The sequence below is a fragment of the Puccinia triticina genome, chromosome 2A (genome assembly GCF_026914185.1).
Source record: "Puccinia triticina chromosome 2A, complete sequence".
Taxonomy (NCBI): domain Eukaryota; kingdom Fungi; phylum Basidiomycota; class Pucciniomycetes; order Pucciniales; family Pucciniaceae; genus Puccinia; species Puccinia triticina.
This window is the reverse complement of record NC_070559.1, coordinates 5,493,557-5,636,411: the sequence shown is the minus strand read 5'-3', so window position 1 is coordinate 5,636,411 and position 142,855 is coordinate 5,493,557. Positions and strand designations below refer to the sequence as shown.

The 142,855-nt window shown below is 46.7% G+C and overlaps 10 protein-coding genes across 10 annotated transcripts; 4 read left to right on the top strand and 6 right to left on the bottom strand.

Moving 5' to 3' along the window:
- Nucleotides 1-34,814: 34,814 nt before the first annotated feature.
- On the bottom strand, nucleotides 34,815-35,232 carry PtA15_2A619 (uncharacterized protein; the record flags this gene model as incomplete). Its single annotated transcript, XM_053166657.1, has 2 exons — nucleotides 34,815-34,913; nucleotides 34,999-35,232. 2 exons carry the CDS (start codon nucleotides 35,230-35,232, stop codon nucleotides 34,815-34,817), a joined length of 333 nt encoding a protein of 110 aa, XP_053017857.1.
- A 14,873-nt stretch (nucleotides 35,233-50,105) lies between these two features.
- On the bottom strand, nucleotides 50,106-52,587 carry PtA15_2A618 (uncharacterized protein; the record flags this gene model as incomplete). Its single annotated transcript, XM_053166656.1, has 10 exons — nucleotides 50,106-50,233; nucleotides 50,311-50,481; nucleotides 50,556-50,673; nucleotides 50,747-50,883; nucleotides 51,064-51,409; nucleotides 51,488-51,820; nucleotides 51,878-52,016; nucleotides 52,097-52,173; nucleotides 52,258-52,503; nucleotides 52,585-52,587. The coding sequence occupies 10 exons, from the start codon at nucleotides 52,585-52,587 to the stop codon at nucleotides 50,106-50,108; spliced, it is 1,698 nt and encodes a 565-aa protein (XP_053017856.1).
- A 671-nt stretch (nucleotides 52,588-53,258) lies between these two features.
- PtA15_2A617 (uncharacterized protein) lies at nucleotides 53,259-54,637 on the top strand (the record flags this gene model as incomplete). Its single annotated transcript, XM_053166655.1, has 2 exons — nucleotides 53,259-53,649; nucleotides 53,772-54,637. The coding sequence occupies 2 exons, from the start codon at nucleotides 53,259-53,261 to the stop codon at nucleotides 54,635-54,637; spliced, it is 1,257 nt and encodes a 418-aa protein (XP_053017855.1).
- A 1,983-nt stretch (nucleotides 54,638-56,620) lies between these two features.
- On the bottom strand, nucleotides 56,621-60,305 carry PtA15_2A616 (uncharacterized protein; the record flags this gene model as incomplete). Its single annotated transcript, XM_053166654.1, has 5 exons — nucleotides 56,621-58,692; nucleotides 58,764-59,703; nucleotides 59,778-59,892; nucleotides 60,008-60,219; nucleotides 60,291-60,305. The coding sequence occupies 5 exons, from the start codon at nucleotides 60,303-60,305 to the stop codon at nucleotides 56,621-56,623; spliced, it is 3,354 nt and encodes a 1,117-aa protein (XP_053017854.1).
- A 12,999-nt stretch (nucleotides 60,306-73,304) lies between these two features.
- On the bottom strand, nucleotides 73,305-74,012 carry PtA15_2A615 (uncharacterized protein; the record flags this gene model as incomplete). The annotated part of the gene is made up of 3 exons (XM_053166653.1): nucleotides 73,305-73,537; nucleotides 73,616-73,888; nucleotides 74,000-74,012. 3 exons carry the CDS (start codon nucleotides 74,010-74,012, stop codon nucleotides 73,305-73,307), a joined length of 519 nt encoding a protein of 172 aa, XP_053017853.1.
- Nucleotides 74,013-77,617: 3,605 nt separating this feature from the next.
- PtA15_2A614 (uncharacterized protein) lies at nucleotides 77,618-79,445 on the top strand (the record flags this gene model as incomplete). Its single annotated transcript, XM_053166652.1, has 3 exons — nucleotides 77,618-78,589; nucleotides 78,663-78,839; nucleotides 78,936-79,445. The coding sequence occupies 3 exons, from the start codon at nucleotides 77,618-77,620 to the stop codon at nucleotides 79,443-79,445; spliced, it is 1,659 nt and encodes a 552-aa protein (XP_053017852.1).
- A 4,309-nt stretch (nucleotides 79,446-83,754) lies between these two features.
- Nucleotides 83,755-86,854, bottom strand: PtA15_2A613 (uncharacterized protein; the record flags this gene model as incomplete). The annotated part of the gene is made up of 3 exons (XM_053166651.1): nucleotides 83,755-85,078; nucleotides 85,223-86,410; nucleotides 86,502-86,854. The coding sequence occupies 3 exons, from the start codon at nucleotides 86,852-86,854 to the stop codon at nucleotides 83,755-83,757; spliced, it is 2,865 nt and encodes a 954-aa protein (XP_053017851.1).
- A 20,762-nt stretch (nucleotides 86,855-107,616) lies between these two features.
- Nucleotides 107,617-110,764, top strand: PtA15_2A612 (uncharacterized protein; the record flags this gene model as incomplete). The annotated part of the gene is made up of 2 exons (XM_053166650.1): nucleotides 107,617-108,047; nucleotides 108,130-110,764. 2 exons carry the CDS (start codon nucleotides 107,617-107,619, stop codon nucleotides 110,762-110,764), a joined length of 3,066 nt encoding a protein of 1,021 aa, XP_053017850.1.
- A 7,618-nt stretch (nucleotides 110,765-118,382) lies between these two features.
- On the bottom strand, nucleotides 118,383-118,694 carry PtA15_2A611 (uncharacterized protein; the record flags this gene model as incomplete). The annotated part of the gene is made up of 1 exon (XM_053166649.1): nucleotides 118,383-118,694. One exon carries the CDS (start codon nucleotides 118,692-118,694, stop codon nucleotides 118,383-118,385), a length of 312 nt encoding a protein of 103 aa, XP_053017849.1.
- Nucleotides 118,695-126,554: 7,860 nt separating this feature from the next.
- On the top strand, nucleotides 126,555-128,646 carry PtA15_2A610 (uncharacterized protein; the record flags this gene model as incomplete). Its single annotated transcript, XM_053166648.1, has 3 exons — nucleotides 126,555-126,837; nucleotides 126,919-128,295; nucleotides 128,456-128,646. 3 exons carry the CDS (start codon nucleotides 126,555-126,557, stop codon nucleotides 128,644-128,646), a joined length of 1,851 nt encoding a protein of 616 aa, XP_053017848.1.
- Between the last annotated feature and the right edge of the window lie 14,209 nt (nucleotides 128,647-142,855).

Sequence of the window (142,855 nt, the reverse complement as noted above, 5' to 3'; positions counted from 1 at the left end):
TCGGATGCCTTGGCCCAATGACTCTCAGTACGCGCCCGCTGATTGGAGGCGCTGTCGGGAAATGATTCTGTTCTTGCTGTTGATGGTTGGAGACAGGATCATCAGGTCTCTCTTCCTCCTCTTGCTCGTTGTTACCAAGTCGCGGCCCTGGAGCTGAATCACCAAGTATGCGCTGTATGTCATCCACTTCCACCTGAATCTCGTCCTCATCCCTTCTCGCAAACTCCAGTTCTTCTTCTTCAGTGAAGGGAAGCGGCTCGTCATCCGTGAAGGCCGGTAGCTTATTGATGCCGTACACGTTGAGACTACGGTGCTGAGCAGGGCATGCCGGAAATGTGGTCTCATCAAAATGCACATGCTTCGAAGTTACAATGACTTTGTCCTGCGGTCGATATATCCTGTACAACAAGAAATCATTATTGTACCCAAGCAGAACACCATCCCACGCAATGGGACCAAACTTTGTACCTCAATTCTGTTTTGGTTTCACTATCCAGGCGTGGCATCCGAAGGGCCGAAAGAAGCGCATATTTGGTTTGATCCAAAACATAGTTTCCATTGGAGAAGCATGACTTCTTGCCAGAGACGGCAAGCAGTTGGTTGTGGTCGTAGCGGCTTTCACCGCTTCTCCCCACCACTCGGGCGCCATATTCGCCTGCATCATCAACGTCCTGGTCATCTCACACTACCAAGATGGATGAATTTGTGATGTTGTATATTGATCAATATAGCGTATATTGATCAATTTATATTGATCAATTTTTTTTTTTATTATTCCTCTTGATACCTTTGTCTGTTTTCCATGTCTCCTTGATACTATTCTATAATCTCTCTCCTTCTGCCTGTGTTAGCTTCAAGCCACAGGAAATTTTTTTTTCTTTTGCCTGATAACATTCATAAATTTCTACATACACCACTCAATTCTTCCTGAAAAAAAGACATTGCAAGTTTTACAATTAATCCAGGGTAGCTGAGGGGTCTCAATTTTTTTTTCTTTTTTTTTTTACTTCAACAATTGATTTTATCAGAAGTCTCCAAATCGACTTTTTTTCAAAAGAGGAAAAACATTGACCCCTGACCTCTCTCATGATACCATCCTGCACACATTTTTAATTTGGTTGGTTGAACTTGCTCAAGATATTGCATATCATACTTGAAGTGCTACATGCATAGAAGCCCTTTTTGAAATTAGTTTACCATGGTTTAGCATATTTTTGTCAGGTTCTTTTTTTTATCTACTTTTGTTATCAACCACAGATTAATGAGGAATATTTCCACATAAAATTTCATCAGACAATTTTTCTGCATATAAAACCCAGAAATATTTTAAAATATAATTTATTTGGGGTCGCATCCATTATGCAGCAGCAACAATGTGATCAGTTGCCAAATATCACTAATTTGGTGTTTCTGCCACTGTATCTCAGCGCAGCATGGGAGTTCTTCCATGATATTGTAATAAAATGATCACATGCCCCTGAAGATTCATTGTGTACCTTGAATGACCACAATACCCCCAAATGTAGCAGCCACACTGTGATCAGTTGCAAAATATCACTAATTTGGTAGTTTCTTGGTGTTTCTGCCACTATATCTCATCACAGCATGGGAGTTCTTCCATGATATTGGTACCAAAATGATCACATTCCCTCAAACATTCATTGAGTACCTTGTGTGACCACAAAACCCCCGAATGTAGCAGCCACAATGTGATCAGTTGCCAAATATCACTAATTTGGTGTTTCTGCCACTATATCTCAGCGCAGCATGGGAGTTCTTCCATGATATTGGTAACAAAATGATCGCATGCCCCAGAAGATTCATTGTGTACCTAGAATGACCACAAAGCCCCCATATGTAGCAGCCACAAGGTGATCAGTTGCCAAATATCACTAATTTGGTAGTTCTTTGGTGTTTCTGCCACTATATCTCAGCACAGCATGGGAGTTCTTCCATGATATTGGTACCGAAATGATCACATGTTCCTGAAGATTCATTTTGTACCTAGAATGACCACAAAACCCCCATATGTAGCAGCCACAAGGTGATCAGTTGCCAAATATCACTAATTTGGTAGTTTCTTGGTGTTTCCGCCACTATATCTCAGCACAGCGTGGGAGTTCTTCCATGAGATTGGTACAAAAATGATCACATGCCCTCAAACATTCATTGAGTATCTTGGATGACCACAAAACCCCCAAATGTAGCAGCTACAATGTGATCAGTCGCCAAATATAACTAATTTGGTAGTTTGTTGGTGTTTCCGCCACTATATCTCAGCGCAGCGTGGGAGTTCTTCCATGATATTGGTACCAAAATGATCACATGCCCTCAAACATTAATTGAGTACCTTGGATGACCACAAAACCCCCAAATGTATCAGCCACAATGTGATCAGTTGACGAGTATCACTAATTTGGTAGTTTCTTGATGTTTCTGCCACTATATCTCAGCACAGCGTGGGAGTTCTTCCATGATATTTGTACCAAAATGATCACATGCACTCATGCATTCATTGGGCAACTTGGATGACCACAAAACCCCCAAATTTAGCAGCCACAATGTGATCAGTTGCCAAATATCACTAATTTGGTAGTTTCTTGGTGTTTCTGCCACTATATCTCAGCGCAGCATGGGAGTTCTTCCATGATATTGGTACCAAAATGATTAATCACCCCTGAAGATTCATTGTGTACCTTGGATGACCACAAAACCCCAGATGTAGCAGCCACAATGTGATCAGTTGCCAAATATCACTAATTTGGTAGTTTCTTGGTTTTTCTGCCACTATATCTCAGCCCAGCGTGGGATTTCTTCCACGATATTGGTACCAAAATGATCAAATGCCCTCAAATATTCATTGTGTACCATGAATGACCACAAAACCCCCAAATGTAGCAGCTATGATGTGATCAGTTGCCAAATATAACTAATTTGGTAGTTTGTTGGTGTCCGCCACTTTGTCTCAGCGCAGCGTGGGAGTTCTTCCATGATATTGGTTTCAAAATGATCACATGCCCTCAAAAATTAATTGAGTACCTTGGATGACCACAAAACCCCCAAATGTAGCAGCCACAATGTGATCAGTTGCCAAATATCACTAATTTGGTAGTTTCTTGGTGTTTCTGCCACTATATCTCAGGCCAGCATGGGAGTTCTTCCATGATATTGGTACCAAAATGATCAAATTCCCCTGAAGATTCATTGTGTACCTTGAATGACCACAATACCCCCAAATGTAGCAGCCACACTGTGATCGGTTGCCAAATTAGTGATATTTGGCAACCATTCACATTGTAGCTGCTACATTTGGGGGTTTTGTGGTCATTCAAGGTACACAATTCATCTTTTTCATTTTGGTACCAATGTAATTGAAGATTTCCCACACTGCGCTGAGATATAGTGGCAGAAACACCAAGAAACTACCAAATTGGTGATATTTGGCAACTGATCACATTGTGGCTGCTACATATGGGGGTTTTGTGGTCGTTCCAGGTACTAAATGAATCTTTGAGGGAATTTGATCATTTTGATACCAATATTATGGAAGAAATCACACGCTGCGCTGAGATATAGTGTCAGAAACACCAGAAACTACCAAATTAGTGATATTTTGCAACTGATCACATCCTAGCTGCTACATTTGGGGGTATTGTGGTCATTCAAGGTACGCAATTAATCTTCAGGGGAATTTGATCATTTTGGGACCAATATCATGGAAGAACTCCCACGCTGTGCTGAGATATAGTGGCAGAAACACCAAGAAACTACCAAATTAGTGATATTTGGCAACTGATCACATTGTGGCTGCTACATTTGGGGGTTTTGTGTTCATTCAAGGTACACAATGAATCTTCAGGGGCATGTGATCATTTTGGTATCAATATCATGGAAGAACTCCCACGCTGCGCTGAGATATAGTGGCAGAAACACCAAGAAACTACCAAATTAGTGATATTTGGTAACTGATCACATTGTGGCTGCTACATTTGGGGGTTTTGTGGTCATCAAAGATACTCAATGAATGTTTGAGGGCATGTGATTATTTTGGTACCAATATCATGGAAGAAATCCCAGGCTACTTTGAGATATAGTGGCAGAAACACCAAGAAACTACCAAATTAGTGATATTTGGCAACCGATCAGGTCGTAGGGCTACATTAGGGAGTTTCATGGTAATTTAAGGTACACAATGAATCCTTGGGGACTATTGATCATTTTGAAACCAATATCATGGAAGAACTCCCAGGTTGTGTTGAGATATAGTGGCAGAAACACCAAGAACCTACCAAATTAGTGAGATTTGGCAACTGATGAGATTGTAGCTGCCACATTTGGGGGTTTTGTGGTCATTTAAGGTACACAATGGATCCTTGGGGGCTACTGAACATTTTGATACCAATATCATGGAAGAACCCCCAGGCTGTGTTGAGATATAGTGGCAGAAACACCAAGAAACTACCAAATTAGTGGTATTTGGCAACTGATCAGGTCGTAGGGGCTACATTAGGGAGTTTCGTGGTCATTTAAGGTACACAATGAATTCTTGGGGACTATTGATCATTTTGAAACCAATATCATGGAAGAACTCCTGGGCTGTGTTGAGATATAGTGGCAGAAACACCAAGAAACTACCAAATTAGTGATATTTGCCACTGATCAGATTGTAGCAGCTACATTTGGGGATTTTGTGGTCATTCAAGGTACACAATGAATCTATGGGGGCTTTTAAAAATGTTGGTACCAATTTCATGGAAAAATTCCCAGGCTGTGTTGAGATATAGTTGCAGAAATACCAAGAAACTAACAAAGTAGTGAGATTTGGCAACTGATCAGATTGCAGCTGCTGCATAATAGATGTGACCCCAAAAACATTATTTCTGGGTTTTATATTCAGAAAAATTTTCCAACAAAATTTTATGTGGAAATATTCCTCATTAATCTGTGGTTGATAACAAAAGTAGATAAAAAAAAGAACCTGACAAAAATATGCTAAACCATGGTAAACTAATTTCAAAAAGGCCTCCTGTGCATGTAGCACTTCAAGTATGATATGCAATATCTTGAGCAAGTTCAACCAACCAAATTAAAAATGTGTGCAGGATGGTATCATGAGAGAGGTCAGGGGTCAATGTTTTTCCTTTTTTGAAAAAAAAGTCAATTTGCAGACTTCTGATAACAGATCAATTGTTGCAGTAAAAAAAAAAGAAAAAAAAATTGAGACCCCTCAGCCACCCTGGATTAATCCTAAAACTTGCAATGTCTTTTTTAGAAATTTATGAATGTTATCAGGCAAAAAAAAAGATTCCTGTGGCTTGAAGCTAACACAAGGGGAAGGAGAGAGATTTTAGGATGGTAGTAAGGAGACATAGAAAACAGAGAAAGGTATCAAGAAGAATAATAAAAAAAATTGATCAATATAAATTGATCAATATACGCTATATTGATCAATATACGACATTGCAAATTCATCCATCTTGGTAGTGTCAATGATTGTCCTATTCGCACGCTCCGCAAAACCATTGTGCTGCGGCGTGTACGGCGGGGACACGTTATGCTGGATGCCGGCTTCCTTCAAGAGTTCACTGAGACATTTGTTGACAAACTCCCCGCCTCCATCGGAGACCAGCTTCTTGATTTCGTGACCCGACTGCTTTTTGAAAAACGTTTTGAATTCCATGATCGCTGAAGTCGCGTCGTTTTGCCCCTTCAGAATTTCAGCATGAATATAGGCGGAGTGCTGATCAACCAGAGTCAGGAAGTACTTCGCCCCACCGTTTGTAGCTGGTGTGATTGGGCCCACAAGATCAGCATGCACGACTTCCAGAGGCGCTGTTGCTTCTTTGAAGTGACTGGTGAATGGCAGGCGCGTGATCTTGCCTTTCATACAAGCCTCGCAAGCCTTATTCGGGGTGTCATCCATGGGTTTATCAAGCATAGTCTGAATTCTCTTTTTGCTTGCATGACCCAGTCTTCTATGCCACAAGTCAAAGTCACTGACACTTGGAACTGAAGCGGCTTCGGTTAGGTTTGCCGTGGGTTGGTCTTGGAGATTGCGCAGTCCGACTAGCTCGAAGATATTATTTTCGGTGCTGATGCTAAGAGCGCTTAGATTGTCAATTTCTACCTCAAAGCCGCAGGGAGCCGGAGTGATGACAGCCGAGTTCTCCATGAGCTGGCCAAATGAGATTAAACTTTGAGTGAGGTTCGGAACATATTATAATGCATCTTTCAAGATCACTGTTCCCCCATTGGAAAATCGCAAAGTGGCGTTCCCTTTTGCCACCGCAAAAAGCTCCTGTTGATCCCATTTGTTTCCTGTGGCTATACTGATACAGACAGGTGAGGTAGTGTCAAACATTTCGAGGCTGTTGAGCATGTTAAGTTTTGCACAACTAAGGGTGTTTCATTTCTAGTAAGTTATTGGTCTATCCAACAATCTTGGAGACAGAGAAATGAAAGTGGAAAACAATGTGTACCTAAGAGCAGATCCGCTCGGTACTGAGAGATAGGAGATAGAAGAGTAAGAAGAAATCTTCTTGTGCCGCTATGCAGCTAAGTGAAACCACGGATTCCGTAGGCTGACAAGATTTGATGCTGCATCAGCTATTGCGCTCCTTGAGTCGCACTGAGGAAAGAAGAAGTTCTTCTTACTTTGGCTCGAGGGTCTTGTAAATCAAGAGTCGCCTATACGAGCTGATAAAGAGGAACCGCAGTTGTCTGTTGCAGTGCGCATGGACAACTGTCAGGCTAGAGTCATTGTTGACTGGAGCACAGCAGCAATGGACTCACCTCCGTGATTGGGACTGGAGATCCTATTGCTGAGGCTTGAACCTGTTCGGTCTGATCTGGTGTCGGGTATCGATGTGCTGCACAAGCATAGAAAGGCTCTAGTTAGCTCCATCAATCCTAGCTGAGGCTATCCCGACAGACGCACTTACCTAGTAGGTTGTTTGTCTTGTTTGGGTCGCTTGGGCGCTTTGTTGGCTGCTGACGTGGCTAAAGGTTTGGGAGCGGATGAATTAGCTTTAGCCTGCTTCATCCGCCTGAGGGCGGCATGCATATTGCATGCGCCTGAAGGTTGCGCGGGCTCACCTTGGTCCCCAGTAGGGTTAGGTCTATTAGCCTTGCGCTTCCTCTGATTCGGGGATGTACCCGAATCCTGAAATCCCGCCATGCTTCGAGCTGGTAGGCTGGAAGCAGACTGAGATAAGGATTTGATGCCGATGAGCTCCAGCGCTCTGCGAATGATGACGCGACCGACGGGCTTAGTGAGAAAATCAGCCGCATTGGCTTCTGACCGGATGTAGCCGAGTTTTATGAGCTTTTGGACCACGAGTTCCCGAACAAAGTGCAGGCGGATTGACATATGCTTGGTCCTGAAACTATTCTGTGAAGTCTTGCTGTTCGCCAGATCAATCGCCCCTTTGTTGTCCACTAGGACCTGAATTTGCTGTTCTTCTGGTCTGATCTTCACTTCGGAGATTAGGTTGGATAACCAGGCAAGCTCCCGACCTAGGTCCGAGAGCGCCTTGTACTCGGCCTCCGTCGTTGACAAGGAGACAGTAGCTTGCTTGGAAGATTTCCACGCCAGCAAGTGAGTACCGGACATTATCGCAAAGCCAGTGGACGAACGGCGAGTGTCGGGACAGTTCCCCCAGTCCGCGTCAACGTAAGCCTTCAGTGCATTATCCTTGTTTTTAACGTAGGTTAGTCCTAAGTTGCGGGTGCCGGAGAGATACCGGTATACCTGAACTGCTGCATGATAGTGTAGCATGCCCGGCGATTCTAGATACTGCGATAGCGAGCTCACCGCATAGGCGATGTCGGGGCGAGTCAGAACGCTTAGGTAGTTAAGCGAACCTATGAGCGCTCTGTAATTGACACCGGTCTTGCGAAACTCAGTTATTTCTTGCTGTGTTGCTTTCCGGAGATACGCCTTTGGATTGAGAGGACAGCTGGCCGGATGAAGCTTTTCGAAGCCAAATTTTTCCAGCTTGCAATTGATGAACTGTGATTGGTTTATTTGAACGCCGTCAGCCGAGCGCTTGATGTTCATGCCGAGCAAAAATTCCGCCTCCCCCATATATTTGATCTTGAATTCGGACTCCATCTCGGCCTTGAATTTCAAAGGGTTCTTGCTGACAAAGACAAGATCATCTACATGTGCAAATACATACGTATCTTCTCGACCAGGCACACCCCGTCGATAGAAGACACAGGGATCCGCTACTGAAATTGTGAATCCGATTTTCTTCAGATAGGTCGACAGTCGGTTGTACCAGACTAGAGGCGCTTGTCGAAGGCCGTAAATTGCTTTCTTCAGCTCCAGAACGGTATTTGGCGGAAATTCAAGCCCGGGTGGCGGTAGAAGGGTAACTTTTTCCTTGAGGGGACACGTGAGAAAAGCGCTGCGGACATCCAGTTGATGTATCGCAAGGTCGTTGTCCACTGCGAATGAGATGAAAAGGCGCAGCGCGCATGGTCGACCGGTTGGGGCAAATCTTGATTCAAAGTTCACACCGTGGGTCTGTCAAAAACCCTGCGCACAGATGCGCGCTTTGAACTTGGTAACCTGGTTGTCAGGGCCGAGCTTCTTCCAAAATGCCCATGTGGCAGGTATGGGAGTATCAGCGGGTTCTCGAGCTCGTTGCAGCCAGACATCGTGCTGGATCATGTTGGCGGCTTCCTTCAACTCCGCCTCCTTCCAGCTCAGCGATTCAGCTGAGCGCATGGCTTGCTTGTGGTTGACCGGATCGGTCGAAGCGGTGGTGTGGTACATTTGCCAACGACTGTAGTTCCGAATATTAGCCGGATCAATGTCACTGATAATCTGAGTCGGGTGTCTTGGGCCAATGACCTTGATAATTCTGGGTTGTCTCGGCTCTAGAGAGGTTCCTTTTTGACGAGGGCTTGCTCTTTCCTCATCGTCAGTGAGTTTGTCCCGATCTTCCAGACGAGGTCCTGGGGGGGTGACGCCAAGAATTTGATTGATCTCATCTTCCTCGTCGCGCTCGTCATCTTCGGCTCTTTGCCGATCAGCCAGGTCCTGCTCCTCTGCGAAGGGCATCGGCTCGGAGGAGGTAAAAGACGGTAGCTTGTTGAGATCGTAGACATTGAGACTTTTGCGCAGAGCCGCACATTGCGGAAAAGTAGTTTCATCAAAGTGAACTTGCTTTGACGTCACAATTGTTCTGTCATCCGGTCGGTATATCCGATAAGAAGAAAAATCATTGTCATAGCCTAGCATGACACCGTCCCACGCGATAGGGCCAAACTTCTGACCTCTGTTCTGTTTGGGCTTGACGATCCAGGCCCGACAACCAAACGGCCTGAAAAACTTGAGATTCGGCTTCATTTGAAACATGAGTTCAATAGGCGAAGCTCGGCTCTTTGACAACAACGGTAGACTGTTGGTTGTTGCTGTAGCCGCCTTCACCGCCTCGCCCCACCATTCAGGGGCCATATTGGCCTGCATCATCTGGGTCCTTGTCATCTCTATGACTGTCCGATTAGCCCTTTCGGCGAATCCATTGTGTTGAGGTGTGTAGGGCGGCGACACGTGGTGTTGAATACCGGCTTCCTTCAGTATTTCGCTAAGATTCTTGCTTATGAACTCACCCCCGCCGTCCGTTATCAAGCGCTTGATCGACTTGCCAGTTTGATTTTCGAAGAATGTCTTGAATTCCAATATGGCTGCCGACGCGCCGCTCTTCTCCTTCAAGATCTCCGTATGAATGTAGCCGTAGTATTGGTCGACAATAGTTAGGAAGTAGCGAGCCCCATTGTTGGTTGCAGGGGAGATTGGGCCAACCAAGTCCGCATGGACAGTGTCCAGAGGCACGGGAGCTGGCTTGAAGTGACTATTAAAGGGCAACCGAGTGATCTTCCCTTTCATACATGCATTGCATGCCTTGGTCTCTTCTGTAGGTAGGGCCTTGCCGAGCATCGTTTCAATGTGCTTTCTGCTTGCGTGGCCCATGCGCCGGTGCCAGAGTTCGAAGTCGCTAAGCGTAGGGGCTGCTTTGGCTTCAGTAAGATTCGCCGTTGGTTGCTCTTGCAAATCACGGAGACCAACGATCTCAAAGATGTAGTTCGATGTATCAATCGCAAGAGAGCTTAGGTTGTCGATCTTCACTTCGAAGCCCGTTGGCGACGGCGTAATCGCGGCTTGATTCTCCATCAGCTGAGCAAAGGAAATGAGACTGCGTGTCAAGTTCGGAACGTATAAGGCGTCCTTCAACACTATGGATGCTCCATTTGAAAAGCGTAAGGTTGCGTTGCCTTTTGCTACGGCGAATAGCTCTTTTTGATCCCATTTATTGCCCGTGGGAATACTAACTCGAACTGGAGTTGACGTGTCGAAAAGCTCAAAGGAGTTGAGCATATTATTAGCATATCTATAGTATTAGCATCCATATAGCTATAGTCTCACATTGTAGTCCGCAGCATTGTCCTGAAACCTAGATTGTATTTACTTAAACTAGTTTCTTTCCACATAACTGTTTCCTCATTCATCTATTGTTTCAAGAACCGTTCGCCCTGCTCACTCAAGACTGCAACCTCTTAGGTCCGTTTCCTAGTTTCATTTCATTGTCACCTTATTCACTCCTTTCTCATACTTGTTCCTGTTAGGTTTGTCTTGTTGCTCCTGTCGCCGCCGCTGTCCGCTGTCCGCTTGCTTGCTCACAAGCTCCTCAAACTCCAAAGGTTAGTATAGAGAAATCCATTCATCTATTGTTTCAAGAACCGTTCGCCCTGCTCACTCAAGACTGCAACCTCTTAGGTTTGTCTTGTTGCTCCTGTCGCCGCCGCTGTCCGCTGTCCGCTTGCTTGCTCACGAGCTCCTCAAACTCCAAAGGTTTGTCTTGTTGCTCCTGTCGCCGCCGCTGTCCGCTGTCCGCTTGCTTGCTCACGAGCTCCTCAAACTCCAAAGACTTTTCGTCCATTAGGTTATGAGCCCAGTTGGCCGCTAAGCCTCTGGAAATTTTTAACACTCAGCAAGCGCTAAAAAGAATATCGTCATCATGTCCGACTCCACCTCTGCTCGACTTCCAGTTCTCAAACACGACAACTACAAACGTTGGAAGTCGCAGATTGAAGCGTACTGCATGGAAGTTAACCTCGACGATTATCTCGCGAGAGATAAGGCCGCGACAGCAACAACTCCGGAGCTGAAAGATCTCTGGACTGACAAGAAGAAAAGGACTGCTGGTATCCTTTGCAGATACCTTAGCGAGGATGTCGAATGCAAATTGGTCACCAACGACAACAAGAACGAGCCACATAAGCTTTGGTCCGATCTTCAAAACCACTTCGAATCCAACTCCTCCCAAAATCAAGCCAAAACTTACCAAAAGTTTCTCAAGATCGGATTCAAATCCACCTTATCCGACTTCCTCACTCAAGTCGACAGCGGCATTGCATCCTTGCGAGCAGTTGGCATCAAGATAGCTGTACCCAAAGAGGGCGAACCTGATATCAGTGAGAATCTTCTCTCTGAGCAAATTGTCAGCTTTCTCCCGCCTTGATTCGATGTCACCAAGGACATCTTGTTCGAAAAAAGACCGTTAACCATTTGAAAAGTCAAAGATCAACTCGAATCGAAGAGTCACGACCACGAAGTTGAAATCAAAACCGAGTCAGCTCATAAAGCAAACGCCATCTCCAACAACGCGTACTGTGAAGACGGTAAACACAATCCCAAAACCAGACACTCCAAGAACAAGTGTTATCAACTTCATCCAGAACTAGCACCCGAAGACTGGAAGCAAAAACAGAAGCGCAAGGCTAACATTGCGAACACGGATCAAGATGAAGACTCCAAGAGCGTCGACAGCCGCCATGGAGTCTATCTAGCAATCGGCAAAGCCTTCTTGGCATCCCAAGAAGATCGAAACTACATCCTCCTGGACAGTGGCTGCTCCGATCACATGTTTCCCGAACGATCGCACTTCGCTGATTACACTAGCATGAAATCTTCGGTCGAAATCGCTGATGGTCAAACTGTTCCAATCATTGGATCAGGCTTTATTCAACTTAAGAATCATCAAGGCCAAATTCACAGTATCAAAGCCCTTCACATACCCAAGCTATCTCATCCCCTGGTCAGCTTCGGTCGTTTATTCCTCAAGAACTGCGACTTTGTTCGCAAAGGTCCGGAGGAGTTCTCAGTCATTGACGTCTCAAAGAACGCTCGACTGTTCAACGGTGTTGTACAAGGCAAACTTTTCTCCATTAAAGCCGAAATTGTGGTGCCGAACGGTCAGTCATCTCTAGTCTCATGCATGAAGACGACGCAAATTGATCCAATCTTAATCCACAGGCGCGCAGGTCATCCAAGCTCAGAAGCACTCGTAAAGATGTTCAATGTTGATTTTTCAAATCTATCATGTGAATCTTGTCGTCTTTCCAAATCTCAATGTCTTCCATTTACTAGTACACTTCCTCAGCCTAAAAGCGTCCTTGAATTTGTATATATGGATCTAAGCGGTAAAATCACACCTCAATCCAGCGGAGGGGGACTCTATTACTTCAAAATAACAGATGCTTTTTCGTCTTACAAACATGTCTACATTCTCTCTGCAAAATCACAAGCGTTTGAGAAATTCAAGATCTACTGCAACGAAGTCCAAAACTTTCATCGCCATACCATCAAAAACGTAGTAACTGATGGAGGAGGAGAGTTCTGTCATGAGTTTGAAGCATTCTATCAGTCGACTGGTATCATGCACCACATCACCGCTCCATACACTCCCCAACAGAACTCAATCGCGGAGCGCGGAAACCGCACAACAAGTGAGAAGGCTCGGGCACTCCTCAAACAAGCATCACTGCCCAATTATCTATGGGGGGAAGCGGTCATGACAGCTGTGATGTACGAGAACATTACTCCGATGAAGCGTCTCAAATGGATCACCCCACATGAGCTTTGGTTTGGAGTTAAGTTCAACACATCAAGGTTAAGGATCTTCGGTTGCCAAGCATACGTCAACATTCCCAAGGAAAGACGCTCAGGCAAATTCGGGGACACGGCGAAAAAGGGAATTCTTGTAGGCTACCGGCAGGGTATTCATAACTGGAGAATACTTTTTCCGGGGAATTGGGTTGAGTACAGTCATGATGTTGTCTTCAACGAGACTATATTTCCAGGAATCTCCCCCATATCCTCTACCAATAGCCTTCACGATTCATCATTTGATGAAGAAGAAGAAACTCTGGCATCTTCTTCGCTTCCACCCATCCAAAATCCATCGGTATCAATTCACTCGCCGAGGGTGTCAGTTCCAGCAGACAAAGGCGACCCTATCACTGATCTCTCACTGAACCACAACTCGAATGTTGGAGCAGATGAGGTTCCCGACTCGGTTTTGCCAGGGGAATCCTCTCATGTCGGCGGCCCCGGCGATACCTCTTCTCCCACCCAGCATACACCCAGTGTAGTCTCCTCTAACGCAAATCCTCAACCTTCTAAACCGGGATTCACATACGTCCCAGCAAATCAACCTCCGTCTAAGGAGATAATAGGCGATGTGGATTCCTCCAACATCCTCACATCCAAGCGCCGTGCTCATTTGGTCAAATCCCACTTCACAGCTCAGCCCATCTATGAAACATTATTCGCCATGGCAACGGCTGTCTCCCAAGATCCCAAAATCCCCTCCACATACCGCGAATCAATGCTCTCGCCGGAAGCGGAGGACTGGAAGGCAGCTACTCAGGTTGAGCTGCAAGCGATGGAACGCCTTGAAGTTTGGGAAGTCGTTCCCACCCCTGCCAACGTCAATCTCCTGGGTACCATTTGGATCTTTCGCAAGAAACACGACGCCAACGGCAGATTTGTCAAGTTCAAAGCTCGCCTCTGCGCTCAAGGCAGCGCTCAACAGGAAGGTAGGGACGTCAACGAAACGTACGCCACCACCGGTCGTCCTTCAGTTCTTCGCGCATTGCTATCTTTTGGCGACAATGCCAAGATGGATATCCACCAGATGGACGTTTGTAATGCCTTTCTCAATGGCACCCTAGATAAGGAAATCTATCTTCAATGCCCGGCCGGTTTATCCATTCCTCCCGGACACTGTCTAAAACTCAAGAAATCTATCTACGGCTTAAAACAGGCTCCTAGGGTTTAGTACAAGTCTCTATTGGCATTCTTTGAGTCTATCAATTTCTCTCCCTCGCCCGCTGATGCGTGCCTATTCGTGTCCAACGTTCCTGGTTGGACATGCTTGGTTCATGTGTATTATGATGACATGGCCATCATAAGTCACGACGTCGAACGATTCAAGAAACTCGTCAATTCTCGGTTTCTCATGGACGACTTGGGCCCTGCAAGTTCTCTTCTTGGCATGAAGATCGCTCGCTTCCTGGATCACATCACTCTCTCTCAAGAACGTCACACGGAAGCTTTGCTTCAAGAGCACGGTCTCAATGTCGCCCGCACGGTTGCAACTCCCATGGTTCCTAACACCCGCCTTGTCCCCGCCAATTACCAAGAGCGTCAGCAATTTCTCGCTCTCGGCGTTAACTACAGGCGTGCGGTTGGTTCCCTGAATTATCTCTCAGTATCGACTCGTCCAGACATCGCATTCACGGTTTCTCAACTTTCTCAACATCTCAAAAATCCAGGCATGAATCATTGGAGAGCCTTGATTCATCTTCTTTGTTACCTATGTGGCACCAAGAACTTTGGTATCAAAATTGGCGGAGGCGATGGCATCTTCCGCGTCTATACTGACGCCGATTGGGCAAACTGCCCGTCCAGTCGCCGATCGTACTGCGGCTACCTCGTCACCTGCGGCGACGCAATCATATCGTGGAAATCAAAGAAGCAGTCATTGGTAGCCACTTCCACCACCGAGGCCGAGTACCGAGGCCTTTACGATGGTACTCAAGAAGCTGTCTGGTTGGAATCCTTGATGCAATCAATTGAAGGCAAGTCAATTTATCCGATTCAAATCAAAACCGACAATCAAGCCGCTCTGGCCCTCAGCAAAAATCCAATCGCAAACTCTCGACTCAAACACATTGACGTGAAATATCACTTCACCCGTGACGCTGTTGAAAAGAAATGGGTTACAATTTCCTACATCTCGACCACCAACATGCCCGCAGATGGTCTCACCAAATCGCTTGCAAAACCAAAACACATCTCCTTCATCAACCACCTCAAGATGAAGAGCATCGACAAGTGAAGCTAGTCAACGACGGGGGGTATTAGCATATCTATAGTATTAGCATCCATATAGCTATAGTCTCACATTGTAGTCCGCAGCATTGTCCTGAAACCTAGATTGTATTTACTTAAACTAGTTTCTTTCCACATAACTGTTTCCTCATTCATCTATTGTTTCAAGAACCGTTCGCCCTGCTCACTCAAGACTGCAACCTCTTAGGTCCGTTTCCTAGTTTCATTTCATTGTCACCTTATTCACTCCTTTCTCATACTTGTTCCTGTTAGGTTTGTCTTGTTGCTCCTGTCGCCGCCGCTGTCCGCTGTCCGCTTGCTTGCTCACGAGCTCCTCAAACTCCAAAGGTTAGTATAGAGAAATCCATTCATCTATTGTTTCAAGAACCGTTCGCCCTGCTCACTCAAGACTGCAACCTCTTAGGTTTGTCTTGTTGCTCCTGTCGCCGCCGCTGTCCGCTGTCCGCTTGCTTGCTCACGAGCTCCTCAAACTCCAAAGGTTTGTCTTGTTGCTCCTGTCGCCGCCGCTGTCCGCTGTCCGCTTGCTTGCTCACGAGCTCCTCAAACTCCAAAGACTTTTCGTCCATTACATATGATGACTTGCTCCCGAGTCTAGAACCATGCGTAAGCGCTCGGTAGCGCCCTCTACTCCGGTGAGATATCCAAATGCAGGGCAGACAATATTGGCAGAGGAGCTTGGCTCTGCTGCAGCGGTCGTGACAAGGCCGGTCGGTGGATTTTGGCGTGACTTCTTGTACAGGCCTGGATGTAGAGTCCAGCATTCTTCCTCAGGGTAACCCGACAGTGGATTGTGCTTGTGATCACGGCAAGCATTTGGATTAGGTCGACGTTTCCTTGGGTTATTGCCTCTGTTTGCAAATTGCGACGCTTGAGTGGCTAAGGCGGTGGATTCACTCCCAAAGGTTCTTTGGCCTTGATCCATAGTAGCAGTAACAGCGTCCTGGTGGGCGATATCTCTCAGCTTGGCAATGATATGTTTTGGATTTGCTAAGAGATTGGCGTTACTGATGAGCGTCTCCATTAAGGAAGGCCGTTTCCTCGAGATCCGAGCAATTATCGTGCAGCTGAGGATAGTAGCGGGAACATCTAGACCCATAGCCGCGAATTCCGCAAGCATAGCTTCAAGTCGCGTGATATATCGGTTGATGTCGTTATCATGTTGAATATCCTCCCACTTTCGCCAGGCGTGATAAATGGCCAGTACCGATGATGAGGCATACTCGCTCTTGAGCTCTTTCCAGATAGCAAAGGCATCGTGAATGTTTGCATTGGTGATGATGTGATTGTAGATATCATCAGCTACATGGCCGCTCAGAATTGCTGCGGCTCGAACGTATTCTTGCTTCTGATCCGGAGTTGCGTTCGCGGGTAAGGTCTGCTCAATGCACTTCATCAGGCTCTTCACGGCTAAGTAGGTCTTGACCTTCCGCTGCCAAATTGGAAAATTGTCACCATCAAAGACGGGGCATTTGAACAAGTCTCGTTCCTCGTTGGTGGTATTGGCGGTAGCAGAGGAGGTAGCCGTGGAAGCCGAAGCCGCAGGGGTTTGTCGAGTGCCAGCCATCGCGGTCTGCTCTTAGTTGTGGTTGAGATCGTTGGTAGTAGCGATCGAGACTGTAAATCTGTTAAGTTTTGCACAACTAAGAGTGTTTCATTTCTAGTAAGTTATTGGTCTATCCAACAATCTTGGAGACAGAGAAATGAAAGTGGAAAACAATGTGTACCTAAGAGCAGATCCGCTTGGTACTGAGAGATAGAAGAGTAAGAAGAAATCTTCTTGTGCCGCTATGCAGCTAAGTGAAACCACGGATTCCGTAGGCTGACAAGATTTGATGCTGCATCAGCTATTGCGCTCCTTGAGTCGCACTGAGGAAAGAAGAAGTTCTTCTTACTTTGGCTTGAGGGTCTTGTAAATCAAGAGTCGCCTATACAAGCTGATAAAGAAGAACCGCAGTTGTCTGTCGCAGTGCGCATGGACAACTGTCAGGCTAGAGTCATTGTTGACTGGAGCACAGCAGCGATGGACTCACCTCCGTGATTGGGACTGGAGATCCTATTGCTGAGGCTTGAACCTGTTCGGTCTGATCTGGTGTCGGGTATCAATGTGCTGCACGAGCATAGAAAGGCTCTAGTTAGCTCCATCGATCCTAGCTGAGGCTATCCCGACAGACGCACTTACCTAGTAGGTTGTTTGTCTTGTTTGGGTCGCTTGGGCGCTTCGTCGGCTGCTGACATGGCTAAAGGTTTGGGAGTGGATGAATTAGCTTTAGCCTGCTTCATCCGCCTGAGGGCGGCATGCATATTGCATGCGCCTGAAGGTTGCGCGGGCTCACCTTGGTCCCCAGTAGGGTTAGGTCTATTAGCCTTGCGCTTCCTCTGATTCGGGGATGTACCCGAATCCTGACAGAGCATGTGATGGCTCGCACCCAAGTCCAGCACCATCTTCAAGTTGTTGCCTTCACCAGTTGGGCCGGTGAGATAACCAAATGTGGGACAAGCGATGTTGACCAAGGGTTCAGAGTCTTTCTGAACAGTAGTCATTAATCCAGTTGGCGGTGCCGATTGCTTGGACTTCTTGAATTTACTGGGATGCAGGGTCCAGCATTCTTCCGCAGGATGACCGGAGAGAGGATTGTGCTTTCCTTCACGACAGGGATGTGGATTCACCCAACAACGCTTCTTCTGATTGTTTCCGTTATTGAATGCAGTAGCTTGTGTCGCCAGAGCAGTTGATGTTTCCTCAGCGATAGCTGAATCGCGCTGCATAGTTGCTTCGAAGGCGTCATGGTGTGCGATATCCCGGAGTTTGGCGATGATCAGTCTGGGTTGTGAGAGTTGGTCGGCGTTGCTAATCAGAGTCTGCATAAGGGATGGCCGCTTTCTTGAGATCCGGGCAATGATTGTGCAGCTAAGAATCGTAGCTGGTATGTCTAACCCCATTGCCGCAAACTCAGCAAGGGTCTCTTCGAGCTTGGTGACGTAGGAGTTGATATCTTCCTTGTACTAAATATCTTCCCATTTTCGCCAGACGTGATAAATGGCGAGTACGGATGATGAGGCGTATTCGCCTTTGAGCTCTTTCCAGATCGCGAAAGCGTCGTTCTCGTTGTCGTCAGTGATCACGTGGTTGTAGATGTGATCTTCAATATGTTGGCCCAAGATTTCTGCGGCTCAAACATATTGCAGCTTGACTTCTTCTGAGGCGTTGGGAGGCAGTGTTTGCTCTATGCACTTCGTGAGACTTTTTACCGCTAAATAGGTCTTCACCTTGCGTTGCCAGATAGGAAAGTTCTTCCCAGTGAAATTCGGACATTTGAAGGTGTCTCTATCGTCGCTGGCTGAAGTAGAAGCTGGCGCAGGAGCTGCCAGAGCGGGATTGCTGCGAGAACCGGCCATTTTGGATCCACTCTTAGTGTTGCGAAAAATATGGAGGTCGATTGGTTCGGCTTCCAAGACTGTAAATCTGTGAGATTTAACAAGACTAAGAGTTTATATTTCTTGTGTAAGTGCGCAATCTATCCTAACAAGCTAGGAGATATAAGAGTGAGAAATGAAACAAGCTTGTACCTAAGAGTGGATACAAGGCCGACTCTTCAGAAAAAGATAGATTGAGAAACTCTGCTATGCAGACTATGACACAAGATCGTGCTACAGGAACGTGAGTTCTGTTAAGATCAATTAGACTCAGTTTGACTTGGGTTTATTGGGCAAGGAGTTCCTTACTTAGACTCGAAGGAGCTTGATCCTCAAGGACTCCAAATACGAGCTGCTAAGGAACCGGAGCAGCTGTTGTCTAACAGAGATGTGACAGACAGTCAGCTTCCGATCCTTGCTGTATTATTGGGCTTCTGCAACAATCGACTTACCTCCTATGGAGGGGTCCGATATGCGATTGTTGAGGCTAGAACCATTTAGGTCTGATTCGGCGTCGGGTGCGGGCTTACTGCAGTTTTGTACATCGAGTACGCATCAGCTTCCGCACTTCCTAGCTTATGAAGAATCCTATACGAGCGTGACTTACCTGCTTGAGGGTCCGCTTCGCTTAGGTCGCTTGGGCTCTTCGTCTGGGTTTGACGTGGCTAAAGGAGAGGAACAGAGTTTGCGCTTTTAGCTTCAAACTGCTGTCTTGGAGCCTCATGCATATGCATGGGCCTATTGAATACGCGGACTCACCTCTGCCCCTCGCGGGGTTAGGGCTTTGGTCCTTGCGCTTCCGGTGCGCTTGCGCAACACCCGAGTCTTGACAAAACTTCCAAGAAATTTGCTTGTGTGTGGATTTTTGGTGTCAAACTGTAGTGAGGGGGAAACCCTTAATCTTGATTTTTATGATTGGCTGTCTTTAATAAACTTGGATGTCATGTGACAGAGTCAGGGGAATTAGTCTATTATAATACAAACTAGAGGCCAAGGCGGCTCCGCCGCTGCAGGGATTTTAACACTAAGACCAAGCTATTCTTTTGGAGGAAAATTTGAGTTGGGGGACAGACAAAGGTGATAGGAAGGGCAATGTGTGGTTAATTTTAAGCAAGTGTTGATGATGAATGCATTTTTGTCATTGATATATGGCAAGGGACATAAGGTCATAATGTAAACTCTTTTGACACCCAATCAGTTTTTGGTGGACTTGATTGGTTGGTAGCAGGATTTCATGTACAGTGGGTCATCTAATGTTTTTGGCACTGCATTTTTCATTGCAGAAGCTCAGGCAACAGACCTGAATTCATGGATTTAGCTACAGGGGTGGAAAGTAAGTTCCCAAGAATGATTATGACAGAAAAAAAAATGAAAGTGAAAAATATGAAAAGTGTGAAAATTTTCCAATGTTGTGCAAATTTCTCAGAATCTTTATTATTTCTCAAACTAAGGAGAGAAAATTACAGAGAACAGTATTGCATGTGACAGGAATGATAAAAAATGAAAAAACTGAGACCATTTTTAATGATTTTTTGGGTGAATGAGGTATCCACCCATTCAAAATAGAAGTTGGCACCTGCAGGCCAAATCAACACCAATTTGACCATATTTATTTGATCCAACAAAAATAATTGAAAATGGTCTCAGTTTTTTCATTTTTTATCATTCCTGTCACATGCAATACTGTACTCTATAATTTTCTCTCCTTGGTTTGAGCAATAATAAAGACTCTGAGAAATTTGCACAAAATTGGAAAATTTGCACACTTTTCATATTTTTCATTTTCATTTTTATTCTGTCATAATCATTCTTGGGAACTTTTTACACCCCTGCAGCCAATCCCATGACTTTGGGTCTGTTGCCTGAGCTTCTGCAATAAAAAATGCAGTGCCAAAAACATTAGATGACCCACTGTACATCTAAACTTGCATATATTGCTAAAAAGATTGGACCTAATTATTCTCACTGTGACCAGTCCAACATAGACTTGTGATTGGTAAAAAATAAACTATGTGTTATGGATTTGATCTGATAAAATTTGATTTAGATAGCAAGCAGATAAACCTTTAAGAAATTATTTGGTGGCTCAGTTTGACTTGCCCTTTGGTGTGAGAAGGGGAAAAGTATATATGAAATCAACAAATAACCTTTGCATTTGATTCAATTTTCTATGCAGCAAAGTATATTATGCTTTTTAAGAGTGTGCAAAGTTGATGTGTGGATGTTTTCCATAGGGAAATCATCAGTCAAATGGAATTTTTGTTGAGATTTTACCCCAGAGATAAAAATTTCCCAATTTTTATGTTATTGGTAAATGCCAAAGCTTCAGAATAAGTGCTTTAGCATGTATTCACACTGCAAAATTTGACCCAATAACAAATTGATCAAACTTGATGAATTCTTTGTAAAAAATTTCACCCATTAATGTCTTGTTGGGTCCTGCTTCTGCAAACCCAGCACTCAGCCCCAGGATCTCTTGCTTTTGTCCAGGACACCAGCCTCTAGAATTGAAGCCAGACTTCAAATCTCACAAGAACTCACCAAATTTGAACAAAACACTTTAGACATAAAAAAGGTAATATTCCATGGTATCAACAAAGGACAAAACGAGAAATACACAGCCTTTGTCTATCTCAACATTTTCATGTACTGCATGTTAGAAAAATTTGACTCCAGCAGGTCTACAATCATAAGATTATCACCATGTTTGTCCCACTTTCAGTGGGTCCTCCAACTTTTCATAGTAGCAGGGTTAATGATAAGAAAACATGCTACTTAAGCAATAAAATTCTCTTTTAAGCTTCCTTTCTAGTCTTATGTTGGTGCTATTCAGACTGAGAAGGCACACCACAGCTTACAGCTGGTGAGATGTGATGGGGAAAAAAACATTGGTTCAAAGACGCAGTCACCTTGGTTGCTGTCATCATCACAGTTGCTTTTTAACTTCAATAGCTTTTGTGCTTTGTTGGACCAACAGGAGCAGCACTTGAGTTATCATTTTGCAACTCGGATGGCTCTTGCTTGGCTTGAGGGGTGTTGGGAGGCAGAAGGTGAGCGGATGGGGATGAAGGAGTAGGTTGAGAGCAGTGGGGTCGATGTGCGGCCATTGTCTGGTGGGGATGGCGATGGCGGCGAAGCTTGGGCAGGACGAGCAGGCGAAGGTGGGGGAGACGCGTACGAGGTTGGCGGCCCGGGCGGCGATGGTGCAGATGCGGCTCAGGGCGAGCTGAGTGGCGGCGGCGAGCCAGGGCAGGGGAGCATATGCGGCTGCAGGGAGGCGCCTCGAGGACCAGGATGATGTCGATGGTCAGCGCAGGCGTGTAGGCGCTCAGAGAGCCGACCAGCTCGTGCGTCGACACTGGCGCCGGCTGGGGACATTGCTGCGCCGCCAAAGATACTATTGCCAGCGAATGGATCAGCAGGACCTCCGGCAGCGAGGACAGTATCTTGTCCAGCGAGTGCGCCGGATCCAGCGAGGGTCCCTGGATACAAGGACATTGATTGCTAATGATGACCCTGTCAGGATTCGGGTACATCCCCGAATCAGAGGAAGCGCAAGGCTGCTAAACCTAACCCAACTGGGGACCAAGGTGAGCCGGCGCGACCTTCAGGCGCATGCAATATGCATGCTGCCCTCAGGTGGATGGAATGTGCTAAAGCTAATTCCTCCGCTCCAAACCTTCTAGCCACGTCAGCAATCGACGAAGCGCCCAAGCGACCCAAACAGGACAAACCACCTTCAAGGTAAGTGCGTCCGTTGGGATAGCCTCAGCTAGGATCGGAGGAGCTGACTAGAGCATATTTATGATCTAACAGCGCACTCGGATCCGACGCCCAAGACCAAACCGGTCCAAGCCTCAGCGATAGAATCTCTCACTCCAGTAACGGAGGTAAGTTCATCGCTGCAGTGCTCCAGTCATAAAATGACCTTAGACTGACGGTTGCTCTTACGCACTGTGATAGACAACCGCGGTCCCAAATCTCTCCTAGCTCGCATTGGTGATTCTTGAGTTACAAGACACTCAAGCTAAAGTAAGAAGAACCTTTCTTATCAAACGCGTCCATAGGAGCGTGAACACTGACGAGATAAATCTTGTCAGCCCTCAGAACTCAAAGGTTCCTTCAGCTGCACCGCAGCTCTATAGATCAATCTATCTTACTCATAATCAGTACCAAGCGGATCTGCTCCTAGTTGTGTGAAACCTAACAGATTTACAGTCTCGATTGCTGGAACCAACGATCTCAACCGCAACTAGGAGCAGACTGCGATGGCAGGCACTCGACAAAATCCAGCCGCTTCGGCCTCCACTGCTTCCACCTCTGTCTCAGCCAACACCACGACCGAGGAACGAGACTTGTTCAAATGCCCGGTCTTTGATGGTGACAACTTCCCCATATGGCAGAGGAAAGTTAAGACCTACCTAGCAGTGAAGAGCCTCATGAAGTGTATTGAGCAGCCACTACCTGCGAACGCAACCCAGGATCAAAAGCAAGAATACGTTCGAGCAGCCGCAATTCTGAGCGGTCATGTCGCCGATGATATCTATAATCACGTTATCACTGATGCAAACATCCACAACGCTTTTTCTATCTGGAAAGAGCTCAAGAACAAATATGCCTCCTCATCTGTCCTCGCCATCTATCACGCCTGGCGCAAATGGGAGGACATTCAATACGACAACGATATCAATCAATACATTACTCGTCTTGAAGCTATGCTTGCGGAATTCGCAGCCATGGGTCTTGATGTCCCTTCAACTATACTCAGCTGCACGATAATTGCTCAAATCTCACAAAAAAGGCCGTCGCTGATGGAGACTCTCATAAGCAACGCCGACCTCCTGGCGAATCCAAAGCATATCATCACCAAACTGAGGGACATTGCCCACCACAACGGTGTCACCGCCACTATGGATCAAGACCAGAATGCCCTTGGGAGTCAATCTACTGCCTTAGCCACTCAAGCCTCGCAATTCGCGAATCGAGGCAATAATCCAAGGAAACGTCGTCCTAATCCAAATGCCTGCCAAGACCACAAGCACAATCCTTTGTCTGGACATCCGGAGGAAGAGTGCTGGACTTTGCACCCTGGTCTGTACAAGAAGTCGCGACAAAATCCTCCGACCGGACTAGTGACAACGGCGGCGGCAGAGTCAAGCTCCTCCGCAAACATTGTTTGTCCTGCTTTTGGGTACCTTACTGGATTAGAAGGCGATAGTGAGCGCCTACGCATGGTCTTGGACTCCAGAGCTAGCCACCACATGCTCAACTCCTTTGATCTCTTTGATTATAGATTTATCACAACTAAGAGTTTATCATTTCTTATGAGTAAAAAGGTCTATCCAACAATCTTGGAGACAGAAGAAAAGAAATGAAAACAAAGTGTACCTAAGAGCAGATCCGCTCGGTACTGTTGAGTGTAGAGAAGAAAGAAGTCTTGAAGGCCGCGATGCAGCTGAGGAAATCCACAAGTTCTGTGGACTGACAAGACTGTAGGCTGCATCAGCTAATGCGCTCCTTGAGACGCACAAAGAATAAAGACTTCTTTCTTACACTGGCTCGAGGGTCTTGTGTATCAAGAGTCTCCAATGCGAGCTGATAGAGAAGAACCGCAGTTGTCTGTCGCGATGCGTAATGACAACTGTCAGTCTGGGGCCATTACTGGCTAAGGCACAGCAGCGATGGACTCACCTCCTTGGTTGGGACTAGAGATCCTATCGCTGAGGCTTGGACCTGATCGGTCTGGTCGGGCGTCGGATAACGATGTGCTGTGGAGACATATAGGAACTCCAATCAGCTTCATCTATCCTCGCTATGGCTATCCCAACAGACTCACTTACCTTGAAGGTGGTTTGTCTTGTTTGGGTCGCTTGGGCGCTTTGTTGGTTGCTGACGTGGCTGAAGGTTTGGGAGCGGAGGAATTAGCTTTAGCAAATTCCAACCGCCTGAGGGCAGCATGCATATTGCATGCGCCTGGAGGTAGCGCTGGCTCACCTTGATCCCTTGTAGGGTTAGGTTTCGAAGCCTTGCGCTTCCTCTGATTCGGGGTCAAACCCGAATCCTGACATCCCGCCATGCTTCGAGCCGGTAGGCTGGAAGCAGATTGAATTGAGTTTTTGATGCCGATAATTTCCAGTGCTCGACGGATGATGACACGTCCAACCGGCTTAGTGAGGAAGTCGGCCGCATTGGCTTTGGAGCGAATATAATTCAGCTGAATGAGTTTGCGGACCACGAGTTCTCGAACAAAGTGCAAGCGAATTGACATGTGCTTGGTTCTGAAACTGTTTTGCGAAGTTTCGCTTTTGGCTAAGTCAATCGCGCCCTTGTTGTCTACCAGAACTTGGATGTTTTGCGCTTCAGGACGGATTTTCACTTCGGAGATTAGATTCGATAGCCATGCAAGTTCTTGGCCTAGGTCGGAAAGCGCCTTGTACTCGGCCTCCGTCGTCGACAAGGAAACAGTCGCCTGCTTGGATGACTTCCACGCAAGCAGATGAGTACCCGACATGATGGCGAACCCGGTGGAGGAGCGGCGTGTGTCGGGGCAATTCCCCCAGTCCGCGTCGACGTAAGCCTTCAGAGAGTTTTCCGAGTTTTTGGTGTAAGTGAGCCCTAGATCTCTAGTGCCGGAAAGGTACCGATACACCTGAACAGCCGCTTGGTAGTGCAGCATTCCCGGCGACTCGAGGTACTGGGAGAGTGAACTGACCGCATAAGCTATATTGGGACGAGTTAAAACACTCAAATAGTTGAGCGACCCTATGAGCGCACGATAGTTAACGCCTGTCTTGCGGAAGTCCGCAATTTCTTGCTGTGTAGCTTTCCTGAGATACACCTTTGGATTGAGAGGACAGGTTGCCGGATGAAGCTTGTCGAAACCGAATTCTTCAAGTTTGCGAACGATGAATTGAGACTGATTAATTTGAATAGAGCCTGCTTCGCGCTTGATATTCATACCGAGGAGGAATTCCGCCTCCCCCATGTATTTTATTTTAAATTCAGCTTCCATTTCGTCTTTGAATTTCAATGGTTTCTTGCTGACAAACACCAGATCGTCGACATGTGCAAAGACGTATGTGTCCTCCCGACCTGGTACACTGCGCCGGTAGAAGACACAGGGATCGGCTAAGGAGATTGAGAAGCCGATCTTCTTTAGATAGGCGGAGAGACGGTTGTACCAGACTAAGGGAGCCTGCCGAAGACCGTAGATTGCTTTCTTCAACTCGAGAACCGTGTTTGGCGGAAAGTCAAGACCGGGTGGTGGCAAGAGAGTCACCTTATCCTCAAGTGGACAGGTTAAGAAAGCGCTTCGGACATCGAGTTGATGGATAGCCAGGTCGTTGTCCACCGCAAATGAAATAAATAGACGAAGCGCGCACGGGCGACCAGTCGGAGCAAATCGAGATTCAAAGTTAACTCCGTGAGTTTGCCGAAAACCTTGAGCACAGATGCGTGCTTTGAACTCGGTGACTTGATTGTCAGGTCCCAGCTTCTTCCGAAACGCCCAAGTTGCAGGGATAGGCGCATCGGTAGGTTCTCTCAATCGTTGGAGCCAAACTTCATGCTGAATCATGTTGGCGGCCTCTTTCAATTCAGCTTCCTTCCACTGCATGGATTCGACAGATTGCATGGCCTGCTTGTGGTTGGCCGGATCCGTGTTAACAGTCGTGTGATACTGCTGCCTGCGGCTGTAGTTGCGGATATTGGCCGGGTCGATTTCACTGGTAACCTGTGTGGGATGTCGTGGACCAATGATCCTGATGATCCTGGGTGCACGAGCTGGTTCCGGAGGTAAGTCTTCTTGCGGCGAACGTTCTGGCTCTCCGTCTTCTTCAGACTCGTCCTGATCTTCTATTCGAGGGCCTGGGACTATCCCCGCGAGTATGCGCTCGATGTCGTCCTGCTCCTCACGCTCCTCATTTTCGGCTTGTTGCTGCGCGGCTATTTCTTCTTCTTCTGAGAATGGCAGCGGCTCAGACTCTGTGAATGAGGGTAATTTGTTGACCCCATAGACACCGAGGCTCTTGTTCATCGCCGGACACTGAGGGAAAGTCGACTCATCAAAGTGAACGTGCTTGGAAGTAACAATGGATCTGTCTTCGGGTCGATAGATCCTATAGGAGGAGAAATCGTTGTCGTAGCCCAACATCACTCCGTCCCACGCAATTGATCCAAACTTCTGGCCTCTGTTCTGCTTGGGCTTGACGATCCACGCACCACAGCCAAAGGGCCTGAAGAACTTGAGATTGGGTTTCATTTGAAACATGAGCTCGATGGGTGAGGCTCGGCTTTTCGCTAAGGAGGGTAGACTGTTGGTCGTCGCCGTTGCAGCCTTCACCGCCTCCCCCCACCATTCCGGGGCCATGTTGGCCTGCATCATCTGCGTTCGAGTCATCTCTATGACTGTGCGGTTGGCCCGTTCGGCGAAGCCGTTGTGCTGAGGAGTGTAGGGTGGTGACACGTGGTGCTGTATGCCGGCATCCTTCAGAATTTCACTGAGATTCTTGCTCACAAATTCGCCCCCACCATTGGTTATCAGCCTCTTGACTGACTTGCCGGTTTGATTTTCGAAGAACTTCTTGTATTCGAGGATTGCCGACATTGCACCGCTCTTCTCTTTCAGGATTTCAGTGTGGATGTAACCTGAGTACTGATCTACGATGGTTAAGAAATAACGGGCTCCGCTGTTTGTTGCCGGGGTGATTGGCCCAACCAAGTCCGCGTGTACTGTGTCCAAAGGCGCAGTCGCGGCCTTGAAGTGACTACTGAAGGGTAAGCGAGTAATTTTTCCTTTCATACAGGCATCACAAGCTTTTGATGCCTCTGGAGTTAGCGGCTTGTCGAGCATTGTCTTGATGCGCTTTTTGCTAGCATGACCCATGCGGCGGTGCCAGAGATCAAATTCGGACATCTTGTCTGCTGGTGCCGCTTCCGTGAGATTGGCCGTTGGCTGATCTTGCAGTTTCCGCAAGCCCACAATTTCGAATATGAAATTTGACGTGTCGACAGTGAAAGCGCTGAGTTCATCTCTTTTGACGTCAAAACCACTGGGCGATGGCAGGATGGTTGCTTGGTTTTCCATCAACTGCGCGAAGGAGATGAGACCCCTAGTCAAGTTCGGGACGTAAAGGGCATCCTTCAATAAGATAGTCGCTCCATTCGAAAATCGCAACGTAGCATTCCCTTTTGCGACGGCGAAAAGCTCCTTCTTATCCCATTTATTGCCTGTGGCAATGCTCATTCGCACCGGAGTAGAGGTGTCGAATAGATCGAAGGAGTTTAGCATATGGTGACTCGCGCCTGATTCAAGGACCATGCGCAAGCCTTCATCGTCACCGTCGACACCGGTTAGATATCCAAAGGCTGGACGAACGATGTTAGCGGAGGAGCTTCCTTCGGTAGGCGCAGTGGTAACAAGACCGGTAGGAGGGTTTTGACGCGCTTTCTTGTACAAGCCAGGGTGCAACGTCCAACACTCTTCCTCTGGGTGACCGGACAAAGGGTTATGCTTGTGATCTCGACAAGCATTTGGATTTGGGCGGCGCTTCTTGGGGTTGTTCCCTCTATTCGCAAAGTGTGAGGCTTGCGTAGCAAGTGCAGTTGATGATCCGCCAAAGCTTCCCTCTCCACGATCCATGGTGGCCGTAACCGCATCGTGGTGTGCGATATCGCGCAGTTTCGCTATGATATGCTTCGGATTTGCCAGAAGCTCAGCATTACTGATTAGAGTTTCCATCAGGGACGGTCTTTTCCTTGAAATCTGAGCGATAATGGTGCAGCTGAGGATTGTAGAAGGAACGTCGAGACCCATTGCGGCGAATTCGGCTAGCATGGCTTCAAGTTGAGTTATGTAGCGATTGATGTCGTTGTCATACTGTATGTCTTCCCACTTGCGCCAGGCATGATAGATGGCGAGGACTGATGACGACGCATACTCGTTCTTGAGCTCTTTCCAGATCGCAAAGGCGTCGTATATGTTCGAGTCATTGATGATGTGATTATAAATATCATCAGCGACGTGACCGCTAAGTATGGCGGCGGCTCGAACATATTCTTGCTTCTGTTCTTGCGTAGCGTTGTTGGGTAAGGGCGTTTCGATACATTTCACCAGACTCTTCACTGCTAGGTAAGTTTTAACCTTTCTTTGCCAGATGGGAAAGTTGTCTCTGTCGAAGATGGGGCATTTGAAGAGATCGCGCTCATCGCTTGAGGAGGTAGCAGTAGCAGCGGTAGAAGCGGATGTTGACGCAGCTGGGTTTTGTCGAGTGCCTGCCATAGCGGTCTGCTCTTAGTTGCGGTAGAGATCGTTGGTTCCAGCGATCGAGACTGTAAATCTTATAGATTTATCACAACTAAGAGTTTATCATTTCTTATGAGTAAAAAGGTCTATCCAACAATCTTGGAGACAGAAGAAAAGAAATGAAAACAAAGTGTACCTAAGAGCAGATCCGCTCGGTACTGTTGAGTGTAGAGAAGAAAGAAGTCTTGAAGGCCGCGATGCAGCTGAGGAAATCCACAAGTTCTGTGGACTGACAAGACTGTAGGCTGCATCAGCTAATGCGCTCCTTGAGACGCACAAAGAATAAAGACTTCTTTCTTACACTGGCTCGAGGGTCTTGTGTATCAAGAGTCTCCAATGCGAGCTGATAGAGAAGAACCGCAGTTGTCTGTCGCGATGCGTAATGACAACTGTCAGTCTGGGGCCATTACTGGCTAAGGCACAGCAGCGATGGACTCACCTCCTTGGTTGGGACTAGAGATCCTATCGCTGAGGCTTGGACCTGATCGGTCTGGTCGGGCGTCGGATAACGATGTGCTGTGGAGACATATAGGAACTCCAATCAGCTTCATCTATCCTCGCTATGGCTATCCCAACAGACTCACTTACCTTGAAGGTGGTTTGTCTTGTTTGGGTCGCTTGGGCGCTTCGTCGGTTGCTGACGTGGCTGAAGGTTTGGGAGCGGAGGAATTAGCTTTAGCAAATTCCAACCGCCTGAGGGCAGCATGCATATTGCATGCGCCTGGAGGTAGCGCTGGCTCACCTTGATCCCTTGTAGGGTTAGGTTTCGAAGCCTTGCGCTTCCTCTGATTCGGGGTCAAACCCGAATCCTGACATTTAACACGTCATCCCCGGTCCAAATCAGCATTGCGACGGGCAATAAATGGGACCAGAAGGAGCTTTTCGCGGTGGCCAAGGGTAATGCCACTCTCCGGTTTTCAAATGGAGCAACCATTGTATTGAAGGACGCCTTATATGTGCCGAACTTGACGCAAAGCCTCATCTCCTTTGCCCAACTGATGGAGAATCAAGCCGTAATTATGCCATCACCAACGGGTTTTGAAGTAAAGATCGATGATCTCAGCTCACTCGCGATTGACACCTCAAACTTCATATTCGAGATCTTCGGCCTTCGAGACCTACAAGAGCAGCCAATTGCGAATCTCACTGAAGTCAAGTCCGCTCCTGTGGCAAGTGATTTCGAACTTTGGCATCGGCGCATGGGCCACGCAAGTAGGAAGCGCATCAAAACAATGCTCGGGAAAGCCTTGCCTGCACAAGAGACAAAGGCTTGTGAAGCTTGTATGAAAGGGAAGATCTCCCGGTTACCCTTTAACAGTCACTTCAAGCCAGCCCCCGCACCCTTGGACACTGTCCATGCGGACCTGGTGGGCCCGATCGCGCCAGCTACCAACAGCGGAGCTTGTTATTTTCTGACCATGGTTGATCAATACTCCGGTTACATTCACACGGAAATTCTGAAGGAGAAGAGCGGCGCAATGGCGGCTATACTAGAATTCAAGAAGTTCTTTGAACACCAAACTGGCAAGTCGATCAAACGGTTGATAACGGACGGTGGGGGCGAGTTTGTCAGCAAAAATCTCAGCGAGATCCTGAAGGAGGCCGGCATCCAACACCATGTATCGCCGCCCTACACACCCCAGCACAACGGCTTCACCAAAAGAGCCAACCGCACCGTGATCGAAATGACGCGAACGCAAATGATGCAGGCTAATATGGCCCCTGAATGGTGGGGTGAGGCAGTGAAGGCGGCTACTGCAACTACCAACAGCCTACCCTCGCTGTCCAAGAGTCGAGCTTCACCCATCGAGCTCATGTTTCAAATGAAACCGAACCTTGAATTTTTCAGGCCGTTTGGTTGCCGAGCTTGGATCGTCAAGCCCAAGCAGAATTGGGGTCAGAAGTTTGGACCCATAGCGTGGGATGGCGTCATGTTAGGTTATGACAATGACTTCTCTTCCTACCGGATATACCGACCCGAAGACAGAACTATTGTCACATCAAAGCACGTTCACTTCGATGAAACGACATTTCGGCAATGTGCGGCTCTGCACAAAAGCCACAACGTCTACGGTATTGACAAACTTCCATCTTTTTCCTCTTCCGAGCCGATGCCCTTCTCAGAGGAGCAGGACTTTGTGGACCAGCAAATGGCTGAAGATGAAGAGCGCGAAGAAGAAAACAAAATCAATCAGATCTTAGGCGAAATCGCCCCAGGACCCCGTCTTGAAGATCAGGATGAACTTAGTGATGATGACGAAACGGCAATCCCTTGTCAGGATGGTCCTTCTCTGGAGCCGCGTCAACCTCGAATTGTCAAGGTCATCGGTCCAAGGCACCCCACTCAGATCACTAGTGACATCGACCCAGCCAACATCCGTAATTACAGTCGACGACAAATGTTCCATACCACTGTCGCAACTGACCCGGCAAATCACAAGCAAGCAATGCGCTCGGATGAATCGCTGAGATGGAAGGAGGCCGAGTTGAAGGAAGCCGCTAACATGATTCAACATGATGTCTGGCTGCAGCGAGCCCGAGAACCCGCCAATACACCCATTCCAGCCACATGGGCATTTCGGAAAAAGCTTGGCCCGGATAATCAGATTACGGAGTTCAAAGCGCGCATCTGTGCGCAGGGCTTTCGCCAGACCCATGGCGTGAACTTCGAATCTAGATTTGCACCAACCGGTCGTCCCTGTGCGCTTCGTCTCTTCATCTCCTTTGCGGTAGACAAAGACCTTGCCATACATCAACTCAATGTTTGGAGCGCATTCCTCACGTGTCCTCTCGAGGACAAGGTTACTCTATTACCTCCTCCTGGGCTCGATTTTCCGCCGAACACAGTCCTGGAACTGAAGAAGGCAACATATGGTCTTCGACAGGCGCCCCTAGTTTGGTACAATCGCCTGTCGACCTACCTGAAGTCAATTGGCTTTACAATCTCAGTTGCTGACCCTTGTGTCTTTTATCGGCGCGGAGTTCCTGGTCGTGAAGATACATATGTCTTTGCGCATTTTGATGACTTGGTCTTTGTTAGCAAGGATCCTCTGAAGTTTAAGAACAAGATGGAGGCAGAATTAAAAATAAAGTATATGGGTGAAGCCAAATTCTTACTCGGCATGAACATCAAGCGATCTGCCGGAGCCATTCAAATCAATCAATTGCAATTCATCGACCGCAAGCTGGAAGAATTTGGTTTTGACAAACTCCATCCAGCCACCTGTCCGCTCAATCCAAAGGAGTATCTCAGGAAAGCGACCCAGCAAGAAATAGCTGATTTCCGCAAGACTGGTATCAACTATCATGCGCTCATCGGCTCCCTCAACTACCTAAGTGTTTTAACGCGCCCAGACATTGCCTATGCCGTGAGCTCATTGTCACAGTACCTGGAATCGCCGGGTATGCTGCACTATCACGCTGCAGTTCAGGTCTATTGATATCTGTCCGGCACTCGCAGCTTAGGTCTCACTTACGTCAAGAATCAGAACAATGCTCTGAAGGCCTACGTTGACGCAGACTGGGGGAATTTCCCCAACACTTGCCGCTCTTCCACCGGATTTGCAATTATGTCGGGTACGCACCTGCTGGCCTGGAAATTGTCCAAGCAGGCAACTGTTTCCTTGTCAACAACAGAGGCCGAGTACAAGGCACTCTCCGATCTTGGCCGGGAACTTGCCTGGCTATCAAATCTAATCTCTGAAGTCAAAATCCGCCCCAAAGTGCAGCAAATTCAGGTCCTAGTGGATAACAAAGGAGCGATTGACTTGGCAAAAAGCGAAACCTCACAGAATAGTTTCAGAACCAAGCATATGTCGATTTGCCTACACTTTGTGCGAGAACTCGTGATTCGAAAGCTCATTCAACTCAATTACATTCGGTCCGAAGCCAACGCGGCTGACTTTCTCACCAAACCAGTTGGCCGAGTCATCATCCGCAGAGCGCTGGAACTCATTGGCATCAAATCCTGTTTGCAATCTGCTTCCAGCCTACCGGCTCGAAGCATGGTGGGATGTCAGGATTCGGGTACATCCCCAAATCAGAGGAAGCGCAAGGCTGCTAAACCTAACCCAACTGGGGACCAAGGTGAGCCGGCGCGACCTTCAGGCGCATGCAATATGCATGCTGCCCTCAGGTGGATGGAATGTGCTAAAGCTAATTCCTCCGCTCCAAACCTTCTAGCCACGTCAGCAATCGACAAAGCGCCCAAGCGACCCAAACAGGACAAACCACCTTCAAGGTAAGTGCGTCCATTAGGATAGCCTCAGCTAGGATCGGAGGAGCTGACTAGAGCATATTTATGATCTAACAGCGCACTCGGATCCGATGCCCAAGACCAAACCGGTCCAAGCCTCAGCGATAGAATCTCTCACTCCAGTAACGGAGGTAAGTTCATCGCTGCAGTGCTCCAGTCATAAAATGACCTTAGACTGACGGTTGCTCTTACGCACTGTGATAGACAACCGCGGTCCCAAATCTCTCCTAGCTCGCATCGGTGATTCTTGAGTTACAAGACACTCAAGCTAAAGTAAGAAGAACCTTTCTTATCAAACGCGTCCATAGGAGCGTGAACACTGACGAGATAAATCTTGTCAGCCCTCAGAACTCAAAGGTTCCTTCAGCTGCACCGCAGCTCTATAGACCAATCTATCTTACTCATACTCAGTACTGAACGGATCTGCTCCTAGGTACTACTTTGTTTCCCATTTCTCTCTCAGTCTCCAAGAATGTTGGATAGACCTATTTAGCTCATATGAAATGATGAAATCCTAGTTGTGTGAAACCTAACAGACCCTGTTGTTTTGTGGTTCGCCGGTAGGCTGTCGAGAGCATGTACTGACTCAGAGGCAGCTGTTTTGGGTGAAGTGATTTTTTGTTTAGCTTGCACCTCTTGCAGCGGTGGGCAGATACGTTCTCCAAATGGATAACTCTGCCGGTAACGTAACCTTTACAGTTACGTTATCTGCTAGTTACAGATATCCAATTTGGAGTTACGATATCTCCTGCAGAAAATGGCCTCCAATCTATCTAGTTAAGTTCCCTGGTTATTTTGAACAAAACCAGTTACGTTACATTTTTTCCCAGATTTGGGTAACTTTGGTGTAACTTTCTGGTAAAGGCCCTGATTTGTGGTTGTTTTTATCAATATAAGCGAGATGTTTGCTCAAGTTGACACTAAACAACCACATAAACTCAGTATGCTGCCAGGAAGCCACATCAAAAGCTGTTCAGAGTGAGGGTTGAACCCACAACTTCAAATGTCACTAACCTGAGAGAGGCAAGCCTTAACCAATAAGCTAAAGACATGATACCAACTTGCTCTTTTTTTCTCTTTACAAAAAGCTCTATATCAAAAAAGTTACGTTACCAAAAACATAAAAAATCAGGTTGAAAAAAAAGTTACTTTACTATACTTTACTGCAAGAATTTTGTACGTTACCAAAATGGCCAATTTGGATAACTAAAAAGATGTTACGTTATCCAATTTCACTGCTGTAACGTAAAGTAACGTATCTGCCCACCGCTGCCTCTCGATGAGCATGAGGGGGAGTACCTTAGATATCTCACAATTTGTAGCCGGGGCAATGTCAGACTTGGCAAGGAGGGCTCTGATGTTCGGATAGTGCTTCAAGACTTCCAGAAGATGTAGGGGTCCATCCAATTGCACAACCGGCACCAATAAGGCATCCAAGAGTGTCACACCCGGTTGGAACTTTGGCATAGCTGAAACGTATTGCTTCGTTCTTAACCATAAGGATTTAACATTTGTTTCTGGATCTGATAAACCAAGCGATCAAAACACCCATCGCGTCAGACTCCAATCTTCTCTCTGGTCTGGAAAGCTTTCCGATATAAGAGGCCCGACCTAATTTGACATTCAACTTGTTCTCAGGCGGCAATGCGATCCGGTAGATTCAAGAGAAACAACGTGTGATGAAGATTAAATTCCAACAGCAAAGCTTTGAGAGGATCATCACGCAACGGAACCTTGAAAACAGGTAAACAGAGTGTTGAATGTCTTTTGGAAGCTTTCAAGTGAGATCAACGAAAAAAAAGCCATGAAGGAACTTACGATAAGGTCCAAGTCCTGCATAACTAATGAGTGGGTCAAATAGATTTCGTTAGGAGACGTGTAAATCACCGGCTTGGTTGACATGGTATGGCCCAGATATTCATCAACTGCGAAATGGATCTCCGCGTCCTCGACATCAACCACTACATAATAACGACCCAGCAAGTGGTTGTATGCTAAAGCAACTGGACGCAAGGGATCGTCGCTGCGAGCGGTCGGAGGTAGTTTTGCCATGGCTGCTTGCAGGGATAGCGCGGGCAAAGAGGGGGTGTGGGCCAGGGTGAGGCAACTGTAGTGACATGGGAAACAGATATTTGACAGATTTGAGTAAGGTGGGACTGCCGGGTGTTGAGAGGTGAAGACAAAGCAAAGGGGAGGGGCCTAGGGCTGTTCTTACCTGATGTTGAGGCCGATGGGCAGAGGACAAAATGTGTTGAAGATGATAACGAGGCAAAGGGCTAGCTGGGTTGTGATGTCTTTGCAACTATCGCGACTGATGAAAAAAAAGTTTGGGTCAGGGCGCAATAGGGTGCAATTCAGGGGAATATGTAGGAAGACAAGGCAAGGGGGAAGGGTCCAAATATGGCCGAGTTTGATCTGGATAGGTTGCGTGCAAGACCATTGTAGTTGACAGCAAGGCTTGGGTGGGGGTGTTTGCAACATGTCTGACAAGAGTTGGGTGGCAACCCGGCGTCTATTTAAGAGGGGAGGGGGAGGTGTGTTTCTCCCCAGGGGATCCGGTTTTTTCCTAGCCCCTCCCTGGAGCTGCCTTAATCAATTGATTAGGCCCTCCTTGAAATCCAATTTGACCGGCCCACTTTTGCTTGTTACTGCAGCACAAGCTGGAGGGTCAATCCGAGGTGCCCCCCGGGGTATTTGGGGATTATTTTCAACGTGTAATATGTCTTTTGCTAATGAACATAGTCAAAACCCATGATCTTGCCTTCCATGATTCTGTGGATTTAATAAACTTGGATAAATTGCCCACAGCTAAGCCCTGTTCACGGCTACACCTCAGGATACTCCCATAGGGAGAAAAGGACTTAGTGGTTGCGCCCACTGAAGTCCCCTCTATAAATAGAGGCCTATTTGGCCCTCAGGAAAAGATCCCCCAGACCATTCACCGCCCATAAACCGTAAGTTTGCCGTGAATATTCTCCTCTGCTACTACTGTAGCCCCTTTTCCCTTTAGACCATCCCCAGCACGCAAACTCCACTGGATTAAACCTTTTAAATATCAAAAATCCATTATTAGCATATTTAAAACTTTATCCTTATAAGTAGTTGCCATAAGACCTCCGCCTCTGTCAAGCAGCCAATCAGTTTAAGCGCTTACCACCCACTTTTTACGCCAAATTTATTCCCTGTAATTAATAATTACATATTATTAATTACATAATAGGGGGGTTCACAATAGGATAAAAATAAAACTTTAGAGCCTATATTAAACCCTTTATGAACGACTTTTTAATTAAAAATGAAGAAGTTTCTCTGATTGTCAAGGGACACTCAATCCTGTACATCTTGCCAATTGTTTAAAAAGTTGTTGATAAAGGCCTTAAAATTGGCTCTAAAGTTTTATTTTTATCCTATTGTGAACCCCCCTAATAAATCCTCCTCTTTTAAAGAGTGTTTAAAACCGTTGTAGTGGCCATATTTACCACGTAAAAAGTTTAGGAATTTACATTACTAGTGTTTACATCAGCACATTTATAGTGCTAGGGCCCAAAACCCTTATTTTTGACGGTTTTTTTGCCCTAAGCTTCATAAACAGAGCTGTCATTTTTGACCAACCTTTTTTTGCCTGTTGCTCTGGCACAGGCTGGAGGGTCAATCTGAGGTGCCCTCTGGGGTGTTTGGGGATTAATTTCAACTTTTATGGGATTTTTGCTAATGAACACAGGCAAAAACTTTGATCTTTCCTTCCGTGTTTCTGTGATTTTAATAAACTTGGATCAATGCCAAAGCTGGGAAAAATGGTGTAACCTGCAATTTTCCTCCCTGCAATACAATATGTAAAAAGTACCTGAACCAGATTTCCCTACCATTTTTACAACGCTGAAACGCTGCGCTGCGCTACAAAAAAGCGGTCTTTTAGCGCGGAGCCGCTGCGCGGTCAGCCAAAAAGTGGTAGTGCAGCGCCAGTCCCGCTGCGCTACCGCTGCAAATAGCAGGGCCCCGCTTTTTCCCTGACCCAAAAAGTGATCGCGCAGCGGGCGGGGCCGCTCCTTTCAGCACGGCGCAGCGGCCACCCAGCGGAGGAGCAATACGCGGCCAGCTCAAAAAGCGGCAGCGCAGCAATGGTTCCGCTGCGCTACCGCTGAAAGTAGCGGGTCCCCGCTTCTTGCCAGACCCAAAAAGTGGTAGCGCAGCAGGCGGGGCCGCTACTTTCAGCGCAGCGCAGCGGCCACCAAAGCCGCTGCGCTTCACGCTGTGCTGCGCTTTTTGAAGCGCAGCGCTTTCACCCTTGATTTTTACCAAGGAATGAAGTTTGAACCATTTAATAATGGTAAATTTTGAAGTTCCATCAGCCATTCATCTGGTACCATGCAATTGCACCTGGCATACTTCACAAAAAAACTTGAATAGGGCCTTAGTGTCAGCTGTTGCTCTCACATAGAGAGCTAGCTGGACAAAACATATAGTAATAAGTTATATTACTATAGACTTAGTACAAAGAATAAAACAAGAGAAAGGGGAATATAAAGATATGCTTTGATTAATTTTGAGTATGATGAGTTTTACTAGTCTATGATAGACTGATTAAGCTGGACTAGCCTAGCCTCGCCGGATAGAGAAGCTATTGGAGGTATATTCTCAAATATTTATGAGAGTTAATTGTTTTTCTTCCGGCTAAAGAGCGCGGTTGGGTTATTACCAATAAACCCAGTAGTAATAATAAATATTTATATTTCAAGATATTGATGATTTATAGATGTGGATAAGAAAGGGTAGGGGAGAAGTTTGAAATTGGGGAAGCAATGAGAATAATGACTTCCGGATAGTCAAGATGATTGACTTACAAGGAATACCCTCGGCGCTATCTCTAACAAGCACGGTTTAAGTTACGAGTCAAGATCTGTAAGATCAATTGAAAGATAACGGTTCAGTTACTATATTCTTCCAAGAGGAAGATACTATATTCAATGCGGATACTAGTTAGAATGGTCTAACAGTAGATTAATTATGTATTCTTATCATAGAAAGAAGTCTAAGTAGTATTCTTACCGAATTTGGATATCTATTGCGAGGATGGAATAATAATTCTGATCTGTTTTTCTCTAAGGAGCGGAGACAAGAATCGCTCCTCTGTCTAGTTGAGGGAGTCTCTCAATGTTCTCTCATTGCTGAACTCGGTGATGCGTTCATCATCTTACAGTATTGGATATTTTCAGGGGTCAGCCTAAATGCACCCCAAAAATTTACTTCATGTACACCAACATTTTGGTGTACCCACATGTGCACCCCAACATTACTGGGGTGCACTTCTGGAGTACCCCAATTTATTGGTGTGCAGACCTGCTTACCCCAAAAACATTGGGGTGCAGGTGTTAAAACCCCCAGACTGCTTCAATTTTTGGGGTGAGATTTAATGTACACCAAATGAAATGGTGTACATAAGTAGCGCACCCCATCAAGGGGAGTTACTCCCCCACCCACCCGCCCGGCTTGTTAGACCTGCACACATCAGTCATTGAGGGGATTAGCACCCCTCAATGACCATTACAGACCGGTCATCAACGGTGCTACTCCCCTCAATGACCAACAGAGACCGGTCATCAAGGGTGCTACTCCCCTGATGACCGGCACAATCAATCATTGAGGGGAGTAGCACCTCTCAATGACAAACACAGACCGGTCATTGAGGGTGCTACTCCCCTCGATGACCGGCACAATCTTTCATTGAGGGGAGTAGCACGTAGCACTCCCCTCAATGACTGGTCTGTGATGGTCATTGAGGGGAGGTGCTACTCCCCTCAATGAACAATTGTGCTGGTCATCGAGGGGAGCAGAACCCTCAATGACTGGTCTGTGATGGTCATTGAGGGGTGCCACTCCCCTCAATGACTGATGTGTAGTCGGGCGAGTGGGTTGTCAGCCTTAGAGTCAACACAGTTGACCTAAAACCGCCTTTTATCTCCATTTTACACCTAAATGTGTTCATATCTTTTTAACCTTAAGACATAAGGCTGTTTAGACTTCATATTCTGTTTTCTCATGCAAGTTTAACTCTAGTTACAACATATCATTTCTTTGTAAATCTACTCTTTCCCTAAGTTCGGTTCGCCCTCAACCCCTCCGCTGTTGCACTTGCGCAGTTTGAGAGGCTCTACTTGGTGGCCCCCCTTTGCATAATGCCTTTAATGCGGCGCTCTGGGGGTCATCCTCTCACCATTTTTCAACCCTGCTAGACAGGGATGGATGATGGGCCACGGTGCATCAGCTTGCTGATGTTAGGTGGCTGGGTGCAGATTATTTCTCTGTTTTTGGTTGTTGTAATATTGTGATTTTTTGTTGTTGATTTTGGCACTTGTAGAGGGAAAACCCTTCATCTTTTTTTTCCTGGAGGTTGTAAAGGGGAAACCCTTGATTTTTTTTTGTGATTTTTGAAGATTTGTAGGGGAAACCCTTGAAGTTTTGTTTTGTGATTCAGAGGCTTTAATAAACTTGTGTTGTTAGAGAAGTCTTGCGGACATGAAATGAAAGAAGCACACGTGATCATACCCAGTCTTGTATCCCAAACTTCTCCACTATGTATCAGACAACACAAGCCAAGTATTGGCCTGTATGCCTTTCTTTCAGCTGGGCAAAGTCCAAGGGCATTGCGTTCACTTTGACGTTGCCAGCGGCCTTGTCCACAAGTTGGTAGACAACAGCCCCTATTATGTCATATCCGTTTGGTGTTTGCCAAGCATCAACACCTAGATAAAGTGCCCCAATGTGGGCCTTATAAATTTGATAAGCAAGAAATTCAGGGGCAGCCAATATTTGTACTTGATATTGATTCATAAATAGAGAGTACTGCCATACCTTTAACTCCTCATGGAGTTTCTCCTGAACACACAAGTATAGTGTATGAATTGCCTGTGAGACCACCTTCCGGTTCGGGAGATTCCTTAGTATGGTTGGGTGGATAATTTTCTTGAGGCAGCCATCTTCCAAGGCTGAAAAAGGTTTTACAACTTCAGCACACCATACAGCACATCGCTGTAAAACCTAGAGCCAGAGGGATAAGAATATTAATATGATAAGAGATAAAGAAAGTTGAAATAGCTCTCACCTCGCGCGGGTCAATTTCACCTGTGCCCATTACACCACAAGCGGCGAGTGTCTTGTTATCTGGATTTTTTTGCTGCTTTGCTAGGCATCAACCTGCATGTGTTAGCAGGTTACTGCAGGATGAGCCGTATGCTGGGCAATTTATTTTCTTATTACACATGGAGAGATTAATAATGATTCAGCCGGCATTAACTTTCTGTTTAAAAATATTAGAATAATTAAAATACTCACATCTTACACTGCCATGCAATCATGTGTCGTTGAAATTTATCTAGATGGCTTGACAACGGGGGTAGTTCATAAGACGCATACGCTGAACTGACTCGATTACAGGAGAGTTTCACCGCGTGTTCTAGAGTGATTCAAGGTTGGTTGGTGAGCTGCTGAAATAGTGAAAAATAATGGGAGAGAGAGAGACATACCTAGACGCTGCTCATCGGTCAATTGGATTCCGGAAGAGTTGCCTTCTTCCTCGCAATCTTCGTCCTTGCAATCTTTGTCCTCGCAATCTTCTGCGTGATCTTCCGCGCGATCTTCCTTTTTGGTGTTGTTGGTTTCATCTTCTTGTGCAGTTGACCTTGTTTGGAGTCTCTTACTTGGTCGGGCCATTCTGTGGGAGTGAGTGGGGCAGCACAGGGATATGGGGATATGTGGGAATATGTCGATTGAACAAAGGGGAACCCGGGTTGGAGATGCTTGCGCAGCTGCAGCTAAAACTAGGTTTGAGATCCTGGGTTGCGCGACGCGGCGCCCAGACAGACACCTGTGCGCGGGTGTGGCAAAAACTACCCGGGTACCGGCCGACATTTTCCCGGAAACTCAGACATCCGCATCCGCACCCGCACCCGCCGGCGGGTACCTGCCAGGTGTGGCAGAATTCTAACAACTTCTGCCTGAGATGACAACCCAGCCCTCTGTCGGCCCCTCCCTGGCCTCCATACTGGCAGAGGGCAGCGGCCGATGGTCATGGGCACTGGCTGATGGGGTAAGAAAGGCACTCCGGTTCAGAATATGTATTGTGGCACGGAAGGGTCTCGTGCACAATGATAATGTATTGATGATGAAAAACCTTGCACTACCTCGGACAGGGATCCGAGGTAGTGCTGATACCGCGACTGCGGCGAGTCTCAGGATGCGTAGCCCCCAAGGCTATAACACCCCCCCTCTCGCCGTAGACACGGTATCACCCCAACCATAACAACAACGGGACAGACAAGCAGGCAGAGAAAAACAAACAACAAAATAACAAAAAAAAAAAAAATCAAGATGACATGATCCTGTTGCGCAGAGAAACAAAACTTCCTTGAGCAACACACTTTGTAAAAATGTCAGCAAGTTGATCTTTTGTACAAACCCATTCCAACATTGTCTTCTTTTGAAATAGAGCTTCGTTGGTAATGTAAAAATCTCTATCAGTGTGGCGCGTTCTCTTGTTAGAAGCGTCATCAGTAGCCACCCTGATTGCAGATTGGTTATCACAAAAGAGAAAACCAACGTAATCCTTGCATAACACATCTCTCAGCAGGTGTCTTACCCAGAGTGTTTGCCTCGTCGCCACCCCCAGCGCCATAAACTCCGCGTGACAGGTGGAGGAAGCCACCGAGACCTGTCTCCTTGATACCCAAAGTGCTGGGCAGTTGAGAAACGTGACGGGTACCTGCCAGGTGTAGCGGATACCATCTCTATCATAAACCAAAGGATTCTGCTCAATCATATCCTTCTTTTTCTGTGGTTTTTGTAAGAAACAAAGCACATAGGTTTCCCTTTAAAGAACCTTGACTATCCAGAAGGAAGCCAAAAAATTGTGGCTGGATTAAACTTGTCTAATCCAGAAGCCCTCCACGTTTCTTTGGTGAGAGGAGGCTGTTGCACTCTCTAGCACAGCTTGGCAGCACTCCCTTAAGGAGGTAGCATTGCCAGTGGAAGTTAGTACCCACCAGAATAACCTTGAATATCTTCCAATCTTGAATCTGCTCAGTTCCTCTCTCCTTCTCTCTCTCTCTAATATTTATAATTTCTTTATTGCAAGATGAAGAAAATGTGGCCGAAGGCCTGAGACTGAAGAAGGGTGAGCTGAAGAAGATCAGGAGCACAGAATGCTCAGGGACTCAGAACAGCAGATCAGAAGTCTCCAGAGGAGCAAGTCTGACTACTATGGGCTCGGAACTAAGTGGGGGTTGGATTTCATGAGAGGACAAATGAAATACATGGAGAAAAAGGGGCCTAAGAGGGGCCTAGGGGGCTAAAGGACCCTGATGGAAAGAAAAGGAACAAAAAGGAAATAAACCCTCTTCTGGGCATGGGGCATAATTCTAACACCCCCCCCTGACTCATGACCAGAGGGGCTGAGGCAAGAGCTAGAGATGACTATCATGAGGTGATTAGAAAAGAAGAAGAAGAAAAAAAAACAGATGGCCAAGTTAGAGAGAAAGGAAGTAGGCCTGTTCTTCTTTGTCAATAGGAGCGGTCCGGGCAGGTTCGTTGGTTGCAGCGAAGTGGACTTGGGGCATTGAAGAGGAGGTCGGCCGCTTGTCTGGATGTTTTTGATAGCACATGTCGGCCAAGTGGCCAGTCTTCTGGCAGTGAGTGCAGACCTTAAAGGCCTTCTTGCAGCTGGGGCATGTGAGTTGTCCTGACGCGAATGTGAGAAGAGAGGCTTGACCAGGTCGGAAGTCTTCTTCGTTACCGATCTTGTTTTGAACTCCGTAGTTCCCAAGTCGTCAAAGGAGCGATTAAGTTTTCTCCCGAGAAACCCATGGTTATGACGTCTTGGAACGACTGGAATTGATTGCGAGGGAGTCTCACCAGTACCATAAGATTTCTCATCCGGTTTCCGAGGTCCATGCCGGCCAAGATAAGTTTTTGATTTGCCTTGCAAATATCCAACACAAACTTGGGAATCAACGTGTATTCGACATTCAAGAAGCTCTCAAGGGCAACGAACTTAGCCACGTCATCGTCGGCAGCGTACTTTAACTTCAGGAGATTCCAGACATATTGACCGTTGAACTTATGATTGGTTGGTGTGGCTGCTCCAACGTACGCCGTGTTTTCACTATCAAGCAATTCGATAATTTCGACATACCCCAGCTGATTCTTTTTTGTCCAGGCAGCCTGCTCAGCAGCGTTCTCGGGCTTGACGGATTCACCGATTATAACGTCCCTCACGTCCAAGCGAAAGAGACGAGCTTCAATTTGCACAAGCCAGACAAGGTAGTTATCGGAGGTTAGCCGGATTCGAGTTCGTTCTTTATCTTCTGACATAATGTGAAGATGAAAAAGAAGCAAAGTTGAGTTGATTTTGAGGGAAGGTTTGAGATGAGTGCGACTTTGAGAAAACCAAGACGACCAAGGTTAGATGAGTGCGAGTTCGAGATCAACCAAGACGACCGAGGTTAGCGAGTGAGGTGGAGAAGGCTTTTAACCGTGAAGAAAATGTGGCCGAAGGCCTGAGACTGAAGAAGGGTGAGCTGAAGAAGATCAGGAGCACAGAATGCTCAGGGACTCAGAACAGCAGATCAGAAGTCTCCAGAGGAGCAAGTCTGACTACTATGGGCTCGGAACTAAGTGGGGGTTGTATTTCATGAGGGGACGAATGAAATACATGGAGAAAAAGGGGCCTAAGAGGGGCCTAGGGGGCTAAAGGACCCTGATGGAAAGAAAAGGAACAAAAAGGAAATAAACCCTCTTCTGGGCATGGGGCATAATTCTAACACAAGAAATCCAAATATTGCCCCCCTTTTTCTTGTGTCCTGCTGTCACTATAGAGACTCAGGCTCATATGGGTGCTGCGGTGTTGTGGCTCACCTCTTTCACAGGGTGAAATATTGGAGTACTGAGGTTTTGCACCCCAGTATGATGGGGTGTTGTGGCGGTGTACACCATAGATTTCACCTGCTTTGGGGTACCCTGTGGCTCACCCCAAATTACATGGGGTATGAGGTGCTTTAACCCATCTTCACAGGGGTGCGCAAAAGTACACCCCAAGTGGTTTGGGGTACATTTCAGCAGTACCCCTTTTTGGTGTACATGAAGTAAATTTTTGGGGTGCATTTAGGCTGACCCTATTTTCAGTCTTATTTTTGTTGTTTATCTTATTTAAGGTTTTTACATTTTATTACAATAGTTTAACAAAACATATTCAATATTAAATTTTATTCATAATCTCTTTGAGCGCCTGCTCTGCACTTATTCTGGCTCTATGGCTTTAATGTAGCGCTCACTCTGTATTATTCAAGTAGGGCGCCTGCGCTCTTGATTAGTGCTCTTACTTAAAGCAGTATGGTCTTCTTTTTAATTATATTGCTTTTAATTTTATATAAAATTTGATGTTTTTGAAACCCTTCTGGACATATTTTGATGTTTTTGAAACCCTTCTGGACATATTAATGTCTCAAGGGTTGACACTTAGGCCCCAATTATAAACAAATATTTGAGTTTTTTATTTTCAAACTATTCAAAAACAATTTTGAAACAAAAATGAAATCAAAATGAAAGAATTTTGATTTCAAAAATCTCTTGGGCAAGCTTCAAACAGCAGGGTGCACATATAAACATAAGTGCATCCCTGACCAAGTAGCCTGCCAGAGTGGGTAGGCAGGGGAAAGATTTCTGCAAAATGGGCCAGGACAGCTGGGATAAAACTCCAGGACCAGACCTTGAACTGGATGCTCCGCCGGCCCAGGAGGTTTCCTCGTGTCAGTACATATGTACATGTTCCTTGCTCACCAAAGACCTCGGCAAGCAGGTCAGACTAGGTACTGGCACCACCTGAATTGTATGTTTGGACTGGTAGGTCCAATGAGTCCTAGGAGAGGCCTGTCCAAGCAGTTCTTGGACATGGCCATCACCAATTGGCCCATCTGCTAGGACAGGCAATTCCAACCTCTTGTTGGACCACCATATCACAGAACTTCTTGGATAGGTTGGCTAGAGGAGTCGTTGAACATGCCGGTCCAAGAATTGGTGGTTAAATGTACTCATTTGCAACCTCTGCCAACCCAGTACAGAAATTTGAATGGGGAGTGGTGGCCTGGAAACCATACAGGCATACTGCCATTTCAAAAGTTTTATTTCTTGAAATTTGGATTTATGAAATCTCAAACACCCCTCCTGGGTGTGTTTGAAGAGTTTTGAGCTATTTTTGAAATGAAAAGAAATCAAAACAAAGTTGGTTTTGATTTCAAAACAATTTCAAAAAAATCTCAAAATAATCTCAAAATGCACTATGAAAAAAACTCAAGAAACTGCTGTCAGTTGAAATGCAGCATACTTGAGTTAATTTCTATTTGATAACAGGCTCATACAAATTCATCCCAGGGTGGTACACCCTGTAATGTTTAAAAGTTCCTCAGCTAAGTCTAGTGCAAAATTCACTAGACTGATTGGACTGAGGCAGAGGTGCACAGACTGAGCCCTGTCAAGGCTCAGTGCAGATCATCCCCTCTGGCCCGGTCAACAAGGGGGTCATAGGTGCCCAGGCCATACCGCTGCGGGACAGGATGAACCAGTTGACCTGGAGGAATCCCTCAAGGTCAACGACTATACACAACAGGCAACCGGGGGGAATCCCTCCCAGTTAACCCAGAGGGCTCCCTCCTGGTCAACAGACCAGTTGACCCAGGGCTCCCTCCCTGTTGACAGGATAATGTAATATTCAACCACGGGTCATTGAGTCTCAGCCCTCACCCCCGGCAAATTGGGGTCATGACAGCCATGCAGGTTGCATGGTCCTGCATGTTACATACAAAAATCCTGTGTGCTTTGTCACACACCATTTACAGGACTGGCTGTAATGTATGTAAGGTGAGGTGGACAGGTCTGTGAAACTTTCTGCACAGTCACTGTGCATGTGACATGTGGATAGTGTGAACTGCATGTCAGGATCCGGACAGCTTGTCATGTACACCTGACAGGACTTCCATGACCCAACAGGCGTACAGGACCACGTAACCTGTATGCTTCTCATGACCCCGATTTGCCCGGGGTGCCTCTTGGTGACCGGAACACATTGGTCATCAAGAGGGTTGTGTACCCTCTTGATGACCAGAACATATGGGTCATTGAGAGGGTCACAAACCTCTTGATGACAAAAACATAACTGTCATTGAGAGGGTCTCAGCTCTCTTGATGACCTGCACACGCCAGTCAGCGAGAGGGTATCAGCCCTCTTGATGACCGGCACACACCGGTCAGCAAGAGGGTCTGAGCCCTCTCAATGACTGGCACACACCAGTCATCAAGTGGGTCTCAGCCCTCTTGATGACCGGAACACACCGGTCATTGAGTGGGTCTCAGCCCTCTTGATCACTGGAACACACCGGTCATTGAGTGGGTCTCAGCCCTCTTGATCACAGGTCATCAACAGGGCTGCGACCCTCTCAATGACCAGTCGCGTTCTGGTCATCAAGAGGGTTGTGTACCCTCTTGATGACTGGTATGTTCTGGTCATCAAGAGGGCTGAGATCCTCTTGATGACCAGTATGTTCTGTTCATTGAGAGGGTTGTGTACCCTCTTGATGACCGGTTGTGTGCCGGTCATCAAGAGGGCTGATACCACTTGATGACTGGTATTTTCCGGTCATCAAAAGGGTTGATACCCACTCAATGACCGGTTGTTCCGGTCATCAAGAGGGCTCAGACCCTCTTGCTGACTGGTATGTTTGTTCAGGTCATCAACCCTCTTGATGACCGGTATCTTCTGGTCATTGAGAGGGTTGTGTACGCTCTTGATGACCGGCACTAGGCTGGCTGAGGCCATCTGGATGACCGGTATGTTTTTTTTTGGTCATTCAGAGGGTTGTGTACCCTCTTGACGATGTGGTGATTTATATAGGCAGGCGTGGTAGAATGTCCACTCGCAGATAGCGTGGGCAGGAATGCGAGTGGCTGAGCACAGAGTGCATTCCTCTGACATAAGCACTCAGGATGATGTCAGAAAGCACGCTAAGAAAGCTTACAGAAAGTTGCACGCGGATGGAATGCATGGATTTTGGATTGGATAGTGGGACCAGAGCAGAAAGAAAGGGCTGGACTGTGGCGGACTACACTCATGGACTGGTAGCAGCGGTGTGTCAGCAGGTGAGCCAAGGCAGCCAAAGCGGGTTCCACCAGCGGGTGGAACTAGGGTGGAGGAGGTGGCAAGAGACTGACTGACGGGGGCTAGACAGAGGGCATGGGAGGTCAATTGTTGGAGAGGAGCGGAGTTTGGGGCAATGACGTGCGGGAAAGCGGGTAGAGCTGACGGACTAGTGCGTGAAAGTGTTGGATCTGCGGGATTGGGTGGGAGCGGCGAATTGTGTCAAGGTTGACAGTTTCTCTTCTCTTTTTCTTTTGGGGGGAGGCATGTATCTTACTACTCATCATTGTACTTACACTTACGGACATACTAGAGTATTAGAAGAGTTTTACACAACCTTATCTTTTGTTCACAAAGATTACTTGAGGAGTGCAGAGCTTTATTCACTTGCAGATTATTACACTATAGATCAGGCTTGTTGAGGAGCACTGAAGACTAGCAGAAAATAGCAGTGTGAAGCCAAGACACCAATAATTACTCTGCCCGGACACATATATTCTTGAAGAAGGCAGCTAGTGTACTTTTCTACCCACCAACCAGCCTTTATTCTCACAACAACCAGTTTGTGCCGGTGTGGAACTCCTAAAAGATCAGGAAAGAGCTGTGAGGGGAAATAGTCAACTACACTAATAATAATGTAGAAGAGGCTACAGGTGCTTGTGAGGCTTCCCTCTTGACTAATGCTGATGGAGAGAGCGTTACACTAAGAAAAAGAAAAGGGTGTGGCTGATGATTCTCTTTGACTTAGATCGCTTTAAAACTAATGAGTTTGAGGTGTATCAATCCTACTGAGTGAGAGAGGAGAAGTGAGAAGGGGAAAAGCAGAATCTCTTTGGGAGTAACTCTGAGATTTGTAATGAGATATATGCTGGGGGATATATTTCGGCAGGGTGAAATGTTATCTAAGGTGAGGTGTATAAAGTGTATAAAGGTACTACAGAGAGTATGGGGGGGAAGGTGCATACAAAGTGTAGTGGGTTAAAGTGCATGATGGGGATACAACATCTAGAGGGGTGTTTATATATGTGAGAAGTACTACAGGGGGGTGATACATGATGAGCACATAGTAACAATAGGGGGGTTCACAATAGGATAAAAATAAAACTTTAGAGCCTATATTAAACCCTTTATGAACAACTTTTTTAAAAATGATGAAGCTTCTCTGATTGTCAAGGGACACTCATTCCTGTACATCTTGCCAATTTTTTAAAAAGTTGTTGATAAAGGCCTTAAAATTGGCTCTAAAGTTTTATTTTTATCCTATTGTGAACCCCCCTAATATCTGAAGATGAGCAGTAATGATGAAGGTGCAATGACCAAGGAGTGTACATGAAAGGTATGTGGAAGATGAAATAATGATGAGCAGAAGTAAGAATGTGTATAATGAAGATGAGCATTTGATAATAACTACAAGAGCTATGAAGGAATGTACTGCTGATTCATATGAAGGGGAAAAATGAGTAATGAAGTTATGTAAGATCTGTAGTCCTATGTAGCTATGATACTAATGAATGATGTATGTAATAATGCTAAGGATATGTATGAAGAAAATACCTGCCAAAACTATACATGCTAATAACTTCTGATCCATTTGGAAATCCTAGGTGAAATGAGTGGGTGACTAGGGGTAAAATGGGGTGTAGAATCTGAATATGAAGTAATAATGAGGTATTTTTTAAGGGTTTATGAGATATAGAAGTGGTGGTATGAACAGGAACAGGGTTACCACACCAGTCATCATGTAATTATGTTGGCCAGGAGGAATTGCTCCCGGTCAACGCGCTTGTACCCAGTCAAAGTGGGTGGCCTCTTTGCTGGGATGGATGTTTCCATGAGGCCAAAGGAATCACTATGGGCTGGTGCAGTCCATTGTCCAGGTTGAGTGTGAGGACACCTAGAGGCACTGAGCTGTGCCTTGTGGCTTAGCACCAGCCCATGCTGAGCTAAGCTGGAAGAACCCAGGTACTGATCAAAGTACTAGCATGGTAACTGCATGTCAACTGACATCAGTTTCTCAAGTTTTTTTCATAGTGATAGTGTTTATAATTGGGGCCTTAGTGGATTTGCATGCCCTGTAAACTTCAATTTTTGCTTGTGGGTGTGAAAGTGTAGCTGCGGCGCCACCGGATAAATTTTTACAAGGTGTGTGTAACATGGCACAAGTTTACATTGGGTGATTTGCACATACCCAATGTGAATTTATTTTTGCACCCAGTCCAGTGTAATTTTACATTGCCAAAAGCATGTGAATCATACATTGTAAAATTAATGCACCCCCTAAAAAACATGTTGGAACATCAAGAGCATCTTTAATGGAGGACAGTAGTCAGTACCATGGTTGCGAAGAAAGCAACACCCACTGTCTCAACGGTAACAAAATGTGGGTGCTTCCCACTGCTAACTAGTCAAATAATTCTCTTCTGCTGTCTTTTATTTTCGCAAATCAGCACACTCTAGGAGAGTACTTTTTGGTGATACATCAGTGCTTAAATTCAATAGCCTCGCTGTATCAATTGGATTCGAAAGTGATGAATTAATTTCTACTCATGGCCATTTATACTGCAAACAAAGCTGAATTGTGTCAACCATCACACTAACTCAAATTGAAAGCACCAACAGATTGCTTTCTCATAACCAATTTGTGGAGGTTCTTTTTTTCTTTTATTTGTCGAAGGCTTGAATTTTCAGCTAAAAAAGATAATCCCAGAGAAGCCTCATGTGTCCATCCAATAAATATTTGTTTCGTTTTTCATTGTTCCTGTAATTCGACGTAATTGGCAGGAAATAATCCTCGTTGGCCAGATAAAGCCACGGTACCAGTCCACCAATCCTCAGAAGAGTATTCAATATCGATGATCTCTTCTGCTTCGTGGAAAGCTACAATAATATGGACAGGGCCCCCCTCAGTTTTTGTGAGGGCAAACTCGATATACCAACCAGACCTATTTGCTTACTGATCTCATTATCCTCTCCAGCCTCGTAATCATACATTGCAATTGCATAAATTCCTTTATCCACCGCTGGAGCTGCTTTAACTGTTTCTTCTTCCTCTACTTGTGGGGCTGTGAACGCTTCTTCCCCATGGGTTATTTCTGCTTCTTCGGTGATCAAGCTCACACAAGAGGCTGACAAAAGCCGACACAAACAACATTCCTTAGTTGGCTAGAAGTGAATTCTCATTGCAGGAATCGTTGCTTACCAGGAAATAAACCCTGCCGAGTGCCATCTGCAGACATTCCAGTCCACCAGCCTTCATCAACTTGTTCAATATTTATAATGGTCTCTCCTTCGACCAGGCCCAGTTCATCGGTGTCGGCCTTCAGCCAGGGAACATTTGATGATTGAATCAGGCTATTTGACGACTGAAAAGACGCAGCTAGCAGTACTGACCTGTTGGTAGTCGTATATCACCACGGCCCGTAAGTCATTACCGGTGGTGGGAGAAACGGCGTGGTCAGATTCAAGAGCCAAGTTGTTCATTTTTTGGTGAAGTGCTTCTTCAGCGCTGGCAAGGTTTTGTACAGGATCTTCCCGACTGGCGGTTACGGCGGTTGGAGAAATATTGATCATTGGGGGCGGTGGTGGTGCTGGCGGTGCTGGAGGAGGGGGTGGCGGCGGAGGTAGAGAAGCACTTATAAAAGGTTCTGATGGAGCTGGCGGTGGAGATGGCGGTCGTGGAGGTGGCGGCGGAGGTGGCTGTGCAACACTAGGCTCAAAGTCTTCGTCATCAGATTCGGTTTTTCGTGCAGCAGGAGTTTCGAAGTCATCTTCTTGGGGGGGCGCATGATAAGATCGAACTGGAGGAACTGCCGCCAGTCCAGCCGAAGGGATCCGGTTACCCGAAGGATTGCTCCTTTCAATGGCAGCTCGACTTTGCGCTTCTTCTTCCGCCGCTACCTTCCTCGCCAAAGCTTGTCGCTCAGCCCAAGTCATCTTCTTACCACCACTCGCAGCGGAAACAGCGGGATTAACTTCTTGGGGCGTCGAAAAAGCCGACAATCTACTTCCAAGTTTTCCTGGCTTCCCAAGTGATACCGGAGTATATGCAGTTCCCTGTCCAGATTTTGATTGAGCGCATCGGCTTGAGTTTCGAATGAAAAACCAAGGCTATGATGATGATATTAGACCTACAACATAACCCGGGCGCCCTTCATTATCATTGTTTTGTGTTCCTTGTGTCTGTGCTGAGGCTTGCGTCGTGGGGGGGCGTGTAGGAAGAACCGGTGGTGGCGGGGTGGAAGTGGCTTTGATTGTTGGCTCAAAGTCGTCATCATTCATGCTGCGCCCGACAGGAGCCCGGGCTGGAACTGGCGCGGCTGAAGGAGCTGTTCGGGCGGCTCTGATTTCAGCTAATTCATTTTTCATAGGTGTATACGAAGTGCCAACTGGCGGAGGAGGGGTGGGCTTTTGTTTGCTAGTCATTGATGCAATGTCAGGACGTCCAATCGGTTTATAATTCGTCCCCTGTGAACACAAATCAATCAATGCACTAATTACCAGGCCGTTACCTAAGACACATACCACGGGCGCTGGCATCTCTCTTTTGACAGGTTTCTCGTTATGCACGCTGTACTTAGCGCCACTAGAATCGGCTACCTTTTTCATGATGTGGGAGGGCTCGACATCGGCGTCGCATCTTGCGTTGATTTGGACGTGGTAACTAGTAATTAGGTGAGGCATCAATTACGATCAGCAAACCATACGAGATGACAAGACATGTGAATCATCCAAGGCGCCAACCCTTTGAGGAATTGAGCTACTGTGCTTGCATGTGAATGAAAAAGACCTTTGCGCGATTCCAGTACACCGTCGCCGCACTGTTTGATTGAAGGTCGGCATGTACAATTTCAGCATTGTTTTTTGCTTACTATGCGAGCACAAAAACCGGCAGTTCTTCTTACCCACGCAATCAGGACGAATTTCGTCAAGCCAGATCCTGCTTCTTTCACCCTCACGAACGCAAACTGAATCCGACCGTCGTTCCAGCTATCTTGGAGTTCGGCCAGCCCCCCCGTCCCTTGCTCCTGAACCTTGAGATCATTTGTTTGACCGATATAGGACAGCAACATGTAATCTATCTCAGGATCGGCAGCGGTGATGCGATGGTACGCTTCACTGATTCCTGGATCAGAAATCCGAACTTGAGCCTACAAAAAGTAAGTAAGCGGGTTCATCTGATGCACATAGTCGCACTGATAGGGGGGCGTCCAATATGTGGTATCACTCACCATGACAGTCGCACTGAAGCCTTACAGGCTCGATAAAAACTGAATGGTGAGGATGGCCCGGCGAAGATATCGATTGAAGCTGAGACACACTGTGTAGTACAGAAAGAGGATGAGTTGAAGTGGTCAAGTGGAGAAGTGGCCGAATGTCGAGAGATGTCGAGCGGTGCGTACATAACGGAGTCGCAGATCACGATGATCGGGTCGCCCCTCAAGCCGGATCACCCTGGTCTTGATCCGTGAGGCTACGGATACTCTTTCTCAAGCCGTTGCGCTCGGCAAGCCCCGCCACGTGAAGGGCACCCCGGAGCTCCGGGTACCGGCTCTAGCGTATGTACTATTCCGAGTTAGGATATCTGGTTGTTAGAGTTTGGATAACCAGAGAGCCAAGAGATATCCACAGACAAGATGGCCGCGAACGGTGACATGCATGATAACAAGCCGAGAGCGGCGAGAGAGAGTGCAGGCCGAGAGCGGCGTTGAGCGTAACAGCAATCGACCGAGAGCGGTCGGAAGAGTGCAAGAGACGGCCGGAATAGGACAGCCGGGGGCGGTTGCCTTAAGCGGAAGCCGAGGCTTGACTGGACAATCCCTCACCTGATCCTTGCTCGGCGATATTGATCCCATGAGTCGCGACTAGCACTACATCCAATACCCACTCGACCGAACAAACACCAATGGCGCAACTCATGACTCCCGAATTGAAGCCGTCAGTCACTCCGCTAGATCTGGTCGAAGTTGAATCGATGAAAGAATTCAACTTGAATCCGGAGAGTGGACCGAATCAGACCTTGCCAGATCCCGTCGCAAAGAATGGCCATCCCAAAAAAATTAAATCCCCAGGGACCAACAAAAACAAAGAGGAAAAACTGCCCCGGCCGCCCAATTCGTGGATCCTGTATCGCTCAGATAAAATTGTCGAGATGAAATCACAGCATCACGGCTTGGCTCAGTGTTTGCTGAGCAAGGAAATCGCGACCAAGTGGCACTCCGAATCACAGGAAGTCAAGAGTGATTATGAGAAGAAGGCCGAGATCATCAAAGCCGAGCATGCCATCAAGTACCCAGGTGAGAATCCTTTTTCTTTCTCCAGAGTCCCCGCTGCTCATCGAAGACTCCAAGTTCAGTGGTCTGGAAGAGTTTGGATTGAAATCCCTTTTTCCGCTTCACTTGCTCGTGTTATTCCGCAGACTACAAATACAGCCCGAAAAGAAGAAAAGCGGCCGCGGCGAGCAAAGATGGCCAAAACGAGCTCGTGGAACCAGGCTCCCCACTAAGAAAATCAAAGCGCAAAGAATCGAGCTCCCCAACCGGCCCGAAAAGCACAGCCAGCAGAGGTAGAAAACGGAAGGCTTCTGGACCAGCCGACGAGCAGGCTGCGAAGGATGAGGACAAGCCGTCGGAAAACGTGGATTGTAAAGCAGATTTGAGTCATCTCGGCGCATTAGACGCCGATTTATTTGGTTCTTTACCACAGCTAATGATAGGTGAACAGGCGGCTCAATCTCAACGCCCTTTTGCGACGCCAAGTGTCGTCGGGCCTTCGCCGGTGGATCTTCGTTTGGATCAGGGGTTCTCCCACTCGGCATATGGTGGTCTTGCCCAACATCACCCGCTTGTCAATCCGCAAGATCTTCACTTTTTGCCCCGGCAGGATTTGATGCCAGCCGCCCAGCTTCAATCAGAATGGCTGGACTTTAGCCAATTGGATCCACAACTGCAATATGACAATCCGTTGACAGCACTTTCGGGCTCAAGCACATCCGATTGGACGACTTCACCTGATCTGGGGGGTCCATCACTCCCGAACAGCGCCCTACCGGTGCTCTCTTCGTCAACCAATCTACATCAGCCGGCCAGTCCGAACCCCATGGATTTCGGGTTTTTCCCGGCCTCAGACCACCTCGATTTCAACAGACTGGACGACGATTGGATCAACATCAATCCTCAAAATCCATTCCATGGGAGCTTTCTCGGACAGCCGCTCGAGAGCTCAACTTTTCCCAGCTTCAATTCCACTCATCAAAACCTTTGTGGGGAGAGCTTCCTGGCCTAAATTTTATCGATCAACCCAATCTTTTTTTCCCTAATTAGCAGCTTTCCTTCTTCACCAACTTGTAAATCTAAAAAAGCAAACCAGCCATTGACCACTGACCGCGATTAGAGCCTAGATTTCATCCTTGTATGTTGTTTTTTTTCTCTTTCAATGTTGTTTGTCTCCTTGCATGTTTAGAGAATTCTTAGAAAGCAGAACATTAATTTTTTAGCTGGATGTATTTTCAGTTCCATTATGTACATACTCGGTATCTTTAGAAGGACATTGTGTACAAATTTGAAAAATGTGATATTGGATGACTTCCCGTCGAGATCTGTGAGCCTCCCAAAAACGGTTTAGAGCCCGAAAAGCTAGATTTCCCTGCGAAAATCTAGAATTTTTGGGTCTAAAGCGGCATCTGGGAGGGTCCCAGATCCCACGGGAAGTCACCCATTATATTCTAAGCTCTTTGCCATGTGCAGTACCCGAATGTGACTGTCAAGCAAACCTATTTGCACTATCTACTTAATCAGTCATCCTAGCTGTACTTGAATTCCTCAAAAGAATTTCATTCATCCTGAGGAGTCTGAGACTCATGCAGGGGCGCATGATCTTTCTGAGAGAGATTTATATATTGCCATTATAGCCAATTCTAATACATGTCCTTCAGTCTTGACTGTCTTGTGGCACAACATCAAGTGTTCATTTCTTTCCTTTTACTTGTATTTAAACCCTTTTTTTTTTTTTTTTTTTTTGAATGAAACAAATCCATTCCTGACAGAATGCAGCCACATCTTTTAGTTTATAACTTTCCAAAGTTGCAAAAGCACATGCAAGCCTGCCTGAGTGTCCTTTTGCAATTTGCAGCCAGTGTTACAGCCAGCCAACTTTGACTCCGCTTGGATATGAACACTTTCTTTTCACTCTCACTGGTGAAAAACAGAGTTCAAGGCCGAAAAGGGGAGAGATGACAACAAAGTCTCAAGAGAACCTCTGGGGCTAAAAACAACAACAAGTCTGAGAGGGCTAGGATGCTAGTTTGCGTGGCGGAAACACAATCAGAATACAAGGGGTTCTATCCTGCAGAGACCCCAGAGAACAGTGTGCAGAAGAACTGATGATTGATTTCTATAAGCAAAGGATATTTATGATATGACAATGGGACATGCTGTGGGACAGAAGGTGAAATACATATTCATTCTGGAGCCGAGGGAAAGGAAAAGAGTTACAGGGAAGGGAAAAGAAAGAGACACTAGAGTGGTGAACTTCCAACACTCCCCTCTTCCCCACCAAGATCCCCAAAACAAACCAAGACAAATTGCTCCAAACATGTCCCTGACATGACTCATCCATCCTCCTCCAGAAATGGAAACTTGCCCAGTAACAATGCACACAACCTTTTTCCCCCGCAAGCCAAAGAGACATGAATCATGTAACTCAGACAGTTCAACAGGTTACAATGGCAACATGCTATTTCTGTGTGTATATTTCTTACTAAAAAAGGCTAACTTCTTAGGAAAAGGTTCATAATGGAAGATGTAATAAGGAGATGACATGTATTATTTACCAATTTACAAAACATATCAAAAAAGCTCATATTCTACACGCCATCCCAGCTGCGGCCAATGCTATACTCAGAGTTTTCATGCACGGAGATTGAATATGATACAGGGTGATGATCCGCATACACGCTTGCACATGCGAAGATCCAGGATGCATGCACGTGTTCCACTCAGATTGAAACATCCGAGCCAGACTTGTAGAAACATATTGAAGGAGAAATGCAATCTGATTTCTCTGGGACGGCGCTGCGGGTGTGGAAATATATGTATGGGCGTATACACGTATATATGGAGCCGGTTTATATGTATTTTTTGATCACGCGGCGGAAATCGACGAAAACAAGCGCAGATGAGAGGAGAAAGAACGAAGGAAACGTAGAGGGAAGGGGAGGAGAGAGAAACGAGAAAGGAGAAATGAGGCGAGTCCTAGATAGGATGGACGTTATTTCCAAGATGATGACGAGTCCGGGGTCTTTACAGGCTTGGTGAGCGGCAACGGGATGAAAACGCTCTCGCGAGGAGTCGAGATGGAATGGCTTCCAACGGCCGACGAAGGGCGACTGGCGTCGCCGGCGAACTTGGATTCGTTGGGCAGGGCGGTGCCGGGGGAGGCGGTTGCTGCGAGCAGGGGCGGACTGGAACCATGGACAGTCAGGCTCCCGCGCCGGGACTGGCTCTGGGAACTCGGGCCTTCGTGAGAAAGCTTCCGGCTGCTGAGAACGAATGAGGACGAGCCCGACTTGCGCATTGTTCCTGGGTACTGCGGGTGGGGCACGTAGGGCAGGCCGGATCCGGAAAACGGGCCCGGGCCGTTTTGCGGGTGTGGGACGAAGGCAAGGGTATTGGGATGGCCGATCACGGGGCACACCCGTTGGGGTTGGGGGACAAGGGTCATGGGGTTTTGTGGGTGTGGGACGAACGCGGCGGCAGCAGGACGTGTGGAAGATTGGCTGAGCAATGGCGCAGAAGGTGCGTAGGACTGTTGTGGGTGTTGCGGGTGTGGGACGAACGCGGCGGCAGCAGGACGTAGAGAAGATTTACTCAGTGATGTTGAGGGAGGTGGCAATGTGCTTTCGATCGAAGGAGTCCCGCGTGTCATGGAAGGAGGGTCGCCGGATGAGCAGGTACTGCCGGTAGCTGGAGCACTCTTCCTCTTGATTTTTTTGCGCGGAGGGACCTTTGCAGGAACTGTGGAGACAGGTAGCTGGCCCTGGTCGTTCTCAAATCTAGCAAGCGCAATCGAGATCTTAGCATTCAGGTTTGCCGAGCCTTCAACAGAGCTAGTTGGCTTGGATGCTGGCTTGGGTGCCTTAGGCATTTCATAGTTTGTTGTGGATGCGGTAAGACGAGGGTCGAGCAGAATAGCATCCGCAGCTTCCGAAGCACTGTCACGAGACAAGAGCGAAAGGTTGCGTTGCCCTTCCTCAGCTGGTTGCTTTTGATCAAGGTGCGATAGAGGGCTTGGGTTCTTGACCGATTTCTTGCGTTTCGCTTTTGTCTTCGGAGTCGAAGTCGAAGGTGAAGAATTGCCAGTATCGTTTGGCAGTCGGGCTGATTGCGGGGCAGACTGCGACATGAGATCAGGGGCTACGTGCCTCTGCGCAGACTTGCCGGTCCCGGAGGATTTATCAAATGCAGCAGCGGTCACTAGAGCGCTTCTTTTCAGAGTGTCTTGAGGGCCCATGGATGTGGGAAGAGGTATACTGCCGGAAGCTGATGATGCCGTCGGATGTGACACGTGTATTGCCGGGTCACGGTGTTTCGATTGTACAACAGTGGCTGAGCCGCTTGCTGTTGCTTTCAAGCCAGGCGCCTCTGACGTCAACAAAGAATTTTCAGCCTTGTTCGGCGGAGCCTTCCCAGGTTTTTGTCCCCGGTTGATGGTTGTCCGCCCTGGAACATCCCCCCGGTTGGCTGTGGCCTTGCTAAGTGATGGGTCAACGCTCATGCCATACGTCTGTGATGTATTGGAGGTGCTGGAAAATGGCTGAGAGATCGACAGAGTACTAAGCGCAACGGTGGGCGATTCGGCAGGGTTTGAAGGGTGGGTTGAGTTGGTTGACTGGGAAAGTGGGTCAGGATGGTTCCGGCGAGTCCTTTTTCGTGGAGGACGAGTAACGCTGCCGGTGTCACTAGCTGCTGTGTTTTTCTCTCTTAGGTCAAATGGAACGTGAGGGGTGGTCGTAGCCGAGGTACTTTGTCTAGGGAGAGTGGATTTTGGGAGTTGACCCAAAGAAGTCTTCTGATGTAAACTTGATGTCGCTGAGTTAAACGATTGGAAGGATGGAGTGGCGGTAAATGTCGACGCAGCTTTTTTACCGTTAGCCGAGGAGGTTCTAATCTGCCGGAGGTCAATGAGTTGCGCAAAAGAGTTATAGCAAGCCATAGGTAGGTTGGGCAAAGCTTTTGGAACATGTTGACTTGTGGTGTTGGGGTTTGGTGTTTTGATGCCCGTGGATGTCTTAGGAGGGACTAGAGGGGATTGGTGATTGTTTGATGTTGCGGCAGCCGATTCTTCTTCAAAAAATGACAACAGGGGTCAAAATGTTTCTTCACTTGGATACAAAGACACACAGTATGCTTACCAGATTGAATTTGTTTATTGAGGCTACCTGCTGACGACACACGCGCTTGGATAGATTGATCCTTCGATCCCTGGGAATTCGAGGGTAGTTTAGTCTTGTCTGCAGTTGGGTTTTTTGAAGCGGTATTGTTGGGCCTCGCAACGCCAGCCGTTGTGGTTGTATGGGGACGCGGAGCGTCAGGCTTTACAGTCTGAACGGTGATCGGCATCTTCGGAATAACACCATTGATTGCTGTGGTACTTTGCACATGCGAGGCATCTTTGTTTGGAGGCCGAATGGTGTTTAAGCTTGTTTCTTGCACATGCGAAGCATCTTTGTTTGCAGGCCGGGTGCTGTTTAAGCTTGTTTCAGTTGCTGCTAGATCAGTAGGGGTTGTAGATGACGGTGAATGAGCTGGGGAACGTTTCTTTCTCTTCCGAAGGGATGGGTTGGGGCCTTCGGATGCGTGAGGTTGCAAATGCAGGTTGACGGGAGGCGATGAACTATTCGAAGGTTTGGTTGAGTCAACATGTTTTGAGCTAGCTGAGGATGTTGTGGGCGGTATTTTCAAGCTAGGCGCGAGGGGTTGACCAGGTGTATTTGGTTTCTGTGCTGCAGTTTCGATATCGGGAGTTTCAGAGGGGGTCGAAGTCGACTTTGATAACCGAGCAGAGCCACGAGTCCGAGTGCGCTGAGGTTGACCAATATCTTTTTTCTTGTGACTCTTGCGCAAGTTTGATGTGAGTGGTGACTGGAGGGATGCGGCGTTTCCGAGGAGAGCCAAGCCTTCTGACGGTTGACTTCTGGGCGCTTCATTGACTTGTTGAGCGGCCTGTAGAAGGCAGGACAAGTCAGAGCGAGCTGCCTGTGGAATCGTGCTTGAAGAGGGACGCGGTGGCGGAGGCAAAGAAGACAGGGGGATGTGGGTATCTGATGATGAGGAGCTGGATCCGACATCTTCCTGCGGAAACAGATGAAACTATCTCAAAGTAAGTAACTGGATGCTATGAATATGAGGAAGACGAAAATGCTGACCCGTGAAAAGTTGGATGCTTGTGCTACCCTTGCATTCTTTGACAAAGCTGAGGCGGAAGTGGAAGCTTGGTTGATGGGAGGGGCCAGAGGCAGGTCTAGGACTTCTGTGTGGGGCCTGAATGAATGAAAGGGATGGTCAAGCTATCAGCAAGTGTCTGTTGCTGTGAGAGGATATGTTACCAGGTGACAAATGTCAGCCTCGGCTTGCCCTTTGCGTATTGTGTGCTTACACTGCTTGGCTTTGACCCAGTTTGGCCCAAAAATCCAAGATGATGATGTTTTCGGGGACTTGATACTTAACACGGTTGATGATAACTTCCTCGACGTGTTTTGCCTTTGTTCTGCTCTGAGGAGTAACTATAACGTCGATGTTGCCGTTATTAGGGGTATTCAGTGTATTGATAGGAATGGTCCTGGATTGTTGGGCGGCCTGAGGACCAGGCTGTGAAGAAAGCCCCGGAATCAGTAGGTGAGGGTGAATGGGATTGAGTATTACAGACACGTTGGGCTCACAAGGGTTTTGTGCATGTGCAGTGGACATACCCACTTGTACGGGAAGGAAGGCAGGGTGACGAGTGGTGGATCCAAACATTCGAGGTGGAAGTGAGCCTCGCAGGCGCCACATCCGATTATGCGCAATCTTTTGGCGGCCGAAGCGGCGAGTCCGCAGGAGAAGCAGAGGATTGTTTTTCCGTCCCGAGTCTTAGTTCGATAAGGGTCTGGCTCTTCGAGGTAGCCTTTGGCGCCACTGGGAACGAGCACAGGATGCTCGGATGAGTGGTATGTGTAGGCAGGGAGAGACAGCGCAGGGGAGTAAGAAGGGAGAGCGGGACTGACTCGGCTCTTTTCTTCATTTCGCTTGGGTGAGGATTACCGAGTATTTCAGCCGCGAGCGAGATGGAGACGGCAGCTGTGAAGGGTCAAAGTCAGGGTAAGGATAGAGAGACTGCTTGATGGTAAGCACACGCAAGCAGTGGTGGATGGGATGCAAGGCTTCGGCTGGGGGAGGAAGAGCGAACCAACCATGTAGAGCAGACCAGAGAGGAAGTGTCCTGGAGATGGGGGGAAGCGAGCCAGGCAGCGCAGCGAGGAGATGGCGAACGAGCAAGTCAAGATCAGAGGGTTGGACAGAGTTGAGCCACCAAATAAGTATCACACCCCCCAGATGAGATGTACACAGGAACACACACACACACACACATACCATACTATAGCAGCAAATATGCAAGGATCCTCTATGTTATATCCCAGCTGAGGGATCCAGGCAGCGGTGTGGCAGCGGAGGTCGTGGCTGGCGGTCTGTGAGCTCGAAGGGTTGCGGGCTTCAGTCAATGGGTGCCTTTGTTGGTTCGTTGTGCTAGGATATGTCCGATGGCAGACTGTGTGGGGCAGGGTGGGTGTACTGGATGTATCGAGTATAGTTTTATTTAATTTGTTTCCAGCACCCTCGAGCGGACTGATCAGTCCGGAAGTATCAACAGTGAGCACAACATGTTTGTACCGGACGCTGTCAGGCAACCACCCTCCAAGGGAGGGAGCGACTCGTTCGGGTTCGGGCAGGGAAGAATGGACAGACTCACACTCACGTGGAAGGCAGGAACAGGCAACTGTGGCAGGACAATCCGAAGTTCCCCTCTTTAGACAGAGCCAGCGACCAAAGACGCACCAGCTCAGCGGTGCTTCGGGTGGCTGGGCTGTGTGTCAGGGCTGGGGGGAGCTAGGCTCATGAGCGGTGAGAGAACATTGGCGCGGCTCGAAACAGCTCGACCCAGGTGCGGCGGAGGGTATTTATGCACCAGACAGGCGAAGCAGCAGCAGCAGCAGCTTAAGAAAAATCTTTGAATCGGTAATGAATATGGCTCCCTCCTCTCCAACAAGAATCTAGTCTCCGTCGTTAGTGTGCTCTGCTCCTGACTCCACCGGTCCTCATCCAAGAAATCAGCTGCCTCCCGAACTGTTTGCATCATTTGGCCCCGTCTTCATCAGGCTGGTCATAGCTCATCACACGCCTGGTGCAGTCGACCCCCCTGAGAAATCCTGTCTCCTCAGATCACTATGGTCTACCTTCACCTCGAACTCGCAGAAAAGTCTACGGCAACATATAGCCCTTATTAATCTTCAGACTGAGTACTCAGTCAGGCTGTACTCAGTCAGACTCACCAACTCAACACCTTTTTCGATGAGTTTGCACCCGAACCCCTGGATTACTCATGACTATGTACCTCTTCGTCTATACATCGTAGTACATATTCTAAAGAGATAGAAAAAGTCTCCTTCAGACTGAGTGCTGACCCTACTCGTCTTAAAGCCCTCCATCATCAGGTCATCCGCCAATCGAATACGGAGACTTTACTCATACACAGCTTGAAGGAGGTTCATTGAACGGCTTGCTGAGCATACGCTTATAGCAATCGTTTGGCATTATTTATTTGCAGGGGAGAATAGCGACTGAGCAACAACCCAGGCCGGGCCCCATGGAATTACTCGACGCGCCCCAGGAAGCCGGTGGGGTCCGGGGACGTGGCGACCACACGCTGCTGCGGAGCGCAGAAGCGCTTCGCGCGAGTTAGCGAGTTCGCGAGTTCAGCCCCCCCCTCCCCCCGGGGGTCTTGGAATTCGGAACTGTAAACTTACCATACATACTGCGGAGGGGGTGATCTTGCAAAGCGAGCCTCCAGCAGCCCCTGGCAGGAGGGACGACACCCTATCCCCCCGTGTTGAAAAGCCTACATGGTGCATTGTGGTAGGGGGGAGGGGGTGGACTTTTTGAAAATCTGCAGTTCTTGTCCCCTCAAACTTGGATTGGAATAAATATCTTGGGTGGCTTGGTGCTGCTTTTGGGCGGGGATTTCTGTATAAAAGTGTCATAATTCTGTGTAGTGTTAGCATAGCACCACTACCGCTATGGTCAAAGCTGACCCAGCTAAGGTTTTCTGAACTGGCAACAAGGGGGGTTTTAGTGCAGTTTAGTGTAGACTACATAGTAGCCCACCATTGGCATTTTGAAGTTCCACAATGGCCCCCCATGCAGCCCTTAAATTCTCAGCCTTGGCCATAGGAAGAGCAGGTTGTTTGTGGTGCTACATCAACAATCATCACTATTTTATGCATTTTTTAGCCAAAAACCTGATAAAATGTGACATAACAGAGTACAGTTGTGTTGAAATATTTTAATCCACAGTGTTCAATATCAACACATCAGGCATGGACTTGGTAGCCTAGTTGGTAGAGGCAGTACACCAGTTGTCATATCCTCTTGTTCCTGGCTGAAAATGTGAGATTTCAAGCCTGAGTGAACGGTACTCTTTGAACAAAAGTAGAAGAGCACCGGGATCCAAATTGGCTGCGGACAGAGGTAAGCTAAGCAAACCAATTTCCGCAGCCCGAAACCCGCGCCAAGGGATGAAACACTAATCATCAGATTTGATGTTAGCAGGAACTTCCCACGGCAGCAAGAACACAAACGTGCTTCAACCATTGCTGAAAGACAGAATCTCTGGAAACACCAAAGGTGAGTGACAGAATAAGTCCAGGCAAAGAAAAGAAAGCTAAAGAGCTAAAACATCCGATGATTATCTTTGGGCAGACAAAGTCGAACCAATAGAAATCAGGAACGCCAAACTCTCCCTTGATCAAGGTACTGAGAGCGGTAAGCACAAAGAGAAACAGAGATAAAAAGAAACCAGACCGGAACTGATGTCATACTTGTGAAAACAGACGATGTCGCGGCTTTACTTAGACGATTCTCAAGCTAGACACTCAACGTCTCTCAATCTCATCAACGGAAGGACAAGGAGCAATCTCCTTATCAAAGTTATTTTCATTAAATTAAATTATTACTCAGAATAGAGCGGTCTATAGCCTGCTCCTAGGTAAATCTCATAACAAGATATCATACTCAGAATTGTTTTTCCTTTATCTCTTAATGTTTTCTGACTAGAAATGAACTCCTAGTCTTCTGCATTCTTTCAGAAAAGACAAGGACAACCATGGGATTCAAACCCACATCACAGTCATGGTACAGACCTGCTCTACCGCTGAGCTAAGCCATCTGATGCATGGCGTACGGAGGCTCCAACACCCCCGCCTACACCAAGCATCAGAGACCCCCGGTTAGGGGAGCCCCCCTATCAATCCATGACTATGCAGCTGCTCCCCCCAGGTTAGCAAGGGGACTAAAGCTCGTGCTGGGAGCTAGCGCTGGGCTCATAAACTGAAAAGACAAGGACAACCACAACCATGCAATTTGAACCCATGTCACAGTCATGGTACAGATGTGCTCTACTGCTGAGCTAAGCCATCTGATGCATGGCGTACAGAGGCTCCAACACCTGGCAATTGGGTAGAGTGGGATTTTAGGGCTTTCCCAATCTAAAAGACCGGCATCTGCTGGACTAAACTAACAGAAAGCAGAATAGCAGTATGGAATTACACAAATTTGGTTTAGGCAAGGAACAAAGGAGAATCATCTGTAAAATAGCTCTCAAAGTAAGATATCTCAATACTAGACACATGAAGAGGTCTGAAGGTCTTTGATATATAGAAAGCAACACTATTGGTCACCAACAGGTTCAACTTTCCTCCTTTCTGTTAATCTCATCTATTTATTCAAATCTCATTCTCATCCCAACAGAAGAGCAGCCATCAACCCTGCTCATAGATACATAACATTTTCTTATTAATTTTTTGTCTTCTCTTGAAAATATCTTTGCCATAGTCTGGTATCTAACAGGGAATATATTTACTCCTTTCCACTTTCTCAGTTTTGATCAGGCTTTTCATCTGATCCATCCAGTTGCCCATTTGCTTGAGGATGATTTTCTTCATGTTGTTTATGTTGACGTGGTAGCTCGCAGGATTGATGATTTTATTACAATGTAATAAAATCAGAACAAAACTATCTACAAGATGTCTGTGACAGTTGTTGCTGTCGAGTACTAACTACATGTCACAACAGCTTAACCATATGCAATTGTTTTTCAATGTTTTGTGACAGATCCTGTAGCTTTTAAACAAAAACAACCCATTATGTTACTTGGTAACTATGAAAGTCAAAGGAAAATTTTATATCTACATATGTGATAAATGGATTGAAAGTTTGCTGTGATTGTGTCTGATTTAGGTAGGAGAAATTCAACAAGGGTAAGTAATTATGAGGCAGAGAGACAGGATTGTGAATACCTAGTCGTACACAGATGTGACAGGCCAGTGGAACAACAAGGTGATTGATTGATCAGTCTAACGGGGCATGAGGCACAATGGTGGCTATTTTTGACAAAAAGAGGATAGAAGATAGGCAAAAGTCAGAAGAGCTGACAAGGAAGATGTGTTAGAGTATGCTAAACCGCCCGCGACTGCGTATTCGAAACACGCAGCCGGAAGAATGAGGCATATGCAATTCTCACTCGCATCAAGTCTTAAAACCTAACCCTAATCATTCGCCGCACCTACAAAACAACCGCAAGTCTTGACAACTTACCAGTCTGTTTTCTTCACACGCTCAATTAAAACACTCAAGTGAAGAAAAGAGACTGGTAAGCCAAAGTTCAACCCAATCAAAAACAACCCGACTCAAGACTGATTTTCGTTCTCTTTCTTATCTTCTTTATCAATATTCATGTTCTCACTCAGATCTAAATCCCTCTTCGCGTGTCCTTCACAATAAATCTAAAATCCTCGCCCTGCTCGTTCAACGTGCAGGTATGCACTCTTTGTTCCTATCTATCATATCTCATCATCTACATACTTAAAATGTTCTTCTACTTATTTTTATTCATTTCATCATAGGTGTGTGCTAGGTGTGATCTAAGGTGTTGTTGGTGGTAAACAGTCAACTCATTCATTGGTTATATATCAGGTTCGCTAGATAGTCCACTCTCCTATCATGTTTCTCGTATATTCTTTTTGTTCTCATATCAATCCAAGTAATACACGCTCAATTAAAACACTCAAGTGAAGAAAAGAGACTGATCTAAATCCCTCTTCGCGTGTCCTTCACAATAAATCTAAAATCCTCGCTCTGCTCGTTCAACGTGCAGGTGTGTGCTAGGTGTGATCTAAGGTGTTGTCGGTGGTAAACAGTCAACTCATTCATTGGTTATATATCAGGTATGTGCTAGGTGTGATCTAAGGTGTTGTCGGTGGTAAACAGTCAACTCATTCATTGGTTATATATCAGTGTGCTGTCGGGATTATTCCAATTATTACATGGTAGCGAGAGAGTTCAGTTCAATCGACGAATATCCTCAACAATGCCGCCAGCCAGCAATCCTGTTGACCCCAACATTGAAAACCAGAAGCAAGCCATCAAAAATGCGTCGAGTCGCGGCGGAATGATCCTCAGTAACGATCAAGCACACGCTTTTGGAATGTCAGCTACTTTGAACAAAATAAAAGGGATCGAAAATCTTACCAATGACAACTACATGATCTGGTCCGGTCAAGTCCTAGGATCACTTGAAATCCTGTTTCTCCATCAGTACATAACGGACAAATTTTATGAAGACGAAGGAGTCACATACGAAGTGAACAACATCAACCGCCGGTGCATCCTCAAATTCATGTACTCGAGAATGGACGCTGATAACTCAACCCGATTCAGAGCTGCTTACAAAGACATCATAATCCCGCTAGTCGACGTCGAAGAAGAAGATGATATCAATGACCCCGACGTATCTGGACAACAAATCCCTGAATGTCCGAAAGGACCCGCGCACCTATGGCAAGCTATTAAAACTTTCCACCAATCAGACAACGAAGCCAACTTGTTCCTCATTCAATCAAAGATCAATAAATTCAGCCAAGACTACAAAACCTCAATCACCACCCATATCAACGCCTTCTGCAAACTAAAAAGCGAATTCGCCAACCGCGGAGGACACATTGACAAGTCCCATCTGGGAAGAACCCTTCTACATTCCCTAAACGACTCACACATGCAAGAAGTTCGAACCATACTCAACACCGTCAAGCCTATAACCACCCGATCAGTCATTGATGCGTTAAAAAGATATGAAGACACCAATATTGAATTCTCTTTTTCCAATACAAACAAAATCACTAGCGGCTTAAACAACATGAAGATCGCCAGCAACACATCGAGAGCCCAACAAAACCCAAATCGCCCTAAATGTACCCCAACTCAATGCGTTGGACCACACGCCGCCAACAAATGCTTTAAGCGACCCGAGAATGCCAAAGCTCAAAAGGAATGGTTCGAGAAGCGGGGTCTCACACCCCCCAGCGCTCATAATACCGAAAAACCTCCAAGCACTCAACATACGCCACCACCACTGCAGAATACAGCAGGTGAAGCCTTCTTCACTCAATCAGTACCTAAGAAGAAGCGAGACTATGTTTTCATGGCCTACGGAAACGAAGCAAATCTAGTTCACTCTAAGTTTGAGGCTATATGGGACACGGGCGCATTGAGCCACATGTTCAATGATTTCAGGTTTTTCTCAAGCGTCAAAAACAACTCTAAGAAACTAGACCTGATCATGACAGCTGGCTCGGAAGAACTCAAAGTTGAAGCTATCGGAGAAGTCCAAATACAAGGAGTATCAGTCGAGAAGTTCACCCTTCAAGACTCATTGTATATTCCTAGTCTCCAAAACAATCTCATTGCGGCTGGAGCTCTCAAGAGACAAGGAGCTGTTGAAGTTCAAGACCCGAACGATCCACTCAAGTTCACAGTCATGTTTGACGACGAAGCATTTCTCCAAGGACGTTACATTAGCAATCTCATGGTTGTGAAAGTCGAGCCGGTTAGCAATTTCTCAGTCAATACCTATAAGGAAAAGAATGAAGCTAACTCAACTGATATTAACACAGTTCACAACCGACTAGGACATATCAACAGCGAATACATTAAGAGGACAGTTGAGACTAAAGGAAAACTGGACCCCATTTGCGATACTTGTAAACTCACTAAATCTACTCGTATTCCTCTTAAAGGGGAGAAACCCTTAGCACGTTATCCCCTAGACAATATTCACATAGATCTCAGCGGAATAATCAGGATACCTTGCATTTTCAATTACTCTTATTTCATGTTGATAATCAAGGAGTTCTCTAGAATGGTCTTTATTTACTTTTTGAAATCAAAAACTAAGGAGGAAATTTTCAATTCCATAAATCATTTCATCACGCGCGCCGAGAGACAATGTGATCGAAAAGTGAAAATGATAACCACCGATGGTGGAGGAGAATTCATAAACTCAATCCTTATTCCTTTTTGCGATTCTGTTGGCATAATCAAAAACACAACCGCACCATATACACCGCAACAAAATGGTCTAGTTGAACGATACATGAGAACAATATCAACCAAGGCAAGATCTTTCCTTTCAAAAAGCGGTATACCATCTCGTTTCTGGAGTCTCGCGTGCGACGCCGCTGTCTTTGTTCAAAACAGGGTTTTCAACTGTGCTAGGAACGGCCTAATGGAATCACCATATGAGTTATGGTATCATCACAAACCAAATCTGGACTACATCCGGACTTTCGGATGCTTAGCGTATGTCGTCACTCGCAAAGAGGAGCGCGATCACAAATTCAGTGAGACCTCGCGGAAGGGAGTCCTTGTTGGTTTCGACGAATTCAACAGAAACTACCTCATATTCAATTACAATAGTCACAAGATTATCAATACTCACGATGTTCATTTTGATGAGAACTCTTTCCCTGAAAGGGGGGGCGAACCATTTGAGGAGTTCCTAATCAAAGACACTGAAGATGATGAAAGTGCTCAGAAACCTAGCAATCCCATGACTCCCGCAACAGACGATCAATCTGAAGAAAGCGACCAAGACTCACCGAATGATACTTCTCAGCCGGCAGTAGAGAATGCCCGCCTAATAGTGATCCCACCCAAACCGCCCCTGAACCATCCCGACAATCCGGACTACGTCCGCAGATCCACTCGCATCAGCCAGATGCCTAAGAGAGCTTACCTTGCTATTAAAGAGACATGTGTCGACGCTACAATCCTCGACCCAAAATATGAGCCCAAAACATTCAAAGACATTTGTAAATCAAGCTTCAAAGACAAATGGACGCAAGCGTGTCAAAAGGAAATTGATGGTTTTGAAAAACTCCTCGTATTTACTCGCGTCGATCGACCGCAAGGTTGTAAAGTAATTCGCGGACAATGGGTCTTCAAGGTTAAATTGTTGCCTAACGGTGATATTTCGAAATATAAGGCTCGCTACGTCGCAAAGGGTTTCACACAAGAAGAAGGCGTTGATTTCTACAAAATCTTCTCCCCGACCGGCTGGCCAGCTTTGTTACGAATGATCATCGCGCTTGCTGCGCAGGAGGGATGGGTAATTGAACAAATGGATGCGGTGGCCGCCTTTCTGAACAGTCCGCTCGAAGAAGAAATCTATCTTGAACAGCCCGAAGGTTTCGAAGTGGGTGGAAAAGGGAAAGTCTGGAAACTACACAAATCCATCTATGGTTTGAAACAATCGGCACGACTCTGGCACATAGAAGTGGAAAAACATCTTGTCAGTATTGGGTTTGTAAAAACAAACGCAGACTCTTGTGTCTTTTTCCGCAATTCAAACGGCAAGCGCAGCATCCTATATCTAAATGTGGACGATATGATCATAACAGGCGACGAAATTGAAAACGTGAAGAATCAGATAAAGGCTAAATGGGCCATGGAAGATCTAGGCATAGCCGAGTTCGTCATTGGACTAGAAATCGAAAGAAAACCAACTGGCGACTATGTGCTACATCAACAAGGAATGATTCAAAACGTCATCGATAAATTCAACATGACTCACTGCAAGCCCGCGTCAACGCCATTTGGATACAACACCAAGTTAATCAAGGCAACAGATGAAGAACATCAAAAAATTTCCAAGATTAACACAAGGTACCGCAGCGCTGTTGGATCTCTGATGTATATTGCCATCTGTACTCGGCCCGACATCAGCTTTGCAGTCGGTGTGCTATCCCGATTTCTGGAAAAACCCAACCAAAAACATTGGGACGCTTTCCTTCACATCATCCGTTATCTCAAAGCAACAATCAATTTCTGCATCCGATACAAACACAATCCCAAGCAAGACATCAATGTTCATCCAGGATGGAATTTTCCGGAGTGCGCAAGTGACGCGGACTGGGCTGGTGACAAATCAACCCTTTGATCTACCACGGGATACATATTTAAATACATGGGTGGTGCTATTAGCTGGAGAAGCCGTCTTCAACAAACCGTTGCCTTATCCTCGACGGAAGCCGAATACCGCGCAATCACGGAGGCGGGTCAAGAAGCTCTTTGGCTATTGAAATTGATGAAGGAGCTTAACATGGAAATCCCAGTGCCTCTTGAGCTTGTCTGTGATAACTTAAGTGCCATCCATCTGGCCGAAGACCCGGTACACCATGGCCGCGTGAAGCACGTTGCTATTGAGCACCATTGGATACGCGAACATGTTCACCAGGGGACCTTCAAGATGCGACACACGTACACATCAAACATGATTGCTGATATCTTCACCAAGAACTTAGGAAAGAAGCCTTTCGTCAAATTCAGGGAAATGATTGGACTTTCTGATCCTGTTTTGAATTGAGGGGGCCTGTTAGAGTATGCTAAACCGCCTGCGACTGCGTATTCGAAACACGCAGCCGGAAGAATGAGGCATATGCAATTCTCACTTGCATCAAGTCTTAAAACCTAACCCTAATCATTCGCCGCACCTACAAAACAACCGCAAGTCTTGACAACTTACCAGTCTTTTTTCTTCACACGCTCAATTAAAACACTCAAGTGAAGAAAAGAGACTGGTAAGCCAAAGTTCAACCCAATCAAAAACAACCCGACTCAAGACTGATTTTCGTTCTCTTTCTTATCTTCTTTATCAATATTCATGTTCTCACTCAGATCTAAATCCCTCTTTGCGTTGTGGTGAGCCTAATCAAAACCTTATTACATCACTCAGACACTCACCAGGAAGGAATCACCGCCAAACGCCCTCTAGAAATCACTCTGGTACCTGTAATCCACGCCCACAGACACTTCATAATAGCCTAGAATCATCTCTACAAGGCGCCTCAACTTCTCAGTATTCACTTTCATGGATGGCCCTCCACAATGGGTAATAAAATATGTACACAATCAGGTTCAAAGTGGGAGAAAGTCCACCATCAAACAGAGCCAGACTATTAGGAAGGACCCTGAGTGTTCACTAGAATTAACTCCTCTATATTCCAGCAAGGCGTAACTCTTTCTCAGATGCATGGCGGCTGATGCGCCATGGTTATTGTTTTCCTCTTATGTCATCCCAAGCCATGTAGTAGATGCCTTGTTGTTTTGTTGCCTTGTCACCTTGTTGGAGGCTTTTTGTACCCTGTTCCCATCTTTCTCTTCGTCTCAGAACCACCTGTTGTCCCCTCACTATAAATGTAGAGCCTTTTGGCCCATTCTGTTTGTCCCCCATCAGATTGTCACTTTGCATCCCTGGTCACAGAATAAGAATTACATAGCCTATTTTACCACATATTTTACAGTATATTTTCCCCCTTGATTTCGTCTAGAAAGCACTATTCTCAATACTTCATCAGCCACACTTTTCTTTAAGAGTCCATACTCTTATTCTTGTCCCATATTACTCTCCCAACCTGAGAGGCAGCTTTTCACGCACTCATCCCTCTCTAAACTCTATTCCCCCAAAGAGTAGTTCCACAGCGTGTCCTTCACAATAAATCTAAAATCCTCGCTCTGCTCGTTCAACGTGCAGGTATGCACTCTTTGTTCCTATCTATCATATCTCATCATCTACATACTTAAAATGTTCTTCTACTTATTTTTATTCATTTCATCATAGGTGTGTGCTAGGTGTGATCTAAGGTGTTGTTGGTGGTAAACAGTCAACTCATTCATTGGTTATATATCAGGTTCGCTAGATAGTCCACTCTCCTATCATGTTTCTCGTATATTCTTTTTGTTCTCATATCAATCCAAGTAATACACGCTCAATTAAAACACTCAAGTGAAGAAAAGAGACTGATCTAAATCCCTCTTCGCGTGTCCTTCACAATAAATCTAAAATCCTCGCTCTGCTCGTTCAACGTGCAGGTGTGTGCTAGGTGTGATCTAAGGTGTTGTCGGTGGTAAACAGTCAACTCATTCATTGGTTATATATCAGGTATGTGCTAGGTGTGATCTAAGGTGTTGTCGGTGGTAAACAGTCAACTCATTCATTGGTTATATATCAGTGTGCTGTCGGGATTATTCCAATTATTACAAGATGTAACCTAGTCGAAGAGTCAGGAAGCTCACCACATGTCACCGGGGTGCCAGTCGGATCGTAAACCACGATACTTTTGCCAAAAATGCCGAGTTCCGAATAACCAAATCTGAGACTCGGATCGTAATGAGTAGCCTGATATTGCTGGAGGATATTGCCATTAGGGCCAGGTTTCAGCCTGCCATATTTTCCGCACAAATTCTAAGGAGAAAAGATAATTTTTGGTATGTCGTCAGCCTCAGGTCTTAACGATTCACACTCAAGTGGGCCCGGAGGGTTCTTACACCTGATTCACAATGGCCAGGCCGTTCTGGAGTACATTTAACTGCATCGGGTCCTTTGTAGGTCGAATTTGTTGGATTCCATCTGTTCCCGGTGGCCTTGCATAGAATCTCATCACCTTTGTCAATCGATTTCTCGTTGACTGATCATTGTAACGTTTTTTGTTTCGTAGGGGTCAGTTTTCAAGAGCCAATCCACAGTCACAGAATGCCGACTATGTACTTACTGGAGAAGTCCCATTCTTCGCCATCCGTAACTCCGGAGTATGTGATGTAAAAGAGAGGTAGTGGCCATGGAAGCGTTGTGTAGCCAGTAATTTTGGGCGGTGGAGGGGCGGGGACGGGATTCATTAGCACGAAACTAATGTCAGCTATAAAGTCTCCGGATCTGATTGTGGCGTGAGCTGTGATAGGATATTTCGTTTTTTGTCCTGGCGGTTTCTTATCTGGATGGGCAGAGCTCAGATCAACAATGGCTGAAAGCTGCCATGTACATGAGAATCCAAAGCTGTGAGAGAGTCGAAAATTTGCTCTTCGAGTAAAACATTTTGTTCTTGGCGATGACCAGTGGGTTGATTATGGAGTGCGGAGGTGCACAATAGACAGGCTGAAGATGTGGCGAAATTTTTCAAACATCACTGCATCAATCGAGGGTTTTCCGACGGGGACTATATGCAATAATGTCGTAGTTACAAATTAGTCCCAAAGTTCCAGCATTTCAGGGTCCAAGCCATCTTCACGGGTCACCGTTGAAGTTTGAACCCGTCGCTTTCTCCTCTCAGGCTCTCGTCTAGGAGCATTGTTCAAGCCAGTTCAACCCAAGCAAACAACAGTAATAGAACTGAGTCATTTTCAAAACCAACAAGATCAAGACGAACTGACAACAAAAAAAAGGAAGTAATGCAATTCTAGGGGCGGAGATTGAAAATGAGGTAAGAAAGTGGGCTACCATCCCCAGAATGGCCGGTGAGCGGCAGAGGAAGGAGTCACACTATCAGCGGGGACCCTGAGGGGCTACCAGCGATTATACCACGTTGACTAAGCCAAAGGCTGGCCTGTTTCAAGGTCAGTCTTCGTTGGAGTGCCAGCTTGTTCGGGTCAGTCGGCTTGCGTAGGGTCATATTGAACTTGGCTGTCGGATGGCTGATCTTCCCGTGTCTTCCACGAGCTCGTACTTGCAGCTCAGTAGTGTGGAGGCCCTTGGTCACCGAAGCTTCCGCTGGTCGATATACTATATATCAGCTGCTTTTATTTTGCGTGGAAACAATGCTAGGGATGAGGTGCGAAGGGAGTTGACCGACGACCAATCGATTGGGTTTGAAACCGCGCTCAATGACATCTAGCTTAGCTTTGAGGAGGAGTTCGAGTACCTCAGCGGCGATAGCCTTGTGACTGAAGCGCATCGGGATGACAGCCTGCTCGACGGTGCTCCGATGATGGTTGATGAGGTCTGCAAGTTTGTGCAGTTTCTTGTGGGAGACGACGAGGAGATCGGAGGAGGTGTTATGATTTATGGCATATGGCAGGAAGGGCCGTTGTTGGTCGCGCCATGAAACTCGGTCTTGCGAGCCTTTGTCTCATCCGAGGCTGACCAGCTTTCACCGGTTGTCGTATCATCGTTCTCGGCGGGCTGGCGATTGGCAGGGCGGGATCCCAGGGCTTGATCGATTAACGAGCTGACCGGCTGTGGCCATCGCTGCCCGGTGGCAGCAATCCGTGATCGCAGGTATTTACATACATAGGGTTGCGATCCGGGCCCCACGTTCTTGCGTTTGTCCGAATACTGAGGACTTCCAGGGACTTACCGTCGATCTGGAAAGTCAGATCTGAGCCACCAGAGGACCCCGGAGAGCCCCTACCAAGCCGCCTCATGTACATAACACGTATCCGGGGGACATTTTTTTGCAAAATGCTCCTCATGTAAATCACAGGATAAGTATCAAGATTGGTTCATTTTTCAAGATGTTCCTAATGTAGTTGGTATATTTTGGGCTTGCCTGGAAAGAAAAGCCAACCATGTAGGTCTTGGGTTCAGTGGATGACTTCCCGTCGAGATCTGGGAGTCTCCCAGAAACAATCTAGAGCCCAAAAAGCTAGATTTCCCTGCAAAAATCTAGACTTTTCGGGTCTAAAGCGGCATCTGGGAGGGTGCCAGATCCCACGGGAAGTCACCCAGTTCCTGGCCAAAAAAAAGGCTTTTTTTGTCTAATTTTGCCCCGTTGGGGCTTTCTCCCAAAAAATCCTCCTCATGTACTACACATCCAAACTGGGTTCAATTGGGGAAAACCCAATTTCCCCACATATCCAAAACCCAAAATCAGCAAAAATTACATGAGGCGGCTTGGTTGGGGCTTTCCGGGGTCCTGTCACCAGATATCAAATTTCACAGGGAAATCTGGGTCCCTGAAGATCCCCAAAGTGATTCAGAGTTCCAGAGTCCAGATTTCCCTGTGAAATCTGAAATTCCAGATCTTGTAACTTGATCCCGTGATAATTCAACCTGATCTGACCTTTTTCAGATTCTCCAGTATCACAGATTCAGTTATGATTTTCTCACAAAAATCCGTCAAAAAACGAGGTTGAAGATAAAACAAAAAAAATGGAACACGGCCCTAGTCGCAGGGAGCTCTTGGGCTCCTTGATTTTCAGCTGATTGGAGCCAATTGTCATGGGCGGTAACACCCTAACTTAACAGCTCTGCAGGGCTGGCGAGCTGCAGAGTGCTGCCGACCACCAAGAGAGATTTACACCATGGGTGCACAAAAGTTTTCAAGGTGGTTCTGAAAACTAAATTGGTCAGAGAGTGGTTTTTTGAATCAAATTGGAATGAATTTGGCTCAGGAACCAATTTGGTTCCAAAAACCATTTTGCAAGAGAATGCACATGGTTCCCACATAAATTTGGCTGCCAGAGCCAAAATGGTTGGCATATTGGTTCTCAGAACCAAGACAGTTGGCATTCATTGGTCCTGACTCCTCAGAACCATAAGGTCTGATCTGAGGAAAGGTTGAAGAGATAGTCTGAGGGTTCTGGACCCAACAGGATGAGCAAGGAGCTTGGATCTCCAGCCTCTCAAACCATGTGGTCTGTGAGACGTAAGTGATATGTACATGATCAGAGGCTGAGCTGTGGAGCTCATGCTATGGCTCATAACACACACATGTCTCATGATTTTTGGCAGGACTTAAAAAGCTGTAGTGAAACCATGAAACACTTTTTCACACAATGATTGTTGCTCCCCTCTCACCAAACCCAGGGAAAGCAGGTCATACCCAACCTCATTGTCACCCTGCTGGGGGGCTGACGTGCAAAAACTAAAAATCCAATCCAATTTCAACCCGTGGTGTGACCCTAAAAATCATTCAAGCCAATTTTAACCTGTGGTGTAACAACGCACTAAGGGCATCTCCACAGAGGCAGCAGTTGTGTAGCTGTAAATCCCACAGGTTTAGCCCAAACATTTTGAATTGAAGTTAGCAGCTTGCTAGTCACCCACCAGAGAGGGGCTAGTTGGGTCTGTACACAAATAGAATCCATTCACTTTTGATACATATTATTTATCAACATATTAGCCAAAAATGCTTGTTTATATTAATACTAATCCACTCTATATGACTGTTGTGGTGACCCATCTGGGAGATGGCACATCATTCATCTTTCCAGGCCTCACTGGTATAACTCTCAAGAACCTCAAGCAGCTCAAGATCCACTCTCAAGAACTCATGCCTCAAGGCCCAAAGCCCAAGATTGCCAAGACATCAAGATCCTCCCCATCCATTCTAGCCCCTCTTCTCCTCTATTCCACTTGCTTTCCTTCTTCACTCACATTCTCTTTCTTGGTCCTAACACAGCACCTACTGTGGGTTTATTGATCATCTCAAGAGTCTCCAAGTTCTTCCTTCCAGTCTTTCACATCATCAGAATCCTTGTAAACTAAACAGACTGCCGCCAAGGACCAAAACCTTGAAAAACCTCTCAACACCACTTCCAACCAGCTATCTTTGATCATCTCCAGCTCTCAGAAATCAAACCCACCAAGAGGGCAGCTCTCACCAGCACTTTCCCCTCACAGAACTGCCACCACTCAGCACGGACAGGAGTCCCTCACTGTGTAAGCCCCCTTACTTGGGGTCTCAAAAAGATGTCAGAGCACAAGGCTCTGGAACATGCCCGTGGGTGCTATAATACATACACACCAGAAGTACCCCCTCAATCACCAAGTCATCAAATCAAGCTGCAGCTCTCCATGACCATACAGAGGTTCATCAATGACTCATATAACACAATAGCTTATGAATAAAGCTCTTCATGACTGGTGTAGCCAGTTTTCAATAGCTTGCAAACCTCCCTTCACGTTTGCTGACTTTCTGTGTACTTTCTTAGCTGTACATTCAAGGTTTTTCCTCAGCCTACACATGAGACACATAAGCACGCATGCTTATCACCTTGTTTGGATATGTAGACTGAGCATTTGCTTAGCCACCCCACTGCATTTCCTTCCTTTCTGCGTGCTTGATTAGCTGGACATTCAAGGTCTTTCCTCAGCCTACATATGAGATGCATAAGCATGCATGCTTATTGCCTTGTTTGGATATGTAGACCAAGAATTTGTGCAGCTGCCCCACTGCATTTCCGCTTGTGCTGCAGTGAGTGGACATTCTACACCGCTGGCCTATATAAATCACCTTAACGGTGGGGGGGGGTGTAATCCCCCGCAGGCGGCTTGAACCTCTGCAGTGGCTTGACCGCGGTCACTTAGCGGCACTTTGGCGGCTTGACTTCAGTCTGTTGGCTCAATGTTGGCTGCAACAGTGGTGAGAGCTCAAAAATCACACCTGTCAGCCAGGTGACTGGAACCCACAACCTTCACCATGTGTTGATGGCAGTAACCCAGCTCTTACTGCGTGGGCTAGTAACTTTATGATATTGTCTTTTTCATAAACCTTGGACCATTTTTTTTTTTTTTATTATGGACATAACAGGTCGCAGATACTGGCAGATACTGGTCATCTGTAAAATGGCTGCCGAGTTCCTCCGCTCTGGTTCCGCACAGAAATCTGTCTTTGGATATTCAGGGGGCTGGATAAACCACATGTAGAAGTCCGCTCAATTGGACCCTTGTCAGATTGATCCCACTGGTCTCAACCTACCGCGACCGCATCACAAGTCCTTCGAGCACATCTCATTGGTGGGTCAGGTTCCAAAGGACATGGGTCAGTTGACAGAGTCGATGGAGCTCTTTTGGTGCGTACAATTCTTCCCCTCCCCTCTCCTCCCCCTCACCCAATAAACTGATGAAATGTCACAATTCACCGCTTGCGACCACCCCGATTTGCCATCCTTGGCCCAGATCCACCCCAGTTTGATCCCTCCACGCCTCAAAGAGTCTTGTGGTCCGCCCAACGGCTATTTTCACGCTCATGCCCCCTCCCTCCCACTAGTTTCGACCGATTTGACCGATCCGCATGGCCACAACTCCAACATTCATCCCGTTTACTCCAGCACCACACCCTTTTCACACATGGTCCGCCCTCCACCGGCCTCAGGAGCTAGGCGAGGTGCCTTCCACCCTCCAGCAAGTGTCAACGACAACGACCTCTTTCCGCCGTACACTCAAGCCGGACATCAAGATCTTGATGAATTACCGGCCAACGTTGTTCCCCTTCCACATCCACCCCCAATCCAACCAACCCCGCCTCACCACCCACCTCTTCCGTGCTTGCCCACAACACCTCACATGTTCACCTGTAATGTATCTTTTGTCTTGTACGGCTCAAGACAAAACAAACAGAAAAAACTTGTACACAAGGCAATCCAATCAGCAAAGGCTCTTGCCTTGATCTTTGACTGCCGTACAATCACGTATGCCTCATTCCTTCAACAGATTGGCGTGGTTGCATCCAGGGATCACTCCAACGCGGCTAGGGTGCTCAACGAGGGCACAAACTCGAGCCCGCCTACGATATTTTGGACCGCTTATATCAACTCAAACAAAGATTGGCCAAACTCCTCGCCAAGACCTCTCTCCGATCACACCGCCTTTACATCCTGGATCGATAGCATCACAGTCAAAAAGGCGAACAAAGGTGGGGTTAGCATGAGTATGCAAAGCCCAGGCCAGAAGATTGCAATAGCCAAAGGTAACGACTTGCTCGCGGAAACCGTCCGGCGCAACGAGGCTCGTGCAGTGACTCAGGCGTCTCGAGCTCGGGCTTGTTTGACTCAGTCTGGTTCCTTAGGCACGGGGTCAATTGATGACATTGATTCTGAGGTGAGTTAATATGATGTATGATTACTCTATGTGGCTTCTTTTGACTTGACCACTCTATTCCCCGGATTATTAGGGAGATTCCTGTGATGAAGAGTTTGAGGCCCAAGCAATCATCAAGGAGGACATCCTCAATAAGTACAAGAGGAACACGGGTGTTGACCCTTCACATCCGGTCTATCCGGATCCCATCGACATCAATCGATATATCATTCTCACGCCGGCAAATGTAGCCTTATGGGCTAAAGCGATGGTGAGTTTTTTCTGTCAGTGCCATGTGTTTCCCGAGTGATTTTGAGTCTTGGCTAGTTTTTTCATGACTGACCAATGCCCATTCTTATATCCCCAGCATAATCAGGAGCCAGGGGTCAGCTTACTATCGCCACCGGGGTCGATCAAATACTACACTCGCAAACCCAAGCGGGGGTTGGCCGGACACTCGGACGCAGCACCGCAAATGAATACAGCTGATATTGTGGCGACTATGATGCAAGTCTACCAAGCAACCACTGGGTTCAATCCTCCCGCGCCCCCGCCGGCTCCACCTCCGGCAACAACGAGTGGCGATGATCCCACTCTTGTCGGTAACCAGGTCAATCCATCCGTGGTTTTGGGCCCCGGATCCGTTGCGGAAAATGCGGGTTCGTTGTTAGATTACTTAAACTTTGCGGGGGTGTCGGATCCCACCGAGACCTTGGACCGCTTGATGAGAGAGGATATCGACAGTTACACGATGTTTGCCCCTGGATACTTGCGCGATGCCGACATGGATAAATTGGGCTTGAGCGTGGGGACCCTCACGAGGCTCCGTGGCGGGGTTGATCCATACCATCGCAGCCTTACCCATGGACGACCGTAGCATACTACTATTAGGTAATTAGGCCGCTATTCTGAAGCTCTACCTATTACCATCGTTCGTCTTGCCTTATTTATTCCTATGTTTTTTATTCATCTCTCATATTACTCAAATATTGATCGCTACGTGTGTGCCTTGCTTGCTCTCTTGCCCCCTTTTTGCTTGGTTATCCTACAATATATATCCCTAAAAATAGTCCTGTCTGTGTGTGTTTGTGCGGTGTGATTTGATTAAGTAACAAGGCTACTTGCAAATACTCATCTACATCTGATTCAAAGAGGCCGCTGTATTGCTGCCGCCACGCCAACATACGGCCCAACTCAAACAGCAAGACAGGCTCACTATGCTAAAGCCCCAGCTGGCCCTCTCCGTGCGCACAGGGATGTGAGAGTCGTAGAGATGATTACTGAAGGTACCATCCGCAGTGTCTCACATTACAGCGTCCATTTCGCTGCTAATCTAATGTCCCTATTTGAAACGGGCACTACTTCCCTCAACATGCAAAGAAAATGTTATTGTGTCACACATTCCGTTTGAATTTCAAAGCTCAAAAGAATTATCCGTATTTAATTTCTGAGCTCAAGTGAAGAGCTATTCCGTTGGAATTTCAAAGCTCAAAAGAAGTATCCCTATTTAATTTCTGAGCTCAAGTGAAGAGCTATTCCGTTGGAATTTCAAAGCTCAAAAGAAGTATCCCTATTTAATTTCTGAGCTCAAGTGAAGAGCAGGAAGAGGCAACGGACTAAACTATTGCGGCTTTGTTGAGGTGCTAATGCAGACTTGGGGTGATATAGATATAAGATGACTAAGAGGTGAAATCACTCAGAAAAATGATACTAGTGAATATCATCATTGTCCGAATCTGAGGCGTCAATCTCCGGACAATTGTAGCCGGCATGTTTGTACAGCTTGTGGCACAGGCTGGCAGAAATGACCCAATACGTGGTGCGTTCGATTTCCCAGTTGGAGTTGGCGCAGCCGACCAGGGCTTGAGTGCGTCGGAGATCGGACTTGACCTGAGAGAAACACATCTCGATGGGGTTGAGCTCAGGGGAGTAGGTTGGGAGGAACATCAACTTGACGCCTGCATTCTGACAAAACTCGACAATCCGTTCACCACCATGGATGCGCGCGTTATCCAGCACCAGGACCGAGTTGATGTCTGGATAGCGGTTCATTTGGGGGAGCTAAAAGGGCAAATGATGGTCAGAGCAAAACTCACATTATCCCAAGAAAATGTGCATGAGAGGGAGCTTACCAGAGCATACTTCAAGAAATGTGCGAAGTTACGTCCCTTGACATTTTGATTGGTCACCGTTAAAGCCAGGAGCCCGTTGAATCCAATGGCAGGTATAAGTGTGAATTGGGTTGCGTTGGGGTCGACGATTGACCTATCAGCTTGATCTCCCTTGGTGGATCGAGAGAAATTGCGCAGCAAATCCTTCGAGCAGATAGATGATTCATCTGCACATCAAGGAAGGAATTAGCTATCCAAGCGGCAGGATGTGGCGTGGAAAGAGAGACTGTTGAGCTCACCAGTGAAAACTAGATAATCCGCAGGCACGGTCGCCATGCTTTCCACGAAAATGTTCTTTGCAACAAGGGATTTCCTGACGTTCACAGTATTGGCCTTCTTCAAAGTGATCTCCATATCCTTGACAAGGTTGCGGTGGAGGGTCGCGAGACTCAAAAGGGTGTCGGTTTCATCATAAAGGCACTGTTGCAACTCGTCCAAGAACAGGCCGGGTTCACAACGAATCAACTCTTTGATGAAAACCCGGTCTTCAGTAGTGAGTAATCGAGTGGGACCTCTTTTTTCGTATTCGGATGGATCTCGAATGACTCTTTGAGTCGCATTATAAATTTGCATCCAGCGGTCAACAGATTGACGCGAGATTGAAAAACCAAGCGCTTCACAGATTGAGGGTCTGGAGTATGACTGGGCAAGCATTTGGACGGCCGCGATCTTAGTACCAGGGTTGTACTTCCGGTAACCCATGGCGGGTGAGGAACCAATTTGCAAAATGGAGGGGAGGATGCTGACTGTTGGTGGATTGTGGGAGGCTGCGGGGAGAGAACCGCTGGCTACTTACTGGGGGGCTGGGGAGGAGGTGGGTTCGCGGTAGGTTGATACCGGTGGGATCAATCTGACATGGGTCCAATTGAGCGGACTTCTACATGTGGTTTATCCACCCCCCTGAATATCCAAAGACAGAGTTCTGTGCGGAACCAGAGCAGAGGAACTTGGCAGCCATTTTACAGATGACCAGTATCTGCCAGTATCTGCGACCTGTTATGTCCATAATAGAAAAAAAAAAAAATGGTCCAAGGTTTATGAAAAAGACAATTAAAAAAGTTTTGGATATTTGTTCGTGCAATTTTCTAAATTAACCATGTGGATTCCATTTTTCTGAATTTTTTTTACAAGTGTTTGTAGATGTTTCTTTTTTCATGACATGTGTAGTCTCTTCCTGATATTCAAAGAGGCTTATAAAAAGACATCAGAAAATATATGTTTTCTTTTTCTAACGTGATGCGGTCAAGCCAACAGCGGAATCCTGCCAGTTTTTGATGCCAGGCAGACTGATTTGGTGGGATTGTACATTTTTCTTTGTCTAGATCAATGTGGTCAAGCCGATGGCATGATTGCGGGTAGGCTGACATTGGAGCCTTGCCAGTTTTTGACAGTGGGCAGCCCAATCTGGTAGGATTGTGCAGATCAGGTTATGCCTTACCAGTGCCCAACCGCGGCACAGTGTGGGGTCAAGCCAACAAGTGGCCACGCAAAAGTTTCAACCTGTGGTGTAGGCGCCTGTGACATGGTAGGTGTACTGGGAGTGTGGTATCCTCTTTGGTGGTGATCCTGGGTTATCTGGGGTGTGGTTCTGGTTGTCTGAAGTCTGTGTATCCTCCTGATGCAAGGGGGATCCTGAATTTGAAAATTTTCACAGTTTGATTATGTAATTACATATGTACATGTGGTCGGCATGCCTGGTAGCACTTACACGTCACAGCTGTGCAGGTGCTCCATAACTCAAGAACTCAGGGAGAGAGTAGAGTTATAAAGAAGTGGTAAGTTGTGACTAAGGTTAAAATTGCATGAGGAAACAGAATCTGAAGTCTAAACAAAGGTATATCTCAAGATGGAAAAGATATGAAGTTATTCATGTGTAAAAATGCAGAAAAGGCAGAATTTAGGTCAGCAATGCTGACTCTAAGGCTGACAGGTTTGAGTGTCTGGTTTGGGCAAAAAAATGACCTGGTACCTGTACCCAGGGCAGGTACCCCACTCTCAATTGCCATCTCTACTGTTGGGGTCATCAGGAGTGAAACTTGTGTTTAGTCATGGGTGGGAGACAAGCTTTAGGTGTGGGGCTGCAAATGCCATTCCAGCTGCAGTGAGAGATGGCCATTGGCAGCTGTTGGCAGACCACCCTTCAGCAGATACATTCCTGCCCTTGCAGGTGCCCAATGATGGGTGTGGTGGATTTCATCAGAGTAAAAGTTCAAGTAGAACTCATCATAGGTACCTGAGAGGGCAGAAAGGCACTAAATCAAGGATGATGGGTGCCAATGGCAATCTGTAGCCGCAGTTTACAACCCCTAATGACACCAGCTATCTGCCAGTGTCTTTTGAACTTAGCAGCACAAAGCTGGATCTTTGGATAACAACTCCAAAAGCCTTGACTGTCATCTCAAGCATGGCCAGAGTAGCAATCCCATCTGGTGTATTGTGCTTGGGTGCAGCTGGTCCAACATCTGGACCCAGCAAGTCCAGTACTCAAGGATTCAGTAGAGCAATCTTGGATCCCATCCAGACCCGGCCAGGTGCCAGAATTGCCCAGAGCCCTACCCACACGTAACGTGGCCCAACATCTGATTGGGTAGGGCCGGACTTCCCAGGTCCAGGTGCACACGCCTCAAGGCTGCTGCACTATCCCTACATGGCCATGGAGCTTCCCAGTGCTGGCGGAATGTTGGTCAAGATCCTTTTGTGTTTATTTCATTTGGACCGTGGATTGGGGTTCTGGGGTAGTCTGGAGCCTGCGTGTGTGTTGATGCCAATATGCCCTGGTTGCTGCTGGAAAAAGAAGGAGAGGACAGGAAAACAAAAGCCTAAAACCTGAAAAAAACACAACACATTGAATGAAACGGGGTATCCGCAAAAGATGAAGAAAAACTATCTAGTGGTTAGTGGGAAAAATTAGGGCAGCTGGTGGATATATACTTCTTTTTTCTTGGTTGAGAGGTTGACAACTTGAAGTTTTCCAGCCCAGAGGTCCAAGGATGGTGGAAAGCAGTTGATGAGGGGCTAGTCAATGAGAACAATGCCAGTGGCCACTGAGCTTTCCAGCTTGCAAGCCTGTGAGGCGTGGTTTTGGGCGACGGGGAAGCTGTGAAAGGGGTCCTTGGAGCGCTCCTCGGCGGCCCAGTCGTCGCCCAGCCAGCGGCGGCAGTCGATCAGGACCACGTCCAGCTCGTCGTCTTCTTCCGGACGGCGGGCTGCGGCCGGCGCGAGTCCGCCGCCCATGGCCTCGTCCGTTGCGCAGGCCGACAGCCTGGTGGCCTCGCTCGGGTGCTCGTCCGACGCGCTCTCCGATCGCGGGCTCTTCGCACTTGCCTCTGCCCGCCGCTCCTCTTCTCCATCCCGCAGGGTCGACCCTTCGGCCATCTCAGACTCGAAGACCTCGCACTTGACATGCGGTCTCTGATCGCACCCACCAGGCCTTGATCCTACTCCAGACTGGTGTGGACAGTCGAGCATCACAACATCTCCTGTGAAGAAGACCTGGATGGCAGCCTCGAGATCATCAAGATCGAGGTCTTCCGCAGCGGGCTCCTTCTCGGCGGTTGGAGACGCTGGCTGAGGATCAGCGATGTCGCCGACATTAGGCTTGACGTCTTCCAGTTCATCCACTTCGAGTTCCATGCTGGCTCGGTCCTCGTCATTCGCAGTGGAAAGGTCCTGGAATTCTGAGAGAATACTTCCAGGAGTGGTCGGCTCGAAGAGAGCAGCAGAGGGCATTTTGCACGCAGGACCGTTCTTAGACCCCGCCTCCGTTGCATGGAGGGCTGGAGGACCGGTGCTATGTGATCCAGGCGGACGCGGGGCTGGGAAGTCGGAGTCGAGAGACATGGGCGAGCTCAGACATGTTGTTGTGTCTGCTGGGTCCGGCTCACGGTGTTGGGAGGACGGGTGGTCATCTGGTTGGGTGATAAAGCTGGTACAGGGCAGAGGGGAGAGCACCATTTCCGGCCGTGATGCAGCAGATGAGCTGAGCGACATGTCCGAAGAGCACGCTGTCTCGGGTTCCTTGCGGTGGGCGGAGACGGATCGATCATGAGACTGGATTGATGGGTTGCTCTGGGGGACTCGCGAGCGGGAGCGGGAGGACCGGTCCAATCGAGAACGGACCTCGGCTCCACGCGACACATCCCCAAAGCTGTTCCGGGTGGCTGGCGCAGATCGGAGCGGGGGCCTCCAATCAGCTGCACGAGCGGGCGATCGTGGCAGGAAGGGCCGGGAGGAGGACGAGCGGTCACGAGATGGAGACCGGTGACGAGCACGGGCTAATCGTTGTGGTGAGTAATGGGAGGACGGCCGGGGAGGAGAAGGAGGACGGATGTTCTCCGGTCTGCGCGGCGGGGAATGTCGAAAGGATGGCCGACGAGCTGGAGAACGAGAGCGAGGGCGAGAAGGATGGCCTGATTTTGATGGTGGGGCTGGCCGATAAGAAGATGCAAGACGATCGTGGGGCCGCGGGTAGGGGTGTGTTGACGATGGGTGGAAACGCCGGTTAGGGGATGGCGACCTCGGCCTGGCTTTGAAGGAGGCTCTGCGTGGGGGAGACGGCAGGCGACTATGGTCCCGGTGTGAGTCGGAGGGAAAACTTCGCCTGGCTGGTTGACTCTCGATACGGTTTTTCGGGGGAGGTGATCTGTGCGGGGCCCGCGATGGAGGCGACCTTACCAAGGTACGTGCTGGGGGGTTGGCATCTGTGTGGGAGATTGGAGGAGAGCCAAAACAAACTGAGGGTTTGACATCTGCGTGGGAGACCGGAGGAGACGCGATACGGGCTGGGGGTTGGATTGGCCGTGTTGTCTCCAGGGGACGAGCTGGTGGGTTGGCAGCTGCGGGGAGCCTCACAGGAGAAGTGGCACATGCTGGTGGGTGGGCTAGCCCTGTTTCTTCCGGGGCAGGATCAGCTGCAGAGGTTGACGGGACGGGTGGACTGGAGGGACGGTCAGACGTAGAGGTGTGTGTTGGTACGGCAGAGGGAGATGGAGGCTTTTCCCCCGCAGGTGGGGCAGGCAGCTTGCGAGGGATTTTGAGTTTACCCAGGGCTTGCCTCACAGTGGAGTTTGTTAGCCATTCCGGTTGGATGGTCGTAGAGGCGCTTGGCGGATTGAGCGGGCGGGCGTGGTTGGAGGAGTTGTGAAGAGGCCGTGGTGGCTCGGAAGGAGTGGGTAGAGACCGCCGAGGGGCCGGAGGGTGTTGGGCAGACGTAGGGCGTGGTTGGGAGCCGAGGGAGTCTCGAGGGCGATGGACTTTGCTCCGCTCGAGGAGGTTGTTGGGGGTATTGAGGCCGGCCTCTTCTGCACGTAGCCGCTCTTGCCCTTCGTGGGCTTTCGTATCAGCTCGTCCGTACATGTCCCACTTGATGGGGAGGGCGTAGCGATCTCGCTCGAGCCTTTCCATGCGGAAGAGCAGACATGTGTAGTCCGTGCTTCCTGAAGGGTCTGTGACGACATCGAAACGAGTGACTATGTAGAGACCATCGTAACGGTATCCACTCTCGGGCGCCCATGGGGAATGTCCGGCGTCGGCACCTCGGACGACTCGGACTGGATTGCGAGTCCTTAGCGATGCTTGCATCGCACGATTCGTGCTGCTGTTGGGATCTTGGCTGTTCTGCATAACAGACGTCTTTTTGCCGTCGCAGGTATACCCGCCAGATCCCATGTACCTGGCGCCGAAAGGGTGGAGTGTAGAGCCTCAAGTCAGGTGCGATCTGAAGTGGAGAAACGAGAAGGAAAGAGGTAAGAGGGCGAGCCTACCAGATGATGTCGCCGCAGTCGCCATCGTGGTAGCCGTCGTTGAGGACCACGCTCTCGGCGCCGCCCCTGTCTTCGGTGCCGGAGATGCCGCTCTGGACAGGGGCATGGACGCCGGCCTGGCTGACGTCGATCCTCTTCTCCCACGCCGAGCCGGGGGGCGCGCCGACGATGTGGCCGAAGACCCGTGGGTTCGGCCGTGTGGAGCGGTCGAGGCGCGTCTGGGAGGGTCTGGGGCTGAGGGAGGGGCCGGATTGGGAGATGGTAGCGAGCTGAGGAGGGCGGGGCGGGGCCGGTGAGGAGGGCCGAGATGAGCTGGCTGGGTCCTGGGGGTCCGGCGGGGCGGGCAGGGCCATGCCGGGCCTCGGTGCAGCTAGGAGAGGGTGGAGGGAAGTTTGTGGATGTGTGCAGCCAGGGAGCAGGAGCCCTGGGACTGCCACAGGGGGGGGAGGGAGGGGCAGGGTTTTAAGCCAGTCGGGGAGGTGCACTGCGGATTCCAGCCAAGCCTGTATGCCCCTGGATGGGCTGAGACAAGCCCGGGATCCCCAGGGCTCATACATGTCAGGCCAGGCTGCATGCATACATACACAGCCCAGTTGGGACTGTTGCTTGTTTGGGGTGCAGTACACCATCCACAGGCTGTATGATCCACCAGCCGTGCCAATACACCACGGGTGCAATCCGCCCCAAGTCAAACAGCCCTGGGACACCACCGTACCAGAGCTAACTGGAAGATCAGCGAAACGGCCTGGACCCGTACACGCCCGGCGCAGCCGCCATCTTGAAACCACCAGGCTGATCCTCAGCCCAAAGCGCCCTAGCAACGCCCCCGCATCATGATGGCAGCCTAAGTATGCCTCCAGTGCGCCGTCTGATGCACTGAAAGCAATCCTTGAGGCAAATCATGAAACCAACTCATCAGTGCCACCAAGCCGTCCCCGTAATAGGAACACGCAACCAAGCCAGTAGTTGAGCATCACCTGTCTGGACAAGGCAAAAAATTGCTGGTGATACTTGAACCAACCAATGCAACCAAAACCTGCTTTACAATTAGGGAACATGAGGCCACATTGAGCAGTCCGAGGAGCACAAGCAGACCAAGGGGAAGACATCCCACAAGGATTCCTTCTAAACACATGTTATTTGACATTCACCCACACCCCCCTCCCCCCAAAATTCACACAAAGTGCTCTTTTACAAGCAGGCCCAAGTGGCCATTTGCAAATTGTGATACACGCAAGCAGAAACATGCCAAACTGATAAAATTGTTGAGCAACAGGCGTCAGCCAACCTGTGTATGATCTCAACACGATCATCGGATGTCACAAACAAAGTGTCACAGAAAGCACAAAGGATCCGAGCGTCCGAACTCGAACTCGAAGACCCGCGATTACCCGAATTGCAGGCCGAGGAGCATGCTGAGCATGCCCGAATGGCCATTAGCAATAGGAGAAAGCAAATGGCTAGGAAAGCATTAGCCAAAAGCAATCTCGTCACCAGCAAAGACCGAGCAGAGCTAATTGATCTAAATGCAGTACAATTAGCGAAGAAAGTAAGAGCTATCCAAGCATTCAACGCACGCAAAAGAAAAGCGCGAGTTGCTGAGCCAGCTGGGAGAAAGAGGCGTAGGATTACGCTTGGAAAGTATCAGCTCAGGAAAGTTCAGCGCACCGAGAAAGCCAGCTTTCTCTGGTGCTTTGACAGAAGAGGAGGTACCAGGGGCCTCGTCCATACACACGTATGGCGGGCATTAGTATAAATAGAGGTACCCATACCACCAGCAATGTTTTCTCTCATTCACTCTCATTATCATCACATCTTATCATTATCATCATATACATACTAGCATTAGAACTCTGTCTGGTAGCCTCGCTCAACAGACTTAGCAATAGAATAATTATTATCAATCATAACTTAAATCTAACACATTATCAGTACGGAACTCATTCCAAAGACATCTACAAACTAAAGCAGAAATGGAATCAAACACCGAAACAAAGCGCTACCGACTTAACAATAAAAACTACGCAACATGGGCAACCATGATGCGAGCCGAAATGTATGGTTTAGGCTGCTTACCGTTAATCAAGAAGGAAGCTGTAACCGACGTCAGCGACAAGAATATGAAACTGTACATCCTCATCATGAAACATCTTGACGAGGAGCACATCGCCATCGTTAACAGCGAGCTCGGGACCGACAAGGAAGGCGAAGGCCTAGAGCTTTGGGAAATTTTCAAGAAGAAATATGCGGGCAGCGAGGCCCATCACCAGATGTTAGCATTAGGAGAATTCATAGACCTTGAATTCAAAGAAACTAAAGAGTTCGTCAAAGAAATACGTAACGGTATCAGCAAGATACGTACCTCGGGATTGGACGTCAAAGAACAGGTTTTGGCGCTCTTAATACTAAAGAAGTTACCGAAAGAATTCGAGTCATTGGTCCGCATCATCATTCAAGACAGCGGAACCTTGAAAACCGAAGACGTCATCAGTAAGATAGAGAAGGATTACTTACAATTTAAAATAAAGAAGGACGACAAGGTCGCGATGGTCGGTCAACAGCAACAAACCCCGAAGAGGACCGGGAAATGTTATAACTGCGACATTGTTGGGCACTCGGCGAAAGAGTGCAGGAAACCGTGGACCAATTACAAATACGCCCCGCCGAAGGCTAACATAAGCGAAGCCAATGGAATTAACATATCTTTCATAGCAGTCCACCAAGCCCAAACTGAACAACCAGAACAAGAGGAGGACATTAACTTCTACGAACCAATGGCGACAGAAATCGAGATGTTCGGAGACCTCGGAAACGATGGTTTTTATAGCCAAAACGAAATCAACAAATTCACCCTGTTGTCCGAAGCACAAGCCATGACTGGGATAATAAGCGCCCACAGTGCCATAGCCCCTGGGGATGCGATAATCTTAGACTCAGGGGCATCTGACCATATGTTCAACAACAAGAACGATTTCAGTAACTATGTTGACCACAGCGGCAAGGTGGAGATAGGCGAGGTCGGGAGAAGTGTAGAAATAGTGGGGAAAGGAGACGTTGTACTTACATCTGACAATAACACCATCACATTCCGCAATGCATACCACGTTCCCTCTTTGCCGTATTGTCTTATCTCTCAGACCGCGCTATGGAACAAAGGAGCCCAGATAGTCAAGACAAGTGGAGACAATTTTGAGGTCAGGATAAATAACCAGAAACTTTTTTATGGAGAAATAAAAAACAGGTTACCTTTTCCGAAGTTAGACAGAAAGAGAAACACCTGTCAGATTGGCATGGAAGAACATAGGCGAATGGGGCACCCGGGCGGTCAAGATAATTGTGAAGCGTGTCGGTTAGGAAAGCAAACTCGTCAACCCTTTGCAAAGGAACGAGAACGAACTAGTGTGGCGGGAGAAGAACTGTCCGCAGACGTGGTGGGGCCAATATCGCCAGTTTCGCTTGGAGGATCACGGTATTTTTTGACCATAGTCAATACTGCCAGCCGATACGCATGGACAAGAATACTGAAAGTAAAAAGCCAGGCCGAAAGCGAACTGAAGAAAGTAGTCAATCACATTGAAAACAAACTAGAAAAACGAGTCAAGAGAATAATTACCGATGGAGGGGGGGAATTTGTCAACCAAGATATGGATAAATGGCTTGGGGATAAGGGTATTTCTCACCTAGTCACCACCAGGAATACACCTCAGCATAATGGAACAGCGGAACGAATGAACCGCACCATTATGGAGAAAGCCCGGACAATCAGAATTGATTCCGAATTACCGAAACACCTATGGGCTGAATTGGTCTCGACAGCGGTTTTCCTATACAATCGAAATCAGAAGACGAATCCTTTCCTAAAGATGTGGGGAATAGAGCCAAAACTTACCAGCATTAAGCCTGTAGGATCACAGGTGTTCTATAGTGTTCACCACTTTCAGGCTGTCGGGAAGCTAGATCCGAGGTGTAAAAGGGGAATCCTGATAGGGTTCGACGAAGATATGAAGTCCTACCGCGTATGGGACCCGGAGACCAGTAAGGTAATCAGATCTAGAGACATAACCTTCCATGTCGGTGACGATGACATGGGAGATATCTTCACCGATGAATTTGAAGCCGAGGAGCCGCGCGTGGAGGCAGGAGAACCAATAATCACAGGAACGTTCAATGAAACGCCGCCGTCTATGAATGAAGGGGGTGATAGCCTGGACGAAATCATCCATAGTCAGCCGGAAAACATAGATACCCGAAGAAGTACAAGAGAAAAAAAACCAGTTGATAGATACGGCAACTGGACGTCCTACCTAACAATTAAACAAGAAATTGAAGATTCAAATAAGGACGACCTCATGAGCGAGAAAATGGCTTTGCAAACGTTTGTAAAAGAAAACGCGATTGTACCGGATAGTTTCAAGACCGCTCAGCAATCAACTGAATGGCCGTTATGGAGGAAAGCAATATTCACTGAGCTTGATTCAATTATAGAAAATGGAGTGTTTGAATTAATCCCTAAATCTGAACGAGACAAAGACAAGACTCTAATCAACACTCGATGGGTTTTAAACAAGAAGTTTGATACTGAAGGCAATCTAAAGAGATACAAGGCAAGATGTGTTGCACGAGGATTCAAACAAAAGGAAGGGATTGATTATGAGGAGACATTCTCACCAACCGGACGGTTAAGTACCATGAGATACATATTGTATCATGCGACTCAAAGAAAAATAAAACCCAGGCAGGCAGATTTCGTTACAGCGTACCTCAATTCTAAATTAGAAGACGACGAGGCCGTTTACATCAGCCTACCCGAAGGATTTGTGGAGTGGCTAAAAGAAACAAAACAAGAAGCGTACACTAGAGAGCTAGCTAGAGCTCTAATCGACGAACCTGGCGGATTTGTAATCAAACTCAAGAAGACCTTATACGGTCTAAAACAAGCGGCCAGAGGGTGGTACACCACAATGACTAACTGGTTTGTAGGCCATGGATATCGGATCAGTGACGCAGATCCGTGTCTCTTTATATCTGACCAAGGAGACCTAGCGTTCGCGTGGGTAGACGATCTGATACTGGTCGGAGAGAACACTGACAAACTGATCAGCAACCTGGGAAAAGATTTCAAGATAAAAGATCTAGGAACAGCTCAGCACATTCTTGAAATGAAAATTGATTACCTTGCCGATAGTAAAATGTTTATAAACCAAACGCATTACATCAAGAACCTCGTTGAAGAATATGGACTGGAAGATGGTAAGGTAACCGGAACACCAATGCAGTCCAACATAAAACTAGTCAAAGCCTCCGAGGAAGAAAGTCAAGAGTTTAAGAAAAAGGGCCTCGATTACAGATCAGCAATTGGGTCTTTAAATTATTTGTCACAATGTACCAGACCAGATATCACATACGCAGTCGGAAAATTGTCGCAATTTCTCGAAAATCCTAGTGACTCACACTGGAGTGCTTTTAAAAGAGTCGTCCGTTACCTTAAGGGATCCCAGGACTGGGGAATCTTATATCAACCGGACAGCGGACACGAGATCGTAGGATACGTCGATTCTAGCTGGGCTGAAGATGAACAAAGCCTTTCAACAAGTGGCTATAGCTTTCAGTGTGGAAGCGGACTGGTTTCCTGGCGCAGCAAGAAGCTAGGAGGACCGAGCTCGTCGTCGACTGAAGCGGAATATCGAGCATATCTGTCAGCTTCCCAAGAAGCCCAATGGCTACGCAAACTCACATTCGATGTGCATTGTAAAGTATCCGATAAAACCATGATCTGGTCGGATAATCAAGGAGCAATACAATTAGCTAAGAATCCGGTGTATCACGCGAGAACAAAACACATTGGGGTCCACTACAACTTCACCAAGGACCTGGTTGCAAACAAAGAAATACAGATCGAATACGTACCTACCGAGAATATGATCGCTGACGTTTTCACCAAGGCCTTGGATCGGGAAAAACACACCAAATTCTCGTCCATGATGGGATTGATTCCTCTGTCGATGATTGTGCCGAGATCAAGGGGGTGTGTTGAGCAACAGGCGTCAGCCAACCTGTGTATGATCTCAACACGATCATCGGATGTCACAAACAAAGTGTCACAGAAAGCACAAAGGATCCGAGCGTCCGAACTCGAACTCGAAGACCCGCGATTACCCGAATTGCAGGCCGAGGAGCATGCTGAGCATGCCCGAATGGCCATTAGCAATAGGAGAAAGCAAATGGCTAGGAAAGCATTAGCCAAAAGCAATCTCGTCACCAGCAAAGACCGAGCAGAGCTAATTGATCTAAATGCAGTACAATTAGCGAAGAAAGTAAGAGCTATCCAAGCATTCAACGCACGCAAAAGAAAAGCGCGAGTTGCTGAGCCAGCTGGGAGAAAGAGGCGTAGGATTACGCTTGGAAAGTATCAGCTCAGGAAAGTTCAGCGCACCGAGAAAGCCAGCTTTCTCTGGTGCTTTGACAGAAGAGGAGGTACCAGGGGCCTCGTCCATACACACGTATGGCGGGCATTAGTATAAATAGAGGTACCCATACCACCAGCAATGTTTTCTCTCATTCACTCTCATTATCATCACATCTTATCATTATCATCATATACATACTAGCATTAGAACTCTGTCTGGTAGCCTCGCTCAACAGACTTAGCAATAGAATAATTATTATCAATCATAACTTAAATCTAACAAAAATCTGAAGAACTGATATGTTAAAAAATATAGCTGTTTTAATACTTCTAAAGCTTTATACTTCTGATTAGTGGGATGCCACTGGCGCATCCTCCTCTCCTGCTTGTTCTAGCCAATACTTCTGTCTGCCCAAATCCAGGTGGCCAGGCCCCCCTTCATCATTGAAGGCCTGGATCAATTGCTTCCACGGGGCCTGGCGGGCCAGTCCTTGTACCAGCAGCATGCCACTTGGCCAGCCCCTCATGCAAAGCTTCTACGTAGCCGTGGTCTGGAATTGCTTTGAATGCAATGTCTGAGAATTTGGTGTGTGCCAACGTACTTGAAAGCAATGCAAGATTAACCACGTAATTACAAAACTTCCTGTAATTCCAAGGAGCCATTGCCCTTGCTTGTTAACTGACTTTGGGTGAACCAAGTGCTGGTGCCATTCCAGTGCAAGCACAAACAACAAATTGACGGATTGATTTCCATGAGGAGGGTTTCTCAATGTGGATGAGACAGGCTGCGTACCCAAGGAATTTTTGGGCAACACTTGCCATCAGGAGGAGTGATGATCTTTAAAATCTACTCCTTGTCTCATCACAATTCATCCTCATCCGCTGGCGTTCAACAACAACTTTTTCAGACCATTTTCTTTGTTTCAAACCCCCATCTTACTTTCAAACAAGCAAAGAGCTGCAATTTCAAGAATGTCATATAGGCTTTCAAGTTCCAAAGATAGCAAAGACAACCAACCCAACAAAGGTAGATACACCACCAAGAATGCCCAACAATGTCCCCCTGTACAACAGCCTGAGATGACCAACAGCCAGGAAATTCTTGCAGGTCCCCAACAAAACACTGAACAAGATTGACTGGGCACTGCAAGGCGCACGTGGCCGGTTCCTCTCAGGGGATCTGTGGCAGCGGCAGCAGCAGTGGCCACAGGGCGTCATACATCTTCCCAAGTGGCTCGGCGTTCAGGTAATTATATCTATTGTTTAGTATAGCCACCTGAACATTCCTTGCTGACTGTGACCTTGTACAGGACTTTGTCAAGAGAAAGGCTCGCAAGCTTTTGATGAGCAAGAATCTGAAGGTGTACAGTTCCAATGTTCTGCGCAGAAGTCCAAACACTCTCAAGGGCTTGTTGACACTTGTGATGGTATGTGGCTTAGGAGGGCCTAGTCTTTGTTTCTGGGGGAATGTCGGCCGACTTACATATTTCCTTTCTGCAGGAAAGAATAAACAATCAGCCGAACCAGTTTCACACCAATTATCTTCCCTGTGGGTACCATGTAGGTGAGCCAACCGCTGTGGACAGCGTATCACAGTTGTCCGATGCAAGCTTAGGAACAGCCGAGGCAAATTGAGAGACTTAGTGAGCCAAAAAAATAATGTGTTGCAGGCCTGACCTTCCAGCTAACGTGCTGTGTTTGGTACTTGTCTCCCAGCTGCTCACTGGCATCCAGGAGGTGCCAGGGAGGGACATTAACCATCCTGTCCCAAGCATTTTGGCCTTGCTTGCCAAGGTGAGCTCTGATTTCAAGTAAGACCATGTTGGCCTGTTGTGGCAACTGATACTTGCATGCTTTGTTTGGCTCAGATGAATTCAAGCTTGCTTCCGCCTTTGCCAAACAATCATGGAGGGGAAGCAGAAAATAGACCCAACGCTCCGTGCGGCAATCAGACCCATCTGAAGGCTTGGCTGGCTTACTTGCGAATCCTGACAATTACTCAGCTGCACAGTAGAGGCCCGAGGGATTCTGGGAAGCAGTAGATTAATATTGATGCTCACTTGCGTGAACTGGCTACCAAGGGCTGAGCTTACTGCACTGCATGAGTCTTATATCTGAGCAGGCTGACTCACATTTAACTCTATCTGACAAGGAAAAGATGTGTTTGCAGTTTCTACCAACTTGTCTTGGACTTTGATTGTGACACCTTTGGGCACAATACATTTGATGAAATGGAGCCGGATACAATCAAGCTCCCTACGGATGAGGAAGTGGAAGCCCAGATGGCACTTGCCAATGCAGTTAATCCAGGTGTGGTTGCGGATGAGGAGGATGAAGGCGGCAAGCTTTGAGGTAGACTTTTCAGCAGAGCGGCACTCGGAAACAAGGACCCACTTCTGGTTTGACTTTTTCTGTTACGTTTTGCACATTTTTTCTTCAAGCCTCTGAAGCGCGGTAACAAACGCTGTAATAGTTGCATTTGCCAGTAAATTGTTACTGCACCGGCACAGCCGGGGGGTCATACTTTCAGTTTCTTGTTTCATATTTTTTGTTTTTTGTTTTTGTTTTCTTTTGGCTCAGGTAATGGATGCCTATGTCACTCGTTATTTTGTGGCACGGGTTTCCCTGTGTTAGGGGTTGTTTGTCAGCGTCCCAGCGGTGGGTCCGCTGGGCAATGGGCATATATATACATATTTATTTATGTCAATTGGTGTAGCAGAGCTACCTGGCAAATAGTGTAGACGAGTGTCACAGGGGTAGCCCGGTGGATAATTGTGATTACAAGAGTGTCTTGGCTATCAGCGGGATGTTGCGGTGCCATCCGCCATTTGGAGTTCAGGGAAGACCCGCTTCCAACCGGCTGTCGCGCTGCTGCATAATTGGTATCCTCTGCTGAAGAGTGTGGACCAGGTGCAGCGCTGGTCTACCTGTGGCACGTGGTGGCTGGGTGTCATGAGGCTGCCGTGAATGGCTGTTGCTGGGGTGATTGTAATAGCCTGGAAATGGATGATCCTGGGTTGCCTACCTCGCTACCGCAGATCATCCCGCAGATGGTCCACTGAGGGCTGTACCAGGGATACCAGACTGCACCCGCGGTGTATCCATACTGGAGGACTTCCCATCAATCTGGGAACTCAGATTTTTCCAGATTTTGCGGGGAAATCTGGGCCAAATTGTCCCAAATCCTAGATCTGCCTAGATTTCCCTGTGAAATCTGGGAAAATCTGGGTTTCCAGATCGGCAGGAAGTCCTCCACTGATGCACATGGCAAACTACTCCCACCAAAACTGTTGGGGCAGGATCCTACTCCAACATCATACAGTTTCCCACCTCAATAACCCACACATCTTTCTGGGGGGTCCAGACAGTGGAGGACTTCCCGTCTGGATTTTTTCAGATTTTGCGGGGAAATGTGGGCTCAATCATCCCAAATCCTTGATCTGCCTAGGTTTCCCTGCAAAATCTGGGAAAATCTGGGTTTCCAGATTGGCAGGAAGTCCTCCAGTCAGGAGCTCAGTATTTTGGGTCCGGAGGGCAGGGGGTCAGGTTCTTCTTCAAAATTTTGCTGTGGATGCCGCGCAAGTGGGCCAAGTGTGCCTCAGCGCTTGTACAGTCAGATTACATGTGCACATACACAAGCGTTGAGTCAGCAGAACACTAGAAGCCATCAACCAAAGCCAAATCCTGACTTACAGGTCTAAAAATTGGCACCAGAATGACAGTTGAACAAGCTTTAAAGGCTGCAAAGGGTCATTAAAGAAGATGCTGTTGCAGGGAAGAAAATAAATGAAAAAGGGAGCCAATCCTCCAGATATTCAATCCAAGAAAGCAATTCCTAACAGTAATTAAAAGAAACAATTGTCCAAAAAGAAGGCATCATTGAATCCCACACCAATTCTCATTAATTCTGACAGCAACAACAATGAAGATGACATTAAAATTCTTGAAGGATTTGAAGAGGATCAAATTAGAGATGGCAATCAGTACCCGGCTACCTGCCGTGTGTCCAGGTACCACCTTCTTTTTTTGCTCAAAACAGACACCTGTACCTGTACTTGGCACCCACGGCGGTGGTACTTGCCACCCTGATGAGTACCCGCTGGCGGGTGCCAGGTAACACCATGCAGGTACCTGTTTGACATCTCTAGATGAAAGTGAATTCCTTGTTGCTGAACCCATGGGTAAGAAATCTAAAAGTCTACATATCATCTTGTTCATCCAATGGCTGTTGACATCAACAAAAACCACATTCAATCAAATTTAACAGTGGAGACAAGCAACAGCCATGTTCAAAGTCCTATCAACCACATCAGTTCATTGTCTGTTGACACAAGCAACAACCACACTGAATCACTGGCTTTTGAGACAATCAATAACCACCTTGAACCACCCACTGATCACCTAACCAGCAGTTGTCCTGATTAGTGAACAAGTGACAAGAAAGGTCCAAGTGAAGTGTGTGCTGAAACCACAACCTTGTGTACTGTGAGAGTTGAACTCACATACTCAAAATTCATGAGTGATGCTCTAACCATTGAGTTAAGTACAAGTTGCTGTTGAATACAGCACACTGATCCCTCAGAGCATCAGCATCTGTGGCCAAGTTAGCCCGGATTAGGGCACTGAGTCCACCCCTGCATTTGCATCCACTTGGATCAACTTGGGAGCAACTTCACCCAGAGCTCCATTTGGAGCTAGTGGGGTCTAGATGTAGACCCCACTAGTCCTCAGACTAAACAAACATTGAATATTCATCATGCTTAGCCGCATGAACTCTATGGCCAAACACATAACATACAGGCACCTAAACACATAACCTCCAACAGCCTTGGACCCGCTAATCCCCACCCATGCAGTCAGCTGATCAGATGAGCTTATTCCAAGCATCATCCAAGCTAGTTAGTCCATACTAACTTAGCCACCAATGCTGATGCTCTCAGCTATATTTGACATGCAAAAAAAAAAAAAAATCATGTTGAACCACCTCTCATTGACAGAAACAACAACAATTCTGAATTTTTGAGCTTCCAGGAAGCCAGGGCAAAAGCTAATGATCTAGTCCAGTACTTTAATCACACAGTTGACAATGAGACATCCAACAACAATCTTGACAATAAAGAAGGTGAAGATGAACCTTTACAAGATGTGTGGCCAATCTTCTCTGGCCATATCTCTGCTGACCAGGAATCTGTAAAATTGTGTCAGTTGAAATATGGAAAGAAGGCCTATCAGCAACCAATTGTGAACCCAAATTCTTCCCACTGCTATTCCAAAACAGACCAAAGACAATCAAAACAAGAAACAACTACATCAAGGGTGCACTAAAAGTTGTTGGATGTGGTCTGAAAATAATCCGCTGGTTTGCGGAAATATTATGAGGAAAATAGGGAAAGATATTTTCAAAGCCCCTTTGTAAATATTTCCTCCCATTTTTATTCTTGAATCAAATGTTTCCTCCGATTTCTGTGGGAAAACGATTTCCTGAATTTATGGAAAATATTTCAGAAACTACTCAGAGTGGTTTCTCATGAGATATTCTCAAAATATCTCAAATGTGGATGCTGTGACTTGTTCCTGGCAACATCCGTACTGAATGAGCTGGAAAATATTTTAAATCTGGATTCAATCCAGCTTTGTAATATCTTTTTGCACCCGTGGTGTACAAGCCCTTGGACGTAACAATAACATCTTGGTTTTACATTGCAGTTTCCTGGGTCCTCCCCAGGGTGTGTAAATATCCAATCAAACTTAACACAAGCCCCACCATCAGTCACTTGCGCAAGCAACCCTCCAAAGGAGGGACTTGTATCTAATGTGGCAATGTAACTGCGTCATGGTTGAGTGGTTTGGGTGTAACAGACTTTTTGTGGGCTCCAACTCCCTTGCATCACACTTCACAAAGATATAAGCTTGTGTAGGGCTAGTTCAGGACCTTACGGAGGTCCTCATCCAATTTTTAAGGGAAAAAATTGAAAATTGGATCAAGAGGGAATTTTCTAAAATCACCAACATCTCAAAATATCAACCTCACCAGTCAACTCTTTGATTTGTAAATCAGTGTCTCTCACTGATGTAATATGATCAAAAAATTTACATGCGCTGTTTTGGGACAGTAAGCTCAACCTTCAAGGATTACATAAGAAACGGTCAAGTTTTCAAAACAAAAAATCTGAAGGACAATAAATTCCTTGTAAAACAATTGGTCTTTACAATTAGTGGAAATTTTGAATTTTTTTTTTGGCATGGATGAAGATCCACATCTTGAGCCATGCCTGATTTTGTTCTCCAAAAACCAAAAACTGTATTTTTAGTGGCTTTTAGAGAGAAAAACCACCAAAAAAATCCAACCATGACCCGCAAGCAAGTCCGCATTGGATTGCGCTTGACAGAGAGACTGTACAAGCTCTAACTTAACTAAGTCCCTCTATTGGAGGGGGGACACCATCCCGCAGGGACCCTCCAAAGGAGGAACTTATACACTAAGTGGACCCCGCGGCCTAAGAGAATTAGCAAGTTGGTCTTTTTCAAGCCTGTGTAGCTTAATCAATCACATTATGTGATTGAGTTGTAGGGAACAAAAGATGCACAACATCAAGGAGAATCTTTCAGTTTTAGGGATATGTAATGACAGTCAAATTCATTTTTTTGCAACTTCATTAGTTGGCTATATCCCGTATCACACATGTTGCACTGTACAGAATCTGAAATCCATGATGTTACAACTCTGATGGGAAAAATAGTAGAAAGATTGCAACAGCTTGTGCCGTCCCAGAAATGTAAACAATATCAAAAATTGTGCAGAGGTTCATCATGAGGGAGATTGATTCTAAAAAAGTCCCCACCAAAAGTCAGAATTCTCTCAGGCTGTGGGGTCCACATAGTGCGTAAGTCCCAAGCTTAACAAAGCCTCCCAGTGAGGCAGCCCCGCAGGGTCTCTGTCTCACAGAGAGGCTTACCTGCAAACAACGTTGTAAACGCTGCGCTGCGCTAAAAAAAGCGGTCATTTAGCGCAGCACAGCGGTCACATGGCTACGTCCCAGAGGCAAGTAGCGGAAGCTGTTGAAAAAACCGCTGCGCTACTCGCTACGCACAGCGGTTGACCGCTACCCACCCAGGGCAATTAGCGATAGTGCAGCGGAAGTGGAAATATGCTGCGCTATCCGCTAATTTAGCGGATAGCGGAATTTAACTGCATGTTAAACCTCTTTTAACATGATTTAGACCATTTTCTTTCTTCTTTTTCAAACCGCTGCGCTACTGCTGAAGCGCAGCGGTTCAGCGCTATGTGACCGCTTTTTTTAGCGCGCCAAAATTATCTTTTTTTTCCCAGGAAAACAAAAAGCGGTTAGCGCAGCGGTCTGGCCGCTGCGCGCAGCGTTTAGCGCAGCGGTCTGGCCGCTGCGCGCAGCGTTTAGCGCAGCGGCACAAAAAACCGCTGCGCTAACCGCTTTGCTGCGCTAAAAGCAGCGCAGCTGTTACAACGTTGCTGCAAAACCCTGTATCTGGGCTGAGAGCCCCAGGAATATAAGCCTGTGTCAGGCTTTTTTCACTTTTTCCTTTTTTGTAAATCAACTGTCTGCCTGCTGAGGCTGCCCCTCTGGACTTATGAAGTGCTGCGAGTGTGTTTCTTCTGATGCAATTTAGGCCTTGTAGCTGCCAATATAAGGCCTGATCCTTGCGTCCAACGGTGGGTCGCTACTTTACGGTTATCAATATCGTAATGTTATTGTAGCAATTTTTGGTCCCTCTACAATAACTGGACCGGTAGCAATGGGGAAATGTGGTGCGATATTGATATTGCACCAGCTGGGTCTTTTTCTTTTCAAGGCCGCTACAATATCTATGGGCAGAGCAGGAGGTATTTATTAATATATTGAGCAAGAAAAGGCCATTTCAGGGCTGATTTGGCCTTTCACTGCTCAATAAAGTGTTGCTCTGCTTGATAAGGGCCAATTTGACCCTTAATTGCTTAATAACATGTTAACTTTCTTGATAACACGTTACTTTACTAGTAACGGCTGTACAAAAAAAGGCCAGTTACGATAACTGTGACACGGCTATCCGCGCGCTAGCGTTAACAATAACTCTAAAAATGCTAGGTGCAGCTCGCTACTTTACTCTACAGCCCCGGTTATTGTAGAGTAAAGTAGCAACCCATTGTTGTTGCGTCTGAAGTTTTCAAACACCAAGAAAAGCGGACCCCATTGAGAGAAAAAAAATGTGAATACATGTGGCTTTGTATCAAAAGCTGTTTCAATCTATTGAAAGACTGCATTGTTGCTTACATCAGCAGGAATGTGTCTCAAAAAGAGGCCTTTTTCAAACTGCTCTCCAGGCCATGAACCAAGTGCTATCATCCTGTGACTGCGGCCAAATCAAAGAGGAGAAGCAGGCCTTTCTTTGGTATCTGGGGCGGGACTCAGTTTGTTTAGGAAGTGAGGTTTTTGGGGGCAAAAATTTGGCCACCTGCAAAAACTAAGAGCTGTACACGGGGCTCTCATGCCAGGAATCAGGGATTCCATGCAAGTCCCTCCCTGACAGGAGGTTCGCTGCGCCCCCCAGCAGGCGAGGGACTTGTGCTAAGTTTGCGTAAGTCCTTCGGAGGCTCCCCCGAGGAGGAGGGCCAAGCTTGATATCCCGTGGGAATCTTCCACTGAGGGACATGAAGTTTCCCAAGCCCCCAGCTGTTTGCGATGCACTCTGTCTATCTTATAGTCTAGGGGGATTCAAAATTGATCCAGGAAGCGTTCCAGGTCGGATTTTCCAGGAAAAAAAATCGACCTGGAACACTTCCTGCGGACCTGCGCTCCTTCTTCCTATGCCCTTCCAGGTCCTCCAGGACGACAGGAGATCAGGAAAAATATAAGCGCACAAAGACATAAATTCGAACTTTTTTCTTGAACACAGGTCCCCCGGCTCTTCCCCCTATCCTGTCTTTTTTCGGCACCCATCACCACATCTTTGCTAGCAAAAAAATTCATACAACACCATGCCACCTAAGAAGAAGAACAATCCTACCTCCGCAACGTCCGCAACACCGATCAGCACCGCGAGCCAACCCAAGAAGAAGAAGCCCCCTGTAGCGTGGGACAAAGATGGTGAGGATGGCCGAGATTCTAGCATTCGCATCCTCCTCGACTGGCTCGCTGTTGAAGGCAACTACGAACGATGGCGCGGCGATACCAAGACCGGGTCAACCAAGTCCGCCCTAGCAAATGAAATCTTAGCATTGATGGTCGAAGCTGGTATCACCCACCGAGACAACAAAGGAGTGCAAACCAAAATGCAAGAGCTTCAAAACTCCTACTCGAAAGCTAACGACTTCCTCCGCAATACGGGCTCTGGCCTCCAGGAGGATGACATAGCCAATGGAACAACTACCCTCAAAAGTATGTACATTTTTTTCCGAAAATCTCTCCTCCGCTGCAACTTACTGTTTAACACCTTTCAGTTGCTTTGACAAAGATCTGTAAATATTGGGACGAACTTAGTATCATCATGGGTACACGGACTGTCGCAACTCCTCTGCACACGGTCACATCGCATGACTTACCGGTACCGAACCTTCTGCGCGACGGCTCACCTGATAACGGTGATACCTCAGCCTTACAACAAGTGCCCAATGCAAATGTCGGCGCCAGCTCTGAGCCGAATGAAAATCTGACAGACGATGACGATGACGAGCAAGAAGAACCCAACACGGGCCGGACAACTTCCCCTGGTCCCACTGCTTCTGCCCGCCGCGGCGGCACAAAAAGGAAGGCCAGTGCCAAAAGTTAGTGAAAATTTCACTTGCCTTGGCTTCTATCATGTTTCTCGGACTGCCTAATAATTATGTGGCTTGGCTCTAGACCGCGACCCCCTTGGCTTGGAGAAGGTTCTAGCCGAATCTAACAATTATCGGCGTGACTGTTATGAAGCGCGCAAGAAACGCGATGAAGATAAAAGAGCATCAGAGAAGAAACGCATTAAGTTGGAAGCTTCACGTAACAAGGGGATGATGGAGATTGAAAAGAGGAGGGTCCGAGTTCTTGAAATGGAGGCTCAGATGAAGGCACGACGAACGGAGCTGGATGAGGTCCGCGAGCGTATTGCCATCATGAAGGAGCTAAGCGACTTGGGCCACTCCAAGAAAGAAATTGCGAAGTTCATGAAAGCACAGTTCAGCCAAGGCGAAGGCAGCAGCAATACCAAACCCTCCAACGATCAAACTCCTGGCAATGTTGGCTCCGAAGACGATTCCGATGACAGCTCGGACAGTTCAAGCAGTGATTCAAGTGAGGAATCAAGCAACGATTCAAACTAGTTCATCTTATTTGTTGCCCGAATCTTTTGTCTCTTTTGAATTCTCGCCATAATTTTTTCTTCGCACAACACACCTCCATATGCCCAACCAATTATCATGTCGTGAATTACATTTTTTTCCACCACTTGAGTATCCGGAGGGGGGTCTTTGTGAACACCTCAGAATCCCAACTCGGTTTTTATCGGTGCTCTGTCACAGTGTCTCAAACAGTTTAAGCCCAAAAACGGTACAGACTGAAACTGTACAGGATCTTGCCTCGGCTCCCAAGTCCGCTTGGGCTCGAGTTTGCCTATATCTGAGCATCATCCACAAGATACATATGTTCACTCGCCGGAATGCCAAAATCATTGCTCGACTTCGTTCGCTACAAGTTTAAGTTTGAAGAGACCGTTTTGCCAAGTAAACCCCGAAAGCGATCAAAGAAGAAGAATAAGAAGGAAGCAGTCAAATCTGGATCAACACCGCCTGCAAACAAGAAACAATCCGTTGATTCTGAACCACTCACGGCCGCAATCTCCATTCCAAAAGAAATCAATCATGCTCAGCTCGTTAATCAACCAGTGCCTAGCCTTGTTGAATCGTTAGAGTCTGATCTCCCAGAAGTCGATGTTTTGCTTGAGCGATCTTCGGCATTGGATGTCCCACCAGCTGGTGCCTCAAAAGAACCTGCGGTTAACCTGATGAAAGAAATGCAGGACGAACTCATGGCCCACGGGATTTCAATCGAGCCACAAGATGATAATTCTACAATCCACCCAGCTTTCCGACCTCGAAGTCATGGAAGATTGGATAGAATAGATCTTGAACATGATCTTGCGGAGTTAGAAAACGAGCTACATGCTGATGCAACTAATCCAAGTTAGTTTTCACTTTGGAGTTTGCAATGCCCACTTTCTTTATACGGCACTGTGCTGACATTAACCTCTCACAGATGATTTATGCTCCTTTTGTGACGAGTTATTACCCAAGAAACCATCAAAAATGCTTGTAGATTTAGCGAAGTATCTCAAAGGCCGTCCCGATGTCTGTCATAGGTTTTCACCTACAAACCCAAAGGCTTTGCATTTACCTGTGAGTGTCGTAATCTGCATGACATTCCAGCAGGTTTCTCACAGGTGCTTTCTCTTTAGTTTTCCGTTGTAGCCGATTACTGCCGCCGCCATCAGGATGAGATTTCCGTAATCCCAATGGGGCTGGAAAGAGGCTGGCCTGCACAGATTGATTTCTCAAATCTCCAAATGTGAGTTGAAGTCGAGTTCAAATTGAGAAATCTTTGTTATCTCCCACTGACAGTTTTTTAATAGCCGCTTGAAAACTATCAGCGGTCACCTATGGTCGGTAGCACATAAGCAAATTCCATCAGAGTTTTTAGATTACGCGTCAACTATTTGGAAAACTCTTGGTTCTACAAAATCTCAGAGTGTCTTCTATGATATTGATACCTTTAAGATTGAGCAGCCTGGATAGTAAGTTGCCCAGTGTGCAGTGCCAATTTATGAATTATATTACTGATCCACATGATTTCAGCTATGGGCCCCAGGGATTTGAGATCATATACCAAACACTACACAAAGAATTCCTTTGCTTGAATTTGGACTTAACCACTCAGATTGTGCATCCACTTGCTCCTGAGTATTTTTTGCGGAAGGTTTTAATTCCAGAAGCTGCACTTGGATTGATTGCGCAGGACTTTGATTTACCGATCTCACATCCCATTGTGCGAAAAACCCTGGATGACAGTAGAGATTTTGGACTGGCCATGTATCCTGATGATCAAGAATGATGTTTCATTATTGTGATGTAAAGCTAAAAGTATCACACTTATTGATTAATACCGCCCATCCTCCTCCCTAAATTCCCTTGCAAGTTTGAGAACCTCTTGTTGCCTTCTTTTGCCTGCAACAGTGCCTTTTTCTGCGGGGTTCCTATTTCCAAATTCGTCGTCAGGATCATCGGTTTCAGGTTCAAAGTCATCAAAATCTAAATCAGATCCTTTATTTAGATAATTATGCAGAATCGCACAGGCCTGTAAATGAAATTTTCAGTTTAATCTAACTAAGCAATCAATCTCGAACAAGAGAGACCAACCATGATCCAAGCTGTAGCACAAACCATGTCCTTTTTGCTGGCAATCCGTAAGCGCAAGCCTTTCAGGCTTTGAAATCGATTTTTTAATAATCCAATGCAATTTTCAATCCCAACCCTAACTCCCGAGAGGTGACGGTTGAAATTGTGCTGCTCATCGGTTAGTGGTTTGTTTTTCTTGCGTCTGAAGGCCGGGACAGTATTTGCTGTTGGTACAAAGGCTGAGTTGGCTAGAAGGTACTCCCCTTCCGCAAAAAAATCCGTGGGACACGTGTTGAGAGTGCAGTTGGACATGAGTCGTTGATCGTGAGAACATCCGGGCCATCCCGTGTAGACATAGATTATATTTTTGTTTTCATCGCAAACAAGCAGGGTGACGATCCCGTAAAAGCCTTTGCAATTGTAGTAATCCGGACCATCCTTCTCCGGGCAGGTAGACAGTACAACAAGCGTGCCATCGATTAGCCCAACACAACCATCAAAGCCTACTTCCTTGTAGCTTTCTTTGATAATTTTGCGTGCGGTATTGTTTGGCCAGGTGAGTAGTTGGGATTGGAGGGCTACTATGGCCATGATGCACCGGTTCGTATAGAGCTCGACGGTACCATTGCCAATTCGATAATAGGTTGCAATTATACCAACTGCCACACCATTTCCAAAGCATCCAAAACGGTTGAGTGCGACCATCATCTGTTCGATTACCGGACGTTGAGGATGATTGGAGTTGTTATGGAAAACTGGGTTGCCTTCAATCTGTTGGCATAGATTGAAGAACAATGACCGAGACATACGAAAAAATTGCTTAAACCGATACTCTTGCATCCGATTTAGCAGAAAATGGTGTGCGTCCGGACCCTTCTCGATACGGTGACGACCTCCGAGATAGCGCTTGCCTTGGATCTGGCCAAGTGCTTTTGCCTTAGCTTCTAGGTCCGCGATTTCCATATCTTCGTCCTCACACTTATCGTCCTCGCAATCGGTATTGTATTCTGAGCTCGAGTTTTCTTCTTCGTGATCAGCTAATAGAAAATCTAATGCCTTGGCCGTTAGTTGGTCATTGATGGATTCCTCTAGGGTTGTGATCAAAAGCTTCCTACGAGAAGTCCGCACCATTCTGGTTGTTTTATTTGGTGAGGGTGAAGGAGCCGCAAGTGCTGATGTCTCAAGGCTCCGCACTTCATGTCTCATACAGGTTTTACAACAAAACCAAGTATTGGTTTCTCTCAGTCTCCTCAATCAAGTACCCTCTACCAAGGCCCCGGCTGAGATCACTTCCACTAGTGCTTTCCAAGCGCTCACATATGTATGTGACTGCATTCCCACTAGGAATAACATGATTCAAGACTCCGAATGAGAATGGCTTGCGCGGGGGAACACAATGGCGATGTCACAGAGAAAAGGTGGTGATGTACTATGGTTGCGTTGCAGATTTAAAAAACATCTTCTTCTCGAAATGGAAGCCGTCCCATTATGGGATGGAGTTGCTCCCAGTATCTGAAAAGCGAGCGAGCATATGCTGGCGCAAGTTGGTCAGCTAAAATGATGGTTCACGGGGTGGCAGTTAAGGGGCCTCACTTTGAACGGTGCCAATGGCAGTGTTGGGATCATTTGCCAGCCCAGAATGCTTGAGTAAGTCCGCAACATGCTGGTAGCCATGTTTGAGTTGATCTATCTTCATGGAAATACCTGGAACAAGGTTGGTCAGCGATCAGCTCAACAAGCAAGCAATAGAGGGCTCTCACCACGTGCAGTGCGATGAGTTATATCATGATGACTCATAACAGCCAGGATTTCAGCGCAGAGGTGATCCCTTACAGGTGTAGTACACCATCGAGCATAGTTGTTGTTCGCGGTGAGCCAATCCAGAAGGATTGTGATGCTGCTAGGTTGACCATTGATGCCATCGGTGTCCCAGGGAATTCCACGAAAAGATGAAGGCATTTCTTGGGGAGTTTTGGATCCGGAGTGTGTGAAAACTGTGACTTGAAAAGAATTTGCACCACTAGACGGTCTAATGGGATGCGCTTGTGGTTCTGGGGGGGGGGGGGAAAGGTTCAAGAAAGGGTTTTCCGTTCGGGACCCCGGAGGCATGGACGAAACACAAAGAACTATTGGATTAGTTCCAGGAGGCATGCTCCTGGATTCGAATCCAGGAAAATTCCCCTTTTGGGGGTTTCAATGTAGAACCTCCAGGAAATTCTTTTTGGCAGTGTTTTATTTTTCCTGGAATTCCGACCTGGGACACTTCCTGGATCAATTTTGAATCCCCCTTCTGTTTATGTGCATACCCCATCCTGGATCCTCCCACACACAAACAGATGAGCACACAGCCAGCATGCATACATAAAAGGCAGGGCCCTCTCCCCATGAGCAGCAGCAGTTTCCTCTTCCAGCTGAAAAACCAGGCAGCTCAGCCCTCCATCCTCCCTCTCCCCATACCCCTCGCCATGGCCTTCCCCGACCGTCCGCCCCCGCCCCAGTTCGCTACCATCTCCCAATCCGGCCCCTCCCTCAGCCCCAGACCCTCCCAGACGCGCCTCGACCGCTCCACACGGCCGAACCCACGGGTCTTCGGCCACATCGTCGGCGCGCCCCCCGGCTCGGCGTGGGAGAAGAGGATCGACGTCAGCCAGGCCGGCGTCCATGCCCCTGTCCAGAGCGGCATCTCCGGCACCGAAGACAGGGGCGGCGCCGAGAGCGTGGTCCTCAACGACGGCTACCACGACGGCGACTGCGGCGACATCATCTGGTAGGCTCGCCCTCTTACATACCTCTTTCCTTCTCGTTTCTCCACTTCAGCGCCTGTCTGACCATCGCTCTGCGCCACGTAGGTACATGGGATCCGGCGGATTCGTCCTCGATGGCCACAAGAAATCCATCATGCAGAAGGACCAAGACCCCGAGAGCAACACCAATCGTGCCTTGCGGGCATCGCTCGTCAACCGTCGTCCAGTCCGAGTCGTCCGGGGCTCCGATGCCCAACATTCTCCATGGGCGCCCGAGAGTGGCTACCGTTACGATGGTCTCTACCAAGTCACGCGTTTCGATATCGTCAGAGATCCGTCAGGACTCACGGACTACAGATGTCTGCTCTTCCGCATGGAAAGGCTCGAGCGGGATCGCTACGCCCTCCCCATCAAATGGGACATGCACGGCCGAGCGCACACCAAAGCCAACGAAGGGCGAGACCGGCAACGCGCAGAAGATGCCGGCCTAAATACCCCCAACAACCTCCTCGAGCGGAGCAAAGTCCGCCGCCCCCGAGAGTCCACCGCCTCCCAGTCACGGCCCACGTCTGCCCCACACCCGCCGCCGCTACCTCCCCGTCAGTCCTTGCCGACTCCTTCCCACCAACGCCCGCCCCTTCAAGACTTGGCCAACCGCAACCGCCCGGCCAACCCGCCCCCCGCCGCTACAGCCGCCCAACTGGGATTCCTACAAAGCTCCATCACGAGAGAAGCTTTGGGGAAAATCAAGTTTACTCGCAAGCCGGCTGCTCCGGCTGCCGGCTCCTCCGAAAGGCCTCCATCCCCTCCTGCCATCCAGACCCAACTCCCTGCCCCTGCCCGTCCCCCTTCTCCTCGAGTGCCCTCAGCTGCCATCCCCACAACTCCTGCCTCGCTGAAAACAGGGCCAACGAGCGCCCCAGCTCGTGCGGCCTCTCCTCCAAAGTCTCGGCCAGCTGCCAGCCCCGCAGCTCGTCCGCTGGAGCGAACGGCACCCATCAACCCCCCAGCTCGTGCTGCCTCTCCCCCGAGCTCCCACACAGCTGCCCACCCCCCAGCTCGGGCTGCTTCTCCTCCGAGGTCCCACAAAGCTGCCAACCCTCCGCCAGCCCGTCTCTCGGCCAAATCGCCTCCACCACGGCTCCTGCAGAGATCCCCTCCGCCGACGAGCCGAAGCAGCAACCAACCAGGCAGCCGAAGCTCACACCACGAGCACAGTCGCCCGCTAGCTTTGCCGCACAAGAGCTCCATCAGGCCGAGGAGTCCTTCACCTCCTCCCAATCGACGGACCTACCCAGCGTCGTCTGCATACCCTTACCCGCGCCCTACTCGTCCTTCATCTTCTTACCGCCCACCCCCTGGACCTTCCCCGCCACAAAGACCAGTCAATCCTCGTTCGAGATCTCGTTCGCCAGCTCAACGGCCGCCGGAACCCCATTCTGCGCCACGAAGACCAGCCAACATCCGTCCTGTTTCTCCTCCCCGGCCGTCCTCCCGACCCTCCCCACCACGATCAGCCTATACTCGTCCTCGCTCCCCATCTCCCTGCAACTTGTCGCCTCGAGTTTCCCTCCCATGTTCGCCCGCTCGTGCGTCGAGGTCACCACCAGTCAAGTCTGCCCCGCCCAGCAAGAACAGCTTTGGAGCAGGGCCTCGTAGTGGGGAGGTCATTTCACCCTTGGACCAGTTCTTCCCCTCCCGCTGTCGAATCCCAAGGAGCAACCCATTAACCCAGGCTCACGCCCGATCAGACTCCGACCACCCCAAGGGAAACGAGACCGCGCGCTCTTCGGGCATGTCATTCAACTTGTCCACCTCGTCAAGCCGGGAAGTGGTGCTCTCCCCTCTGCCCTGTGATGATTTCATCACCCAACCAGACGACCACCAGTCCTCTCAACCTTGTCGGCCGGACCCAGCAGACACACCAGCACGGCTCAGCTCACCCATGTCTCTCGACTCCGACCTCCCAGCTCCAGGCTCGGCCGGCTCACAACACAGCGCCGGTCCTACAGCCATCCATTCACCTGGCGCGGGGGCTAAGACTGTTTCTGAGCCCAAGGTCACTTCTGCTGCTCTCTTCAAGCCTGCGACCCCTGCAAGCCTTCTCTCAAAATTCAAGGACCTTCCAAGCGAAGAAGACCATGACGGGGTAAGCATCGAGCCCGATGTGGATGAGCTGGAAGACGTCAAGCCGGATCTCGTCGCCATTCTGGATCCTCAGCCGGCGTCTGCACCCGACAAAGAGAAGGAGAGTGCCCTGGAAGACCCCGACCTTGATGGGATCCACGTCGACATCCTCGTCTTGTCCGGCGACGCTGTCATGGTCGACTCGTTCCAAGAGTCTCAGGCGGAGGCCGGGCCCGATGAGAGTGAGAGAGCGAGTGTCAAGTGCGAGATTATCGAGCATGAGATGGCCGAAGGGCCGGTCCAAACGGATGGGCAAGAGGAGAGCCTGCGATCGGCGAGCCCGCCGGCCTCGAGCGGGCCCGGCAGCCTTCTGGACGACCGTCTCTCGGACCCCGGCACGGCCGACACGACGCGTGCCGATCTGGCGCCGGCCGACGGGGGCGAGGAGTTCGACGTGATCCTGACCGACTACCGCGGCTGGCTCGGCGACGACTGGGCCGGCGAGGAGCGCTCCAAGGACCCCTTTCACAGCTTCCCCGTCTACCATAACGCGCTCTCGCAGGCTTGCTCGCTGCAAAACTCCCTTGCTATGAGCACCATTCTCATCGACTAGCGACTCCTGTCCTTCTTCCCACCACATCTGGACCTATGGCTGCAATTATCAATCCTCTTCAGCCAGAAAAAAAAAGTATATATTTACCACCCCCTAATTTATCCTGCTAACCACTAGATGGTGTTTTGTGTTTTTTTGCATGTACAGGGCCGGATACCTCTTTTTCCTTCTAGACTGGTTATATTGAACTTATTTCCACCCTCTTCTCTTCTCTTTTCCTGTCCATTCTCCCCCTTTTCTCCAGTAGCAACAGACACACAATAGCAGCAACGTACAACAAACTCTAGGCTTATCCAAAAGACATCAAAGAAAATAATCATAACTGAAGATACTGCAAAAATATAAAACCCTGGTCAACTACTGGGGGAGAGCCCTCCTGCTTGACAGACGCTGCATACCCTCAATGACCAAGGCCCTGTTTGGCTTCTGTGTTATACATGATAAATGGGCTTATTTATCAAGTGCAACCCCTGGGGGGTCAAAGTTTTTGGTGGAGACGGGGGGCAAACTTTGGGTCGCGTGTGATAAATTTGCACATTTATCACGTATAACACGGCAGCCAAATGGGGCCCAAGAGATATTCCTGTTGGCCAATGATGGCCGTGTCCCATTGGCACTTGTTTAGTGGAAAAGGCCAGGCTCCTGATGCGCCATTGAATATGGTGAGGTTCCCCCAGAGCAACATGCCCTGTCCAAGTGGCAATCCGTCACCTCCAATGATCAGGTCACATTCAACTCTTGAATGCAGCCCTTTCCCCATCTGCAAAAAGTGTGATGTCCCAGAAAGAGTTCATTGTTGTCTGGTTTTGTGTTCCAGATACAAAATCCTTTTCTCCATCACAGCATGGACCCTCTTGAACAACCCCTGCAACATCAATGCCATTAAGGCTTTCCTGCAGCTCTTGGCTAGGTTGTATTAGATGGTTTACTTTTTCATGTGATATCTCTAGTTGTACTTAGTGATAGTCACATACTTTTTCTGCAGCAGTTAGCTGCTCAAACCAAGTTGTTTAGTTAAAGTCCCAACTGCAGCCCGCTTCTTGTTTTCTTTCACACTCAACTTTTGTTTGTTTAACTCACTACTCCCTTCAACTCACCCTCTCTAGGTCTGTTCCTAATCTTTTCTCTCTGTTATCTTAGTGTGCCTCATCATAGTCTTGTCTTGAGGTTTGCTTCTCAGTTTGCCCATCAGCCACTGTGCTTTGCTTGTGACTAACATGCATACCTCACATCAAATACAACAATCAGCTTATTTTTTGCTTAACTCACTGCTCCCTTTGACTCACCGTCTCCAGGTTTGCTTCTCAGTTTGCCCATCAGCCACCGCCCTTTGATTGTGACTAACATGCATACCTCACATCCAAGACCTATAGTCTTATACATTACAAGAAAAAGTCAAGCAAGTGCCACCACTTGACATGTGAGAGCTCTAAGGAATCTGGTGATGGAACTTCAGCTTTTGTCATAGTTTGCCTTTTACCAAGCTTCAATGCACAGTGACTGTGCCAACAAAACCAATATATACTTGAGTGGAGCTAGAATGGAAGTTACACAGGAGAATGCCTCATATCAACTGCTGTCACTTTCCTGACTTTTTCTTGCAGTAATAGGTTGCCCCAGCTACACTGAAACAAAGATCTTATTGCCAAGGCTTGAAAACCTCTTTCACCTAGCTTAACAAAGCCACTTGAATGGAGGTTGGGGGGACCCCCATGGAGTGCTCTCCATAGGAGAGGCTTATGAGTTATCTCTCAAATTAAGTAGGAGCAGAAAGGATCTGCAATCTCAAAAACATTAAACAGCTTGTATAAAACAAAGGAATGCTGATAAAGAAAATTGAATAGGCAGAATGGTAGGTTTACTAGAGAAAAATTTGAGCTACTCATCAGTCTTGTAGCCAAAGAAATGAATCCTCCAGTCACAAAAGTTGTCAAAAATGCCTTTGTGTTTACCAAAAACAAACTATCACATCTCTTGAGTTTGGAAAATCCATCTCCATATTTGAATTGTTTGCCTCATACAGACACTACAAGAAAACATCACGCAACTGCTGTCAATTGACATGCAAGATGATCCAGGATAATGGCCATTCAAGCTCCACCTAAGTATGTAAATGTTTTCTTTGTTAAGATTTCAGCTCAACAAGAAGAGGCACCAAAGGGGGAGGGACTATCTGGGGTAACTGATAGGAACAAGGAGCAAGAAATGAGGTTGATTGGCTCAGACTCAATGCTCTATTTCAAATGTGAGGAGCAAACTTAAGAAGACAACTAGAGAGACCCTCAACAAGATCCAAAGGGGGCCTAGACAAGTGACAGGACATGAAGGGACAGGTGACAGGACAGGACAGGACAAGACAGGTAACAGGACAGAACAGGTGACAGGACAGAACAGGGGACAGGACAGAACAGGGTACTGGACAGGTGGACCACTTTGTCAAACAGGACAGGACAGGATTTGACCACTTGGTCAGACAGGGCAGGAAAAAGACAACATGGCCGGACAGGAAAGGAAGATAAAAGAACACTTGGTCAGACAGGAGAGAAAAAGACCACACAGCCAGACATGACAGGAAAAATAAAGTGAGCAGACAGGCTCTTATTCTGACATTCTTTGCACAGTTGACCACTGTGCGTTGAAGCTTTGTTGAAGTAAAATATGACAAAGGGCACACCAAAACTTAGATCTTTTTTGCCATGTTTTTGTGAATTTAATAAACTTGGATACATGTATCTTTATTTTATTTTTTGTAGAGACTGTAAAATGAAGATGTGTCTGGTGAGAGTCAAACTCACAACCTCAGCTATGCTGAGACACATACTAGAGTGCTGCCTTTACCAACTAGGCTACAGACGCTTGTGGCTGCAAGCTGGGTGGTTGGTGGGTAGTGCTCATGGGTCAATCCAACAGCCCTCCATACTGTGGTGATACATCATGGTAGCAGACTAACAGACAACTCAACACCCCCCCTTGCTACATGATGGGAAGTGGGGATTGACCCCAAGAGAGAGTGGGAATGAGACCCAGGAAAGATGATCAGTGTAGGGATTGAACCCGTGATCTAGATGTAGGCTTATAGAGGTTTGTGTGGTCTTACAAGTAAGCATTCACAAATTCATCAAGTCTCTATTGTAAGCGAGTAGCGCTCAGGTAGCTCTGGGCTCATAACCTGTAGAGACTGTAAAATGAAGATGTTTCTGGTGAGAGTCGAACTCACGACCTCAGCTATGCTGAGACACATACTAGAGTGCTGCCTTTACCAACTAGGCTACAGACGCTTGTGGCTGCCAGCTGGGTGGTTGGTGGGTAGTGCTCATGGGTTGATCCGACAGCCCTCCATACTGTGGTGATACATCATGGTAGCAGACTAACAGACAACTCAACATTTTTCAAGTACAATATAACAGTCAGATACAATTACATGTATTGTAATTGTTGCACCATTGTCTGCATTGTGGACTTTGCCAAGGAAGAAGGAATCATTGAAGTGATCTGGCAAACAACCAGATTCAAACATTTTCCAACCAAGCCCCTGTATCCCTCCAAACCCAACATGGTATTGTAACTCATTTTGGTTGCTCATTCCAGATAAACAGGAAACTTGCATCATGTGCCAAATTTTATCAAGACAAGTCTGATATTGATGTTTTAGAAAAAAACAAGTTCTACACAACCTTATGTTAACTCCCAAATCAATTCTGACTGACTTGGGAAATTGCCTCTCATCCACTTCAGAATCATTTATGGATTGTTTCCCAATCCACATCTGACTGAAATCTAACCAAAAATCACATAGAATTCAGCTCTGGCACTCCCTGGAGAGTGGGAACAGATCTCCCATGGTGAACCAAGTTGAATTGCTGGCCAGTTGCCCCTGTTCTTTTTCCACCGGCCCAGTGGCACTCAATCAGGGGAGGCTTTCTTTCCACTGGATCAGGTGAGCAATTTAGTTTTGACAGGTCTGAAAGCCCCAAGAGAGCTTTCCTGGGTGGTCAGGAGCAGGTGCTAAGATTATTTTTGGTTTTTTGGTATTTATTTTTTGCTTTTTTTCTGTGTCATTTGGAGCCTGAGGGCTCCAAAATCTCCAAGAATTTCATGGAGGGGCAAGAAAAATCCCCTCTGTTGCAGGCTGGTGGCAAAAAAATATGAAAAATCACACATTTTAATTTGCAGTGCGCAAAGAGCTGTGGCAGAAGTGCGCACTGGGTGCTGGACATTGAAACAACAAGCCCCACAGTGCTCAAAGAGTTTTTTGCAGTGTGCAAAGTGGAGGACTTCCTGTTGGCTAAAATGCTTAATCTAGAGGGACAGGCTAAACCTTACTGCACCAGGGTAGGCCATACTGTACCCTTTTTCTGTAACTGTCCTGGATGTCTTTGATGAAATTAGTGTAAGATTTAATGAAAAATTCTGGAAATAATCCACAAATGATCTGAAACTTATCCTGGATTCATGCATAAGCCATCCAGAAGTCATGCAGAAGTCAACTGGAACAAAACTGGAATGTGGTTGAAACCACTAAGACACAATTGCAACAATCAAATCATGATTCAATTTGAACTGTTTGTTAATGTAGATGAATTATTGGGGTACAATTCATATTATTTACATGCGTATGAAGGTGGTCATTATTTTCACTTTGCTAATGTAACTGTCATGTGCACAGGTGTAAGTTTGTTACAAATTGCAGGTTGGGCCTCCCGCAGATCAACATGTACACCCCTGTTAGAATGATGTGAAAGGCCCATCTGAATTTCCATACTTCCCCAAAGAATGGCTGGTATCATCTAGAATTTAGCCAAAAAAAGATGAAAGTAAGGTGAAAATATGAGTCAAGTCATTGCCAGCATATTTGGCTGGGTTGAATCCATCCTAGTTTAACTGGGATGCACTCAACCAAATTAAAAATGGGTTGATCTCAACCAATGAAATATAAAACCAAGGGAGGTACCTTGGATTTATATTTCATCAGTTGAGATCAACCAAGTTTAAATTGGTTGAGTGCATCCCAGTTTAACTAGGATAGCCTCAGCCCAGCCAATTATGCTAGCAGTGAGTCAAGCTTGGAGGTGCGTGGTCACAGATTTCAGCTAGACATCCTGGCTTCTTAACATATATAAGCATGTGAGTTTTTTTGTGTTTGTTTGTTTTCCAATGTCTCCATGCACATGCATGTGAGTTTTTTTCCACTTTGCCAATGTCCCCTTTGTGTACGCGCGTACATTAGGGTGACAGATCACTGGAGGGGCCTTTCACAGCTCCATTACGAGTAAAACCTGTTCAAAAAGCCATGAGAGCCCCCGCAAATCACATTTACATTGTGTGGAACCCCTTTGACATAGAGAAATTGATTAACAGAAATCCACCATAAACAAGTAATAATTGGGCATTGATTAACTATGATTTCATGACAGGTTGTAATTAAGTTATCCTTAGAAAATTAAATGATTCTATACAACATTGCACAAGGTACTGTGACAATTCTGCATCACTTCTGACACACTTCCCATTGACTTCTGAAGAATTTATCAATCATTTCCTAATCCACATCTGACTCACATCAGACCCAGAACAACATAAAATTAGACTCTGGCACTCTCTGGAGAGTGCTTCATGAAGTCTCCCAGGGTGCTGGCTGGTGAAAATTGATTGATATTGGAGGACTTCCCGTCAATCTGGGAACCAAGATTTTTCCAGATTTTGCGGGGAAATCTGGGCTCGATCTTCCCAAATCCTAGATCTTCCCAGATTTCCCTGCAAAATCTGGGAGAATCTGGGTTTCCAGATCGGCGGGAAGTCCTCCATTGAAGGACTTCCTGTCAATCTGGAAAGTCAGATCTGACCGGCCAGATTTCAGATTTAGCAGGGACATCTAGGCCCCTAAAAAATCCCCAAAGTGATCCAGAGTTCCAGATTTCAGATTGCCCTGCAAAATCTGAAATTCCAGATCTGTTCAAAAGTGACAGGAAGTCCTCCATTGGAGGACTTCCTGTCAATCTGGGAGCTCAGATTTTTCCAGATTTTGTGGGGAAATCTGCGCTCGATCATCCCAAATCCCAGATCTGCCTAGATTTGCCTGCAAAATCTGGGAAAATCTGGGTTTCCAGATCTACGGGAAGTCCTCCATTGAGTTTTCACCAGCAAACAAGGTTTAGCAGCCTCCTCTAAATCAAACCTTTAGGCGACGGGAAGTCCTCCACTGTAAGTCCGTTAATTTTTTCAATTTTTTCTTTCAGAATCATTCAACTGGGAACTTATTTTTCACCCCTGCAGCCAATCCCATGACCTGTGGCCTGAGTAACTTAACTAAGACCCTCTCTTTGTGGAGGGGGGACGCCGTCCTGCAGGGACCCTCCCCTCCTTCGGAGGCTCTCTTTGCGAGGGGCACTCTGCGCCAGCCAGGCTGCACCAGGCCCTCCAAAGAGGGTCTTGTGTTAAGTTAGTGGCCTGAGCTTCTGTAATGAAAAACTACCTTAACAAAGCCTCTTGGGCGGAGGGTCCGGGGGACCCGCCCGGAGGGCTCTCCGCAGGAGAGGCTTATGAGTTAAGTCTTGATTTAAGCAGGAGCAGAAAGGATCTGCTACACTACAAATCCCAACTAATATAGAAAAACTGAATACACAGATTTTTAGGTTCTGTTCTTGCAAGGAATTTGATTCACTTATCTATCTTGTAGCCACTAGCCAGAAAAGCAACTCCTGGAGTCCCAAACAAGTGGAGCCTCATTTGGAAGACTTGTGCATTTTTGATCTTTTGAAAAGGTCAACAGATTGTGATAGAAAAAATCTGAGTGGACCAAATTGTAGAGAAAGAAAAGTAGCATAGGGTACAGATAGGGCATATTGGTGGGGAGGCTGTGGGAGGAGCTATAAAAATTTTAAAAACCTCTCAGCCAAATGAACTTTCTGCTCCCGCGTAAAATTTGGGATAATGCGCAAGTCCCTCCCTGTGGGAGGGGCGGCTTCGCCGCCAGCCACAGCGAGCCTCCCACCAGGGGGACTTGTGTTAAGTAAGGGTCAATGGAATTTTACAATCCATTTTTTACAACTCATATAGTTTGTAAAATGTAATGGTTGCAAAATTCCACAAAATACCATGAATTGTGGAATTTTGCAACTCATCACCAAAAATGGTGACTTGCAAAAGAAAGGTATGCAAGATTTAGCTTGCAAAACTGCGGCGAAACAAGCTGAAGACCAATTTTACAACACATTAATTGCAAACCATATGGCACGCAAAATATATCAGTTGCAAAAATACATTATGGCTGGGGGATGAGGGAATTTGCAACCCTTCCGCCCGCAACTCATTATGAGTTGCAATATATGTATTGTGAATACCAAAAATACGAGAAATAAATGTAATTTTGCAAACCTTACTTTGCAAACCAGAGAAAATAAAATGAGAAATGATTCACAAACAACAGAAATGCTTCTCATAATTTGCAACTCAAACATTCAACATGAAAACAAGGAAAGCAAGTACATGATACCGGCAGAGAACTAAAAGCAAACAACTTGAATTCATTTTTTTCTACGGTTAGATCGCCGTCTTGCGCTTTCAGGTGGTAAGGGGGGGCTTGCAGGTTTGACTTTTGAAAGCAAAGGTAATTTCAGCACTAAACGAAGTCGAGTTGGCTGGGAGGAAACCTGAGTTCCGGTGGGAGTCTCCTGAGATTGATCCAGAAGAAGTTGATTGGAAAGGAACGATTCATCTCCAGCCGTCTGATTGAATGATTTGTCTCCGGCCGTTTGTTTGAAAGATTCGTCTCTGGCTGTTTGATTGAACGATTTGTCTCCGGCCGTTTGATTGAACGATTCGTCTCCGGCCGTTTGATTGAACAATTGGTCTCCGGCCGTTTGATTGAACAATTGGTCTCCGGCCGTTTGATTGAACGATTGATCTCCGTCTGTCTGATTGAATGATTCATCTCCGGCCGTCTGATCGGCAACAATTGATTTGTCTCCGGCTGTCTGATCAAAGAAAGAGTCATCTTTTTCGAGAATGTTGGCTACATCTGATTCAACTTTGGCCTCTTCGGTTTCCTTGATTGCAACGAGCTTCTTCTGGCTCTTCTTTCTGTTTGTTTTCTTTTTGCCGGTGGTTGATTCTTCAGGTGAAACATTACTTTTGGTTGTTGTTTCATTGTTTGAATTTAATTCCTCGTGTGCGATCAAAGTCAAAGTGTGAGATATGTTCAATATCAATTTCATCTCTCTGAAAGGGACATCTCCAGCTGCATCCGAATTGTCGTCCATAAATTTTTGGATTGAGTTGTTCATGTATTCTTCCTCGGAAGAAGTCCACGTACGCGAATACAAGAGCCAGGAAGTATACATTTCTGCCCCAGCAATAGAACTGGGGACTCGATTGATTTGCTGAGCATAGCCATCATTCTCCAAATCATTATGCATCCAAACAGCGGTCAAACTTCCCTTTTCGGCAGAGATATTTGCGCTTCGGAGGACCTTACACCAGTAGTGGCCCCCATTCCAGAATCCTCGAGAGATGAGTGTGTAAGTGGCGCCTCCGACGTTCAACTTGAAAGGCCAATTGGTCGTCGCCATGAAGCCATCGCGTCGTGGCACGTCGTCTACGGAGCTGACCTCAAGGTGGAAGTTGAGGTGAAGGGGGGGAGAGACCTTGTCAAAGTTCAGCTTGCATCGATCAATCAAGTAGTGTGCTGATTGCTGCAATACTCCGGGGTTGTTGTAAATCTTGATTTCGGAGGAGACCTTCTCAAGCTTTCCTTTCTTTTTAGGCTTTGACTTTGCTTTAGTTGATGGCTGAGTTTCGGCACATTCCTTGCACACAAGACCAGAGGTACCTATCAATCCGCTTGTTTGCCAAGTTTCCACAAGCTTGGCAACATCCGAGTAAGGAATCCGATTCGAATCAAACATCTGAGGCTTGACAACCAGGACGTGGAGGCTTCGGTCGGCTCGATCAGGGTGTGATTGCAATACGTCGGGCTGTAGTTCGCAGGTAAACGTTCTGTGTTCGTGGATAGAGAACAGTTTCTTGTATTCCGGGCTCAGGTGGAGTTTGGGATCCAACACCACCTCCAGGAAGTAATCGGCCGAGCAAAATGCGCCAGGTATGAAGCTTGCAGGGTATTTGGCATTCAGAAGGTCAAAAATATGGTTTTGGCCGCGGGTGATAGTTGATCGGATTGAGTTGCCACCATTCAATTCTCCAGTTGATCGACACGAGAAGTGATCATGTGCCAAGTGGGTGAAGACATCCTTCCCCTTTCCGCCGATTCCACGAAGCCACAACGGGCTGAATAAAGCGTACAAACTTTCCAATCCGGCAGCTAGCCAGCAGCGGTTGGCTCGCTGGCTGTTGTCGCGAGCCGCTTGATAGGACGGATAAGCTGCCCAGAGATTTTTGTTGAAGTTTCTCGAGTTAGGTGGCCGTCCAGTCTTGGCTTTCTTATTCCTGTCAATCAGATCATCAGTGGTGTCCGGTGGTCTTCCATCATTGACAAACTTATTGGCTCGCTTGCGCTTCTTGTCCATCCCTAAGGTGAGACCTATATCTTTAGACTTCTCGCCTCCATAGTTGATTTGAACTCCGTTCATTACAGCCTTCCAATCTTTTTCCAGCATATCGACGAAAGTGAAAAGGTCTATCATACCAACCATCAGGCACTGCTTTCCTTCGCTGTATTATGGGGACAAACAAAGCAGGTCAAACGTTGAGCTCAAACTGTAACAATAAAGAAAAAACAACTTACCTGAGACAATAGTATGTCCGATGCATGCTCTCCTGGGCATTTGTAGTTTTGGGAAGTCCATCAGGCTTGTCTTCAAGTCTTGATTCTCGAGAAGGAAACAAAAGGGCCTCAACATCTGAAACCGTCCACCAATCAAGCCATTTTCGGACCTTGGGAAAACGACGACGGATGAAGTCAATCTTTTGTTCATGTGATTGCCCTCCTGGCTCAGCCCAATCGAGGAGACCCATGCAGGCCTTTCGGAAAGGCTCCTATATAAATACAACACAGTTATCAGAATTATTAAACATGAGTTGTAAAATTACAAATCAAATTTTACAAATCAATATGATTTGTAAAAGTCATTTTTACAAATCATATACAGATTTGAACAGAATAGCAACTCACCTCCTGGTCCACTGTTATGAGAGCCCGATTACGTTTAATCCGTGTGATTGATTGGCGGTAATGCTCGCGGCAACCTTTTAACATGCCCCTCACCTCCTTGCGAGTTCCCTGTCGAAAGACTTCAATGTAAGCCGACACAAAACCCTCAACTTGAGCTGCTGAGAAGTCGACAACTTCGCGGACCAGTGTGTCTCTCTCGGCGGGGGTGATTGAAGCTGCCAGAAACTGCCGGAATAGTGTAGCAAAGTGAATCTTGTAATATTCTTCGCTGAGACCTCGAATCCATGTAAGTTGAACTGGTATCCATCTTTGAAGATCGTTGCAGTACATTGAAGTTGTGAGCAAATATCCGGTTTCAAAGTACCAATATGTTACATCAGATATCAGACCACCGCTGTAGACTTGATTTTCCTTATTGCGAGCCAGTAAGCGTTTGACCATCCATTTGGTTTGGAACGTGAAATGCTCGGCCATCGGCATGAAAGATGATGAAATTATCCACATTCCCCGCCTGTTGGATTGATAATTGTAAGGAAGCTGCAGAAAATGTATATATTCAAACACATTATTGGAAGCAAAATAACTTACGAGGCCCATCCAAACATGTCCAATATAAATTTATCCCCCACACCGGCGCCAAGTTTGTCAGGTGCCAATCCCAATTCTGCCAGCAAGCATTGGCGGGAATAGGCTAGTTGATCTCTGTTCTGATAAGCTGGATGGATGGAAACAACGCTATCAAAAGCCAAATGAGGATCGGTGGGCTTCCCCATCTATACAATGGGCAAAAAAAGGGCCAAATGCCAGGTCAGATTGATTGAAGAACAATCAATACAAAACCCGATGATATCAGGCATCACAGACTACATACCTTAAGCTTTAGTGCGCCGGCCTTTGGATTCTTCTTGATTTCGGATTTTAATTCTTCCTTTGCGAGCGGGTTGGGTTTTTTGGCCTCAGGCCATGGATGCGGGTGTTCGCCCTTGTGCCTGAGGAGCCCCCATCCTGATGGGAGATGGTGATTGAAACGGATAGCAACTTTCTCGTTGGGGCATGTGACATGGGAAACAGTGCCGTTGCACTTGCCTGCAAGGCCTCAACATTTTATCCTGTGAGAGTTGTGAAAATAATGTTTGTAAAATTGAGTTTGCAACCCATTTGTCAATGAAGTATTTCAAAAGCAGAAAGAGAACAGGTGAGAACTAACCCCTTTTCCAGCTTTGCTTGACCTCCTTTTCCAGTTGGGGGTGAGCCTGCCCAGTTGCACGACGGGTTATTGCAGACCAGAGCGCCAAGGCAGAAATACCGTGTCACTTTCCAGGTTTTGTTGCTGCGATAGCTGACTGTACTCGTCTTTGTAAATCCAACAGAGCCGAAGTTGGTGACATCGTCTCCAGGGAGGCGTAAAAAGGTTGTCCTTCCATTTGGGTAGATTGGGTAGCCTTGCTTGTCAAGCCCGCATCCATGATCAATGTACGTCTCAAATGCTTCATTCATGTCCGGAAGGAACCATTCTTTTTTGGTTGCTTTCCTCTTTGGCAGTGGATCGACATCATCATCAGAAGGCTCATCATCTTCACTTTCAACACCAACTCCTTCGTCATCCGCATCGTCAGAAGATGTTGTTTCCAAAGTTTCTGGTTCCTCAAGATGTATTTTTTTGTCGGTCTTGCTGCGCATCTTGCACTTCTTTGTGATTTTTGGCGGCGGCGAAAATCTGTTTTTGGTTTTCTTCAAGGGATCGATTGAGAGCTGCATCACATGAGAGTTGGATTGTTCGCTGTAATGTGACCAAGATTGCAAAGATTTGGCGGGAGACGGTAACGGTTCAGCAGCAATGGAGTTGACCAATTTTTTGTCTTGGGAAGCGGAGGAATCGGAGGAGTGGGACCAGTTTGGGCTGAGGGGTGGGATAATGGATTCCAATGAGGGGAGATGGTGCCAGGTGGTGATAGGGCTAGATTCCGGGTTGAACAACGGTAGAGGGCTAGTGTTAGTGCACAGATCCATTGGACTTGTTGCATTTGTGAGAGTTGTTGGAGTCGGATTTGTCATTGTGTTGGGAGCTCAAATGGTTGGATATGACAGATGGTGGGAGGGGATGGAGAGGGTGCATTGCTTTGATTGTTCCTCTTGCTGATGATGTCATGTTTGTTTGTTGAGTCAGTTGAGTTTGTTTGTTGGATCGATTGCAAATTATGTTCATATGTAATGTAAAATTGTATCTCACGGGTTTCTGAAGCTTATTTGCGTAGCTTATTTCACATGCCATAGTAGCTTGCAAGAAACTAGCATGTGAAATTACATTTTCACAGCTTGTTACATACGTTTACAAACCAGCCTTGCAAGACTTGCAACATATAGTTAAGGCTGGCACCCGGAAAGTACCACCCGGGTGGAACCACCCGGGTGCGGGTGGTCGGGATGAGGCCAACACCCCACCCGAACCCCCGGGTGGATTCGCAGTACAAAATGGGCGGGCTTAGAGGTTTATTACAGCAAAAAAGCGGGCCTCAGTGCTCCGATGAGGAGAGAAAGCTGTACCTATAAGCAAGGTAGGTATATACAAGAGATTTTGAACGGACAAGCGAGTGTATCGACTGGGTTGAATGAGTGTTTGAGATGAGAAACAAAAAAACAAGGAACTAAATTGGGCTATCAACTAGCTGATACCATTCCTTAAGACATAGTAGCTGTTCTACGCTTGCAGGATCGAGCGATGCACGCTGCCAAGAGACTACCCGACGACCTTTAGAGAAGACTCGCTCTGAGGCTGCGCTTGTAGCGGGAATGGCCAGGTAGCGGCGAGCCATCTTCGATAAGATTGGAAATCTCGATTGTCGCCTAGCCCAGTACTTCAAGATTGGAGTTCCTTCGGGTTCAAGCTCTTCTGCTAGATAACGACGGATCTCTGCTTCGATTGTGTCCAGCTCGGTGGCAGGTTCATATAGTTCCGAGAAGAAGTTGGATGTATTCTTCTTTGGAGCGGGGTTTGAATTTGTCGGCTGAGCAGGATCTAGTGTCTCATTGAAAGTCTTTGCAACCTGGTGAAATGTTCCAATGATTCCGTCAACAGAAATACAATAGTGCTGTTCGATAAAGGTTTCGTTCTTTTTCCAGACGGCCGTCTTGAAGGTCGGGTCAAGGATCATCGCACAAATGTAAATAGGTTTGTTGAGTGCGGAACGAAGGTAGCCTTCGATCTTGTTGACAATTTGGGTTGCAGGTTGAATCAGCTGGGCTTGGTCATATAGACCATGCTGAACTCGCTTCAAGTGCTTCATCAACACTATGTAGATAGGGAGTGCAGTGTTCAACGTTGGGTAGTTCGATCCGCATAGCATGCGAGTTGCTTCGTTGAGAGGTTCTAGCAAGCGCATCAGATTTGCTGCTTGGTCCCATTCGGCCATGGACAAGATGAACAATCGGGTTTCGGAACTCTCATTACAGAAATGGATGCAAGACTGGCGAAGTTGAATCGCACGATTGAACATTTCAAAGGTTGAGTTCCACCGAGTGGTTACATCAATCTCCAGGCAACAAAGCTTGGAGCCTGATTCTTTGAGCTCTGGCTGGGCGAATTCAACAACTTTACGGAATCGTTCACGGCGTTGCGGAGAAAACCTAACGTAAGTACACATTCCGTGAATTCTCTTGAGGATGGTTTTGAGATTTATTCCAATGCCGTCCGGATCGGAAGTCAGATGCGAGATGCGCATGACAGTCTGGACAGATTGGGATGCATCGGGTTAGTTGGCATCCTGGTCATCAACTTCGTCTCCCATGGATATTTCTTCGCCGTTGCGGTCTTCTTCGATGCCGCCCAGAACCGCGAGACCAGCTTTTGCTCCTAGATTTATTACATGGGCGATGCAACCCAATAGGTGGGTGTCAACGTTGAAAGAAGGCATTTGAGTTTTCAATTCTCGAGCCATTTTGCCGTTGGTAGTTGCGTTATTGGCAGTAATCGTATGCAGTTTCTTGAGGAGGCCATAGTCTGTAAGCACATGATGGAAAAGCTCGGCAAAATTTTTTCCAGTATGCTTTCCTGAAGGAATAAAAAAAGGTGAAAATATCATATCAGGATGCGCGCAGAGGTAAGCAATATAAAACAAGAGGACATACCTCGTACATAGGGGACTCCGATGGTCATGTCAATCAGCTCGAACTCTTCATTAATAAAGTGGGCTGTTACACCCATGAAAGCAGTTGAATTCGGCGCAGTCCATGCATCCTGGGTGAAGCAGACAAAATCTTGGCCCCGGAGATATTGAGTCTTCATCTTTTCTTGGGAGTGGAGATATACCCTCGTCAAATGATTCGCCATAGTCTTTCGGTTGATGGGTTCCATCAACGTTGCCGCTTCTTCATTCACCAGTCTAATCAGGTTTTTGAACGAAGGTCTATCCACAACCGAAAACGGGAGATCAGCGTCGGCAATAAAATAAATCAACGCCGTCTTGAGGGATTCTTGGTTCAACTGTAACTGAGAATTTTCCGGGGCCTTCAGCATGTTGATACAAAAAATCAATGCAAAAGATCCTGGAGATTCACCTTTGGGGCCAGAATATTGGTTTTTGTCCATCGTCCAATGTCAGTTTGTGATTTATCGATCTTTTTACTGAGCCTCGGATCAACAAGTCGATGGAGATTTTGAAGGTGTTTGTGGAAGTTTTTTGTGCTTCCACTTCGATCTTTCTTCAACGTTGCGCCGCACATCCTGTTATTCTTACCAACAACTTGGCAGATTGCGCTGCCTCCATCTTTGGTTTCTTTGAAATGGGTCCACACCCAACTACGCTTCTTTGATTGACTTTGAGGTTGGCTTGAATTCTCGTCTTCGTCGTCAACTTCAATCTCAATAACATTGGAGCGTTTGGAGGTGGAACTGGTGGAATTCACAGGGCCAGCGGGGGCAGGGTGAGAGGTTTTCTTGCGCTTCATATTGACTGAGGATGCTATAGATCGTTGAGACTGCAAGTGCACGGCCACAACTCCAGCAGTCTCCTCTGCTCAGCTCAGGGGCGAAAAAAAAGCTTAACCACCCGGGTGGATCCCGTTCCACCTGGGTGGTTTCGGATCTGGGGTTCGGGATGAGGCTGACCCCCCGCCCGAACACCCGGGTGCCAGCCTTAATATAGTTTGTGAATTTACTCCATACACATGGCTGACACAGATTTACAATCCTTTATTTGCAACACATTTATTTACATACGTCCAAATTAGCCTCATGTGCCGTAAAATTATATTACAACCCCATGTCTATCCAATTTTACAACCCATCAACTTTACAAACCATATGAATTGTAAAAAATAGTTTGTAAAATTCACTTACCCCGTTAAGTAAAATGTGGTGCCAAAAACTTGAGTGCACCCACTGTGCAGTGGGTAGACAGAAGTTTTGGCCACTTTTTTTACAGAGGCAAGGAGGTCTCACAGGACTCCATATTTTGTTCTTTTCTAAAAAAAGAAAAAAAAAAGTGTAGAAACTTCTGTCTACCCACTGACATTAACCACTTGGAATTCTACAATCTCATCAGATGCACAGGTACCATCGGACGGATATGTAGATAAACCCTTTCGAGGTGAGCGCTCATAACGCACAGAAACTTCATTTTGTGAATTTTAATAAGCAACCAACGGGAAACTGTTTGTATCAGCACGATGGCCAAGTTAAGCGATTTATCGGCCGATCTTGTCCAGACCATCATCGACGACATCATGCTTACTTGGTCCAAACAACAATATAACGCCGGTAGTCGCGCCCGGCACGATGAAGAACACCACAAACTCGATCACAACGGACTCACGCCGATCGACTTGAAGTGGCCAAGAGCTCCTATCCAACGTCGAAAGATGGTCAGGCGGGATCAACGTAATTATATTTCGCTAGGACGGGACTATCAACAAACCGCATCGTCCCGCCGTCAAGTTTCATGGCCAGAGGGTGATCTCTCTTGATCAAATGATAGTCTTATCAGACTCGTATTTATACTGAATCTTTTGCATTGTATGCATCTCTTCCCAGGTCTACCAGATAATCCTTGTTTACCCCTTTCGTTGGTTAGTCGCACCTTTCGACAATGTGCGCAAAAGAAACTATTCGAGCATGTGGTTCTGGACAGCCCATGGCAGGCGCACTTCTTCCACCGGACTCTGACTGGCTCAGCACCTGTTAGCGAACCGACACGCGCCGACAACGCATCATCTAAAATCGAGGAACCTCATCGGATCAAGCTGGCTCAACATGTCCGCACCTTACAGTTCATGTGGAGCGGCATCTGTTCGATGGACAGGGGCGGCGGCTCTCTGGTCTGTGAGATCCTCCGATCCTGTCCATTCCTCGAGAACCTCGCGATCAGCAATGCTCTCTGGCGTAGTTGCCCAGAGCCCGTCTTGGAAGCCATGGCCAGTCGGCGGTTGATCAAGGAATTTCTGATCCTTGCCAAGCCCTGTCCAGACAACTGGGGTCCCCGATGGGCTGCCGACACGATGCTTGCTCGGCTATTCACCCAATGGGACCAGCTTCATACAGTCGAGTTGCACAAGCTCGCTGGCCGGCCGGTCGAGATGATCGAACAGTCCTACGGCTCGATTCCCGTCGCGAACTGTGCCCTACGAACGGTAATCTTGGTCGAGCCTAATTTACACGAGAATGAATTGGCAATTCTGTTGAAGAACTCTCGAGAAAGCTTGCGTACACTCGAGATCATTGAGCCAAGCGAGCGACTCGACCGACGGGGGCTGATTCAACTGCTCCAAGAATACACCAGCCCAGATTTAGAATCCTTAAGACTCGGCCTGGAAGGGTGGTCCCCGTATGACGCTTATCTGCTCATGCAAGGCTCTGGTCACGGAATATCCGATGGTGAAGGCTCTGATGCCGAGAGATCTAATACTGGAAGTTCTGATTGCGACGGCTTTCCTGATCCTGAAGTATCTTATGGCAACGGCTCGGCTGATGCTGAAGCACTTTATGGTGACGGGTGGGCTGATACTGAAGGATTTTATGGCGACGGGTCGGCTGATGCTGAAGGATTTTATGGCGACGGGTCGGCTGATGCTGAAGGATTTGATGGCGACGGGCCGGCTGATGCTGAAGGATCTGATGGCGACGGCTCTACTGATGCAGAAAGATCTGACGACGACCCATCTACGAACCAGGCCCTGATGGACATTCTCTTTCGATCACCGAATATTTTACGAAATCTCAAGTCCTTGTCATTCAGCGGCGAAATAGCCTCCCCAAAGCTGTTTGCACTCTTGCCTCAATCACTCATCAAACTGGCTTGGCAATATTGCAACCACAAGCCAACGGCACTGGCCAAGATACTCTCATGCCCGGCTGAGTCCGGCAACTCATTGCCCAATTTAAAGTGCTGCTCAGCTCGTATTCGCAGAGAATGTCAGTTTATTAAACTTTGCTTTTCTGCATCTCCAAATAGCTGCATACATAAGTGAACCCCAGATATCTGATGATGTGCTAACTCCTGATTTCTATGATTTTTTTTATTTGTTTTCTACGAATCACGAAAATCGAATCATCTGGCGTCTTCTTATGTTAGGGCGAGAGGAAGATTGGAAGGTGATATCGGGAGTGTTAGAAAGCCGAGGGGGATGTCACCAAGATGTGAATCCGTTCTATGGGGGGCAGACTGAAAGTGAGAATGATAGGGAAGAGTCTCCCAACCGATGGGAATGGGAAGCGGACCATGCCCCTCCCTCAGAGATGGACTACAAAAATCTTTGGGATTAGTAAGACTGGACTGGTCACTTTTATTCATCATGTTATCTCTGTCTATCCCTCCTTCCTGCTGGACTGATCTGTACAGTCTGACAAGAGGAGGCTAGAACTATACATGTAACCTGACATTGTCAAAACCAGATAATTGTCCCAAATACATAGCTCAACAAATCCTTTTTTTGAGTGTAATTTTGCCTTGAGTATTGCACACTATGATTATTCAAGTATCTGACTACTTAGAAGTAGGAAAGAGGGACAGAGGATTTAACATAGAGAGATTGTTAAACTTAGGAGAGTATGCGGTAACAGGATATCTCATCAGAGAGAAGTGAAAGAAAAGAGACAGAGAAAAAAAAGAAGAAAGTACATAAAAAGTGAAACTACAAGAGCGTGCATAGGATCAATCCAAAAAATGAAACCAGCCTGACTTCATGATGAATTTAAAAATCAGGCTATGCGCCTTTGGGAGATGGAGTAGAAGATGTGGTATGTTTGAGTCAACCTTAAGCTTCTTTGATCTGGCTTTCCAAATTAGTTCCCTCCAAGGTTGTTGATACTCCGGGCATAGGTAAAGGAAGTGATTGGTATTTTCCCGGCCTTTGCAGAAGGGGCAGATGGGGTCTAGTATTTGTTTGGCTTTGAAAAGGTAGGCATTGAGGGGCACATGGCCTGTATATTTTCCTTTGACCAAAGATCAGCACAAAGTGCTTCACTTGGCACTACTTCCTCCATGCACCAAGTAAATCTCTCTAATAATACACATTTTAATTCAAAAAAAATGGGTTTTCTACAATTGGAAGCACAAACACAAAGTAAAACTCTAGTTTTAAGCTTGCAGATGCCAACCGCAGAACCAAAAATGAAGCTGTTGACATTTTAAATGGATTCTACTTAGGCACTCAATACTTGGAATGGGTGAAAAAAATCAATATGTGTAAAATTAACCTTGTACAAGGTCTCTTGAGAAAGACCTTGCATGCTCTCCCTCTTGGGGTAATTTGAGCGGAAAAGTCGCTGTGAGGACCATAAAGGCTGGGGCTGGTGTCATGCTTACACCTCTTGCCAGCCCCGCTTCAAGTGCAGGCCGTCAAAAATGAATCCCCTTTAATTATGAATGGAGGATTTTTTGTTGTACCCTTTTTTTCAAGTTGTCAAATTTAGAACTCATCAGCTCCCAAGATTGGGACAATGAACAAATTGAATGGAAAGAGGTTTCATACGCACCGAAGGTACGGTAAGTTTACTAACGTCACAACAAGCACCCACCAGATCGCGCGACGAGCAAACAGATTCCCCGCTGATCTCAGGTTTTACAGCCAAAACTGTGCGTAGACAAGAAATATTTACATTCAACAAGATTACAAACCGGATGATCAATCACATTTATCTTTATCAAAGATGGAAGTTCACTCACTTTTGTCAGCTTTGCTGTTTATCTCAGATCGTATGAAGCAAAAAAGTTGACGTGATTTACTGCATGGATTGCGAGCTGAGCCTGGTGATGGGCGCCCCTTGGGAATCTCAATGGCATACCCCGAAGATGCGGCAAGCAAAAATATAACTGCAGAGCACAAGAGCATTATGGTCCTCGGGAGGATAACTCGTTTATGAAGACAATAGAACTCAAGGAAACTTTAAAGAAAATGTAGTCTGAAAAAGGCTAATGAATCAAAGGCTTCTGATAAGTAAATTTTGGTAATGTTGAGCAAGTAGTCAAAATATTGGGCTTCTGATGACTGCTCAATGATGAGGATGTGGGAAATTTCCGACTTGAGATGCACAAGAATGGGGTTTTTATAACCACAGAATGAATCTTGGTTGAATGTTATTAAGAATGAAGGGGGAGCTAGGCGACGAAATAAGTGAATAGGAGACACTGCCCACAAGCACAGCAGCAATTTAACAACTAGATACCGGTGCCGGTTGATATTTCCAAGGCCTATTTGGCGTGATAGTTTTTATACATGGAGCCATGGTAACAGATAGCAAGCAGAGCAACGCTTGCCCTCGAACCGGGAGCCAAAATTTGGTGAGCTCACTGGAGTGATGACGAAGGTAGATCAAGGGCAAACTTGACAAAGTCCCTCGCTGCTGCGGGGCGTTGGACTTAGAAGTGTGTACTTGCGACCTGACGGAATCATTCACGATTCTGATCAAGGAGCTTGCTGTCAAGAAGTAGGAAATCTTGCCTGTCCTCCTGGGTCTTTCTAGAAGTCCACTTGGCCAATCAAGCTTAAAAAAACATTACCAAAATCTTGAACTAAAGATCAAGTCAGTAGCAGAGTTCACAATTGAATTATACGAAACTTTAGAGCAAATCTGAACACCTTCATCAACCATTCTTTAAGAGTTTGGAAAGCTTTCAATCAAGGTATATCTGGGCAATCAACCCGAAGAATTTCTTCATTTTTCGAAAACTTCATGATATAAAACTCTATAAAACTCAAAATGGGCTTTAAAGCGCTTGCACTGTGTTAACGGATTCTTTGTTTATATGCACACGAGTTTTACATATTCCAAATGGTGTTTTTTACGATTGTGTGCACAAATATGAAGCAAGTATTTGATTTCATGCTGGCCAAAAACACATTCCAACAAGAATCAATTTGCTTGTGTCCAACTCAAGTCTCAAACGCAAAAATGAGGTTTTTGATATTCTAAACAAATTGGATCTTTGGTGATACATACAGCTATGTGGACTTGGTACTTCGAATTGCAGAAATTCATACAAAAACTGGTTGAAATCAATCTACTTGACCAAAAAGATTGCTTTCTGGCATCAATTTCAAAGAAGTGTATCTACTTTGGGGACAAGGAAGGATAGTACTGTACTACTGGCGTTAAACTCACTTCTTGATGCCGGTTGCCTCATAGCAAGCGACTGAAAAAATGAACACACCATAGCAACTTTTCGCCATGTGCCTTTGGGTGTCTCCTGCTTAACTAGTAGTTTAAACACCACAGGAAGACAAAAGATAACTTCTGGGAACGTCAAAAGCACGACTTTCATCCTGACCCAGTTATCAAATTTCCAACCCGTCAGCTCCTGAGATTGGGCAAGTAAGCTCTGAAATTGAATGGCAAGGAGTTCTTGACGCACTTTTGGCATTTTAAGCTTAGTAGTGACACAGCAGGCACGTAATGAGTGATCATTCGGGCAGATAGCTCTCTGCTCTTTAGAGTCAAATGATTTGGGCTTTATAACCAATAATTTTGAAAAGTGCCAGATAAAATGGCTTATAATTAGTAATCCCATTGATTTTGATCAATGACAGAAGTGTACTCACCTTGGGGAGCCATGGCCTCTATTGGAATGGGATCAAAGCAGAGAAATTGACCCTTGTGGCCTAGGGGATCAGTGCATGGGTAATTAGGTACTTTTTGGTCTCCGGTGGGTTTCCCGATGGCAACTACTGAAGTTTTGGTAAGCAAGAAGATGACTGCTGCATAGTAGAAGAGCATGATGTGTAAAAATGGGAGATCAATTACTTTATAGAAACAGTTGTTATTAAGAACTCAATAACAGTAATACACTTTGAGAATAGAAAGAAAATTGTTAGAACAGTTCTTTGGGATAGTTTTTTAGTAAGAGTAATGATAAAATACCTTAAAGAAATGAATCGAATCAAAAGAAAGAATCTTGACACAAAGACAACAACAACGACAAATAAAACAAGGACTTTCACAATGAAACAGCCTAATCAGAAACAAATAAGTAAGTCAATAACAGTGATTCCCATGGATTGATAGTATTGTAAGTGACTACCTGCCCAGAAGCTGAATCTAGCTTGTCCTAGATGTCAGTGATCAACGAACGATGAGATTGAGTGTTTGATTTGGATTGTTTGGATTGAAAAAGAAGAATTGACTTCAAGTAGTTGTTGTTTGATGATTGAGTTGATGATCAAAGATGGAATGGAGGATAAAGAAGGAAAGGGATAAGAGATTTTGTTGGCGGAATAAGGTTGCTGCTGAGAATTGAAGAAGGAAGTCCGAACCGATTGACAGAGTCTTAAGTGTACACACATACGTCATCATTGCATGCATAAACGCATGCATGAACTAAACTCAATGTGCAAGTTCAAACCTGACATGATGGACCAATGGTGTTGAGAGCTTTTTGTGGAGGGAAAACGGTCAAGAAACTGATCTAAGGAGAACGTAATCTCAGAGATATTAATTCGGAGCGTGTGATGGTTAGAACTGGGCAAGTAATCAATGGTAGGTTGCTGATCACAGGGTGATAGTGTAGGAAAATACCGAGAGATGCTTGATCACTGTGTAGGAGACACTGCCCATGAGCACGGCAGAAATTTAACACCTAGAGACCGGTGCCGGTTGGCCCTCTAGAGGACAATGTGTTGTACTTTTCTTGGACGGAGCAATTAATTTTTGGCTACATCATTGCAGACTGAGAAACCCTCTCTTACAGACCGGCGAACTAAGTTGTTTTACCAAGCCTTATTGGCGCGCTGACAAGTGTGGGCCCATTTTGCGTGATATTTTTTACATGGATCCATGGTAGCAGATAGCAACCAGGGGCCAAAATTGGGTGACCTCACTTGAGTGATGACAAATGTAGATACATATACATATTTACAACCTATTGTGTTTTGTAGAATTCTTGGACGGATGGTCCTGTTGCTGTGCACAAATCATAGCATTCCGTAATTCCATTTTTTTTGTTTTTGCCTTGCATCGTGAAATAAAGATCATCATGATCATTTTCACTTCGGTACAGGCGGGCTCTGTATGGCAGAATGATGGAGATTAAACTGGGGCTGTGCTAGACAACCCCATAACTATAGCACTCAACTTCACTCTCAAAGTCCAACCATTAAGCAAACCACAATAGCACTGTTCACGCAAGAAATCTATGACCATGGTGAGAGATATACATCAGCATACTTTCCCAGCCAAATTGGCTGGCACAATGGGATAAACTTTATTTCAATCTTGCTGATGTTTAGCTTACGTGAAGAGTGCTAATAGATACAATCAAGGTCTCTTGAGGGAGATTTGTTTGCATGCTCTCTGCCTCAGTGGAATGTGGAAGGAGCCAGCCAAGCCATGCGGACAAGAGAGGCTGGGACTGATGTAAGTTTGCTCCTGCGTCTCAAGTACAGGCTGCCAGGCAGGACTTCCTTGTAACTATGAAAGGAGCTTGAGTCAGAATTTTTGCGGTGCCCTGACAGCCAAGTCAACCAACGCACACACCATCAGCCACAGTCAAAAGTTGATCAGTCAAGTCGGAAATGGAATGGCAATTAATAGGCATACGTACTTGGGTTGTTTTAAGCTTCCCAACGTCACTACAACTCAACAGCTGCTCGCTTGGCAAGCACGAGATTTTGTCTTTTCCTTTGTCAATTGGTAGAGCCAATACTTCAGACACAGAATACATTGCACAAGATTTAACTGCCTGGTCAATCACATCTATCTTCATCAACAAAAAAAGTTTACTCACCTGTGGCAGCCTTGGTGTCTAGATCAGATTTCCTAAAGCAAATGATTCCATTATGTGGTCCAGTATCCGTGCATGGAGGAAGGTGAAGTACGGGTTTGATGGCATCTGCTGAGATGGCGGCAAGCAAACATGTGGCTGCAAAGCACAAGAGCATCATGAATCGGATGACTTGCTTCTAAAAATAAACAAACAATTCAAGGAGATCAAAGGAAGAGGCCTAGTTTCAAGTCGAAAAAGGCTGATCAATTTGGTAATGTTGAGCAAGTGGTCAACTGCAAGGGTTTATGTACTGGAGAGGAAGTGGGAAAATGCTGGGCTTTTATGATTGCGGGCAGGATGGTTGGATGGTTCAGAATGGAAGCTTTCAGCTGGGGCGCACCGAGATGCCGGCAATGAGCGTACCACCTAGAGACCGGAAGACCGGAGCTGGTTGGAAACACCTGCTCTCAAGCAGGCAACCAAAGGGTGCTTGTTGACGAGGATGGAGGGGCTCGATTGTTGTTTGCTTTAATTTTGTTACTGGCGTCCGAGTGGCAGGAGAACTCAGCCAAGCATCGACACCACTTCCACAAGCTCATCAGCCAGGCCATCCAGGCCAACCCCAAAAAGACTCCGTGAGCTGCTCGACTTCAGCCTGGGCGGGCAAGAAAATTAAGCTTGTACCGCCATTCCAAAAAAGCTTGGCTTTGTTGGAAGGAATTTCCACCCAAACTTTGTCTTGGATTTGCCAATGATCACTGGCAAGGTTGGAGATATGTATATTCATGCCCAACTCATTCTTATATGCAGGGTGCATATGCAGCAGCCAGATGCCCTCAATCATCTCCTTCCTTTCATTTTTTCCTAATTCTGAGTTCAGAATCAAGCAATTTGGCTGATTTTACCCTGGATGGCATACTGATCCTAGCACTGTGGTATGAATTGGATGTACCAGTGCCTCAGAATTGTAATTCTTATAAATATCAGGCTTTTGCTACGTATAACTTTGTAATTTCCCATTTACCTACACAGAATTTTAGTTTGGGGGAAATAGACGAATTTTAGGGATAATTAGATACTTCAACACACCATGAGTGAGAATAACATATCAGGTCTTTCTCAAATGAAGTAAATTTTAGTTGAATGGAACAAACTGAACAATCTTTTTCACTGCAAGAGATAAAGAACTGAGTTTAATGGTTGGTGATTCTGGTAGATAAAGAGAAAAGAGCCACAAGAAGAAAACATGCCAACTTAATACAACTAGGTCTTTCTTTTTTTGGGAGGAGCATTTGCTTCTTCAATTTGATCATTCAGACCACCTATTTTTAATTTTTTTTCATAATGCCCTTGAATATAAGCAGTGATAGCTTTTGCCATTCTTTCGTTTATTTGACAAGAAAATCCAAGTCTGGTGTACATGCCAGACGGGGAACAGCCAGAGAGAGTTTGGTGACGATAATCTTGGGAGCGGAACACACAGAGGGTAACACCCAGTTTTTTATTCAAGTCCAAACACACTTGAAAATCACGAAAAGTAAACTGCCCACCAATCATATCAAACCCTTCATCGGCTAAGATTTGAGGATTGTTGCCGTTTTGAGGATTGAAGATTGGGATCCAACCCACCAAGGTCCAGTCGTTGACGTCTTTGTCGTTGTGTGGGAGATTGTAGAAGTCATACATAGTGAAAGTGAGGAAAGAGGCGAAGTCGGAAGATGTGTAAGGTTCGCCAAATTCTGTGTGATTCATCGAAGGATATTGGTTGATTGTTAGGGTTTCGTGATAGTTTTCGTGCACAGTGGGTGCAAAGGCTTTCAAGTGGTCTGAGAGCCATTTGCCAGCTTCGAGTAAACGGGCCTTCTGGTCATTGGGGTCGAATCTGAGCAGGCGCATTTGTTTCCGCAGCATTTCAACAGCACAAAACCTTCCAAAGTGCTCAGTGTTCTTGGAGCACTTACGCCAACCATCACCCCACAAGGTTCCACCTTTCTGTGGGCCGTTTGTTTTGACTTCGGCTACATAGTCGATTCGGCTGAGAAGGTGCAAGACAAATCTTTCCCACCCTTTCTTCTCATCGGCGGCCATTGTCTCAAAAGGATACCAGGCGGCCATGCAGAATGGGGGGAGGTCCTCGGGCGCAACAATGCAAACACCATGTGTGAGCGAGTAGTATTCTTCCTTGACGGTCTTCTGGCTTGTGAAAAGTTCGGAAGGGCACGGATCATGTTGACAAGATTTTTCAATAACACGATGGTAGATGTGGTGATGCTGGTTAGGAAGACAAAGCGGTGCTTCTTGTTTTTTTCGCGCTTTCTCATGGTGTTTCATTTGTTTCTGCGGTCGAATTCGGCAGTGGGGCCTATGAATAGGAGGCAAATAAGAAAAATCAGTAGCAAACCACACTTAATTTCAGTGTTGAGAGTGGTGCGATGGGGGTGCAGCCAGCAGCATGAGCGCGGCCAAAATGATGGTTTGGCCAACACTCTTCTGCTTGCACCCGAATAACTTTCCCTCAATCAGATAGCATATTGTAGGAGTAGCCGTGGCGAAAATGATGGTTTCACCAACTGCACTACTCCTACGCAATACCACTGACAAGGGAAGAAGGAAATGCACGAAGGGAAGAAAGGACATACACAAATGGATTGGTTGGATATTCCTCTTTTGCAAGCAAGGAGAATATTGGCGAGAGAGGTTGACTGGCGGAGGTAGGATTCACGGGGATGTTGAGAGTGTGGTAAAGTGAAGTATTGCTGAGCTTTCCCAGATTTGTTGCCTGACCACCCCAAACGTAGATGGATTCGTTCCAAGAAGCTAAGAGCTGGCCACAATTGATGATTTGCTCAAGGCCACCAACCGGCAAAGCATACCAAACATGAGCTGAAAAATTTGTTGGAAGTGAGTCATACAAAAAGATCAATTGGAGAGAGAAGCAAGGAAATAAACACGAACATTTTAGGTTTAGAGCATACATGTCGTGGAGTATGGCACCATCATCGCCAGTACCACCAAGAACGTACATGTAGTCTTCAATTTGGGTTGCCGAATGCAGTTTGCGAGGAGCTGGGATTAAACCGGAGCAAGAGATAGGCTTCCACTCTTGATTTTCAAAAGAGTACTCCCAGAGATCGTTGAGTAGATCCATACCGCTTGTGCCGCCAAAGATGATCCAGGATTTCCTGTACTGTACTGCTGAGTGCCTGGTACGAGCAGGAGGTAGTTTCAGGTCCTGTGCAAACGAGTAACGATGCCAGTAAAGAGGTGATGGAGCTGGGTTGTTGTACATATAAATCAAATTGCAAAAATCAACTCTACTGGGTACCAGGCGCATGATTATAGACAGATGATGGCTTACATGTATCCCAATCCACACCTATTCGCCAAAGGTCGCCATTGATGGAGCCATCAAGGTTTTCACCAGCGAAGAGGTAAAGAAAATCCTCGAATAGTGTAGCAGTTGAGCCAGCCACAGCATGGGGAGAGGGGCCCGACGTTTCTGAGCGAGTCCAGGAATGTGTAGACAGCTTAAGTACATAGAGATTCGTGTCTTGCTCGGCGAGGCCCTCTGAGGAGAGCTGGCCACCCCAAAGAAAAAGCTGGCCATTGTTTGCAGCCAAAACGGCATCAGAGCGAGGTGCCGGGTTGGAGCCGCGTGTGTTGAGAACAGAGACTGTGAGGTGCAATTCGGGACATTGAGGATCAGGAGAAAAGGAGAAGAGATCTTGCTGCAAACAACCATTGAAAGAACCACCAAAGTAAAACATTGTAGGTGGAGCCATGAGAGAAAAGTGAGTGGTGGTGGCCGAGCCAACACGGGGGAATGGTGGCTTCACGGAAACCTTCTCGTTCCGAATTGTCTGTCTGGTTGCCCAGGTGTATCGCAGGGGATGATGGATCAATTGGCGATGATCCTCGCAGGCAATGTATTTTTCAATCCAACTTTGTCCCGTTGATGCTGTTGAGCCAGCATATACATAACCAAAAAAAATTGGTCAGAAAACGACAGGTATGTTGTTTGTTTACTACTTGGCAGGACTCACTACCCTCAGGCCGATCTTGAACAGCATTTTGAGCATCCTGACCCATTGATATCTATTCATAAAATTGAAAGGAGTGGCGATGAGTAATTGCTGATTCAGGTAGCAAAGAGTTGGAATTAATGAACTGACCGAGGTAGATTGGTCTGTCTGATCCAAGCGGACAATATCCACCGAGCTGGATTGATTGGTTGATTCTGGGGGAGCTATCGCTAACACAGGCAGGAACGGGGTTTAATCAGATCAGTCTGCATTTTCTGCTGAAGTTGGTCGCGCCCGAGCTCACGGTTGTTGATCCGAGACTCAACACATGATCGATTGTCCTATAAAAAGATTCAATGATCCAAATGGAGTGGACAAACGATTACCAATCAGTTATTTATCAACAACAGATTGCTTCAACAACATAGATAGAGGTACTTGCCATTGAATCGCGCGATCGAGCGGAGAAATCAGCATTGAGAGAGATGAAGACAGCTGCGGGGCTTGTGCTGGCATTTGCTCCTATTGAGTTATCGCTGCTGCTGGCAAGTTGCGATTCGGGCATGCTGGTTTTTTTCAGGGGAGATTGGCGAGGTGATGGCGAGTGTATGTTCAGGGGCAATTGGCGAGGTGATGGCGAGTGTTTGTCCAGGGGCGATTGGCAAGGTGATGGCGAGTGGATAGAAACTGAGTGGCAAGGTGTGTGCAAGTCTCGATGAATGGAGTCTTGGAGTTGGTCTCAAGGGCAACGGGTGAGGGTTTCACAGTGAAACAGCAAGCTCGGATTTTCAAACACAAAGCAAGACAGCTGGGTCCGACCGGACATGGTGGGCAGGAACACACATCAATTCCCACACGTGCCAGTCTGAAACAAGCACACAAAAACTTTGAAAGAATCTCAGCACACGAACCATATTTTGTTCAAATGTGGACAGCTGCCTGTACTCCCTACGTGTGTGAATTTTTTTGCTTATTTTGACGCAAAATGTATCAACACATTGAAATACATACATGACAAGATTTGGCACATCCCATGATGAGCACAGCGCTCTCATCAATAAAAGGCCAAATTAAACTGAAATAGCAACTAGAATTGAATACATGCAAGGCAGTGCAGCCAGGTCAGCATTCAATGAGGCAAGGGAATTCTCAATAAGCCTGAGTGATGCATATAGGTCTGAGTGATATGTACGGGAGAAAAAAACTAAACAACCACTTGAACAGTAAATCCAGCTTCATTTAATAATCATCATTGACATCAGAGTGTTATGATTGATGAAATGAGGTCTAGAAGCAGTATGTTATGAGTGGTGGAAAGTTCAATTTACTCTGGCATGAGAGAAGACGTGAATACCCAAGTGGTGAGAGATTGATTAAAGGTGAAGTTATAACAAAAATTAAGTTGGTTTAAAAGTTGAAATCAAAGCTTCGAGCTATATATACTATGGATAATTCAAAAGAGAAATCCACCGGAGTAAACTTAATTAATACATATATGTAGCAAAACGTCATGTGATGGGTGTATTCATTCAGAAGCTCAGCAGAAGGGCAACGAGTTATCTCTGCATCAACTGCTTTCAATCTGATAACCTTTCTAAAAATAAACTTTGTGAGTGTGGGGGCAAGTGGATTTGGGGAGCAGAACAGCGGTACAAATATTCAATGACATCAATGGAGATGTGGGAAAAAGGATGAGTATTGTCACCACTATGTACGCGCGTACAACACAGTGACATCAAAATAGACATCTCAAGACAAAACTAGGTTGCCTTCACATGAATCTGAGATCAGCCTTGGAGGTAAAATGCCATATGAATGCCATGGGAGGACAAGTGGTTGATGATTTGAATGATAGAAATGGATCATGCTTCTGAGGAGCCATGGATGAGCGGTGTATGAGGGGGAGAGCTGTTCACGCAGTATTTGAGAAGCCATCTGTGTATGTATAACAAGTGGTACCAAGGGACGACTTGTGATTTGAGTATGATATGAGACAATGCAAAGAATTAACAAAAATAAAGACATGAACTCAAGATTTGGGTAGATGGCTCCTGAGCCAGGTTTTCACACTAGCCATGAGTTATTTTTCACCCAAATGACCCATTCAAAAACAAAACGGAAAAACAAATCATGCTTTCCCTTTTGAAAAACTGCTTTTTCAAACTTAACCAACCTGATAGTAACTTTGATGTGATTGGCTTCTGGAGTCAGATTTTGTCTTGTTGTGCTCAGTTTCTCTTTTATCCTCTGGAAATGTGACATATTTTTGAAATAAGCCTTTTTAACATACCCAGGGGGTTTGTCTTTACGCCTGCTACAACACAAACGTGCTTGCAAGGAACCCTTCTCCTCACCCGCAAAAATGACTTCACAATGTTATTTTCTGGATGCAGACAGTGGATTCCACAGTCTGGAGAGCTTTTTCCGGGTCTTCAAAAAAGAAAGAGATGAAAGTGTATTCATAGCCGGGACAGTACCAATCACAAGCCATCTTTTTTGGATTGGGACAACTCATCTGACAGATTTCTTGTGGCTGTTGATCTGGGGCGAAAACATCTGTGCTATCTTTCTGGGTATCAAAATCAACAGCCAAAGTTAAAAGAGTAATGACTAATGCCAAGCAATTGCCTATTTCTCATCACCCCCCCCCCCCCCCCCAATGCGCATAATTAGTGAACCTGGGCTGGATGATTTCAACTGTGGAGGGTTCAGACCAGGAGATGAGGTGGAATTGGGTGGATACATTGAGCCTTGAGACATAACCATGGTGATAAAATTCAACGTAATTTGAAGGCCAGTTTAGTTGTTCTAATGTGGGGGAGATGATAATATTAACAATTTCTGCTGGCTGCGGATTATTTTTGGTCAGGTGCACCACATGTAAAAAGTCTCACAGAATCGGAATGCAGGACACAACTAGAATCTGCAGGAAAGACCTACATCGCACTTTACATTGAAGAAATGCAACCACTAATAAAATGAGTTGATAAATATCTTGAAATATTGTAAGTGTTGTGGATGCATCAAAGATAGGTGATTTCCATCCAAATTTCTATTCGTATGCCTTCAGAGAAGCATTCAGAAAACAAATAATCTAATTTTACTTCCAAGATTTAGTTTGAACACTTGTGAAATTTTCTTTGAGATGCAACTTAATTACAAGGTTGGAATTTTGTCAACACAATTTTCAGAAGATAATGAATTATGGAGAAGTTTTTTTACTATAGATTGAATGTTTGGATCAGAGCTTGGCAGAAGCCAGGGACTGGGGTCTCCAACGGGATTGGGACCAATGCCATTGACAACAAAAACATTTGGTACTGTTGCCTTTTTTGTTGGGCCAGATACAATGCATAAATTTATACAATTTGGTTAGTCTTTATTATAGGGCATTGGTCCCATGTCTGTGGTCAGAGGAGGGGACAAGAAGCAGAAGACTACTCATGTCACTACCATGTACGCGCGTACATCGCAGTGACACTGGCATGTTGTCAGGCCTGAAAGGGACCAAGTGTGTCCAAATAGAAGAGTGAAAGGGAATAAATTCACAAGGGGATTGCTGAAAATGAATTCAAACAAACAAACAAACAGACAAACAAACAAACAAACAGACAAACAAACAAACACCCTCAGGACCAAACCCACGGTGACTGTAAGGGGTGGTCCAACTACCAACGGTGAAGGACAAAGGCACCTGTGAATACCACTAAAGTAACTACCGTATGTAATGGTGTCCCCGCAATTAATCTTTAATGTTAAAAAATTCATGAAGGCCTGAGAAGAAGTGTTGCCTTTGTTGGCTCAAACCACCGAAAAGGATCACTGCCAGACCCATCACACATGTGGGCCATAAGATGAATCAACCCTTGAGGTGGTTGGGTCTGTTTTTTCTAATACCTCCCTTGCTCTTGGTGTCCCCGAGCACTTCACTAGCTCTCATATTAATCAGCTCAATTTATCAACAGAATGATTGAAATCGCAGCAAATGTACTTCTTTCAAACAAGCGTAGTATACACAGTGATGGGCTAGAGATTCATATGCAAACCCCTATAGCCTTATTTCATCTTCCCTACCGCAACAATAGCTATCAAGAATATCACATTGTTCTCAAGTCGTTGGATGCAGCTAATCATCCCATCCTCAATGATAGTTCTAGCCAGGTATTCTTTTGCGGAAAATTAACCATATGTCCTGATTCAGACCAACCAACAATTAAAGTAGAGATGTTAGACTGGTATGTACACCAGGGGCAACTTCCCGGATTATACGAATATGAAAATGCACAAGTATTTGGGACGGCTCGAGTGGCGAAGGTGGAGTGGCATCCAATTCGGGAGTGTGTGACTTACATTAAGGTAGTTGATGGGACCATGAAGCAGGTATGAATTTCCCTCTAGAATTAATAAATAGTTTCAGAGGAGAAATTATACGCTTAAAAAATGTCTATTCAATGTCCTTTTTCAGTCCCAATCTGGCTGTATCAAACTGGCTTCACTCAGTCGTCAGGCACTTCAAACTTTTCAGACAATTAGCGCTGGCGATTCCATTCGGTTTGGGGGCATGGAATCGCGAGTCCCAAGTCTTGGTGGTTTACTTGCTGTAGGTGTACGTGTGGTTCAATATCATGATTTTTCAGGTGACACATATGACATTTCCTGATAGATTTTTGGAGCTTTTGTTAGGTCGAGTGTGCGGTGAAACTTGGTCGATCTGAAATATCAAAATATGGCTTAAGGGGTGCTCCAAAGAAGA